This window comes from Sander vitreus, chromosome 13, assembly GCF_031162955.1.
Source record: "Sander vitreus isolate 19-12246 chromosome 13, sanVit1, whole genome shotgun sequence".
In the NCBI taxonomy this organism is placed as follows: Eukaryota; Metazoa; Chordata; class Actinopteri; order Perciformes; family Percidae; genus Sander; species Sander vitreus.
The window spans coordinates 9,556,168-9,700,346 of record NC_135867.1 but is presented as its reverse complement, the minus strand read 5'-3'; the positions used below and the strand labels follow the sequence as shown (position 1 = coordinate 9,700,346).

The window sequence follows — 144,179 nt, the reverse complement described above, 5'->3', positions numbered from 1 at the left end:
TGAAGAGGCATCCAGGAAGTTGGGAGTTTTAAGGGCCGCTCTGATGGGATGGGTATGTAGGGAAGCAGCATGTAATCATACTTGTGTATCAGTTGTGCGTGGGATCTTTTTCTTGAGGATAAGGAACCTTAAAAAGGTTGAGGAAATCCCCCCAAAGAGAAGACATTTTGGATGTCCCAAATGGAATTTGTATTTCATTCAGGTTGGGTTAAGGTATGTACACAAATAAGTGCTATTGGTAGGTCTTAGAAAATCAAATGAACAAACTTGTCTGCATTTGTTCATTTTCTCTCGTGTCAAACACACACACACACACACACACACACACACACACACACACACACACACACACACACACACATAATGATCTCTATAATTTCTCTCCTCACTGCCTCCTTGGGAGAGGGAGAAAGCACCTGCATACTTGTCTTGGCAGTGCAGGAGTGTGAGGAGAGCCTGGCATGACAGAGCCGGATGTTCTTGCATGATTAAGTGGGCCACACATGTATAAGTGCATGGAGCAGTTGGAGACAACAGAGTGTCCTCTAAAGTCAATTTCCCCTTCTGGCATCTTAGAATCTGTCTTAGAATCAAGAAACTGATATGAGGAAAGTAGTGTGTACAGTCTACTGCCTGTTAAAACTATACTGTGTGTTAGGGTGTGAATCAGCAGGTACGACAAAACTATGTGCTTTTGTCTCTGAGCAGTGCCACCAAAACAAATGTATGTGCATTCAATGTAATAGATTCAGATTCTGTGGCTGGGACCAATAATGACTAATGATCGGTACAGATTTAGTTATTACTTTTTCAGAATTTGCATCAGTGATCATTGAGTTGCTGATGTTCTGTTTGTCTCGCCTCCAGAACGGTCAGCTGCAGCAGAGATTGGATAATGTCCAGAGAGACTTCATTGTCTTCAACAGAGAAAAGTAAGGAACCTCCATTACCTGCCCAACATGTTCTCCACAACCAATACAGTACATCTCATTGTGAAATAACTGGTTTACTTTCAGGAAACACAACTGTTTTAATTGTTTAAAGAACTAGAAATAAAGCTTATTTTTCAAATTAAAGACTATATAAAATAAATATTTAATGAATACTTTGTTCGGTATGGTTAATAAATGTTCTGTAGTTTTTAGACTGTAGCCAGGCCTAGATTTAAAGTATAAAAAACAGGTTTGGTTTGCTGGCTCAAGCATGTAAAATGGTCTAAAAGTACAATAATGTGGCTGATTGTGGCAGAATGTATGTGGGTGTGTGATTAAGGCAGAAACACAGAAGCTGGTAGACAGCCGGGTCCCCCATGATGGAAATGAGATGTTTCTTGAAGTAAATCTAAAAACGGACTAAGCTCGACAAGCTCGCATTACATCCCCCACCAGCAGGAGCGATCATTGGTCCGTTGTGGCGCAGTACATTCTGGTAGTTGGGTTTCTACCGTTTGAGCTAAAGGGACATCACATCTTCTTTTCTCTGGTCACGTAGCACCAATTCTTTAAATGTTTGCACCATTCTACTACATAGACAGAAAAAATAAATACTTTTTTAACAATACACAGATAGGATAAATGTCATGGTAAATTGATAAAACGTCAGTAAAAACAGCTAACTTTGGCCATCACAAGTCTATGGGAAAGGTAAAATAATAAAATTTTAGCCACAATCTTTGACCATCACAGGCCAAAGGTTAAGGTAAACTGATAAATTGTCAATAACGTGTTCTAATGGGGCGCCCGGATAGCTGACAGGTAGAACTAGAGGTTTACTAGAGGTTGACTCCTCGACGCAGCGGGCCCAGGTTCGACTCCGACCTGCAGCCCTTTGCTGCAGGTCATTTCCCCTTTCATTTCTTCAGCTGTCCTGTCAATAAAGGCCTACAAATGCCCAAAAAATAACATGTTCTAATGATGATGTTCTTTACTCAACAGGTCAAAGAAAGAAGTGGTGGAGTCCTCTGAGTTGTCCATGAGTGAGAAGAACAAGGCAATAGAGGATGGACAGAACAACAATGTTGAACCGGCGGCTTACTTATCAGGATAGGTCTCATGACCGCAGATCCTTACCTAGTCCCTTATCACTTGCCCCTGCCCACAGCTTGTAGATCAGCAATTTACACCCAGACACCTATTGTTCTATCAGCACAGGCACTCAGATCCGTTCTTCAATGTTCCTGCACCACTACATCGCCTATACAAACACAAAAGCAGTATGCACTTGTGCTTCACCGTTCACTTACAAAAACAACATCAAGAGCTCCAGAACTGCAGGAGTGAACTTGACTCTGAGAGCAGCAGCCATGCCAGACTGAGGCTTTTCGCTTTCTTGTCACAAGAGAAAAGACTCTCAGCAGAGTGTCATTCATATCATGCTCCCTTACATCACTCTGGTGCTCTAAGGTCTGCTCAACCTCTACTCTGGGCAGCGTGCTGAAGTGAAAAGGAAGTCTGCCAAAAAGGAGACAATGCCACACCTGCTCAGCTGTAATAGGAAATAAAGTGACGTGGTCAGCTATGGCTCAAAGCTTTCTGTACTGCTGCTGTTTTGGGCAGGACACTCAGATTTTTAATCTCAGCGATGCATTTTCTGGTTGATTAGTTATTTAAATATAACAATGGCTCACCAGTGCAACATGGGAATGGACTTAACAAGAATTGGCATAAGGAGTTGGGTTAGCAACACATATTGAAAAACAAACACTTGGGTGGACGGCTTGAGATTTGAGCATGACACTAAGAGTACAATACATTAAAATGGAGAGTAAGGCAAAATGAGACCTTTGTTTTTAAGACAGCAACCACAGATTCCTCTAAGATAGAAAATTAAGAGCTGAACTGTAGGCTTGCGCGTGAATGGGTCACTTTATCATAGCAGCAAAAACATTGTTGTAGTGGTCATTATGCTTAGCTTTGCTAGTCAAGCTAACAAAGATGGTAGGATTGCAACATTTGGTTCATGCCCCAGCTCCATCAGCTGCAGATATAGGCAAAACGTGTTTTCTTCACTTGCGTATGCTTTAAGTTACTATTGAAAAAAATGATTGAAAATTTGAAATGCACTTAACAAACAATTGTTTTAAGGTTAACCTTTAATGTCCATTCATGACCGTGGAAGCTTATATGAAGTTGCTTAGTTAAGGCCAACGGGAGCGGTTGAAAGCTCCGGGCACAACAAGTAAGTGGTCCTTCTGATGAAGGTTTTTTTGTCAAACTAGTTTTCCTTTAAAACACTTGACACTGATTTGGACTAACCTTTCCCTCAATCTGCAAATGACCTACAGGGTCTTCAAAAAAAGGTTTATAGCTATGAAAACTTAGAAAAGGGTAGATGTTATAGGTTTTGCACTGAACCTTGCTTTGCACATGCTTCTTCATCAACTGTAGCATTTATACACAGAGAGACATACAAAATCTAAAGCTGTGAGTGACTACTTATTCCCGTAGGGATGGTTTAATAGACAAGGATTAATAGGCTGAGTCCTATATAAGATTTATTTTTCAGTTACTGTCTGCATTCAAACTTATTTTTGTCAAATATGTTATGTCCTTCCTCTATTGTGTTGAATACAACCAATTACATGTGCCACCAGATAAGTCTGTAAATTTGTATTCGCAATTAATTGCTCCCATAGAAGAATACGTTCTGCAACAACATTCTTATACAGATGGTATTCAACAGTAATTCAGCACCAGCTGGATAACACATTGGGAAAACAAAAAACAAATAAACAACCACAGGCCATGCAATACTCCTTGTTCATTCGATTTAAGATTTACTGTAAGAAACCACACCTGCCTCTGAAGATGCAGAGGGATGCCTTACACCAGGGGTCAGCAACCTTAGACATGCGTGCCACCATTAGCATGCGGTAGCTCAACCAATGGCACACTTGCAATAAGTGTGCCCTTGGTTGAGCTACCGCAATGGCACACTTGCAATAAGTATGCAAGAGTGTGTTTTGGAAATGTTCCAATCCACATCCTAAATGACCATCACAGCCATTGGCATGCAGGAGCACATCCTGGTAATTGCAGTAGTTTAATTGACTTTTTCCCCATCCGCATTCTGCGAAGACCCGCCCCTCTGATTGGCTAGTACTCATTGCCTTCTTTACAGAATGCGGCACAAAGGGGGAAAAAAACTGCCTGAGCGAGCTCGGTAAATGACGGCAGGCTTAATGCTGATATGGCACACTGATTAAGAAGAACATTTTAAAATGACACCTCATAATAAAAAGGTTGCCGACCCCTGCCTTACACCAGAATTATGGCACACAGCTAGTTTGTTTAAACTATAAACGTAGGTAGTACAAACCTAAGCTTTTTTTCAAAATCATTAAGTAAATGTGTAGTCATTCTACTGACCTTGATCTTATCTATCTGCAATACGACTCAATCCTTTCAAGTCTACGATACTTGTTATTATATATAAAACATATTTCACTCTATTCAATTCATTACTGTTGGCACTTTTCTATTGAAAATTGGTACAATATTTTGACTCAACTTTGTGTTGTTGTTGTTGTTATTGTTGTTGTCATGATGTAATTTTACAGATACAAAAGTGGTTTCCTGTATAAGTTGTAAGATATATTGGGATAGTTAAACTGATGGAGTGATTATTGAATGATATGATAATTAGCGAATGATTAGTGAATTATATTTGTGTATGATTATCTTACTTTGTTCATACAATAGGAGCACCAGATGGGTTGGGTTAATTGCGATAATTATCTGTTGTGGCAGATTCAACCATTCCAAAATGTTAACATACAAAATAATAATTGACAAATAATATTTGACCCAGGTAACACCACTTTTCAACAAAACTTACCTGCCTAAAAGAAATTATTTAGTCTGGAAACAGATTTGTTCCACAGCTGTTAATTTCATCATATTAAGGTTTTGTTGTCCTTCAGTAGTCACTGTGTGTATATTGTATTTAAATGTGATGGAGTTGCAAACTATTAAGGTGTGCCTTAAATGACTTTCTTTTTCTGAACAAATCTGCCTATGCCTTGTGCTTTATTTCACTTTGTGTCTTTCCGAATCGCCATATTTCATTGAATAAGGATTGTAAGTAAAATGGGACAGAGAATGGCTTTGGTAATAAAAGCTTTTTTTTTCAAAATCAAGAATAGTGAAGGGATTTAAAGGGGGAAAGGGCGTTAATCATGCTAAAAGGTCTTTGGATTTAGATATGTACGTGTAGGTTGCTCTCCACTATTCTAAATATACAGTAATGCTGCCCCCCAATGTTAACTGACGAGTGGTACAGTTACTAACCTGGAGGGGTGGAGGGACTTTAATATGTAAAGATATAACTGAGACACAAGGACAAACATTGAAGATATTTTAAATACAAGAGAAGAAATGGAAACAAAAAGAATTCTTTATTTCTAACTTCAGTGGCTGCTGTTTATCTTTACATGAACAGGGTCAAGTGTTAGAATTCTCTCTTTACTCTATCCCCCTCTCCCTCTCTCTCTCTCTCTCTCTCTTTTCCAATGTGTCTCAGGGCTTTCCTTGATAATGCACCATCATCATCAGACATGCACCATTTGTTTTCCCTATTCTCTCTCTCACCCACACACACATCCACAGTTACCAGATTTGTGTTGACCACTGTCTTAGGTCATCTAGAAAGCACCGTTCCTTCTCTCCCCCATAGTGGGCTGAGCTGAGGCAGCACATTCCCACACTAATGGCTGATCTGAGAGGGATTTTCAGTTGATAAGTGCTTCCCCAATCTGTTCGGAATCACCACAGATAGAAGCAGCAAACCTCGGTATATTACATAAATGTTGAAAATATACTGTACCTATTCGCTGTATACACACACCCACACAAACACGCTAGCTCTGGCTTATTTAAAAAAAAAAGGAAAGGACTGGAAAACAACTAATCTATATTATCCTCTCCAGAAATGTCTTTGCATTACAGTCATACACTTTCTCATTTTGTAAGCTACAACACCAACAAGCAACCAACACAAACCCTGTTTAGATTGAGGTTGCTGAGTCATCTCTTGTTCCAGACATCTGCATTATACTCTCTTCATCTCTGTCACTATGATGTCATGAGACATTGACTCACCATTAAACAATGCATGAGGGACTTTGCAGCAGTTTTATTGCTTGACCTCACAGTGATGGCGAGTGTAGGCCTATGTAACCCCTACTAGGAAACACAATGGGACTGAGTGGATACTTTAGTCATCCTGTCAGTTAGACCACACAGTGAGAGAGTCTTTTGTTAAATTATGTTCATCATACCTTTATGCCAAATGTACACAGTTTGGACCATAGCATCCAATTACAAATACGATCAGAGACCGTGATGCAGGTACAGCTCTGATTACTGTAAATGACAGAAAAGGAAAGGTAGATATGCGACTTACATTTACATTAAACTGCTGGAGTTTTGAGTAATGTTGCCCCAGAATGTGAGGCAAACACAGGCTCATCTTGTAGGCTAAGTTCACTGTAACTTCTTTTTACAGTTTCTTCTTTTACAATTTCTTCCTGCAATATTGACAAAAAACATCTAAATGTCAATATGTTTATGTAAAGCTACTGTACTTTACGCCCCAAGGAAATTAGCATGATACTGTTGTTAACTAAGGCTACAGTAAACTGTAGCTGCTTCACAATAAGCCTTACAAAGTCAGTGCATGCATTAACCACACATTTAACTGCTATTCGATAGAGTTGATTAAAAAAAAAACATTGATTATCTACAATTACTGTTCAGCTAGTTAGAACTACAGCAATCAATCATTATATCATATTAACTGTGAATGACTGTTGAATATCAAACTTCAAACTAACTTCAGCAGCCAGCCAAACTATCTCCCTCTGTTGCCCAAGCAGTTCTTAAAGGTTTCCTCATTGTTTGCCATATATACTGTATATATACTGACAGTATATATCTATGATTGTTTGCTTGAATGTTTCCGTTGCCAACTAAAAACAATAATAATCTCGCAATATGAATGACAAATTACCTTAAAATGGAACTCCTCTATTGGTGGGAATTCCGCTAGCTCGTTAGCAGGTGTGTGCTAGCTAAATGTTAGTAGTGCCACCATGTTGCCATAGCTAATATGTATTAGCTAGCTAGCTAACACTTGCAAAAACAAGCTAACGTGTTAGCTTTTTATCAGGATTGTCGTAGGCTATGTATCACAATCCTGGAGGGCTACCCCTAGGAGAAGCCCCCAGGCGCTAATTAAGTTGCTTATTGAACAAACAGTCAGGAAGGTAAAAATAAGGGCATCAGTTAGGACCATTTTCGCAGGTAACTTGAGTGCAGATGCTCTACTTCTACACTCTAGAGCAGTTTAGGCTGCTCAGTGCTGCCCCTGGTCATAATATGGATTGCATCAAAATAGGAGCATTCACGACATGTCATGGGCCTTGAGTTGTTAATCCAGTGATAGGAAATAGTTTATTTTCCATAGGCCTAAAGACTCAATATTTGTCTTAGCATGAAGTATTTTATTTTTTACTAGGCTATTAGAATTGTTACAGATCTGACATCTGATATGTCTGTGAGAGTCACCCTAATTGGGAAACCCTGTGCCTTGTGGCTGTGACAGGTCAAGTCTTGATGCTGGTGTTAATCAAACGTCATCAATTGTTGCTTATATTATGCATGTTGCTTATTTAACTTTTAACCTCTTAACTCTGTCTGAATTGTTCACACAATCAGACACAGCCATGGCTCACTGTCATGGCAGTATACACTATTAAAGGAGATATAGTGCCCAATAAAGTGAAAAATGTAGGCTCATAAGAACATAAAATATGGTTTTAAGTAATTTTGGTCTATTGAGAAATCAGTAGTAATTATTTTTATACAAATTATAGGAGACTCAGCATGTAAAGTTCATCTGCATTAATGTTGTCAAAAATACATGGTGTATGCACTCTAATTTACGGTGCAAATTCTATAAAAAATCTTAAATGTAATGCCCGTAAGTTTAGTTCTCTTTCCATTCATTGATACAGACTATTCATATAAACTGTAATTTTCTTATGTCCACCCTGAGTGCATACTTCTTGTTGTTAAATTGAATAATGTAAATAAGATATTTCAGGCAGTCAGTTGCAACTCATGTTTATTCAGGAAACAAATCATACCTCCACAACACACCTTATTTTTGACCTGCCATTTCTGGGTTTTGATACAACAGTAAAAAAGAAACAACATAAAAACAATACCAAAGGTTGTCAAACTAACATAAATACAACAAACCACCACTTGTGCCTGCCTCAGCGTCTGCCCCACCACTGCCAAATAAAAAACACATCTCCTTCCCACCCTCCCCCACAGTGGGACAGTGACAAAATAAAAGCTTCCCTTACTGCACCACAATCCTCTGCCTTATCAGAAAAGAGCAGACGTAAAAAAAAAAAAAAAGTGCTCAAAGGCGCCCCAACACAATCAGTTCTATCAGAGTGTCTCAGGTAAACTAACTTAGGCCCATAGTTATATTCAGGCTTATGTTGAATTAGTATTGGTCAAGATTGCATTAGAGGGCTATGTTAAAAATGACAAGAGAATGATGGTCTTCCTCTTGTCCTAAAATGAGGGCCCAGTCTGTCAGGAATGAAAAAGTAAAGCAGGAGGTGAAGTGCTGTTATCTGAAAGCAGGTGTTTGTTACTTATTCATTTAATTGCATCTGGTTTTCTTTGTTGCCCTCAATTGCAAAGAGCATCATTACAAGTTATGGTTGAGCTACAAGGGACAGTTAAGTATATTCGTAGTACTTCTAGTGAACAGGATATTTTTTTTAATCTTATTTCCTCCGTTTTCCTTTTCAAGATTATTTCAGGGTGACAGAAGCAGCCAATAAGCTAGAAGCAAATGCAAAGGACAAGTTTCTTTTCAAATGTTTTTTTTTTTTTCTATACAGACAAGATGGAGCGCAGGAAATAAAAACTCATATAAACCTTTTGGTGATAGAATTGCAAAAACCCTTTCTAAAATTAAAATTATGTATTCTTTTGTCTTCGCAAAATCTTTTCTTAAGCAGGTGTGTCTGTCTTCCTGTTTTTTAACATCAGTAATTATTCAGTCAATACATCACGACGGATGGTATTCATCAAGCACTTTAGAGGAGGGTGGGCAAGAGGATCATGGATCACATCACCCATGTTATTGTGGCCTATGCAGCTCCATGTCCAACAGCACTCCTGCTCTGAGACTTGATGAATACCTTTTACTTGGTCCAGTAAACCCAAACACGCTGCAACATCATTCACAAAGCTACATTACATCTAACTTATATACAATGCCACCTAGAGCTAATCAACGGTACTGCATGATAATACATGGCTAATGTGGGATCTAGTGTTATGTTTTGCTGACTATGGAGAAAGCAGGCTACTGAAAAGGGGGTGACATTGAAAGCCAAACAGGATGAAAGAACCATTGCATCATACTGAGAAAAGCGGACTCCATTTTCCTTTGAGAACACGGTTTGTTTACTTTCTTGGTTGAATGTGATGGTATGCTGTTTTACTCCAAAGCACAAAGTGAACATGTTTTCACTGTATTTGTGGTGTATTCTATACTGAGATGAAGTGAGGCTAAAGACTGGTCATGTGTATTGTGCTTGGGTGGTAACATCTAGTAGCAATGCCGAACCACTTCAATACAACTTCAACAGGAAAATGGATACTGTTCTCATCTGAGCAAGGTAGCATTGTGACAGGTAAGGCATGAGGATTCAGTGTTTTGCTCTTTTAACTTTTAACTAATCATGGTCCTCTGCATCTGCTCCTCCCTCTCTCCCCCCTCCCTCCCACCCTCTATCCTGCACTCTGGCTGCTGTCGTTTTCTGGTCGCATCCCCTCGTCTTCCTGCTGTTTAACTGAGGGTTGTGATGTTGGAACGACCACCAGGGGGCACTACAATACGCCGGCCAGCAGGCCTGATGGGGATGTCATCTGGGGTGGGGGGACCTGAACAGAGAGAAAAGGAGAGAAAGATAAAGCAAGGTACATGTAAAAAGAGCAAACAGCATGTACTGTAAGGCAGCAGGGAGAAATAACAAGTAGGGGAAAAGAAAAAGAACAACAAATTGAAAACCAGGGCAAAAACAGAATTATAGAGAAGTTTAAGACTGGTTTATACTCACGCTGGTCTGAGGACAAATGAACACAAAGAAAATCTGTAAAAATGGCCTGTAACAATATGATTTAAAATTCAAGAAAATTCAAATAAATAAATGCTAATAGTGCAGTGCAGCACACTCCATGTGTGAACCCTCCACTGGACAAATTAAGTGAATGTAATGTTTATGACAATGTGTGAAGCACATGCATAAAAGTGTTGAGCTTAAAAAATGGTCTAGCATTTACTTTACTTTAAGTTATCCCTGCTCCTAAAACCAGAATCTGTCCCATCGGTCAATCTTTTTAGACTTACTTTACACAGAACAGCTTTTATGCTGTCATTGCACACAAATAATTGTTGTCATACACTCACATTATTACTTTCCAGGCACTAGAGGTTTCTCAAGACACATTATTATTGTCTATGATGTATGGTATGTGTCACTGAGATGACCATGGTCTGGATGAGCGCTGCTGAAACGTTAACAAAAGAAGCTAAAGTTTGACATAAAACATGGTGTTTCTAAAGGATGAGCCAGGGCGTCTGCTGCAACAAATTATCAGCAAGTATATACTATAGATGGAAAGTACAATGATGTCAGACTATGATACATTGTATATAAGCAAACAATCCTTCCCAGCTCATTCCAGACAAAGTAAATCAACTCTGCAGGTGGTGGCCCTGAAAAAACTAAAATAGACTGGCTCATTCTAATAGGACACACGCGTATGCACACATACAAGAAAACAAAGCCTGGGAAACCAGGAGCAGCCTTACTCCCCTCTAAATTCATGTACTCAAATGTGGAAATTCTTTCCAGCGAAGGTCATCGTCTTTTTTCATCGATGAGGTATCATACATAGCTTGTAAAGGTTCCTCAATACAGCCAAAGGCTAAACATCAGTATGTGGACTTTCAAAATGAGTCATCCACCATTACAAAATTCTACATGCATTCACAAAGACAGCCAATACCACGGTGAGTCCAGCTGTGTTCTGTCCAGGTGAAAAGAGGTTGCTCTCATTGATTTACTGTACGTGGGCACATTCCATCTGTCAGGGAGGACAGAATGACTGGCTACAATAATAGCTATGGTTGCTCGGTTTGATTATAAAACAGTGGAAACACTGACGATCTGGTTCACAATTTGACCATGTGTAGAATATGTCACTGTTTGGTAGTCTGACAAAAACAATTTCTCACCATTTGTTTTCTGAATCAGAGCTAATCCTATGCTGACCTTACATATGGGCACAATCAGACTGTCAACTCTGATCCTGATACTGCATAATGGAACAGATGTATAATGTGAATACATAGTGTTGTGATCTCTCACATTAGATAGGCTTTCTTAATAGACCATGTCCAGATGTCTGGACTGAAATATTGTGCGTTTTAGGCCTTGAGCCAAAATTCATATCCAGCATGACTTACAGGAAGTGTAACTGTGGAAAACACTTAATTTCTGAATGTAGCTTGACATTACAAAAAGGCAGCAGTCAGAGGTCACATTGTCCTAAAGAGCAATAAAAAAGTATTCTATTTGAGAGGCGTGAGATACTGTAAGAGGGGGATACAGTGGGAGAAGGGGATTAAAGAGACACCTTTTTTAGAGATGAGTCATTGAAACTAAAAGGAGCTAAAGCGGGCAGCCTAACATCATGCATTAACATACAAATTGCCATCTAAACACGGTGATATACTTTGCACATCATAAAGTATGAAACAGGATAATGAGAGATTATGAGGTTACTCTGTAGGCTTGTGGCTTATCGCCAAGGGATATGAATGCATCATTCAGAGCAACAACATGCTAAAAAATCACATGACTGTTGTCCTTCACAGCATGAAGTAGTAGCTGAGTTGAGATAAAAGTGGGGCGTGATGGTGGATCGACTGATGCACATGAATATCACTTTGATGTTTCTACATACAGTATGAATCAATGCAGACTATGAACAGATGAAAGGAAGGACTGGGTGATACAGGGGAGGGGTTCGTAATAAGAAGCTGGGCTCACCACATGGAGCAGGGTTACCTGCTAGACTAAATGCAGACTGGTGCAGGTTTCTGACGGGCTGTTTGGTGGGAGAGTTACGTGCCGAGGCCGAGGGGGTGCCACCACGGGACATGGAGAATTCAGACACCGGGCCGTCGTACATTCCCCTTGGTACAGCCCTCAGGACCGCCAGCTATAAGATAAACAATAAGAGCAGAGATGGAGGAGAGAAATAGGGAGGCAGGGATGGGTAAGAACACAGAGAGACATTATGGTGTTTAGTATCACAAAAGATTGAATGTAACTAAGTCCACACCTGTTTTGCATTATATGGTTGTTTGTGTAACTAGTTGTGTCTGAATTATATATGCATTTTTCAAAGAGCCCTTTTCCTGCCGAGAACCAGTTCCAGATTTATGCAGACAAACACAAGTAAGCGCAGCATACAGTATTTGTATCTTTTCAAAGCAAGTTCAAACTCTATGCTGGTAGTGAACAAGCCATTGTCTGTCAGTCTGTCTTTTAGTGGCGTGACTCAGAGGTTGGAACTTGAAAGCTCCGTCAAGAGTTAAAAAGAGACATATGTAAATGGAGAAAGCAAAACAGTGACTGCTACCAAGATCAACAGCACACTGTTACTACAGCTCCATGTTCTCATCACCAGCCAGCTGCAAATTAGGAAATTGTTAAACAATGAGATTTTTGGCCCATAAGATAAGGCAAGAGAGCAGACAGCAGAGTCTGCTTTGAGTTTCAGTTATTATCAAAAAGTTAAATGTGGTTAACTCTTAATGCTTTGAAGGAGAATAGGATAGTGTTTTAAAGAGGCTTTTGTGGTTAACAGGAATATGAGTGCAATGAATATGTGAACTCATATTGTAATGGCACATGTCACATTTACAGTGTTATTTCTCTTATCATAATATAACACGTCTACTGCAGGACAGTCTTTCCTAATCCTTTGGCTACATTGTTGCTTTTCCTGTTATAGAGGCAACATTCCTAAATAGCTTTATTGAATCATATAATTCTTGTGAGACTACAGTAAATTGTAAATGTGGGACTTATTTTAACTGTAGAAAACGTATTATACTTATTAACTGTATGTGGGAGATCTCTCTGGAAAGTTATCCAAATCCAAACTCACTGTATCCTTTTTAAAACCAAGATGACAAAGCCTCGACCACCCTCACTGCATGGACATTTTGCACTGCGGTGTGAAAGCGCAGCCAGCGCCCTGTGGCTGAACCTTGGAGGCTGATGTCAGACTTACTGTATCTCCCCCACATCCCACTTCACTGCCTTCATCCTCCTTCATCCTTCCCACCCTTTTTTTTCTCTCCACCATTGTAACTTCTATTTCAGCCCACACTCCCATACTTCCTCACTTACAATCCATAACATCTTTACTCTCCTCTTACTGCCTTGTGTGTCACTTGGTAAGGGTGATTATCGAAAGCAACAAATATTCTTTCTCTAAACATTGTACGGTTCATATTGTGCAATTTACAGAGTTTTCTTTCACAAAGGACATACCGTGGTATGACAACTGCTGCGACAAAATGATTGCTGTATCAAGTGTAAATAGTCGGTTGGACAGAAGGTGAATCTGGATTTACCTGCTTCCTGGCTTTAATACGCTTGTAAGCAAAGTCAGGGAAGGGAGAGCAGGGAATGAAGCGACCCACGCCGGAGGTGACATGCAGGTTCCCATCTTCCAGAACAATCTTCCCCTGGCAAATCACCACTTGTGGGGCTCCACGCAGCTCCATGCCCTCAAAGACATTGTACTCAGTAGCCTAAAGCACACATAGAAAAGTATTAGGTACTTGAAACAAAAGCTATGAAATAGAATACAAACAATTGTGGGGTCAATACATATATTAATCACATAGCAGTACCCACTGTAACTTAGGAGAAATTATGCAAAATATATTATACATAATGTCTAAATTTACAGTTATTTAAATATGTAAAATGATCATGCAAAAACTACAAAAGCAGATACATTGACAGTAATAAATATATGTTGTGTAAATGTGAACCATATTTATAATTTAGTAAGAGACATATTCATACACTGTATGCTCTCACAAATCCATACAAACACATAAAGATAAGAAGAGGAAGACGAAGAGCGAAAAAAAAAACATATCATGTTAAGCCCTCAATAGAGCATTCTGTCAAACAAACCTAACTTTTTAAATCAAATTAATGTCATGAGTATTATATAAAAGGTCAACATACTGTTTAAAATGAACAGGACGAGGAACAAAGCTCTAAGAATTGATAAATGTGTTTGCAAAAGCAACACTGAAGCAAAAGTTTAGACAAATAACTCCATTGATAGTAAGAATTAACAGGGGGGAGTTTTCAATTAATCTGTCATGGGGCTTTAGGATCATTTGGGTTTTGAAAATGAAATCAAATTAAACTCCATTAATTGAATTTGAGGAAAAAAAACAACCAAAACAACACAATAAAACCTCCTGTAACCTTCTGTTGAAGGACTGATGAAGGGATTGAGGAGATGAGAAAGACAACAACAGGGGGAGCTGTGAGAGGATGGATGAAGAGACAGGAAGTGGATGCCCACTGTAAACTATCTTTCTCCTCTACTCTCTCTTAATCCCTCGCTCTCTCTCCCCCCCCCCCCCCATTCTTTATCATTCATCACCTTGATCTTACACTTGTCTGTTTGGCATGTAAAAACAGCTGCCATCTTCCAGCTGGTGTTTAATGCCTCACTCTCTCTCCCTTCCTCTCACTCTCTACCTCCTTCTCTCACTTTCTCTCTTTCCAGTTGTCTTTCCCCCCCTTATTCATTTATCCCTCTTTCTGTCTGGTTTTTACCCTCTGCCTTTCTCTCGCTCACCCATTTTTGCTTGATTTATGGTTTTTTCAACCTTGTGCAGTATTCATCCTTGTCCAATTTTCCTTGTGCCAACTTTCTTTTGTCGACATGTTTGTGATCTGTGATGGTCTACTCCCCTGATTCCATTGTTGCTTATTTCCTCTGCACACGGCCCTGTTTTCTATTGCCGTCCAAATTCAGGCCAGAACAGGACATAACTAAGACTTACTGCATGCCAAACATTATGTCATGACTGAGCCGAGTGTGTCTCAGAGTGTGTATGTTGCTGCCTGTTCTTGTCTATGTGTCAGAATATACTTTTATGCATCTACAGTATGTCTTCTTATGACCAATCAAGACCAAATATGGACTTACTGATAACAAACTAAGACAGCACAGTCTAAGTCATATTTACTCTACAGGGCAAAGCATTCCATAACACTGTGTGCTGGTAAATAGAGCCGCTCCTGTTTGGCCTGTCGTCAGACTATCCATTAAGATAGATTTATTGGAACTGGGAGCTGCCGTGCTCTGCTCTTCTGCTCTCTTCTTTTTTATCTGGAAGGACGACCAGCAGGAAATGAAAGGGTGACATCATTATGTAAGAACCCACGGATCCTCAGTGGATGTACTCCACATTTGGAGAAGGCGTATTTTTAATCCAGTTCTCTCTGTCTCTTTCCATTCCTCCATCTGGAGACAGAGAAATGTTATTTCTCTCCTACTAAATAGCCACCATCAGGCCTTTAAGCAAAGCAAATCTACAAACTTCACTTCATCATTCCTAAAATCAACCCACACACATTGTTAGTACGTGCATTCTTTCCTCACTCTCTCTTTTCCTCACTTACTGTATTTCTGTAAAAGCAGGATTCGTGCTATGCTCGTAAAGCCTTTATTTCCTGTGCGGACACTTCCTCTGCTGCTGAGTGGCCTGTCTGGGATCCTCTGATGTTTGTGTAATGGTTAAAACCTCATTATGTAAATGTTTAAAATGTGTGTAAGAGAGAATGTGTGTGTGTGTGTGTGTGTGTGTGTGTGTGTGTGTGTGTGTGTGTGTGTGTGTGTGTGTGTGTGTGTGTCTTTGTGAGGCCCTTGTCTTAGACCCTCAGAGTGAATACAAACAATATCTGCATAAAACAGTTTCACGTTTCTAATATAGTTTCTCGTTTCAGAAATTGCACTAGAGCAGGATTCATTTATTTTATGATGTATTTTGTTAGTAATTTTGTTTGTAAGGAAAGCAGCACTATCAGGCTGCTATCAGGTTACTAATGTTGTTAAATTGTTGCTAGGTAAATAGATTTTTCCAAACAATATATAAAAATGAGGTAGTCTTTCAGCTGTGATTCATAGTCGGAACCTTAAACGACTAAGTCACCGGAGCGCTCCAATCTGAGTTAAAGAAAAGCAAAGGGGATTGAAAAAGCGGTGGATGGAGGACCAGTTCTGATTCAGTTTGCATGAGATGATTCCCATGACATCAAATGTCTCATGACCAGAGCTGATTTCTACTTATGAGCAATGTGTACAGATGTTCCAAATATCTGTGGTTTGTAAAAGTATTTGAAATATCAGTGTTGGCCTACATAATCCTGTGCAATGAATGACATTCTTTAAACCCACTCTATGGCTGTCCAATCATGAAAATATTTTAGATGATCTGTTCAAGCGAATTATATGTAGAGGAAGGAAATACCTCTTGATTATACAGCACATAGATTCCCTGTTGATTTACTGGAGTTAGACTGTACAGGGCATTTTGGACAATGTTTGCATCACTGACATAATGTTTGTCATATTTGGATAAACCCATGCATTTAAATAATCCACATTTTTTCCTAATCATTACTTTGGTCATTGCCGAGGGTTTATGGATTTAGTGAGTCTCAACTTTACATTGGGGGCTGGTCATGTGGCAATGCAGTGCGAGCTGTATTAGTAGTGAACATCCTCTGAGACTTCATTTCCGTTCAGAGGATCTGCGAGCTCTCTGGAAACTGCTCAAAAATGTCTCTCTCTCTCTCTCTCTCTCTCTCTCTCTCTCTCGCTCTCTCTCTCTTTCTCTCTCTCTCTCACTCACAGCATTTTTTGATTTCTCCCTTTTTTCCCCATCTGTCTCATCATGTTTTTTTTTTTCCACCCATGCTTTTATACATAGCCAATAACATGTCTGCACTAGAGAACATATGGATTGATGCCACCAGGGTTACTGTAACAATAACAGCATTGACATTACTCAATAAAAAGTCCCCTCAATGTTGGTGTACTACCCTCTGCATTCATCCACACTAGCCAAGTAAGATTGACTGAGAGTGTGTGAGACCACATAGTTTCACTAGTTCAAATGCTGAGATTTCTGTTAAAGTATAAATAAAATAATAAATAAATACAAAGTACGACCCTTGACCGGTGCACGCCGTACGTACCGAGTTGTGTGTCTTGGCGGTGATGGTGCGGATGGAGTCTGTGTCCCAGATGACCAGGTCGGCATCAGAGCCCACAGCAATCCGACCCTTACGAGGGTACAGGTTCAGGATCTTAGCTGCGTTGGTGCTGGTGACTGCCACAAACATGTTCTCGTCCATTTTACCTGTAGTCTGGGCGGGAAACGAGCAAAAACAGGGAATAGTTAGCATTTGTCATTTGGTTACTGGATACAATTAGCCTGACAAGCCAGACCCACATCAAGATGTTGGGTCTGGGAACTCATCATAGGCAGGGCTCAATCCGAGGGGCGGGATAAAGGTTGTCTTTCAAATTCCCTCTGCACTCATAGCCTACCAGAGCAATGCTAGATGATAGATTCAACTTTTGACGTATCCGGTCGGCAAAACTCGAACACACACATCTTGCATTTTAAGAATGACTTCAGTGCTTAACTCCAAGTCTTCCAGAGTCGCGGCAAAAACCGATTCGAAAGACTGCTGTTCACCAACACCAGCAGCCATCTTCTTTGTTTTCAAGTAGCAGGGAATTCACGCGGAACCGTCGCAACTCTGTTGTCCTAATGTTAAGCCCGCCTACCGACTCTATACACGATGTGATTGGCCTGACCAGAATTTGGTTTTTCCAGCTTGCAAGCCAACGGAGAGTTGCTAGACTGACCCTGGCTGCAAATTACATTTGCTGCCGCTAGGGTGCATCTAGATTTCTAGGCTAGGATACAATCATACCCCTTTTATCTTGCATGGGTAAAATTGCATTTTGCTTCTAGATATAAATGGATTAGATATATGGATATATGTAGTTCTAGCTAGATTACATTTGAATGATATTCCCTTTCAACATGTTGCTGTCTTTAGGTTTTCTTACAGTAATCCCATCAATAGAATTGTCAACTGACAACAAGACATTAAAGGAATATTTTATCTTTAGTTTCTTGCAAAGAGTTAGATAAGAAGATCCATACCATTTTTCATAGGCTTTGTGTTATGTATGGAGCTGTCATCAGGAGGCAATTAGCTTAGCTTAGCATAAAGACTAGAAACAGATAGCAAATAGCTATACTGGCTCTGTACATTTTTAAACATGCCGACCAGCAGCTCAAAAGGTTGCTTTCAGGCCAAGTTTAGTGCAAGCTTATATTTTAAGGGACTACGTCCAGGAAATAGGTTCAGTCTAACATTTAAAAATTCCATTCCTATTTTACATGCAGCACAGCACTCCACAGACGTCCAAAGCCACATGCTGAGTGTCTGTTAGCAGTACACTGATGCAGTGATAAGGAAGAAGGAAGAGAAAAATGAGGGCAGTGTGCTGCAAGGAAGGGTGAAGGAAAGGACAGATGTGGAGATAGAAAAGGAAATGATAAAGCAAGGCAGAGAAGGTGACAACAAGACATTGAAATAAAGCTGGAGAGAAGAGGGAGTTAGAGAGAGTAATAGCTGAGGAGAACAATGTAGGGAAAATAGCAAAAGCCAGATATAAGGAGGGAGACAGAGAACAGGAATAAATCAGCATGTCACTAATTGTTTGCTTTTTGTCTTTTTCCTTCTTCAGAAGTTTAAAAAGGTAAAAAGAAAAAAGCTATTGAAGAAAACTAGTTCTCACCACAGCTTTATCCCAGATGAGGGTCATCCTCTCCTCCACTCCGTTAACACCTTCTGGGATCTGAGTGAAGTCATCCTTGCCAATGGCCTTCTGGGCCACGCTGAAGGTACAGTGAGCACTGCCAGTCACGCTCAGGTCCCCACTGCATGACAAAGAAACATGAAAATACAGAGTTAAGATGGAATTATACCAGCACAGCATATTTTTCTCTGCATCTGTTTATTCACTTTAGCAGGAAAGGCGCAACAAAACAGAACAAGGACGGTGAGTTATTCAAATAAGCCTTGTGCCAAAGTTTGTTCTTTGAGCACAAACCGTTACTAATGTTTCCTGTTTCCATATGACGCTCTAGCTCACTTGCCAGACAAAGCCCGCCAGAATGCATTGACTTAACTTATACTAAACGCAGAATTCTTATTTTCAGGCAAAGATAATCTTTGCACACCTATATATGCCACATTTTCACTGCATGGTACACCACTTTTTGGTACCACCTCGGTCGAGGTTCCAATCAAGCTAAGCCTATACTAAAAGGTGGAGATAAAACACTGCAGACCACTGATTGGTCAGAGAGAACTGTCACTAGTGCAAAACAGGACTTACTGCACAAACCAAAACATTTTTTTAAATAGTCAAGTCAATAGCGACCACAATTTTTTTAATTCACTCAGCATGCAAAACTACGCCGCACACTACGCCGTACAACTGACGAAGTGCAGATGGTCCGTTTGCTTGAACGGATCCAGCGAGTGTCGCATTGAAGATGTGAAGTCACTGCAGTTTCACGCGGCGTTGCTATGGCAATCAGATGAGAATCCTGCCTACACTGAGGGGGTACTCTCTGCATTGGAAAACGAAATAGAGAAAAGTACTGGTACCAAAAGTGAGTTGAGTTGAGTCGAGCCAAACCATGCAGTGGAAATAAGGCAATAGGCAACAGGTGCATAGGACACATACATAGTGACAAAGTCAAAAATGTGCTCCTATACACTGTCAACACTTATGGTCCATTTCTAACAAACTACATTTCGATTCCAGCAATGTCATCAGTCATAGTGCCTGTGTGTGGGAGCTTATTTGTGACTTATTTCTTCTTCCTTAAGATTCCTAACAATAATTGCCTTTTGATAAGCAAAGGGTTGGAAAGTGTCCTGCTTTATCTGCTGCTATACCATTACATATGGTAACCATGGTGCTAAGCAGTGTTCTATCTAATTAAGTGTTTAAATGTAGTTCACTAACAACCAGGGTGAGATTTGAATAGGAATTTATGAATATGAAACAAGTAGCTACAGTACATCCTTCAAATGTACTGTATCCTGCTTTGCCTTGTCTTATGCTGTCTATGCACACTATATTAATACCAGATGATATCATATCATGTGAAATACTTAATAAAAATGGGTCGCATCATGTCTCAGCCGAGATGATAAATTGGCCAAGAACCTAACCAGAGGGAGGTGCTGTGATAGATACCTGGACAGCAGTGTGTTCAGATAATCGGGAGTGGTGGGATCAGGGCTAAGAGGAGGGGATGTTACGAAAGAAGCCGCCTTGGCCCAATTCTTGCTCCAGTAATGTGTCCCATCAGTCCCCAGGCTGGCTGTAATTGGCTCCCCAAACACAACATGTCCTGTGAAAGAAATAACAATAAGAAGTCTAAAATGTACAGTGTATCAAACTGATTTATTTGAGTGATTCTTGGCCATTCAAAATCATGAGTTGCAGGTCATTGAATCCTGATTAATTTGTCAGGAGTTTAATCTCACTAAAAGCTTTCGTAATTCATCTGAGTCTTTGCAGAAAATGAACCATGCCTAGTCGCTGAAAAGCCAAACCCTTGGCAATGTTCAAATTTCACTTTGGCTTTATAGTAGTTTAGCTTGTTCTTTCATACACGATAAGGTTTGATTCCTGTCACTAACACTTGTCTGCTCTTGTGTTCCTACATGTTCCTTTGCTGTTACACATCATTGTTTAATGTCCTTTCTGGTTTAAATGTAAGAGTTTGGGAATAGTTTCAAACAAATGTGTAAAGCCCAAAAAGGCCCCTAAAAGGTGTACATGACTGCAAGAAGCATGTTAAAAGCTCATGTGGCCTTCCGCCGAAGACATCCAAACACATTTTTCTTCTCTGCCCTCTCCCATTTTCCTGTTCCATTCTCAAAAATTGTATATTTCCCAATCCATAACAGCCAGGCAGCCCCTTGGTTCACCTCTGCTCTTTCCTGGGACAGTGCGGAATGGTTGTGTGACAGCTAAACCACAGAAAAAGGGCTGAATGACAAATCTTAAAATTCCTATAAGAATAGCATCTTTTTTCATAATGTCAAGCACAGCCAAGGTCTGTGTACATCAGCAGCTTCAGGAAAGACAGTAAAATCATCTTATAAGGGCATAGGTGCAGTGATGCTGGTATGCGCATTCCAAATGCCTCCGAAATCCAAGAGAAAGATGGCAAACAATGAGTAAGAGTGAAATACCAAAGTACAATATTCAGAGCAAAAAATGGAATGCAAATTTCTTAAATTGACATCATGAATCATCATGTTCTTTTCCTAGATTATACATTGTTTTAATGACACATTGGAGTTATTGGAATGGTTATATGACTTGTTTCGGGTTGAATGGTGGTCGTCTCGCTTCCCCCTAGCGCCTGTGAGCAGAAAAACCACCCTTGCAACTTTTGGCCGGCGAGCCTCAGCGTCAGGACAACAAATTGCTTTAGGCACTGCACACATACACACCCCCATCCAGGAACCGGCTAGCAAGAACAAGGTAGCGATGGAGTTTTTCACACTATCGTCATGGCAAAAAAGAAGCAGAAAGCTAGGAAAGCATTGTCGGAGGAACAGAGAAAGAGGAAACGGCAGACTGACCGAGCAAGTTTTTACATAGTGTTGCCAAATATATATTCCGAAGCTGTAGGGGGAGCTCTATAGAGAAACCTGTGAGCAAAAAGCGAGAAAACAGTGAAGAAATTGCCAAAACTGCATAGCGCAGCTTTAAAAGATTCTGCCTTGTGCAGTGAAATCCAAATGCTGCTCTTTACCTTTTTTCCGGGCCTGTGAGATGATGTCAGCAGCACTCTTGCTCATGACCCGGGTCACATAGAGAGGACAGTTGGTTTGGCTGGCGATGGTGATGGCACGAAACACGGCCTCTGCCTCCAGCTACAGAAGGGACAGCACATTGTGGTTGACTTGGACATGTTTTTCCCATTAGGATTTTCTCAAATAAACTTCAAATATGTTAACCACAGCAAACTATGTATTTATGGAGCCGTGTTATTTGAATAATTCATTTTTATCCAAAATGACAAGTTGAAGCTTGTAATTTTAACATAAACTGGAAAGGTTAGGGATTTATTCAGTTACATTAAGTTAGGGTAGTTCAAAATAAATTCATGAGATTAATTCATGAGAGTAAATTTATGAAATTCATGAGAGCAAACAAATGTTAAAATAAACTTTAGCGAGGTCAGACGAGAGCGCCACATGCTCATTCACCTAATTATGTTTTTTTTTTACATTATTGTGATAACATTTATAAAATGTCCATGTCTATATTTTCATGTTTGTGATAGTCAGCGAGCAAGAACAAAAAAACAAGTTTCAATGCAAAATGGAAACATAATTCCAGTAGAGGGCCAATGTATGCCTCCAGATTTGACGGCTGTCTCCTTTATGCACAAACACTTGATTATTGTGTTGTAGTCCACAAGCCTAACATGGGTCGAATAACCAAGAACTTAAAACCAAACAGGACAGCAGACACTAATAAACCACTAATCTAACTAGGTATCTGCTCAATTAAAGTATGTTACTGGCTTTTGATTCTTAAGACTCCACTTACAATAACTGCATGACACTATGAGACTGGTGGGACAAGTTCACCCTGCTGAACCACAGAGTGGAAAATCCCAGTCAAGCTAAAGGCAGACAAGTTTCTGAGTTGAGAGCGTGGCTTTCATTTCAATGTTTGTTGAAGGATCATTAGCGGCAACAATTGGGGGAACCAGAGCATTTTCACCCAAACGCCTCTAATGTGTCTGAAACCACGTGTGTAGCAAGAACAATGTGTGTGAAGACCAGTCCAAGAACGTCATTGCAAACATAAAAGGTATCAAAAAACATTAAAAACACTCAATGTCTCAATAAAAAGTATCAAGACAAATAGACTTGGCTATTTCAGTCTTCAAAATGTTCATGACTACATGTTTATAATAACTGAATGTAATGTGTATAGGTGCATAGTATATATATATGCACCTATACCTACACAATTTATATATATATAAATATAAAAATTGTGTAGGTGTGTATGTGTGTGTGTGTGTGTGTGTGTGTGTGTGTGTGTGTGTGTGTGTGTGTGTGTGTGTGTGTGTGTTTTATACCTCTTCTGGCCTGCTGAGCACATGTCCCTCTGGTCCAGTGATACCCATCTGCAGCATGCGGGTCTGCTCCTGTTGAACAAACACGCAGAAAGTAGACTGCTTAGCTCATAGGTATACTGTATGTGGGACTATTTTTTAGTGTTTAGTGGTTTGAGTGCTCGGGCTAATGTAAAGTTTTGGTCACACTCCAACATGATATTCTGTTTCTGCTTCTCTCTCGTAAAGATGCAGGAAAATTCCCGCAAGACAACTTGTAACTCAAGAAACTGGTGGTGTGCCTGCGGCCACTGCTGCTTGGACAGGACAGTTTGCTCTCCATATACTGTACTGCTACTGTAGCTAATCCATGAGGTTCATTTCTGTTTACTTTTAGGTCAGACTTAGAGACAAGCGTTTATTTGAAAAGCTTGAGGAGGTTGCGCTCTTTGCCCCCTTTGACTGTTTATTTCCTAAGTCTATATTATTTTTAGACTTAAATTATGTGGAGAAATTCTCTTTATTGAATTTTGTATTTATATTTCTGAAAGGAAAATGAAAGTTAAAGACAGAATGTTCCTCAAGCAAGCATCTAGTGGTCCAAAGAACTACAGCAGCTTTACACACTTTGGCAATGGTTTCAGCACATAGCCATGGTTTGTCACTTGTTGTCCTCTGTACCAGCACTAACAATGTGTATCACAAACAGGTCTAAACAAGAACTCTCTGTCTCAGGAGCTCTAAAGTAAAATAAGGGCATGACATAATCTGGCGGTTTAGATGTTTTTGGTCTTAAAGTTGATAGAAATCAGACTCCCTCAAAGTCCTAGTTTAAGACTAGACAGGAGATCTGGGATTTGCATATGCACATACACACCCAGTGACAGGATCCAGGCATGGTCTGGAGCTTTGACTAATACCAACCCTCTCAATCCACCGACTATTACAGTTCACATTCACTTTCATTTGGGTAAACTACACCCACACATTAGTGTCCTACAGGAAACACATCCACCCTCTCATCGGTGACAGTGTGTTTAGTCTGTAGGTAGTGAAGATGCACTGTGATAAGGCTCAAGCAGAAAGGTGAACTAAACTGACATAAAACACATTAAACCAAAGCAGATCACAGAGTTGGACATGAGACAAGTCATTAAAGAGATGGTATGAGGCGGGGGAGAAATGGGAAGAAAAACTGTAACTGTCAGTTTATCTATCTTTACCTCAGCGATGATCTCGCCATTTTCAGCATGGACCTCAGCGATGCCTCCCCTCTCCGCCAAGAAGGTAAATATATCATAGAGCTGGAGAAAAAAAAAAACAGAAACACAGAAACAGTGAACAATTACAGTGGCACTGTATTTATATTTAAAAACCCTGCCGGGCTGTTTACACAAGAATCAGACACTCCTTTTTATTCTGGGGGTCACCCTCAAGCCACAATTTAAAAGAAGCCCACAATTTACATGATGTCTACCACGACACGCTGCAATTATTGTGTGTGGTCTCCAGAAAAGGTTAAACTCATGTGGGATGAGCTGGAGTTACTGTTATGTTGCTGCACCACAGTTCCTTGGTGAGCTGCATGACATCAGTTTTTCAAGCTGGACTATTTCAGATGCCTCATGTGCTCCCCTGAGCAACCAAATTAGCTATGGCTGCATGAGAAACACAAAGGCATGCCTCACACCGTCTGGACTTACACTTTTCTACATTTACCAGCAAGAATTACAGTATGAACTCACACTATGCATCACAGGCTACAAGTTACATGAGGACAGGGTGTTTCAAGGGAGCTAAAAAGATTACATTTAAGGAATGGGGGGAAATGCCACAGTCCTCGTTCTGCGTAAAGCTAATATTAGATATTCACTAGTCTGACATAGTGAAATTAAGCAGAAATCATCAAAAGTTGCATTGTAGTACAAAAATTCAAGCTTTGTGACACAATTCTACTTTCTGAGCTGCAGTGGAAGGATAAAAGGGAACATAAAGTTAGACTACAGAAGCCTCATATTAGCTTGTGCCTTTAGTCACAAAGGGAGAACTGTGGATTTTGCCTTCCATCTCTTTACTGCCAGTATGGATAAAGAAAAAGTGTACACTAAGTTCAAGTTATTGTACCTCACTGTTACTCATCTGGTAGTAGTCCTTGTAAGCCATGTAGACCTGGAACGAGTTCACACCTGTAACAAAGAACATTTTTAAAATGCTACTTAAACCCCCCTAAAAAGGTCAACGGTGGATATAAAATTGGTAAGTAGATGCTATGTTATGCCATCACAGCCTACCTTTCTCCTTGATGAGGTTTTCCACCTCCTGCTTTACGCTGTCGTTCCAGTGGGTGATGTCCACATGGAGGGAGTAGTCGCAGCAGCTCTTCTCATCGGCCCACTGCCTCCACTGGTCATAGGCCGCCATCAGGCTGCAGCCGGGATCTGGGATCACATGGTCCACTGGAGGAGGTGGATGGTAGAGGAGAGAGGACAGAGACATTTTTTTTTTTAACCTTTATTTATTTATTCAGGGAAGGTTCACTGAGAGGAAGCCTCTCTTTTGTCTGACCACTGAGCAGCTCCACTGGAGCAGTTGGAGGTTAAGGGCCTTGCTCAAGGGCTCAGTGGTGGTAATGAGGGAGGGACAAGCGCTGCTCTTTCACTTTCCCCACCCAGATTTTATCCCGTCGGGGACAACCTCCCGGTCACAAGCTCTCTTCTCTAACCTTTAGGCCACCACTGCCAATGAAGGGACATGAAGGGAGGAGGGGAGGAGGGGAGGAGAAGAGAAGTTTGTAGGGAGAAAATGGTTTTAGGAGAGGAAGAAGGTGATGGATGCAGACAGGAAAGGTGGCAGGTGAAATAAATAGACAGACAAAGAAGTGACAGAGTGGGTTGGGGTAGTCACACATAGGGAGAAGAAGACAGGGTCATATCAGGATTTGTCTGCTGGTGTTTCTATGTTCTCCCTGTATTGTTTATCTTGCACGATCAGCTGTCTGTCTGAGTGCCTGCAGTGCTCAGCCAGTGGGGACCAACCTTGTCAGATGTCACATTACATTTTGAACATCTTTGTCCAGGAGCCAGTGTCCTTGATGAATATGGGGCCACTTCAACTGCGGATATTTTCCGAGTCACTTTTGCTTTTGGTTATGTAACCACGATCAATTATTTGGATTAAAGTTTGGCACACAAGACAAGTGGATTGTTCCTGATGGGATCACCCACGCTTTTAGTGACTGAAACAATTGGAAGTTCTTGTGTTAGATCATGTTATTTAGAAACATATATTTCAATATATAATTAATAGACCAAGAACTTAAATGTCCAAAAACTATGGTCACGATTAGCTCAAACAAATACAAAAATAAGCATATAACAATTATGCTTAAAACGTAACTCTCGCCAAAATGCAACCTAGGGTCTTTTTGTGAATGTACCCGAGTCAAACTTTCATTTAAAAGCATATTTAGGATGGAATCGCCACTTTTAAGATTTACCGTATTTTCTTTTCGGTCAAATGGCCTTTTCAATGGGAGTGCTAGGGGCACTACTATGATAGCCTCAAAATAACTATTTTTAAAACACTAAGAAGGCTCGACACAACATGAAACTTTGCTCAAAGTATCACCAGGGGCTCTACACCTTAACGAAAGCATTGACAACATTGTTTGTGTACCCAGAGTTTACTAAAAAGAAAGGTTTTGAACAACTCACCATAGGTCTTGTTGTTTCTGGCCACAGCCATTTTATTAGTCAAAAACAATCGATTTCCAAATCCAACGTCACAGGGAGAAGAGTAAAGATGGAAAGCTCCTAAAGCTTAGTTCCATATAAATGCACGGATTATTTCTTGTTTTGTCTTTATTGAAAAACAATATTGACCTCGTAGTTGAAAAAGGAGCCTCATATTGAGTCCGTTCATTCGCATTTGGATATCGATTCGTTTTGACTGCCGAGGTGGTAGCGGCCGGAAACAACAAGAGCTACAGTGAGTTGTTCAAAACCTTTCTTTTTAGTAAACTCTAGGTACACAAACAATGTTATCAATGCTTTCGTTAAGGTGTAGAGCCCCTGGTGATACTTTGAGCAAAGTTTCATGTTGTGTCGAGCCTTCTTAGTGTTTTAAAAATAGCTATTTTGAGGCTAGCATAAAAGTGGCCCTAGCACTCCCAGTCAAAAGGCCATTTGACCGAAAAACGAAAATACGGTAAATCTTAAAAGTGGCGATTCCGTCCTAAATATGCTTTTAAACGGAAGTTTGACTCGGGTACATTCACAAAAAGACCCTAGGTTGCATTTTGACGAGAGTTACGCTTTAAGCACATAAAAATATGAATATAACAAAATACAAGGTTTCTAATGTATGAATTTGCATTATTTACTGTTTTAAAAAAACAGTGTTTGCATTTGTGGATGCTTGTAAGAATATTTGGGGAATATCTTTTGTGTCTGTTTTCACTGAAATTATTCATGGTGAGACAGTACACAATAGTATCACCATGCACAAAATATCCTGCTTTAACTTACTCAGCTGTAATAAAATAAGACCGCCTGCTGGCTCAGCAGCTGACAGGCATCTTTATCTCATTAAAGATGAGCCAATCTGCTTATCTGGTCTCTGCATGTTAATAGGATAGAGCTGAAAATGGCAGTCACAAAAAAACAACACTGTTGTTTACTATGTCAACCATCTAAACTACTTTTCTGTCCACCGCCACACAAACACAACATCATCTGTTAGCAAAGACATATAGTATACCATACACAGAGGCAGATACAAAACATAGTATGTTTTCACTTTCTCTCTCATTCATCACCCACTGGAATATAATCCCTCTATGAATGGAGCCCATGAAAAGAGCTTACTACAGTAGGACGTCTGTTAGTGAATGTGTCGGGTTAAACACAGTGCAAGACAGCAGCACCCAGCCTAAAAATTTGTATTAATGAGACTGTGGTGCCTACCAGCTGTTAGCTGTGATAGGGCCTGGTCTGTCAGCTACATGAAGCACACATGCTGTACATAGACAAGGAGCATGAAGACAGACACTGGTGCTGTATTTCCCTGGGAGCAGTGTTTCACTCTATGCCCACCAGCCCCCCCTTCCAATCCTCCCCCCTTACACTCAGTCTTTTGTATGGCCCTCTTTTGGAGAGCTGCCCCAAAACAGACCAAAACCGTTTCCCATCTCTTTCTCTTTTCCTTTGTTCGGGTCTCAGCTCTCCTTCCCCTCCTCTCCCCCCACCCCCTCTTTTTAGCTTCAGTCTCCATCCTAAATTCAACTTTACTGTGTGGACAACCTTTCCTACAGCCCTTACCGATCATGGTCGTGCCCCCGGCAAGAGCAGCCTTTGATCCCTGAGCAAAGTCGTCCACGGTTGTGGTCCCACGGTATGGCATCTGGAAGTGGGTGTGGATGTCAATGCCACCAGGGATCACCATCTTCCCGTTGGCCTCGATGGTCTTCACCCCACCGGGAACGATCAGGTTGTCGCCGATCTGCCTGTTGAGGGAAGAGATTATTGTTATAATTGTATGATGATGTGATGTTGCATCCACAAAGATGTTTGGACAGTAGAAAAAAAACAATTCTATTACTATTTGTGCTATGCAATGACAATGAATTGAAGATGAATCTTGGATGTCACTACATTCAAAATACGCTGATATAATTTCAAGTAAATTAAGATCACAGCAAATGATTAAAGCAAGCAATTCCTAAACACTGATGTGCAGAAGATTGCCGTTTTCTAAATATGTGGTTGTCAAAATCTGATATCAGCAGACATATTTCTAATACATTTAAATCATAAGCAAACATTTTTAACTTTAGACTGAGCCCAAATCAACATCAGCCACGCTTGAAGCAGCCCAATGTCACCATGCCAACACATCAACATTTCAACCCTGCTAAACAAAATCCTGTTGTTCAGACTTTATAGAGGAGACAAGCCAGCCAGACAGACAGAAAGGCCGGCAGAAGCCAGTGTCTCTGTGAGTTTGCCAGCAGCCCAATGGTCCAGCAGGCATCTGGGTGTTTATTATGCAACACCAGGCCTTTCATGGGTGCCTCTCTCTGAAGTGCCTCACTAAGGGGCAGTGGGGACAAAGGGCCTATAACTGGAAAAGCAAGAGAGAACAGGACAGGGGGAAACAAGAGTGACAGAGAGGATAAACTGATTCAAGAGGACACAGAGAGAGGAACTCACCCAAACTAGCCTCACCTTGTCTGGTGGGACAAAGACATGCTTATAGTGGCACATTAAATTGGGGCCTAGACTGGCTGTTACCACCATACCTTGTCCTTGACCCAATGAAACAATACATTTCTTTTTGGCTCAGGTCAGCTGGCAGGACAAAGTGTGCATGATCAAGCAGCTTGTGCTTATGCATTTATTCATTGAAGTTTCCATATCACTCATTCTGGGTCGGAGTCAATTAGACGGATATATTTAGTTTGGTTTAATAAAGACTGCAATATTTGACTTAAAGTTTCCCCGTGTAACTGAGAGTGATGCAACCAAGCTTGTGTCACCTGTCTCAAGTCAAAACATTTTCTTTAACCTGTCGCATGACCCTTCTTCTACACATTCTTCTCAGAATTAGATTCATACATTCATACATTAAAGGTCCCATGACATGGTGCTCTTTGGATGCTTTTATATAGGCCTTAGTGGTCCCCTAATACTGTATCTGAAGTCTCTTTCCCATAATTCAGCCTTGGTGCAGAATTACAGCCACTAGAGCCAGTTTCTGTGTCTGTAGCTATTGAGGAGGAGAGAGGTGGAGGTGGGGATGTGGCCTTGACCAACTGCCACTTTGCTTGTTTGAAAGCCATGATGTCTCTCTCTTTCTCATGGGCAGGCCAAATTCTCTGGGCGGGCAAAGCAGAGAAAGGGGAGGTAATCTTGCTCCTTATGATTCCAGATCGGACCATCTGAGCTTTCATTTTCTCAAAGACAGAGCAGGATACCCAGGACTTGGTTTACACCTATCGCCATTTCTAGCCACTGGGGGACCATAGGCAGGCTGGGGGAACGCATATTAATGTTAAAAAAACCTCATAAAGTGACATTTTCATGCCATGGGACCTTTAATAATGAATCTAATCTTCACATTTGAGGTCATTAAGATTTGTTAACCTGATAGTCTCCTAGTTCTGTCTATTGCAACTACTGGTCATGATAAAAATAATCCTATTTGAGAAACATAAACTATATACAGTAGGGATTTCAAGGGGACTACTTTCTGCATTTCCTTTTATTTTCAGTCAGACAGATTAAGATTATCTCTGTGACATTGAAGTTTATGGAACAGCTGTAGGCTCGTGCTCCTTGCCCCAATTGATGTAATTCTTGCAGGTGTCCCAAATCGATTGGGAGAAAAGTCTAAAAGGATAAAGATATGACCATAAGGAACCAGAATTTCCCATTAACATTTACACCAATTCACCTGGCCAACCCATCTGATGGAGTGATCAAGATGTCTGACTTAACATTTTGCACACATCATGAAAAATATGTAAATTTCTGCAACAGCGATCTGCACTCTCATATGAAAGATGCAGTTTAACATGAGGGAGAGGAAACAGATGATATACAAACTGAAAGACAGCAAATAGATGATGAGCCTGAGAGCGAGTGGGGGGATGAAAGCCAATGGGAATGAATAAAAGCAGAGCAGAAAGAAGGTCAGCGAAGGACTTACTTAATGAGGCCATCCTCCATGTAGATATCAGCATGGAAGGACTGGTCATCATTCACAATCCTCCCGCCTTTGATCAAAAGCCTGTCGCTCTGTAGAGAAAGGGATGGGAAGAGAGGAGGGCCAAGAAAAATGTTATGATTCAATGTTATTTGCTTCCAAAAAAGACCCACTTTGGCTTGAAACATTGTCAAGTAAGCAAGCTTAATTCGAGGACAATCTACTGAGCCAGATAATTTCTGTTGTATATTTAGAGCTTTTTCTACTCCTCTGTGGTTTGAATATGTCCTTTTTTCACCCAGAGGAGATGAACAATGTCTAATTTATTCATTCATTCATGGCTAGGTATTGTCTCATGTAAACACACCACATATAGTTTAGCTTTTGTCATACATGTGTCCCCGAGAGGCCACACCAAATGTTAGGATGTTGTTCTTGTAGCACTCAACAAAAATTTGAATTTGAAAGTGATGTGCTGCTTTTCTGTATTGCTTGTCTGCTCTGTGGTTAGTCTGCGCATTTAAATCTGACCTAATACAGTGACTAATCATCATTACTGTCAGCAGCATTATGGTATCGGCAAAAGGCATAATACTGACCGGGGAAATCTGGGAGTGCCGGTTTGATCACCTGTATGCTTCACAAAATCAGAAACTACTTCTGAGGTTCACATTTCTCAAGTAATGATACGATTATGAATAAGAAATCTAATTTCAGAAGAAGGTATTCATAGAGATAGACGTTCAGCTTTCACTGTAATTTATATTCCCTGGCATTAAGATAACCTGGACCAGGCATGGTGATAACCTTTGGGAGGATGACATTTTGCTGTTGGAAGCAGAACTGAAACTGCTTTTAACTGATCACAGATTAACATCTTAACCACGTTATCCAGATTTTGTTTTGCACCAACTGTGGATGTTATTTTCTCAGTACAATCCATTTATCTAAAAGACCAAACGCCATCGGCAATATTCACGAGGCAGGATATTTTTTAATCTGCATGAGAAAACAGCAATCCCTATCACTAAATGTGATTGGTGCTCTAAAATGAAACTATAAAGGATTGTCACATCTGAGGAACCCTTCAACCTTGCATTCCGTAATGTGGTCTGATAGGGGCGTTGCCAAGATGCCACACAGTAAGACATCAAATCTGCTGCTGCCGCTGCACCACGGACTGACTCTAGCAGGGCGTTGTCATGGCGACAAGTTGACTGCAGGGAGACCGACTAGAGAGGAGACTGGGCGCCTGGTTTTGCTGACTTGTTGGATAGCTACCTCAGTGAACAACTGGCTGTCGAACACGGTGGGGGGCTACATGGAAAGAGGGGAGTTGGTAGATGGGCAACTGTGCAGGTGGTTGGGCAAAGTGGTTAAGATGGTGGTTAATCGACTGGCCACATGACGATTGGATGAATCGTAGTCTGATATGCAGCAGTTCTCTGCTACGGCATTTCAAGTTGAATGTTTTGGGGGTCTGGCTGTTGGGACAAAACGAGCAATACATATATATCAAATATAGTAAATGAATCAAAAGTTACAGCCCATCATGAACAGTATATATCTTCTGTGTGGGAAAAAGAAGAAAGTTCTTGAATTTCTGGAGAAACAAATGTCTGTTGGTAGTTAAAGTCAACCTTTATGACTTATGAAAAACGAAAATATTGTTGTACCCTTAACAAGTGCAGATTCAGTAATACATTCACACTCTATGGCCAGACTCAGTTCTTTGCCCTGCTAAGAGGGACATACTTCCATATTTTCCCAACAGCACATGTGTGCAGTGATTTACACCCCTGGCTTTAGACCCAGTGTTTCATCATTATAATGAACTGCAGCCACACCCTCCCACAACAGAAAAAAAGAGGAAAAGCACAGTATGGTTTTGTATAATGTAGCTCAAATGATACAAGCGCTATCTGCTGAGCTCATAATCACACGCAATGTGTGTTTTATTGTGTCTTTGTGTGTGTATGTGATGCAGATGGTGATGGAGTAGTGTAAAACAGAGCCCAGAGCTTTCCCTGGAAACCACACCCTAAGCAACCTATTACAACACACAGTCATCAGTGGCTGGGGAACAGCACCAGCATAGATCATTCTGTAGAGCAATAACACTGTCGTTCATTAGCTCAGAGACTATTCCTTCATTCTTCTAGTTATGAACTTGAAGGAGTACATACTCCTGACTTCATTTCATCTTATTCTCTAATATGATTCTAAGTCTGATATGGATAAAATGGTGGCTTTAGATATAATCATATATAAAGTCAGCACGTTAAAATCCATAAACTGCCAGCACTGACAACACTTATAAAAGACTGCATCAGACGAGTAAAGATTTTTTTATCTGATTTATAATACTGCAGCGAGGGGTGTGTCCTCATGCATGGGTGCCTTACTCAAGTGCTTCAGCAGTCACACACACACACACACAAACACACACACACACACACACACACACACACACACACACACACACACACACACATATTCCCCACTGGCCTATAGCAGCATGCAAGAGACCACAATCATTTGACAATCAATAGCTTTCCATTTCCATTACAACCCAACCACTATCAGTCTGCTGATTTCAGTATTCCTGTTAGTGCAGCTGCCTGTGACATACATAATGTATGCCTGCCTGTGGACTGTATTTGATACAAGACTTGAGTTATTTCCAGTCAGTGGAAAACTAGATATTAACAGTCAAACAATTTCAAGAACACATAAATCTAAATGGCAGGACTGTTTGGCAAGGCCGTATGGGTGACCAAACTTTCACCCATAGCTATTACATTATAGCATACACATTATTTTAATGGGTATTTTTGTCGTTAACACTTTTTAGTTTGACATTATAAATCTAAATGCAGACTGGCCATTTATTGTGGCTTTTTCCTGGACTCTATGACAAACAGACCGCCACATTTCCAACATTTAATAGAAAGTATACTACAAAGTGACAGAATGCTGATTCCCAATGTCGCCACGATTATGTGGTTAATGTGTGTCATAGGACTGTTTATTGTTTCAGAATGTTTCCAGGATTCTGTCATTTTTCAAAAAAATGATTTCTCAGCTTTTCTGCATTATTTCGACTATAAATTAAAGGAATTTAGTTCATTACGGTTTTACGATTTCCATTTGCAGTACATTTCTTCACTGTGTAACAGAACTCAAACTTTTGTGATGTTGCTGGAGTTAAACCATCTGTTCTATTATGTTGTTATGGGACCTTAACCTAATCATTTGTAACATTAACAAGACAGCACCATCCACGTAATGAACGGATACTGCAGTCATAATACTGTGAATTTTTGTTGCAACTCTGACTTTGGCAAGGATGGTTAAATGGCAAGCATGAAATTCATGCATGTTGTGGCAAATGTATGATCTGAGTATAGATGACTACTGCTTTCTCTATCAATGCTGTTTCCACCATAATGGGTATTGAATTCAGTTGATTCTTACCCACACTTCCCTCCTGAATCCTTGTTGGACATTGATTTTAACCAGTTCATATAACCTACCTTATTTCAAAACTCCCACAAAAATCCGGAAAAGGGATATGCATTGGTCACTGTCTGCCTGTTCGAGACATACGTAGTATTTCATATACTATAGGGGTGGCAGTAGCTCAGTCTGTAGGGAGTTGGGTTGGGAACCAGAGGGTTGCAAGTTCAAGTCCCAGTACGGACCAAAGTACAGAGTGTGGATTGGTAGCCGGAGAGATACCCATTCACCTCCTGGGCACTGCCAGGTGCCTTTGAGCAAGGCACCATATTGTATTTCAGGCCTGTGTGTAATGATTTCTAACAAACAGAGTGTAAATTGTAATTTCAATGAACAGTATATAAAAAATACCACTGAACAGAATTTCATAAAGTGTCACCCAGTTTATGGTTGGATATTTGAATAGAACTTTAGATAACAATGCATCTCTGTTCTTGTACATTGAAGCATTCAATCCGGTAAAAAGAACTTGCTTTACACAGCTCTGCCCTAACCTACCTGAGCAATAGCATGTTGTGAAAAATATCTTGATGCATTCAGAGATTGAATCATTCTGGTTTGGACTGGAAGGGGCAACTCTTAAACTGGCACGAACCCATTGACCAGACACTGACCAAAAATAGTGATTTTCTGAGCATCCCAGAATAAGCAGCTAGAGCAGCCGCAGAGCAGGGCAAGGTACAACCAGACTAAAGACCATGTCTATCCCTTTCTGAAGAGATTCATTTAAATAGTTTGTACACTGTGTAGCATTCTTTAATTTCAGGCATCATGACTAAATGCACATGAAAATCCAACAAAAGAAAGTCTTTGCTACAATAAGTTTTGTTCAAAGCTTATATTCTGTTAAAAAAATATTTAAAACTAGGACACAACATGCTTCAATCGCCCCTTTTTTCCATCTTATCTAATACCCAACCGGGTATTAGATAGAGTGCCTTGAGACATTTTTAATCTACTTTAAACATGTCTCAACTTTAATCTTAGACCACAAATATTCATATTATCTTAAAGGGTTAGAACATATTGACACAAGACAGCAATGATGGTGTGTTGATGTTGCGATGTTGATCCTGATTTGCTGTGACCTTCTAGGGTCACTGACCATGTCCTCGTTTGTCAATTATGTCACTGTTCCAGCGCCCAGATTTTGGAAAGGAAAAATAATCTCACTGGATGAACTGCTCACTGTAGTTTGTTCAGTCCGTCTTTATTCGCCATAAGATGTCAATATCGTTATCGCAATATATCGAAAGTGTCACAATAACTATGCAATATTTAGTTTATTTTGTGGAGCGATGCGTCCCATCAGTTGGCTGTGTGGCTTAGTTGTGTTTGATTTAGAGCCTGCTTGAAACGCTATAATGATCATGTTTCATTGGCCAGTTACCGTGCCACTTGCACGTTAGTGCACGTCCACTACGTGACAAACCCTATGGAGCGTACCACGTGTGTGCATATTTCGACAGAGTGACAGTGTAAGTGAAGAAATAGATAGAGACAACGGAACGAATCAGAGAAGCAAAAGAAAAGTTGTGTCCTGTTCTCTTTATTTATTTATTTTATACTGTCCAACCAGTAAAACATGTCCTGTTCTGTAGACATGGTCGTTATTTATTTATTCATGTTGTACCAGTCCAATATGACCGTCAGTTGAAATAACCCTGGTGTGTTAAGAAAACTTGTTTAATTTGTTGTTGTTGCGTTTTCCTGTAACTTTTGTAATTTTACATAAGTTTAAAAATATCAAAATTAATATCGATATCGCAATATTCATAATCGATATCGCAATAAAATATTTCGGCAATAACGTGCAACCCTACAATATACAGACTATACAGACATCAGCTGTAGGTAACTAGCTAGGTGGCTAACTAGCAACGTATGCACCATCATGTGGAAGTGTGTTGTTGGGTGCGTGAACTCACAAGGAACTCCAGTTCTTTATTTTATTTTCCTCCAGTCTCTCTCTGTTTTCTTCTAGTCTCTGTATGCTTATGTAGCATTTTGTTTGCATCTTTCCATTGACTTTGAACTTTGAACCTCGCCTTGTGCCTCCTGTTGAAATAACACATAGCAAGGATGAGTTCACTAAGATTAGTGCACTAAGCTTAGCTGTTACTGGCCTATAAAAAACAGCACAAAGTCTGCAGTACAAATTGAGGTGTTAAAAAAAAAATAAGACAAGATAAAGTCATGTTTCACCAAATACAAATAAACCCTAAATGGGGGAAACATGGACAGAAAATGGAGCATTGAGAAAGCTTGAAAGTTTAGAAAGGTGTTCTTTGTATTGTTTTATGGATAATAAATGCTAATCTGACTAGTTTTAGGTCAAACAATTTAAACAACTATTAGCAGAGACTTTTACTGCTCTAACCACCACAAATGTTTATTACTCATCTTTATTTCTATAAGTGTACTATGTGTGTGCGTGAATGTGACCTACTCTTGGCGCTGGTTAAATAGTAGAGGATTTGGTGTTTCGACAAATTCGGAGAGTTGGAGGAGGATTAGCTTTAACACACACATCACGCAATCATCACAACTGAGGTCGACCACAAATGTGCATAAAAAAGGTCTGTTCCAAGTTGCTGAAATCAAACAAATAAGTCTATCATTAATCTAAACTGAAACTAAAAACCTGCATGGTTTGGGAAACTGTGTGCTTCTAGCTGCTTTACTCTTGCATTTTAAAATCTGAAGTCATTGGGAAAAAAATTATTAAGCTATTTTTACCTCACACAACTGCATCCTCCCACTAGTGCTGACAGGCTCATCTATTCAATGTAGAGTGAAGTTCAGGTGGAAGACATATCTTGTCATTTAACTCTTAAGAGAAACAAAGAACCAAACATGAAGCACCTCTCGCTGCACAGGAAAAAGCCATTTTCTCCTCCACAAGTCAGCAGCAGTAATCAAAAATAGACGACAGGATGTTATTCTTGTACTACTACGCTGATTTGCAATGACAGCTTTTTTCCACTTCCACCAGACTGGAGGGAGAAGCTCATAAACGGGGATGCAAATTACTAGTAGCCGCTTCTCCGTGCTTAATAAGTGGGAATGGTCCTGGAAAACTCCATGTCTATACAAAACAGGCCAAAGGGGCTGAGAGGACATTTGGGGAGGCCTCCATTAGCTGTGACAGAGACCCTTGTGTGGGCGGAGAGAGCAGCAGGGAGGCAGGCAGGGACCAGTGGAAGAGGGAAGTCATCCTGAATGTGCACCAGTTCCTCTGCTTCAGCCCTGTTGCCTAGCAAGCAAAAATATTTACTCTTTACCCAAAACTGCACAGGATTTTTTTTCACATTCTGGATAAGTGAAAACAATGAGACATATCAATCACAGAAAGATCTTGCTTGTCTGGAATGTTGATTTTGTGATAGGCTGGAGTAGTGTAATGTATTGTAACCATGGCGACAAAAGAAAGAAAGAAAAAAAAAAACTCAACATGGATCTGATTAATCCAGACAGGTTGAATTATAAACCCTCTTAGTCAAGAAGTCTGAGAAGTGTTGGTGTGTGACGGAAGTGTGTGTCAAATCACATCTCCACACGACAAACCAAACAGGGGTTGTATTTCCCTGCCATCACAACTGTATATTGGTTGCCATGGTGAGTCGCACAGCAACGCCTGGGCGGCCACAGGGTATTTTGTTTGCACTCAAACCCACTTTGCTGCAGGCTGCGTGGTGATGGCACACTCTGGTGTGGCGGAGCCCTGTTTTGTGGCGCGTCAACAGGGGGAATGGGTTTCGTTCCCTGGGCAGAGACGCCGTCTGCCGGCCCTGTTTCATGCCCACAGATGCTCATTCCAGCTGGAGAGGATTACTGATGACATGTACTAGCCTGGAACAACACTGGGGCTGCTGTGTATGAAGGAAGGGAAGAACCACACCTAGAAATCTGACAGAGCCACTGTGGCAGAGAGCAGACGCAAGGAAACAGCTGGAATAGAATGGGCAGGCATGGAAATACAGAAAGAAAGTCTGGGCGCGAGGAGGGTTATACATTAAGCAGATAGAAGGTTGTTTGTGGTACTATGTGCCTGTAGACTCTGAATGATTTATGACATCAGCACTTACTGGGGAGTTGTTTGTCCACTCACAGAGCTGATATTGTTCTATATTAATTGAGTATGGATTTTTTTATTTACTGATATAGTGTTGATTTTCACTAAGTTAAATGAATATTATAGTTGCTGTCCAGTGATGGAGCAAGCTGCAGCTTTTTCAGAACCACCTTTAAAACCTACATGTGGTACGCATTTTATGGTGAAAAGACTAGTGAAGTATTACCTGCTCTAACTGATGATAGTTTTATCTCAAGCCAATGTACCAAAATTATACCATCAGTGGTAATGTTTTCAGGATTGCAGTATCACAGTTTCTAATCAGTTTAAGTTCTAATACTTATATACAATAAAATGTTCATATCAAACCCCATTTTGGATATTATTATGTCCAGCCTTTTTTCCATTCTGATATTGCCTCTGTTTATTAGTAGTTGACGCACAAGGGATCACATGAACATGTAATGCACGTACTGGGAGGGATATAGAACAGGGGTCTTCAACGTTTTTTAAACCAAGGACCCCTTAAAGCTATAGTGCATAGTTTCTGTCGCCCCCATGAGGAATTCTAAGTAATGACAATAACACTGTCGGCGCATCCACAATACAAGCCTTTACGTGATAACGCATGCGCCCCCACCCCTCCTCGATGCAGTTGCTAGCAGCTAAGGAGGACAGGAGGATTAAAAAAACATGATGGAATCTTCAGAAGAGGTAATTATCTTCATTTGAGTTTCTGCACGAGAAAGTCACCGGACGACACAATCTTCTGAACATAGCCATACTGGGAAATACAGACGGAGTTGTGTCGAGCTGATAGTCTTAATTAGCTTTGTAGCAACTCATTTGGCAATGGCTTGAATGTAACAAAGGTTTATTAATATTAAAAAGTTACGCACTAAAGCTTTAACTGAGAGTAAAGGAGCATTTAGAGGAGGCAACATGCATGCATTATTAATATCATTCACTTTAGCCTGGATTGATATTATATGAATACAATGGTGTCATGTCAGTCAACCAGTGCATTTCTTCCTAATTTCCCTCTCCAAAATCACTTCAGAAAAGTAATCACAGCGCTTACTTGCTTTGGTTTTTGTAAAGCATTAAAGTTCAACAAAGACTGGTTCACATAAGAAAATTTACTTTTTCATTTTTATTTTCTTTGTAGATGCACTCCCCTACAAAATCACCCCAGTAGTTGAGAATGATTTAGTATTTCTAAATAGGGCTATTCATGTCCTCTTGTAAAAATGTGTCTTTTTTTCATATCGCAATATATATCGCAGGGGGAAAAAATATCGCAATGTAAGTTTTTTCCAATATCGTGCAGGCCTAGAGAGCAGTGTGTCCGAGGTGCTGACAGATATAAACATGTCAGATGCAACAAAAAAACACATGATACCGGCATTATATGTCGGCCATCAGCCGCCCTGCTGTCTAAATATCAGCATTGGCCATTGAAAAGCCCATATTGGTCGACCACTAGTAAACATTCGTTTTCGCTTAGGGACCGTTTGTTATTTATTTAAGGGACCACTGGAGGAGTTTTGGGACCTTTAGCCAAAATAGACATGACCCTCCTCGCCAGTAAAAATGTTCTATGACCCTCCAAAAACAATTTGGAAAAAAAGGCATGACCCTCCCCAACAATTTACCGATACCTTCTGTACTGGTTTGCACTTGGCAAATATATACAGATTCCCATTGTTTTTTATAGCCATGACATACATGACTAAACCTCTGCATTCTCATCTGACGCATCACACTCCTCTGTTATGGTGTGGTGGCCATTTCAGTAGATTTACTCACTAACATTGTTGTGGAAACACAATAAGCATGGAAACTAAATGCACACCTCCTGCATTACTGCATTACTTCAAATACTAAGTTACTCCTCTAGCAAACTAGTATTCACATGAAATAAAACAATAAAATATTGAGACCAGTCAGCAAGGCACTCCGGGTAACATTCAACACACAAACTGGTTGCTATGGACTCATCACTAGGCTTCCTCCACTTCGCCGTTTAAACAAAGTGGAATATACATATAAAAGTCCAAATCTACACAAAACCCGCAATCAATTAGTAAGCTGACATCAAATGTGGCATTTAGGAAACCTTTATTGCAACCTTGGCATGGTAAGATGTCCAGACATCTTCAGTCATTTTCGTTTTTTACGTCCTGCTGCTCCCATCGTCAGCCAGGTAATATTTTTTTTACTAAAGCAGTATATGAAATCTGATGTGATGTGTTATTTAAGATATTTATAAAATATCTGGTCATGCCAGATATAATTAATTATTCCACTCATTTTTTAAACAATGCAATGAACCATTTCAGCCACCAGGGGGCAGTGCTCCCTCTGCCCCCCCAGCAAACTCATGGGTCAGACCCATCTGGCAGCGAAGGAGGGCAGAGACTAAGAGCTACATGAAATAATATGTACCAAACAAGCCACTTTGAAATTTTGCTTTTTTCATGAATACAAAAGTTGGGTGACCCCAGACTACAAAATGTTGGGTGACCCTCCCCTCAACAAAGAATAAAAAGACCCTCTCCTATTTTCCTCTGGTGGTCCATTCCATAAATACCGAACGGTCCCTTATTGAAAGGTTTCCAGGTAGCAGACAACTCAGAAAGCCAACAGTGCCATCTCTCCCTCTCTTGTGTATTTGTTTGTAACCTTTTTTTTTACAAACAGCTTTTTTACTAAAGCTGCAGTATATGAAATCAGATGTATTACCTATCACCATTTAGTTGTTTTGTGTTATTTAAGATATTTATAAAATAGCTGGTCATGCCAGACATAATTATTCCACTCATTTTTTAAACAATGCAATTATCCATTTCAGCCACCAGGGGGCAGTGCTCCCTCTGCCCCCCAGCAAACTCATGGTTCAGACCCATCTGGTAGCCAAGGAGGGCCGAGACTAAGAGCTACATGGAAAAATATGCACCAAACAAGCCACTTTGAAATTTTGCTGTTTCATGAATGCAAAAGTTGGGTGACCCCCCCCCCCACCTGGACTGAAAATTTTTGGCTGACCCTCCCCTCAACAAAGAATAAAAAGACATGACCCTCCCCTATTTTCCTCCGGTGGTCCATTCCATAAATACCGAATGGTCCCTTAGAGACATTTGCTGAAAAGACTGATGCTGTTGTTTATCCTGGGGGGCCAGTTTAAACAAATGTGTGCATTATATGCATTGTTGTATTCCTGAGTAGCCAGGTAGCCACTCAAAGCGTGTTTGCTGCCCCCGGTGGTTCATATAGGGATCATTTTGAACTGAATACTGTGACCTGTATTATTAAAACACATTTGCCATTACCACCAGTTACCACAGGTGTCACCAAATCAACAAGATCAACAGAAACAGGAGAATTACTTCAATCTGATGGAAAAAGACTGGACTACCATAAGAGCAAATACTAGTGTTGTATGCAGTGTGAAAATGGTGCTTCTTTAATACATTATGGTAGAAAGCCAATGAATAAGTCCCCTGTGAACTGAAATGGTGTGAAACTACGTTATCTCTGCTCTTGGTCAAAGACATCAATGAGATACTTTGTACTGTGTTGAATGTCTGAATGTCAGTCTAGTTAACATGTTGGTTACAAGTGAATGGAGCTTGTCTTTGAGGATAACAACAATCTCCCAAGTGAAAACTTTAACTTTAATACCCAGATAGCATGTATCTTGAGGCCATCAAACTGCACAAAACACACTCATGTTACGATTCTTTCTAGTCTGCGATTTCTTGCCTCAGTACCAAACTATGCAGAGAGGAGACAGATCTTATCTTGGTGAGCTAGTACTGTTTGATGCAGCATCACTTACTGGTTTGATATATGTGTGTGTTTTGACATAAAAAGTACACCTTTTTCAGGTTTAACACCCCAAAATGTTACCATAAAGAAAGGCTAAAGAAAGGAACACACCCAATGTCTCTTTGGGGGGTTGGTATCATTGAAATTTCCATCTCTATAATGACTGTGTAAAACATGCCATGGAAAATTCTAGCCCACTTTAGCATATTATAGACATGCCCTACTTTAACAGTAATGACATCAAGAGACTGTGCTCAGATGCAGAATACAAGACCTCTACGGCTACAGGCCAAAGCTACTCCAGTCTTCCTAAACCCCCCCTTTGGTGTAATATCAGCTAAGGAGACGAAACAAAGGCTGTCACCCACAGCCAAGCAACACACCCCTGACTACAGCCTGAGCTGCAACAATGAAAACTGGAAGGCAGGCATTTCAGACTCTCTCACACACACACACACACACACACACACACACACACACACACACACACACACACACAGAAGGAGAAGGAGAGGGTGAGCTTTCTCTGCAGTTGTAACAAACACCAGCACCCAGCTCGCTGTGTAACACCAGCCTGCCCTGAATTCAACCTCCACCACTCAGTGCTTTGACTGGAGTCTGATTCTTTCTCCTTCCCATGATGCAGGAATACAAGTGCCCCAGTACAAGGCCAGCTTATCACAGCTCATCAGAAATGGGCGTGTATTTCCCCCATCTCTCTTTTTTTCTCCTCTCACTCTCCTCTGCACCAGCCTGCAACATGAACAGTACTAGACCATGTCTGCAGTCTGCAAGGGACACATTTAATTCTTATTAGCTTAAATAAATAAGACCCTGTGTGGAAATAATGAGCTGATGCACAAGGATTGCAAATTATTTTACACTACTCACTTTTGTTCAATGATTGCCAACCACATAACCACAGGAGGACAATATAATTAGGCTATGTATCAGGATACTTTGACGTAGGCCTATGTCACTTAAAACATTGTGTATTAAAATGGTGAGAGAAACTGATTGAAAACAATCAATTAAGCCCGAAATAATCTCATTAAGAGAGAAAGGGCATTCTTGTCAAAATGGCTAAAATGTGATTTTAATCGCTTCATGTGCATGGAAAAAAAAATATGTATTCATTGTTTGCTAAATGTAAACGGGGTGTAGGGGGGATAGATAGCATCTAAAGCACATTGATGCCATACGGTATATTTATAATAGTATATGCCACTAAACTACATTTTAAAATGTTAATTAAATACGACGGGGTCACCATAAACTCACAGTTATGCACTGCAGGCAGCAGAAATACCTGCAGAAACATGACAGTGGTTTTAATGGGCGAGCCTGCTCGCCACACGCATGGAGCCCCTCAACAAAGAAGATGCAGGACACCTTTAAGAAAACGCCTCATCTTTCTGCCTGGCTGTCACTATGGCAGCCAGTCATGCCATTTCATAGCTCGTATTTTTTTTCCAGCGGCTTCAGTTAAGTCTGACAATAAAAAGAAACATTCACACGCCCCGAGTCGTGCTGGTGGCCGCATTTATGTTTATAATGCATCGCTGTGAAACGGCAGCGCGACACACTAACGCAGTGATTTGCAACAGCAGCCATCAAAGTTACCACAGCCAATGAAGCATAAATAACTCTTTTACTTACTGTGATCTTTGGGATGTTCTTTTTTCCTTGGTAAGACATTTTTCGTTCAATTCCACCTTTAGAAGCACGCTTTGAAAAACGGTATTCCCTCTTTACGGATGCTGCAGCGGCCCTCGCCTTGATGGGAGCTTCAGGGAATGGTCGCCACTCTGTCAGTGCGATGTAAAGTGCTTCGCGGAGCGCCTGTGGTTCAGTCACCCGGCCCCTCCCTCAATCGGCTCAATTGGAAAGAAGCGGTGACACAATCTTCCCACCGGAGGGCGCAGTGGAGCAGCTGCTAAACAGCCTGCATCCAGTTGTCTGCATTACTGGGCTGCCTGTCGCACATTTTTCTTGTACAGCACATATGTGACATTAGTCATTATGGATTATTGAGAGATTGTTCTTGCCTCAAAAACAGCAAATCGTTCTGAACTAGTTGGTTTATTAGAAGAGAATGTGTGGCACTATATAATAGTTAAGCACCAACAGCAGGACATAATCCCTGCAGGGTATAAATTACTATCATACTCACACTTATCATCCTCACTATCAACATTAGGTAGTAAAATGATGTGGCTACTTTAAAATCCTATTGCACGTTTGCAATACTGTTCACCATATAGACATAGACATACACTGAATGAATAGACTATTCAAATAAATTAATGAATTGGGCTGTTGATAGGAAAGTTTTTTAAGGGAATTTTAATAAATAAATTCAGGATCACATGCTTAAATAGAAACAGTATGTAAGATTCAAGTAGGCTAAGAGTGTAAATCTTTACCAAAAATTACCTACAGATTATGTTTTTCTGAACACAAAGGAGGGGCAACATGGTGTAGCAGCTGTCACAGAGCCTGCCCACCACATTACACACCCCACATGTCTACTCACCACGACACACCGACACACACACACACACCCACACACACACACACACACACACACACACACACACACACACACACACACACACACGCACACACACACACACGTCCCCCCACCCAGCCATGTGTCTCTCTATTGTTTGAACCTAAAGTGGATCCCCCTTCACTCCACCGGTCATTTTCTCCACCACTCCCATTCTCAGCACAACTGCACCCATAAGGAGGTTCTGGGACATGCACATGACTGAGGGCGTGCCTGTGTGTGTGTGTGTGTGTGTGTGTGTGTGTGTGTGTGTGTGTGTGTGTGTGTGTGTGTGTGTGTGTGTGTGTATGTTTGTGTGTGTGTGTGTGTACACATTTTTTAATGAAATTTCTTTGTTTTTAAGAAATATATATTACAACATAAAAGATACAGTTTTAGATAAAGATTTAGTTTTGTTTTATGTGTGAGCTATATTAAAAAAGCATTAGCCATGTGATTAATATACTGTAATATGCTGACTCACAACAGACACTACATGTAATTTCCTCTGTTACTTGCATACTGCAGAATTTCAAAAAAGTTTCATTATCAAATATCCTTTTGTGTCAATGCTTTAAGTGTTGGTTTCCTACACCTTCTCACCCTGAACTATTATCGACAATCACAAATTTTACATATTGAGAGGAGATGCGCTTTAAAATTTTATATAATTTTTCCAGTAAATCAATAGCCACTGATTGTTTTCTTCCTGCCTTTGGCTGCAAGAGGATGCAGTGCCTACATGCTGACATGTCCTTTCATGGCAGTGAGGCAGTAAGGCATTACCTCAGCATTCCCAGGCCTTGGAGAATGCATTAACAACACACTTCCAGTTTGCAGGCCTGATACCTCTACAGACCACGTTAATGTAAGTTATGACTATAACTATGGATCTATGAGACCGAACGATGACCATCACCACGGTCTTACCTTGAATGATGCAATCCTTTAACCTATCCTCGAGACATTATGTCAACAAAGTCCTGTGACTGACCTTAGGAGGCTTGGCCGCCATCCATAAGAGCATCCAGGTGGCCACGCCTCTTCCTCTTGCCTGGAACACCTGAGCCCGTTCTGAGCGACAAGAGATGGTGACGGTCATCATTCGGTCTCATAGATCCATACATGCATTCATGCACAAATCAGCCAGTCATCAAAATAAGGAAGGACTTTCATCCCTGACGGTAGAAGAGAAGACAAGGTGGTCCCTACCACCTGGGTAAACACCCTTGGTGAGAGGGACAGGCCAAATGGCAGGACCTTGAACTGGTACGCTTGTCCCTGGAAGGCAAACCGAAGGAAAGGCCCATGGTCTGGGCAGATGGGCACGTGAGAGTATGCATCTTTCAGATCTATGGAGGTGAACCAGTCTCCATTTTCTATGGATTCCAAGACCTGATTTGTGTTCAGCATTTTGAAAGGCAGAACCTTTATGAAGGCGTTTAACCGCCTTATGTCCGAGATGGGGCGCAACCCACCATCGTTCTTTGGAACTAGGAAATACGTGGAATAAAAGCCAGCGAGCTATTCGTTGGGATCGACTTTCATGATCGCATCCTTCTGCAGAAGGATCAAAATCTCATCTGTTAAAAACCAAGCCTTGACCGGGTCTCTGACGATGGTCATGCGGACCTGCGAGAAAGGAGGGGGACGGTGCTGAAACTGAATTCTGTACCCGTTTGATACCGTAGCCAGTACCCATGGGTCTGAAACTTTTCTCACCCAGCTGTCCAGGCATAGCTGGGGAGGAGTTCTGGTGGCGGCCCCCATACCCCTAAGGGTCACCCCCATGAGGCCCTGAACCTCTGGGGGGGGCGTTTTCTCTGAGGCGCACCTCTGGCTGGGGGGCGGGGCCAAAACCCTTGCCAGCATTGGAATGGCTGTCTGTTACCACCACCAGGGTACGAGAATGCCACATTCTGCTGCCTGCCATACCCCCAAGCAGGTTGGTGTGGAGGCTGGGAGCCCCTGAGCTTATATCTGGCAACAGCAGCTCTGCCGAATGTGCGTTGGACACAATCCCTAGTTTGCCCAGACTGTTTAGCCCTATCCAACAAACCCTGGGAGTCAGTATGAAAAACCTGCCCCGGAACAACTGGCATATTCACAAGCTCTTTCCGGATATTCTCCGGCAGAGACATTTGCACTAACCAAACCTGCCGCCGTGACATCATGGCCGACGACATAGTAGACCCAATGTCTCTCATTAGCTGAGAATGGGTAACAAGGGTGGAATCTATGAGATTCATGGTATCACTGTCATCGGGATTGGCAGTCTTCCTAAGGGCCACCAATAAAATGGCAAGCGCATTACCCGAACGAGCCGCTTGTGTGGCTGCATTGTAGGACCGACACACAGTCTTATCGCACTCTTTAACCAGACAGTGCGGAGTAGCCATCACACGCTCCGGACCCAGAGATGTCAAAGCCGCCATTTCCCATTTAACGGGAGGCATATCCCCCATACCAGTGCCGGGAGCATATTGTACTTTAGCCAATCTCCGGCAGTCTGCATTGAATTGAGAACAGGGGTTCTCAATGTCCTCCAATAAATCCCAAACAAGAGGGGCATTCACGATGACCATCACGGGTATCCATGACCCCCTGGCAAAAACAGCACGAGTGTAACGCCATCACTTTGTTATTCGTAGTTTTTGCAAACAAAAAAAACAAATATCAGAGCTCAACAGCTATGGATAACTGGAAAAAAGGGTAGCAATATCTACAGCCACAACGTTCCCCTTCCAGGAAATTGCATGTCTTTTCGCCGATGTCCGTTTCCTTCTGCTTTCTTTGTGTTGGAATTCAAAACTCCGGTGGATTTATGAGGACTATGGTTAACTGCTCCTCAGATCTCTGCAAAGTAAATTCAGACAGCTAGCTAGACTATCTGTTCAATCTGAGTTTTCTCTCACACAACTAAAACAACTTTAAAACGTACATGTTCCACCAAAACAAGTTCCTTCCTGAGGCTTTTTTGCAGCTGCTCCGTGCTGAGCTTAGCGCCGCCCAAGACAATTGTGATTGGTTTGAAGAAATGTCAATAAACCAGAGCACGTTTTTCTCCCATCCCGGAATGCTGTGTGGACAAAGCAAGACTACAGAAGACATAATCACAACTGTTTTACAGTACAGGCTGAGTACTCCCCATGACTCTGATCATTGTAAAATTGGTGGAGTACCCCTTTAACTACTGGGCATTGATGCTCTCTTTGCTGAGACTTTCTTTGAATCAGGCTTATAAGAAAATCTTTAACATACTGCAGATTCAATAACTACCCCAAAGGATATCTTCATAATTTAATAATTATACTTGTGGCTCACATGAATATATGTGCATGGATAAGCTCAAATGTGTCAATGCGTATGTGGGCCTGTATGTTTACTGTGTGTGTGTGTGTGTGTGTGTGTGTGTGTGTGTGTGTGTGTGTGTGTGTGTGTGTGTGTGTGTGCCAGCGTTGATGTGTGTATAAAGAGCTACTTCCTGTCTGACTGCCACCCTGCAGGATAACAATGAGGGGAGTGGAGGGGGGGGGGGGGGCATCTGGCTAACCACTCCCCATTATTCACTACATTACTACAGCTGATTGCATTAATTAGCTCACCAGACAGGAGAAAACCAATCAAATCTCTAATTATGATCATTATTGTTTACTACTACAACAACATCAACACGATTTTAAAGATTATTAAATATCAAAAATATTTCACCAAAGCCAAAAAAATAACCACACACAAACCCTAACAATTAACAGACTATAATGTGACTATAACTCAACGTGAAACTGATGCACTTGAACAAAGATGTCAGACCTCATGATCAGTCAGCATTTCTGCTTGTCATTAGTTTGCATGAAAAGGTTCATGTTAGGCCAGACAGTACTTGAGAATGTCAGGAGTAAGCATGTCCTGACTCTGTTGTCAGTCTGATGTCCTCAAACAGTTTTCAAACAAAGCAAACATTTCACTCAGCCTTACTCTCTGTCTGTTGATTTCTGCTGAATCATCTTGTCCCTCAGGAGGTGCAATACTGCAGTTCAGTATGAGGCCACAAGGAGGGGGGGGGGTTGGATGGCTACTGTAAATGAACACTTAAAGGAAAAAGATAATTGTATTTGATCATGATCATCCATCATGATGGACTGTGGTAGTAAGTGTAGTTACATTTAGAATTCAGGAGAGAGAAAGTAAATATATTATTAGGATAATGGGAGGATTCAAATAGGTAAGTAAGGGTGTATGCACCGGCCAGGTCCCAAACTGTCTGCTGTCAGGCTGTGAATCATTATAGCACATGAATCACTGAGGTATTATTTATAAGGATAAACCTTTCAAACCAAATAAAAAAATTAAAAAAATCTACATAAGATAGTTTATCAATATTGGTGTCTTCAATCAGTCCCTGTAGGAGCCACATATTGTATGTTGTTTATGGTCTCATATATTATTTATTGATTATTATATTGTGCACTTATATTGTGGTGGGCGTTTTCATTGCAATTTGAGCAGAAGTGATAACATATTAGTTTGCTTCACCTGGGTTTTTTTGGGCTTTGACAGAGAGGGGTGAGCCAACTTTCTGTTGACCGCTGCACTAACGCACTTATTTCGACTCACAAAGTAACTTTACATTTGGTAACTGCCAGAGATGTATAGTAACGAAGTATAACTACTTCACTACTGTACTTAAGTATTAAAAGGCTGTATCTGTACTCTACTGGAGTATAATCTTTTTACTTCAGTACATACTGTATTTTCAATGAGTTTAATACTTTTACTCCGATAAATTTTTTATGTGCTGCATCGTTACTCATTACTAGGGCTGCACAATATTTTGTTACATTATGTACATCGCCATGTCGACGCTTACACCGGCTACATACTGGATGCGTGGCGTGAGCATGGCGTTTCTGTTGTGTGTCAGTTGCGTGCCACGGCAGTTGCCAAGGGGGCCCTGCAAGTAGTTGAACTAGAGTCGGGAACCAGGATGCGCTTGTGCGCTCCGGTGCCACCAGAATGACCGACTGGATGTGAGCCAGGAGGCGAGGGATCAGAGGGAGCGGGGGGAAAGCGTATAGGCGGACTCTGGGCCATGGTTGGTGGGAAAAGGTGTGAGGCGAACAGATCCACTTTCGCTCTCCTTAACCTGCTCCACAGCATCTTAACGATAGTGGGATTCAATTTCCATTCATTGAGGCCCCCTCCCTCGACATTAGGTCTGCCGCCCGGTTCAAAACCCTGGGGATGTAGACCGCTCTGAGAGGCAAAAGGTGTCTGTGGGCCCACTTCTGGCTCTAACAGCCGAGCTGAGCGCACGCCCCCCTGACGGTTTATGTAAGCAGCTGCTGTGATGTTGTCTGTCCGCAAGACGACATGTCTCCCTGCTACCACTTGGACAAAGTGCTTGTCCACACTTTCAGCACCGTAGTTTATGGCGAAGCCCAGTGTTTGTAGGTGCTGCACGACTTCCATAGTGTGGAGCACAGCCTTCTCGTGAAAGGGAGCCATAATGACCAGATCGTCCAGGTAAAACAGGACTCCAGGATGCCTTTCCTGCGTAACAAAGCGCCTTCTCCATGCATTTGGAGAATGTGAGGGGGGACTAAAGAGCAGCCGAATGGCAGCCGGTTGTACTGGAAATGAGCCCCCTGAAAAGAGAAGCGCAGGAATTTCCTATGTTTGGGGATAGCCGAGATGTGAAAATACGCATCTCTCAGATCCACAGAAGTGATGGCGCACACATCCCAATACGTGTCTGATCATCAGCATGTGGAATAGGTGCTCCATGACGCGTCGGTTGAATTGAGACAGGTCGAGAATGGGACGCATTCTGCCCGTCTTTTTTGGTGTGAGAAATAGCGGGAGTAGAAGCCACCGTTCTCCTCCCTTGGAGGGATACGGCAAACTGGAGAGTGTAGCCCTTTGTGATCAGCTTTGACATCCATGGGTCCATGTGTGTCAAGCTTCCCACGCCGGTAAGAACCAGGGGAGGGCTAGCGAATTGAAGCGTATAGCCGTTTGTATGCTTCTCCACACACATCACAGCGTCTCAGAGGGGGCTATAAACACGCACTGTGAGTGGGTGTGTGAGCCTGTTAATTCTGACACAGTGTGGCTGGTTCCGACCGTGTACTGCACATGAGCAGTTAAAAAACTGCTTTTTAAGGGAACTGTGTGGCCCTTCAAAGCACCGTTATGTTTCCAACTCTAGCTGGAGTGAGACACACGTTCCCGACACCAGTCACTGTCACTGCCGCCGCCGTTTGCGGATCGGCGAGTGGATTGGACCAGGTGGGTGCTGCCCGCCTGGTCTCAAGCCAGGGCTTGGAGAGGTGCAGACTGCAGTCCGTGGGGCGCGGTCTCCTAGAGCCGACATCACGGAGCCACCGTTGTGGCCGAAGCACCGCTCTCTAGGGGGTGTGTTATCGCATCTCCTCCACTACCTACAACTCGTGGCTGCCCCAGCCAGGGGAACAGCCAAAGCTTAGCGGTCATGGCGAAGACAGCAGAGCTAGTGGTATGCTAGCAAAGCGGTATTGTTCAGCACCGCGGCCACCTAGGCAGTACACGGGTACGCGCGGTCAGTGAAGCGAGCGTGGACCTGGTTTCAGGGAGATGGCGGTGTGGGCTTTCATCGACCGAAAAAAGGGGCTGTCGGAAGCGGAATGGAGGCCAAGCTCTGAGACCGCCATCCATCTCCCGGGAGAGGGGAATGCTACTCAGCATTCACACAGGTCAAGAACAAAAACCTAGCGGTGGGCTAGGGCTGCAGAGGAGAAAAAAGGAGAAAGCCGCAGTGTGGTGCTCCCCTCCTGGAACGGAGACAGTCACCGTGGCGGGGATTCCGTAATCCTCCGTTCCAGTCCTCCCAACGGGGAGAAGGGAGAGCTTGGGAACCGTCTTCGGGGGATTGAGTCAGCGTTCTCGTGCCCGCCAAAGACATCCCCTCCCCGGCTGTCTGGGTGTCGCCACTGGTGGTATCCTTACCTTACCCGACTGTCTGCTCGGCTGCCGCTTCAGTTCCTCCGGCGGTAAGCAGCTGCAGAACTGCTGGTGAGAGGCGGGATGCTAGCCCGGGGAACGGGGTCGAGGCACACTTCGCAGCTTGGGTGGAGGGCCAGCCGCAGGATATAGCCGGTCCGTGGTCGGCGGACACCACTGTTCTTCGAAGTCTTCAAACTGCTTGTCGCTGAAGAAAAATAGGGAGCAGTTCTATGGTCGTGCAGCTGTGATATACAGTAACTGAGGACATAATAGAGGCCCGTGCAGGGGTGCGAAAGAAATCTTCACGACTGCGCGAAGGGATTAACCCAATAGCGACAGCTCTTAGAGGGCGAAGCCTATACGAAATAGAACCTAGAGACTTTCAAACATCAACATGTCTGAGACGTGTGTGTCACGCAGGCAATGTGCAAGCTCTAACCTGTTAACATGGCAGCCGAAATAAAACGAACACACCACGCAGCTGACACGCTCACGCCTTAGGATTAACTGCATCTGTGGATGGCTATGTTAGTGACTACAGTACCTTACCTATAGGCCAGTAAGATCATCATCATCATTTTTTTTCACAAATAGGATGATTTATATTTGCTAATAATATGGTGGATTCATGTTAAGACATTTTAAATTTTTGAAAAGAATTCTTTTGAAAGGAAAACAAATTTAGAATAATTTGGTGGCCCCTCCTGCAGTAACTCTGTAAGATATCTGCTCTAAAGTAATACACACCATGTAGTGGCATTCTAAACATGATTACATCAAACACAATCACTGCTGCGGCTGCTGCTGCTGATAATTTCAGACCGGAGTTGACGTCAGGCTGATGAAACCTTTATGCATTTAAGCAGACAATTAAATTTAATAGATTATATTTGATTGTAATACATGGCATATTGTATTAGTACAGATAATTCCATAATGTTTAACTCTTTCCTGCTTCTTATAAAAATCAATTTGCTCCATTCATGTGTATGTGACCAGCCCTGCAATGACTAACTAGTAGCCTAATCATCCTTACTTTGTCTAATGCCATCTTCTCTCTCTGAGCCAACATTGTAAGTGTGTGTGTGTGTGTGTGTGTGTGTGTGTGTGTGTGTGTGTGTGTGTGTGTGTGTGTGTGTGTGTGTGTGTGTGTGTGTGTGTGTGTGTGTGCGTGTCAGAGCCAGAGAGAAAGAGAGAGACATGAATCATCATTTTTTTTAGTGTGTGCCTGTTTGATGGCACATGCAAATATTATCAGCCAATTCTTCTTTTTCTTCCATACACCTTTTTGCCAAAAAAACTCGGCCCATACTTGTGTAGTCAGATACAAATATAATTCTTCAAAACAGGTGGCATGATGAGAAAAGGTGACGTGGTATGGTTTTGTGGTACTTTAAACAACATTTTGAACTTGTCATCAAGAATGGATTGAAAAATATGTTTTCTGCAGGAATAATGCAAAAGACAGACCCAGACTTGCACTCTATGGTGCTGAAAAATTCAAACCCTGCCTCTATAAGACGACATCTTGGCATGTCACAGTAGTAAACTCACAGGTGTAAAATAATACACAATGATTCCACTGCAGCTTCATTGTTTTAACCTGTATCTAGTGTGCCTATCCGCTGTGTGAAGTTTAATTAGATTATTCAGCAGCTGGATGCACTAGATGAATATAAGCTGTTCAGATTTCTTTTTGACAAACATACGCCACTAAGATGCACACAGTATACAGTAGAAGTGGTTTTGTTCTTTTTTTACTGCACACGTACTGCATATTTTAAAGAAAGGACCATGCTCATATTTCTCAGTTGCATTTGGTGTTACATTTCTAACCTGTGTGAATCACCTTTTCTATGCATGCACACTGCAACACACTACAAACCTGGATGGAGTTGTTATACTCCTAAGATTTCTCTCAGTACCATGTCTTGTTATGTCACTGGCTTACATTGTAATTGCTCTAATGGACCTACAGGTGTCACACAAAATAGCAGGTCAGCATGTTGCTAAATGTGTGGGCAACACTTGTTGCATTCCCCCCCAGTATAATATTTAGCATCATGATCCCCAACTCCATGGTTTCACTAAAACAGAACTGATGTCTGCAGTGGACCAGACTTGTAGCCATGACAGACATTTTCATTTGTCCAGCCTTGAGGCTTTCCAGTCATACTCAGTGTGGCCTTGGTTGCTTGACTCTTTTTTTCTCTTAATGTTATTGTCTTGACACATTGGATGGATTTTCCTGCAGAATTCTGCTGATGAATGTTGGCAGTGGATGGTAAGTCTGTCTCATTTCCCAGTTATTTTGGCAAGCACTGTGTATTCCCCCCACATATACCTTAACAACTAATTTTGTTAGCCGAGATACGTTCTCCACTCGTGGCTGTTTGACCATTTCTTTCATGCTGTATGGGGTTCTATGACATGCATTATACACTGATTACTTGTTAATGTGCTGTATCTATTCTGCAATGCTGTTACTTAATCTGTATAATTTATTTAGGTAGATTGATATTCCTTAGTGAATAATTTGATATGTCATATAGTGATGTGGCAGAGTGACACATCCAATCAACAATTAAGGGTCTCATCCCTATTTTAGTTCACAAATGCATTGGGCATAAGTTTATATGCTTTGAATAACAACAAACAACAAAGGTTGCTACCAGAAGAGAAAAGCTAAAACTAACAGCAGTGTCAGCAGTGTGTCAGCAGTGACACACAACTGTAGAAAACACTCCTGTCATTTACACATGCTGCTGCCATTCACGCAAATGTTACAGTCTTCTTCTTACCTTTTCATGTCCCAGGTTCTGCAACACTTCTTTACGGCCGCTGGTTGTGATCTCAACCCGAGCTGAGTCTTTCCCTCCTCGCCTGTTTGCTGCGGGACTTTCCACACCAGGGGAGATCTTGTTGTCACTCGCCGGGCTCTTCGCCTGCTGACCGGTCTCTCGTTTGGCGGTCCTCGGGGTGCGGGAGCCCCTCTGGCCGACGCTCAGGGCATCAAAGTCTATGGATTTACTCTCAAATGCGCCCTCGACGCTGCTAAACAAGCCGCCGTATTTCTGCCGGGGCACCTGGTCAGCTGTGCCGGGTCGGGCGAGATAAACCGGCAGGTCGTCCTCTGCCTTGTCCCAGTTTCCCCTGCGCTCTGCCATGGTGGAGCCCTGCACAAGTGACAAAGAAAGACGGATAAACTAGTGCTGAAGTGGGGTGTGTGTGTGTGTGTGTGTGTGTGTGTGTGTGTGTGTGTGTGTGTGTGTGTGTGTGTGTGTGTGTGTGTGTGGGGGTGCTGTGAGGTAGCCTGAGCAGACAGGCAGTCAGGAGTTGAGTTAAAGCCAGAGGTGGATAGTGGACAATGCATAGCTAGCACATGGTTTCTGTCAGAGTTTAGAATGAGTTTATTGAAATAGTATTGGAACCCTACCTTTATTGCGAATACTGAGACAAATAGCACCCAGTTCTACTATCTGATGTAGTTTAATTTAGCCATATACAGGAGTCAAAATATTGTATTCGTAGGTCGCCAATGTTCAGCAGTTCCGATGGTCTGCGAGCTTATATCGAAATGAACTAATTGGACACACGTGTGCACTCTGGTGTGCAAGGTGCGGCCGGAGCTTTCCACTGTGTCGCTGTCCTTTCAGCACCACTTAAGACAATTACTATGTAACTATAGCTACACCTGCGCTCTTGTTAACCTCTTGGCTAAAGAGGAAACAACTCAAAGTAGGCTAGAGCTGATGTTTCTTTCTAGTGCTTGTCTGGGCCTTCAACGGCGACACCTCCGTGGTGATTACTCACGCCAGAACAAATGAGGCAGGATCGTTTCAGCAGCGCAGAGAGACAAGCCAGCATCTTTCAGGCAGCAGGTCTCAAACTGAGAGGCCGTCGAGTCGAGAGGGCAACAGGAGTCAACACCGTCACTCGGTTACCATGGATGCAATTATATAATGGCCGTATATCAGCACGTTTCACAAGTTTGAGTGGGGTCAAAATAGTCTCACCAGGTCTTTTCTTGTCTTCATTTTCCCTCCAGAAACTCGTTCCAAATAGCTTATAAAGTTAAGAACAATGATTTTGTACTTCTGTACTAACCACTTAAAAATAAAAACAACTACATAATACATATACATGTGCCTCATGTTATTAAGTAGGAACACTGATTTGCTGTCATTAGTAGAATCACATTACACTTCTAATTCATCACCTTATGTACTGTTAAATTCCACTTAGAATTGTTGAAATGGATTGAAAGTTTTAAAGAATAATGGTAGTTCTGTCTGGTGCAGTATGAGGATGGCTTTGGTTTCACTGGTGAAGGTTGAGGCTTGGTGGACATTTTCATCAGCTGGATTAGAAACAGCAAGTCCACTGCCTCTCAGATCCCATTGGCGTGCTGAGTGTGTGTGCCTGTGTGAGTCCACAGAGATGTGAAAGAGTTTCAAGGTCAGTCGGCTAAAGTGAAATCAAAGAGGCCACATCCTCAGGTCTCACCTAACAGGTTGTCATCAACTGACATGAAGCCTTGGATGTTTTTCAGACAGGGAGCCACTTCATGGGGTACGGCAGTCGAGCCAGCATCCAGTATTTCCTATGGTGCTCCTGCAGAAGAAACTAATTCAGCCATGGCAACCAAACTTAAACTTTCAAAAAAAGTATTGGTATATTTGTAAGCCAGAGGAGAACATCTACATTTCACTGGCAAAATGTCTGGCTGCAGTGAGGAAATTAGTGCAAGAAATAAATATAGTATCGGGCAACATTTCCCCTTTAGTTCAAATGCTGGTTGCTCTCAAGATGTCATTGTTCTTCTGATAGTAACTGTGCATTACATGTGTTGTTATTTTGTTTCATAGTGGCTGACATTACCTGTTTGACAGATTTTCTTTCACTGACATTCATAGAAAGCCTATGAGTTAAAATACCTGGGAGCAAAAAAAAAGAATGGTTGAGCACTATATTTTGAAAATATGGCTTAGTGGAGTATTTTTCAGGGGACTAAAGCCGAGTAAAATATGATAAGTAACTCTATTTCCACAAATTCTTTGCTGAATATCACTGTTGCAGTTCCTGTGGCTCTGTTGGGATCTAGTGCAGCAACTTTCCAGGCCAGCAGAAACCTTCCCCTTAATGAATGTGATTAAAGCATCAAGGTTTGTGGAGATGCCAAGATCCCACTAAAATTCCCGGCCTCTGTAATTCTATGGTGACTTACTGAGTCTCTGTGTTTTATGGCTGTCCTGTCCCCCTTTCCCACAGTGTGTGTGTGTGTGTGTGTGTGTGTGTGTGTGTGTGTGTGTGTGTGTGTGTGTGTGTGTGTTTATACAGTAAATAATGCTGATAGTGAACAAAATAATTGACAGCGCTCTTTAAATTTTCACCCGTGTAGCCTCTTTGTGTTTTGGCTGGCTACACATTCACACACTAACACCAACCAGTTCAGATGACTTTAAAATAATTGAATATGATGTGAGAGAACAAGGACAGCGCTTAAAGGCTAGTGCAGATGTTTGTTTTTAAAACTGCACCCTGTTTTTTACTGTGGTCTGGACAGAGCAGACTGACTGGGAGGCAGTGGAGCCATCAGCACACACTGTCTGGCTTTCAATGTTGGTGATGTCATGATAGCTGCAAACAATAAAAACAAAACATTCAGTCAGTTGTTTATTTCATTTGGGTGGATTTTTCTGTAGTTCACTGTCAAAGTAAATCCCCTCTGATCGTAAAGAAAGACAACTCATTCAGAGTTCATAATGGGTTGTCTGGTATTTTCCAGCTAATAATGACCAAATATTTGGCATTGCACCTTTTGAATGTCATCCTGTGACAAGGCTGTTGTGAAGAAGCTCCCTAAAAGGATATTGCTTAGACTTAATGATGCTTTTAAAACAATGACGGCAGCAATGCTGGAAAAGCAGGACACTATCCCCCATCTTCATATTAAAAATGGATGTAAGGTAGGTCAGCTAGTAAAGTGAATGTCCCCCATAAGACAACAGCTCTAATATTGCCACCAGCTTTAGTGCATGTTCATCCAGGCATGATGGAATGACAGTAGATAGGACAGAGTTTGGCAAATGCACGCTTAGTGGTCTTCATGGATTTGGCACAAAAGGCCTAACGGCTAGTGAGACCTTCCAAGAAGTGGGTAAGTGGGCCACTGTTCTACAGGCAAGTCAATAGGAGTTATGTGCCATCTTAAGCCAGTCTACCAGTTGAATTATAGGATACAACTACGTACATGCATCACACCCACTGTATCTTTGGTGGTTTTGTTTGGCTCATCTTCATTTTTACTTTCTTTCTGGCCTCTGCATGACACTAATTTATTATTATATATTTTTTTTTAGAAACTGAGAAATGGCGACTATACACTTTTCCGTTTATATTTCACATCAGCACAGAGCAGTGGAAGCGCAGTAGCACACAGTCACCAGCAGCGGTGAACCTTTGGCAACATGCACAAGATGATCAGGAGAGAGCAAAGACAATGGCTTACACTCAAGACTCTTATTTTGGATGCTTGGATGAAGCCAAATTAGAAAGAAATGGCAAACTGAGGTCAAAGCTGCGGGAGAAAAAACATACCTTTGCTTTGTTCTTCATAGCCTAATGCTGGAAGTTTATCCTTACTCTCACTATAAGATGAAAGAGCAAGCGAGTTGCCAGTCTCACATGTTTAATCGGTGTATGAGCCATGAAGTCAGTGTTGCTAAGCAGCTGAACAGAGCAGACTGGGCAGCTGCATCCGCCTGGGATGGTTTGGCTGCTGACCAGCTGCTGCTGAAATGAAGTTAAAGAGCCGCCGAGGATGTACTGCCAGACATTTGAATCTTGTATCTCTTACAGCAAGGCGGGCTTTCTAACACACAATGACACATGGGGGTTTCATGTCATCCAGAATGGCTCATAATTAGAATAGTAGTTTGAAACCGTCCCCCCCTTTCTGAGTTGTGTGAAATGGTTGTAGCTGAAGCTCTGTGCTGAAACAGCATCTACAGTAGATGTTCTGACAAGGAAGCACATTTATTTGCACATAAAAATGTATTTTCGAATGTGTTCAGTAACTGAGAAAACGCATAATTTAATATAGATCGCAGAAACAAATGGCACTCTAGCTCTTTTCACTGGACGTTTTTTCATTTAAGACTTGATGTTCATTTAAAAAAAAAAGAAAAAACGGTTTTAGAAGGCAGTTATTCAGTCAGTGCATACTATAACTTCTGAGAGTGACCTCTGTGTGGGTGCTGAAAGGAGGACAGAAAGAAGTTCTTTTATGACAGACATCCCTCGGCATGACTGGTGTACAACGCAAAACCTGGCTCGACCCCTGTTCTCTTCCGGCTTGGCAAGGACAGTCAGGACTAAAGTGAAAAGACAGACTGTTATCCTGGACTGACCCTGCTCTGTATCCAGCATTACCACAAAAAAAAGAAAAAACAACAAACAAGCTTGTGAGACTACTGAATCCTTTACTGCTCATAATACTACTCATAATATACCACAAGTCATAAAACTGTCTCATAACACTGAGCACTTGTATGTTTGAGCTGTTTTATGAATGAATTTAGAAAAACCTTTTCAAATATCACGGAAAATAATGACATTTGCATTGACCTGTATCGGCAAAGGATATACTAGCAGTTGCTATGCTATTGCTATTTCTGTCCATGTGCAGCGCACATCAAATGGAAGAACCAGCCACAGCTCATAGCCTACAGTATTTCCCAATTCCTGACTTGAACAAAGCAGAACCCCATTAGCAGGGACAACTGATGACAGCTATTAATATACCCTGACAGGAGTCAGCAATAAGGTGCAACACAAACGATAAAATTGTGCATGTTGTAAAATGAAATCATTTAAACAAAGATACCACAGAATATCGAGATTGATAAATGATGAGGGTTGAACGTTCATCCTAGACCTAGATACAGTGGATGACAAAACAAATCCATGTCTCTGAGCACATTAAATCAATACAAAGCCTCCTATTAAATGGACCTTTCGCGGCAGACGATTGTGTGATACAATTGAAAGCTCCAGAAAAGTTAAGGACTTTGTGCTCAGTCTGTTTTGTCAATCAAGATTATGATTATTCCACTTGCTAACTAATGAATGCCAAAAAATAATATACTGAGATGTGGATAACAAACATGGCAGTACATTATTTACATTTACATAAGTAAAAAATCTTCATACTGTAATCTAATCATTTCAAACAGAATGTTAAAAATGAGTTTCTTCACAGCAATGCTTCAATGCTCACCTTCAACATACCTGTAATAATGATGTGAAAAGAAGACTATTCATTCGTTAAGGTCAAAGGCCATGTTTGTTTTTATTTTTTTATTTTTTACAGCATTACTCCTTTTTCGGTTTCTGTAATAATCTAGACGCAAGTAGGAGGGGTTAAATTCTCGTTGGAAGACAGACAGGGTAAAAAAAATCCTCTGTGAAATAAAGACAAAATATATACATATTACATATTATCAACCGCCTGATAAAAAAAAAAGTTAAAAAGAACATACATGGGGGGGGGGAAGGGGAAAGGGCATTTAAGGCAACTGCTAGTTAGCGGAGTTTGCACAAAAATAGTCTCAGTCATTCCCCTTGGTAAAGTGAATGGAGGGGGCCATAGTTACTGTCCGCTATGTAATGAGATGCCTAGATACCCTACACCTGTGAATGGAGCCAGAGGGGTGATATGATGGCAGATACACTAGCTCAGGTACATAGGGAACAAGCACAGTCAACTAGTAAATATTGCAGGGACTGGGCAGTTCACTTGACAGGAGAAAAGTGGAGCAGGTGTCGTGTTGCATTCACTTTCTCCCGTTTTAATTTGGGGAAGTGGCAAGAATTGTTTCTTAAAAGCGGGTTGTTAGTATCAAAGACGTTATTGTTAGTAAAAAAACAGCAGTAGAGAGAGACCCTGCAGTGATCTTGGGACAGAGAAGAAGGAAGTATTGATGACATAACTATTAGATGAATTGAATTTTAATCGACCAATCATATGACCAGAGTTGATAAAGATATTTTGCAAAGTAGTCTGAAAATATTTACAAGTTTGTTAAAAGATCAAGATGTTACTTTAAAGGGCGAATTGAACGTTGCTCAGGTGAAATCAGCACCCACCGCTGGTCAACCAGAGCAACTCATGTTTAGACAGTAGATGAATCAATACAGTATGTGTGACAGAGGGAGGAAAAATAAAAAGGGAGGCAAATATTTCATTGTACCACATTCATATTCCAACGATTATTCTGTTATAATTTTCAGGGCAATAAAGTTCATCTTTGCAGCCGTCAACACAATAAAACAGAGCATCGTATACCGTTATAAGTCATTTATAAACTACATCAACTGTTCAAGCTGCTTCAGAGATTAAAATAAAAGTGCATCTATTCACAGAAATAAAAGGGGATACTACATTAAATAATTCAGACACATGTACATATCAACAAATGTATATATTACAGTACAGAATATTGATGAGTTTTCTCAGTGGGTATCTTGGGGCACAGTATCCGAGTGGTAGGAGCTGTAAAAAAGAAAGACAACCAGAGAGTAAAGCTCTTACAGTCCGCTGGTTTTTGGGAAAAAATTAAGAAGCAGTTTCTATGGAGATCCAGGGTGAGTGGAGCTGGATCAGAGTGTCATATCTGCTGTGATTCTTTCTCTTTTTACCTCTCTTTGCTCACGGCCGTTATGTGTGTCCAGTGAAGACCTGTCAACCTTAGTGTCCTGTATCCCACTTTTAGTGTCTGTACGCACCAGTCTCTGCAGTGCAGTTCTGTCTTTTTCCAGGTATAACCGAGGACAGGCCAGCCAGTGTCGCACCCTGTCCTATAGTGTTCCTTATATATAATCTGACCTGAGACCAGTTACTGGCCTCTGCACTCATGGGCCCTGAGTTAGCTCGCTTCTATATCACCAAGAGGTTGCATTCGTGAAGAACGTCCTTTCTGGTTTGGAGAGGAAAGGAAAGAAGAGAAAAAGAAGAGAAGTTGTGGTCCGGCGGTTTGTTTGCCTCATTGTCTACGAGTGTCTCTGTCTGCTTATATTTCCACTGTGGCTAAATATTGATGAAAGACATATTATTACCCTGCATGGCAGAGAGAACATTTCCCAGGCTTTGGTTTGGATTTGTCAAAGCACGTGTGTGTATGCGCGTTTGCATCTGCATGCGTCTGTATATGCATGCGTGTCCGTAAACTGTGTGTATATAGGTGTATGTGTGTGTGTGTGTGTGGCTTCTACTGTAAGTGTCTCTCTAATTGTGTGTCATTCTTGCAGCCTTTTACAGTAATCCCAGTTGTTTGGAGAGACGTTTAACACCGCTGTAAAAAAACAAACAAAAAACGTCTTCCTGGGCAGTATCCTGAGAACCCTACCCCACTTAAAAAAAAAGAAGAAGAAAATCTTAAGTGTCCATGGCCAACACACAACACATTCACCTATACTGACAGCAGTTACTGATGTTATGACACTAGCAGCCACTGCTGCGCACATTGTTCCACACTTGTCCAGAAAATAAATAACACTGCAGTCACAAACAAGATCTTCAAGCTGAAACACCACCTGAGAGACAGAAAGAAAGAGAGAGAGAGAGAGAGAGAGAGAGAGAGAGAGAGAGAGAGAGAGAGAGAGTAACACAGAATTAGAGTCAAAAGCACTGTGTCAAGCAAATGTAATACACACTGCACATTTTATTTTATTTTACATTTGCAAAGCCCAAAAACGGTTTGCATAATTTTAAAACACTTATAGAAACATAGGTTAGAAGCCAAGAGGTTACAAACAAATACACAAGAGAGGGAGAGATGGCACTGTTGGCTTTCTGAGTTGTCTGCTACCTGGAAACCTTTCAATAAGGGACCGTTCGGTATTTATGGAATGGACCACCGGAGGAAAATAGGGGAGGGTCATGTCTTTTTATTCTTTGTTGAGGGGAGGGTCACCCAACATTTTGTAGTCTAGGAGGGGGGGGGTCACCCAACTTTTGTATTCATGAAAAAAGCAAAATTTCAAAGTGGCTTGTTTGGTGCATATTTTTTCATGTAGCTCTAGTCTCTGCCCTCCTTCGCTACCAGATGGGTCTGACCCATGAGTTTGCTGGGGGGGGGGGCAGAGGGAGCACTGCCCCCTGGTGGCTGAAACGGGTCATTGCATTGTTTAAAAAATTAGTGGAATAATTAATTATATCTGGCATGACCAGATATTTTATAAATATCTTAAATAACACATCACATCAGATTTCATATACTGCTTTAGTAAAAAAAATATTACCTGGCTGACGATGGGAGCAGCAGGACGCAAAAAAACGAAAGTTACTGTTGCACTATGTCTGGACATCTTGCCGTGCCAACCTTGCAATAAAGGTTTCCTAAATGCCATGTATATAAATGTGATGTCAGCTTACTAATTGATTGCGGGTTTTGTGTAGATTTGGACTTTTATACGTCTATTCCACTTTGTTTAAACGGCGAAGTGGAGAAGCCTCGTTCACCTGTTTGGAGCTGGCTGGTGAATGTGACACCTTGCTGGATACACCGTGTCATTTACCTTTTTTGTGGATCTACTGATCGCTGTGGATTACTTTTTTTTCGTGTCATTGGATTACGGCAAAATACGGATATTTTTTCTCAACGTGTCTTAACGTTTTATGGTGAGTTTGGAGAGGCATCTCAACAGACTGGAGGTCCAACACTGATTGTTCACTGTTACATGTTAATTGGTCGGGGCATTCCGCCACCGTCTGTCTATTGCGTTCCAAGACAGCCGTGCCACAATTGGATTTCATAAGGGCGAATTGTTAAATTGTTACAATGTAATTTAAAATCTGCTTTAAAAATAAACATATATGTTTTGGAATATAATGTTCAGCTTCGGCAGCTTTACCTATGTGCTAAATATACGACTGAGGAAACCTAGTGACGAGTCCATAGCAACCAGCGTTGAATTGGTTATTTCCCAGTGTCCTTTGCGGAATGGTCTCAATATTTTATTGTTTTATTTCATGTGAATACTAGTTTACTAGAGGAGTAACTTAGTATTTGAAGTAATGCAGTAATGCAGGAAGTGTGCATTTAGTTTCCATGTTTATTGTGTTTTCACAACAATGTTAGTGAGTAAATCTACTGAAATGGCCACCACACCATAACAGAGGAGTGGGATGTGTAAAATGAGAATGCAGAGATTAACACATGTATGTTATGGCCGTAAAAAAAATCCAATGGTATCTGTGTGGCTTTGCTAAGTGTGAGCTAAGGGGAGGGTCATGCTTCTTTTTCAAATGATTTGAGGGTCATAGAAAAATTATTACTGATGAGGAGGGGGGTCAAGTCTTTTTAGCCTAAAGGTCCCAAAACTCCTCTGGTGGCCCTTTAAAAAAATAACAAACAGTCCATAAGTAAAACTGATATGCTGTTGTAATTTGGGGGGCATGAACATTAGGAATGGCGGTTACACTTTACTTGAAGGTATCTACATAAGAGTTACATGGCACTGTCATGAACGTGTCATAAACATTACAAACAAGTCATAAACGTTTATGACATAACGCTTCTTTTAGTAAGTGTCATTCGGTTTTATCATGACAAGTTATGGTTAGGGTTAGAGCTCATGTGTCATGACTGTGTCATGACTGTGTCATGACTGTGTTCATGACACTGTCATGTCACTCTTATGTAGAAAACTTCAAGTAAAGTGTTACCGAAATGGCTAAGTGGAAAGATGTCAAGAGTGCAAAGAGAAAGATGGAATGACAACTGAATATTTTTTAAAATAATATAATATTATTAAAGTGAAGGCAAGGTGAAGCAAGTGAGACCAGGGTCAAATAAGTTTTGCTTCTGGAGAGTACTGAGCCTCCCAGTGGTCACATTGTGGGGAAAAACACATACTGTCTCAAAATGTGACCATGTACAGTTTGTAGTTGGTCTGTAGTTTTCTTTTTGAACCGTGAAGATTAAGTACAGGCCAAGAGACGTATTTGTGTAGATTTTATTGTACAATGCACACTTTGATCCCACTGGCTGATTTGCAGTATCAGTTCAGTTCAATTATTGATTTATATTTAATAGGGTTATGGGTAAATACCAATTTAGGTAACTTAAAAACTTTTTTTCTTTTTTTTTAAATAATAAATCCCCTGCTTTTATTTTGAAGGTCAGAAGCCCTTATCAGGAAGTCTCAATAATAATACAGAAATGCATCTTGACTGAGCGCTTGTCAAGGCCAACTCCGGCTCTGTGGCCTGAGTATTCCCAACTTTTACTTTGGAGGCTACGCAAAGCCAAAACACTTGCTGTGCAGGTTCTGCTTTAATGGAAAAGTATTTGACCGAGGTCCAGAAGAGAGACAGCCGTGGTCTGAACTTTCTATTCAAAGCCCTTAGGACTCACCTCTGCTACAGGACACGCCAAAGACTTCAAGGCCAAAGGATGAAGGCAAGAGAAAAGAACAAGAACAGAAACAAAAACTAGGGGAAAGAAAGAAAGAAAGAAATGAAGAAGGGACAAAGAAAGTGAGAGAATTAGAGGAACACTCGAGATATGTTAGTAACAGCAGAGACAGAGACAGAGGTTCAGTGTACAGGGAAACTAGATAATAATATTTGTTAAGACTATTCACACTTCTGAATATTACTTATGCAAGAATCTAATGAGATATTTTACTGTATCTTTTTGAGCTTTCATGAAAGTGGTCTCAATGTGAAACGGGAGAGAATAGAAATACTGAAAACACTGAAAATTCAATTTATTTTTGATTCCACAAGCTTTAGGCTAAAAAATCCCATAATCTTGTCTACCTATAATGTATGCATTGCTTTTTCTTTTTTTTCTTCTTTTTTGTTTTTTTACAGAAAGACATAAAACATGGCCTACCTTTTCCTCCAGGTCTTTAATCTGCCTCCTCTGGATTTCTGTCTTGTCTTCAAGGTCCCGAATTCTCTGCAAATATTCAGAGAAAAAAACAGTAGTGACCGGTCAATTTTCTCTAGGCAAGAGAGATTCCAAACGTAGAAATTAAACATAAAAACCTATTTCCACACAGGGCTCTATTATCACACACACACACACACACACACACACACACACACACACACACACACACACACACACACACACACACACACACAGGTACAGCATAGACGGACCTGGTGTGCCTGGTGCAGCAGCTCCATCCTCTCCTGGAGGATCTGGCAGTCGTACTCTCGACTCTTCCTCAGCATCTGCCTCCTCAGCTTCTCCACTGCCGTCCGCAGCTCGTCCTTCTGATGCTCATCCAGAGGCTCACCATACTTTATCACCTGGAGGAAGAAGACAGGCATCAGGCACAGCGGATACCATGATCGATAAAAACACAAACACAAATAGAAACACTTCTCAACGCACATATCTTTGGTCCTACTGTTATGTGAAACACTTTGCTTTTATTATTAGTGAAGGCAGTGTAACAAAAGTGACATACAAGGTAAATGACACATACAATACATAGACAATACATGAACATATGTATAGACAGTGACAAACAGTGAAGACAATAAAATACAGCATACCACAGTTATGAAGATGTGGTAAGAGGCAGAGAGAATGGTGTGTGAAAATGGAGTTTGTATGTACATGTCATGTGTAAGTGTATAAATGTTGGGGTGTACACTTCTTGTAACATCAGATGCTTCAAGGAAATACGATTCCTGGAAGATTTCTAGAAGCCATATAGGAATCTTATGTTTCCTGGAAGCCCCTGTTTTCTTAATTTGTGTTCACAATTGCAGAAGTCATAGTCATTAGTCAATTGATTTGCAATAAACCTTGTAAATTGGTCATGTGGTCTCCATGTATGTAGCACAGATGTTCCAGATTAGCGGATGTGCATGATCACACGGATGTATGTCAAAAGCACATCAATAATAATCTTTTGTGACGCATTTCTTGAAGGACAAACCTTGCCCCTCCAGTATCTCAGATGACATAAATGTATCTGATGTTTTACAAGAGGTTGACATATTACTAGATAACAACTGATTTTTCTTTTGGTGAAATGTACAGTAGTTGTCATAACAAATAAGTATGTAATATGTTGAGACATGAAGCACCTTGTCCTGCTGCAGGGCATTGTATAATGTGGCTTCCAACTCCTGGATTTGCTGTCGGGAGGAGAAAACATGGCTGTTGTTACTTTTGATGTCATACACACAAAAATGTATACAATGCTGCATTAATGTACCTACATTCACTGCAGGCTTTATCCTGACCATAACTACTACAGTAATACATACTACAAGTCCTAACCTGGAAAATAAATGATAAACCTTGTGGGGACCTGAATATTTGTCCCCATTTGGGAATTGAGTCCCGAGAGTCTGAGACTGTGAACGGATTCTGGCCCCACAAAGTGATGTATACATTACAACACAAAACATACAAAACGCACGCACGCACGCACGCACGCACGCATGCACGCACACACACACACACACACACGTACCAAGTAAGCCTGGTCCAAGGCTTGTTTTCTGTAGTCCAGCTCCTCTTCTAGATATCCTTTCTGTTTACAGAACATATCCTGTACAGAATAAGCAGGTCAGAGACAGTAATTAGGGGTTATACTTTTTTGCAACTCAATTATAATATAATTCTTTATTTAAACCAATATTTTGCGACTAGGGTCTAAGTGCTATGGTTTACTGGCAGCTTCAATCACATCACACAGGACTAGAGCTGCTGTGTGAGCCATTAAAAGTAAGAAAGCATATATGTATATATATATATATATATATATATATATATATATATATATATATACACATATACATATATATATATATATATATATATATACATATATATATACACATTTACATATATATATACACATATATATATACACATATATATATATACACATTTACATATATATATACACACATATATATATATATATATATATATACACATATACATATATATATATATATACATATATATATACACATTTACATATATATATATATACACACATATATATATATATATACATATATGCTTTCTTACTTTTAATGGCTCACACAGCAGCTCTAGTCCTGTATATGTGTATATTCAAGCAGAAAGTCACTGAGGGAATCAGAGAGGTAAAGACAAACAAATGATTGTCCTGTACAGGACTGCTTTGACTCACCATCTCTATCTCCAGGTCCACCATCTTCTGGTGCAGCGCTGCCTCCGTCCCCTCAATCTGTTGAATCCACTAGAGGGCAACAAACCGCAAAACATGAGCCAGCACAGCACAAACGATTCTGTGCATTGGTTTTTTCATGTTATCAGAGGGACCATGATGTGGTTTCCAAACTTACCTTTTCTGCAAGTGACAAAACAGTGCTAGCCTGAATAATGGCCACTTGCTCTTCATTTCTTAAGTTCTGTACAGGAGGAAAAATCAAACTTGTATTAATAATGTGTTTCTTTTAGCATCATATGCTGATGTGTTGAATTCCATATGAATTACCCCGTTGTCTCCCAGGATATCTAAAAGTTTGATGAGATCTGGTATGCACACATCCTGTAAGTAAAAAAGAAGAAAGGTACTTTTATTGTCACATACACATACATGTAGCGAAATTCATTCTCTGCCCCTTAAAGGTGCTCTAAGCGATGTTGGGTGACGGCACTTCTTGTTGACGTTTGAAGTATTTTCAAACAAAGAAAAAAACGAAGCTAGCTCGCCCCTCCCTCCTCCTCATCTTGTCCCCTCTCCCTCCCTTAATTGCTTCCGCGCACTAACCCCCTAACCCCCAAATCCTTCTTGTCGGTTATTGGCTGGAACGCTGGAAGACTGTTTGTTATGTTTCGTGGCGCAGGTTGGCGCAGTTTGTTTTTGTTGCCGTTTGTGGAGCCTGGGCTGTCTACAGAGACGCGTTTTTTTACAGTGTGTTCAGGGGACAGGCAGCTCGCGGATATTGAGATGTTTGCTGTATGCAGTGTTGGGGAAGTTACTTTTAAAAAGTAGTGTTTGCTCGTTACTTCTTAAAAAAGTAATCTGTTACTTTACTTAGTTACCCCCTATGGAAAGTAACTTTTTACTTTACTCGTTACTTTTAAGTTACTTTTAAAAGCAGGCGTCTCTGGCAGAGACTGAAGTTAATTATACAAAAACTATCTTTGACCTAAAGCCAATCTATGGTTTATCAGTGAAGTGTCTGAACTACACTGAAGACTGGATTCTCTACTCACAGAGTGACAGCTGATTCATTATGAACGAGTCCAGCACGGGTTGAATTCACATCAGCAGGTCACCGGCGTTACATGGTGTTAGTGTATACTATGTAATGTCTGTATCGGGGTCCGTGCATTGTCGTAGACACATGCAGCCTCTTTTCTGGTAATCCTTGCGTGTCCGTGCAACTGACACAAGTCCACAGCGTGTGGGTAGCCAGAGATACACCCAACACTGGCTGTATGTGACAAAAAATGTTGTAGCCTAAAAAATGGGTGACATCGCTTAGAGAACCTTTAACCCATCCCTCAAGGGAGCAGTTCGCAGCCACTTGCAGTAAAGACACAATTAAAACCTATCAGGAGCATACAACAAATGCATTTGCCTTTAATTTATTTATTTATTTTTTACTTTAAATCAAGATTTACACTATAAAATGTTCAGTCAATTAATATTTGCTTGTAAAACTTCAGTCCACAAAAGATGCTGCATGCTCTTACAACAAGGGAATTCAAAAGCATTGATCTTCACAGATCCTGTCACAGTGGGATCTGTTGCTTTTATACTTTATGATGAATTGCTATAATAAAAGCAGAGGAGTCCTTCTCATTGCGTACCTTGACCCCCTCCTTCATACAGTAGATCTGCAGTGCACTGACTCCCTCAGAGAAGGGATGCATCCTCAGGTGGTTGAATGGAGGGGACTTCCTCTCACGCTCCTTCGACAAGAGAACATGCATTTTGTTATAGAAAGGATTTACTGTAAACAAAACTCTCATCAGGAGTCCTTCTTGACTCCATATTAGACCTGGATGAAACAGTATTTTCACTCTTAATGGCTTGTTTTAGACTGTCCGTTTCAGACAGAATAACACAAATGCTGACATTCAGAGCTAAACAGAATTTCCTGAATCAATCTTTGCTTCTACTTTTTTTTTTATTTCCAATGATGATGTTTAAGTTTCAGTAGGTGGTGCTCTTTGCTTTGTTTAGCGATGAAAATGCTGACTACCTATATTTGAGACAAATTGCTACTGCTGCTTCCATCTGAAGAAGCATCAGACAAACGCCTGATCGCAATTATATAAGCCTTTAACTAAAATCAAGGTTAAATCACTGTGATCAGTTCATTGCAACACTGTACTAAGCACATCTGAGCGACCTGTTCTCCTCTCTGCTCACTAGGTGGCAGCTTAGGCCCTCACAAGCTGCCGTCAGTGTCTGCACTGCAGCACAGAAGGAACACAAAGGCCACCGTCAGCTAGTTATCAGCCTGTCTACATGGCTGAATGGCTATCTTGACAGGATTTCAACATAGCTACTTCAACAAATTCATGGTAGGAAATTCTTTGTGACTCACCTCTAGCTCCAGTATCCTAAACTCTAACAGTTCATTTTGGTCTTTGGAGTCTTGTAGCTCCTGCTGCAGCCGACTGCACTCTGAATCCATCTTTTCCACCTAGACACCATAGAGAGTTAGAATAAATAAGGAGTAAGGGAGAGGTAATTGTCCACAAATGTCGACTAGAGCTACAATATGCTATGTAATATGATGGAGATAAAGTGGCAAGTAGGTAAGTCATAACTGTAGGACCTCAAGGCTTTAAACAAAGCTAATTACCAAATGTACTACAGTGTTTCCCATACATTGATATATTTGTGGCGGCCCGCCACACAATCAGTTGACCGCCACATACTGCTGTATACTTTCTCTCTCTCTCTCTCTCTCTCTCTCTCTCTCTCTCACAAACACAACAGACCCTACTCCTCCGTGCAGATTAATTAATGCCATTGATTATTCTACACACTCCAATACAGTAGGCCTAACGTAGGTGGCGGTATGAGCCTTAAACTTGGTTTGCGATCCGCTAATTAACACACAGAAGAAGAATCTTTTTCCCCGCAGAGAAGACGGCTGGAGTCGATCCAGAGTTCAATGGTTAGTATTATGAAGTTATTACCGGTATTTATTCTGGGTTTTTACTGCATAGAGAAAGTTTTGGCGCCTCCTAAAGAGGTTTTAGCCAGCGCCAGAGGAATATCACGAGCGCCAAAACGTCTGATTTTCAGTTGCCAGCGTTTGCAGAGTCACAGTGCAGGTCCACTTTCGCAACACGACTGAAGTGTGGTGTCGCGACGTAATACATCCATGGTTGACGCTCCAAGCCCTTGACCGGTAGCTGATTGGACGAATGTGTCACGTGGGTCTGGCTACTCCTGAATTTCAAAATGACTCATCATGGCGGCTTGTTCAGAATACGATCTTGTATTTTACGAAAATAGTTCACCGAAACGTGTTTCTGAAAACATTTTAAGCAAGAAATAAGCCATACCGTTGGTGGATCTGTCTTCATTTCAGATCGACAAAGGGCAGTCTATTTCTATTGGATAGTCCCGTCACGTTCAATGGATTCATTTGCATAAAGATGGGCTTCGGCCAGCTTTTTTGACACGCTGCCTTTTTTCAAATGCAGCGCTGCCTTTTTTCAAATGAAGTGCTGCCTTTTTTCAAATGAAGCGCTGCCTTTCCAGGGATGCTTTGCGGGCGCGTTAAAGTTGTTTGACGTCACCCATAGGAATAAAGTGGAGCGCGGCACGACAGAAGCGTCACACGGCCAGGTGGATCGGCACGGTAACGGTACAGATCCATTTTTGCGACACGACTGAAGTGTGGTGTCGCGACGTCACACATCCATGGTTGATGCTCCACGCCCCTGAGCGGCAGCTGATTGGACGAACGTGTCACGTGGGTCTGGCTGCTTGAGAATTTCAAGCCACTGTCATGGCGACTCGGACAGAATACGATCTCATATTTTACAAAAATAGTTCACCGAAACGTGTTTGTGAAAACATTTTAAGCGAGAAATATGCCATACAGTTGCTGAATCTGTCTTCATTTCAGATTGACAAAGGTTAGTTTGAAAGATTTTCGTCTACTTCTACTGGATAGTCGCGCCGCGACTGGATTCATTTACATAAAGATGGGCATCGGCCAGCTTTTTTGACGTGCAGCATTTTTTCAAATGCAGCGCTGCCTTCCCGGGATGCTTTGCGGGGCGCGTTAAAGTTGCTTGACGTCACCCATAGGCATAAAGTGGAGTGTGACGCGACAGAAGCGGCGCACGGACAAATGGATCAGCACTGTCAGACAGTACCGGACTCTCCAGGTGACCATGCTGCTCTGGGGACCGGCGGCGCAGGCGAGAAACGCAGAGCTCTCCGTCCGTTGGAGCTTCGACTGTTGTCTGTCTGCACGGCAGGCTACGCTGCCGTCTATCAGTATTAAATTGAGATAGTTTCATAACCTGTAAAAATAAAAACGTCTCGTATGTCGTCTTGCTCCGCCTCTCTGCTGAGGTCCGTTCACGTAACAGCAGCAGTTAAACTGTATTTCAGACTATGGTGGTTACATTTGCAATAATCTGCAGTTCACATGCATGCCGAACTGTAGGGGCAGTCTGTTACTCTACATCACGGACAATTTATTTATCATCAAATTAGCTGCAACAGTAATAGCAGTTACCTTATGTAAGTCACTCCTACATTTTTCAACTGAGGAGCAAAACATGCTCTTGACTTTGTTGTCAAGTGTAGTCAGATGCAAAAGCCCCCTTCCCTTACTGCATTATACCATTAAATAAAAAAAAATGTAATTGTTACCTGCAGAATTTTGTATACAAATATTTGCAGTTCAATTAATATAAGACGTCTGCACCTCTTTCCGCGCGTGTACCCCCCACCCCGGGTCAGCTACCACCGCAAATAGAATTTAATTCTGTGGGAAACACTGTACCATCTGTAACAGGCGCCATTAAACTGATAAAAAAAAAAAAGGATTGGAGCAATTATAATCATATTTTTTTTTAAATCAAACCAGTGCTGTGCATAGACGAAGGTAACTCAATCACAAGACAAAACATTGACTATCTGCACAACATATACGTTTTGACAAATCAGATTCCTTGAATAACACTAAACACACTCAACAGCGCAATCCACACAATCACCCTAAGAGATACTGTAACTGTTTCATTATTGTAAAACAAACTAAGATGAAGTCCAACCTTATTATATAGCTCCTGATTCCTTCGTAGGAAGAGCTGCTTCTCCTCAACCCATTTGGAGTCCTAATAGAGGACATAGACAGTTAATGCATTAAATCAAAGCTAAAGTAAATAAAAATATGATTTAACACATTTCATTTCAAAAGGTATCTCCTGTTAAGCAAAAAAACAAAGACAAACTCCAAATTTAGAAATGGCATGAGAGTGAAACAACTTGTTAAGTTGATGAGAGGACAGTAGGAATCCTAAACCATTGAAAGAGGGAAGTCATTGGTACGTCTAACAATAGGTGGATTTGTTATCTTTTAATTCAATCTTGTTTGTATATTTTTCCCATAATGAGATATAAAAATTGGGCTTTTAAAATTTAAATACAGCATATACAACATATACAAGTACACTCATCTGCCTTGGTTCATGCGTGCATTTGTGTGTCCTACCTGTCCCTTCAGGGTCACTTCCTTCTCCAAGTCCTCTATTTTGGCCTTATACCTGAGAACGTCTGCTTGGAGCTGCTCCTGGGCCTGAAACATCAGCAAAATGGACATGCATTAGCCATTAGAGCACTGTTTTTTCAAGTGGTGGTCTGTGCCAGTATTGCCGGGAGTACATTGACGATTTTTTTCCTCTGCCTAGGAAGGTAATGTTTTCGGTTGCGTTGGTTTGTCTATTTGTCAGCGTTAAGATTGCGCAACAGGGCATGGTCTTGGTGGAGGTCTGCGCTCTCCGAGTGCCCTTCTACAAAGTTTTTTTTTTTTAACTGTTCATTAAAACCAGACATGTACTAATGTAATTACTTCAAAAATGTGTTTCATTATCAGATCACAAAGACACCCAATTTTGTGTCTAGCATTCATTACTCGCTGTTACACAAGCCTGGTTCTGAGCCTACACCTTGTCTACACAGACTATGTCAGGAAAGCTATCATTGGGGTCTTGAGACATTTCCATACAGGTCACAGCATGTGAACTATTTATCCAAGAAATTAGCATTTAAAAAAAACTTTACGTAAATAACTATGAAAATCCTGGTGCGCCAGCGAGATCTACGTAATTTTGACGTCACATTGGCGCGCGCTAGGTCGGCTGCTGCGACTGTAAAAAGGCCTTAAGGCAGACAGAGATATTGCATTGTCTTGGGTGCTGCAGGGACTAGCCAAACTGGCCACCAGCAGATTAAATCAGTTTGTATTATTAAATAGCCTGTCACTTCACCTTTTGTTGTCACAAGGACCCCTTGATTAGCCCAGCCCACAACCTTTTGTTACAATCCAGCCTTGTTGCTAAAAAGTATTTTCTTCAAAATAGACCTGTGATAATTTTACTGAACTGCATCTCACTTCTAAACTAGGCCATGTAAGACCCTCAGTTGCAAAATGACAACAATACTTGAAGTTTTTTAAAGACATCATTCACATCATAGTCATTGGAGCCTACTGCCCTTTTAGTATCATTATTAAGGAGCATAATAGACTAACCAGAAAAGTATTGTGTGAATTTAGTGGAATGTGTAAATAGGATTAGGAAGTAGCTTGTTGAGTTTGAGCACAAAGGGTTCAGTACTCATAAATGGTTGAGAATCACTGCACAACTTACAGTACTATTGACCCTTGGTAAGGTTTTTTAATATAATAATCCACTCTGGCGGCAGCCATATGACACAACCATGAATGTTACCATCAACCTACCAAAAACATAAATTTGCTTTCACTGAAAGTGATCAAATGCCTCAATGATTGGCTATTTTAAATGTGTTTGTGATGGTAACTTAACCGTTTCTTAAGCAGCTTCATGAAAAACGGTATTTGGAAAAAACTGAAGATTGGAAAACCATAGATCCAATTTCAATCAAGTTTACTTAATCATTTCACAACTGTATCTAAGAACAAAACACAAGGTAAGAATATTTGGGTGCACAAAGAGATTGAACAGGGTTAACATAAAATAAACAGTGATTTGTGATTTTCTCACTGTGTATGTACCTTGGCTTCCATCTCAGCATCCAGAATGCCTCCTTTCTGTTCCTGCAGCAGGGCATAGGCTCGCTGTAAGGCCTGATACTCCCTGGTCAGCTGACGGAAACGCAGCTCCGACTCCTCGTTGGCTAGACCCTTGTTTGACACACACAGGTTAGAGGCCAAAGTCTATGGCTGAATTGCGCTTACAGTATATCTCTTTTCAGATGTAACTGAATAGATTTGATAGTGAATTAAAACAGAATGGTCACTGTGACTGTTCTCACCTCCTCCAGGTCTTCATCAGGAGTAGCAGGAGTTCTGTCCATCCGGAACGAAGCCACTGAAGATGTCTCAGAGTCCATAGACTCCTCATCATACCCAAAATACGTGTCTACTACGATGTGCCTCTGCAGAGGAGGAAGACAACAAAAAGAGTTACTATACAGACCTAAACAACTCTGATGTCTAACAATTAATATGCCTTTTTAACATAGCCTCAGATCCAAATCATCACCCATCGGTGTCCCCGAAAGCTTTTTCCTTTCCATTTCCATTGCTGCATTCAGCTAAATATGCCTCTATGGCATTATCATTTACTCCAGCAACAGATGTGAATGCGGGTTTAAACCATCTGGCAGTTTTGACATACTTGAGTATCAGAGGGTGGAGTTGAATGTTTGAATTTTGATTTTTTTATTTATTACATGACTCTCTAAAGGTTTTGCTTCCACAAGACTCACTTTACTATATGCTGAGCCTAGACGTCACTTAACAACTTGTCATTTAACAAAGTTTGGAATTAAGTTGACAAATATTGTTGGAAAGGATTTTTACAAAACATGCCCCTTAGCTTCTCAACAATACTAATTTGTTAAAAGTGTTTTTCAAGAAATACACTATATACCAGTAACCAAACTAAGTACACATTAAGATAAATAGCTAGAAACAAACATAATTATCTCTACCTTTATTGGCCTCGAACTTCTTTTATGCCTTTTCTTTCGTAATAGTTTTTCCCGGTCCTGGAAAAAAAACAGACAAATGGAAAGAAGATAACACACCATGGTAAGATGATTCGTTTTTCTTTCTTCTCTTTTCAAAAGAAAACAAAACTATTGACAACACAACACTGAAACAAGCTTTTTCACACAGTTCACCGAAGATGTCAGGAATCATAGGATGTTGATAGAGTTTCACATGTTAATTGTCTTGTGGTGATCACTCTGCTTATTAAGGACACAACTATATTATATTTATAAAATAAGCTGCACAGAGTGCCTGGTTACAAATACAATGTACATTAAGTTGGTGCAGCGACAGTGGTGGAAATCTATACTGTAGGTATCCTTGACTGAAGAATATTGCTGGTATGCAAATAACAACCACATGAATAAATGTAATGATATGAATTATAATATGACTATTAATGATCTGAAAATCTTAAATTGTTACATTTTTGAATATATTTATCAAACACAAAAGATGCAAAAAGGAAGGTGTCTTACACTATACTGTGTATGTTTTACTAGGTTTTTTTAGAATCAGGGTACAGGAGCATGCAGCTTCCACATGAGCACAGGATCAACCCCCATGACCCCAACTGCCTACTGTGCACAATTACTGAAAAGAGCAAAAACCTGTTCATTTGCACCCTTAAGAAATAGAAAAATACATACTCTTGTCAGCTCATCAATCATGGTTTGTTGCTCCAGGACTTGAAGCTTGAGAAAGGCTATTTCCTGGTCATCATGTGCTTGGTCCAGGTCATTCAGAGACTTCAGCTTCTTCAGCGGAGGATGACAGCTGATCTTCTCCTTCTGCAGACACACAGCACACACAGAGGAAAGGGTCCTCTAGGGTCAAACTATCATCTGTAAATCAGTCTGTCCCTTTTGCGAATTAAGTACTAAATGCACATGTACAGTATCTGATGCTAATGTGACTTTGTGCTGACCATCTCATGGTTCTCCTTGGCCAGGATCTTGAGTTTCTCCTCCAGCTTCTGGATAGTCTGAGTCAAATCATCATTCCTCTTACTCATCAGCTTGTTCTTGTCCAGCAGTGGCTTACACTGCTTCTCTGACTCTCGAACTCGCTTCAGCTGGTGGGGAGAAAGCGACACAAGGATATGTTTAATTGTGACTGGCGTGAGGAAGGTGGACAGTAGGCCTGTACGATAAATCGTTATAAAATCGCGATCTCAATCTCTTAATTTATTGAAAGCATTTGACATTGAGATTAACATGTTTTAATTATGTAAAGACATGTTCAAAGAGTTCAGATAGAGCCTGTATCAGGGCCATATTTAGTGTGTAATATGTCACTATTTTTGGTAGCCTACTGTACTTAAATGGCCAGTATGTACTTTATTTTCTTTATTCATTGATGTTTACAGGCTTGGTAGTGATAGGTGCCCATAAAAATCGATGTCTGGTACTGCCAATTTGTTTTGTTTTGTCATGGTTCATGTATGCAATAAACATTACACTCCACACAAAATCGGGGCAGAGAATCGTGATATCAATTCTAAGTTAAAAAATCGTGATTCATATTTTTCCCCGAATCGTGCAGGCCTAGTGGACAGCGAGAGATAGAAGCTGGGAGATGTGAAGGAAAGGCAGAAAGATAAAGATAAGTGATAGAAGGAAGAGAGAGTAGGGCTTTACTTTAACTAAGTCATTTTGGTCCTACCAGTTCATTCCTCTCATCGACCAGCAGTGAGTTGCGGTCTTCTAATTTGCGGATAGTCGAGTTGAGGTCAGCAATGCGCCTCTGGTTTCTCCTCAAGTCCTGAAACACACAAACCAAAAACAACAATTTATCATTTCACTAATCCAATCACTAGCCAGGTGTAGAGAAAAATTTTGTAGTATTTAGTAGTATTATTATTTTAATGTAATACCAGGAGGTTATTATTGTTATACTTTAAATTCTTATGTGCTCGCATCTCATTGACATTAAATCTAAATGTCATGAATTCACATTAACACGTTAACAGTGGGTCAGCTCATGAGTTGACACGTTTCAATTGTGACGATTGATTGGTTTCTGCTTTTTTTTGTCATGCTGGTCATGGGACAGAAAAATCACAATGAAACACCTCACATCTCTTATGTTTCTGACAAGTTTGAGGGTGCACAAAACAAATTCTGAGCGCCACTCGTTGTGCAAGTCAACATTTGATCAGCAGAATGAGATTTGAGCGTGCAATCCCGATCATGCGTGCGCTGCAGTCTGTTCTTTCTATTATCTCTAGCTGTTACGAGCACTTGAGATCGTAACCCCTTTTGACTAACAAAGTCATCTCTCTAACAAAGTTGAAGTCCGCACAAGGAAAAAAAAAAAGAAGTCAGCTTTTGAATACATTGCTCCTCTCTAAGGAGCGGTTGCCGACAATATGACTATTTAGATGACGCTATGCTCTCAGTTTGAGTTTAAGTCTGTCAAAAGTGAGCGTGAGCAACTATGATCATTACGAGCATGATAATCCCTATTGCTGGCTCACATGTAGTTACACAAGTCCTCGTGCATGCTCAAATCATGTGTTACAAAACCGGGCATGGCACATCGGCACCAAATAGTGGTATTCAAGGGCTAAAGCAAAGAGGGACAAATGGGGTTCAAGAGACAGGAAGGCTCGCGTGGATAGGTTGATATAATGTTTGATATGAATGAGCAGAGCATGGGACTTCTCCTTGCCATTCCTCTCTACTTACTGGGCTACCACAGTGTTCTGCTCCATCTCCAGCCCTGCCTGGAATCTCTCTCTTTGGACTTCCCAGGCCGCACTCAGCCTCCTTGACGAGGAACAGTTGTTCGTCCAGGGCGTCCTTCTGAAGCTGCAGCTTCTGTAAGAAACCTACCGTTGACTCCAGTTCCTTCTCCAGACCAAAGATGGTCCGGTCTTTAGATTTGATTTCATCCACCTATAGTGAAGGAGAAGGAAATAATGGTGTGTCTCAGATATTGCTGAAAGGACATTACTTGCTTCTGTTGAAGAGTGTTTTTATTTATTTATTTCCAGTGTCACTCTGCTGTAGCTAACTTTTGTCATTCACCTTGTAAAAACAAAAGGACAGTTATGTTGAAAATCAAGTGACTCAAGAGAGTAAAAATAAGCTGCTCTGCCTTTTTCAGTTTTTTTGTTATTGTAAAGTACTTTACAAGCAGACATTTCGAGCTTCGAAATCAAACCTCAGGAACCCAACAAAGTCACCAATGCCATTTAGTACGTTAAAAATTAAATAAAAGGTTATCCTGTAGCTCTACAACAAACCCTTTCACACAGTTCACATGAAACAGAAATGTAACAGATGTAACAGGAACAACAATCTACTGCACTATGCTTCGCCCCTCTTCCCATGCTGCATAGATAATATAATAATGTCAGTCGTTTAGTGTTTCGTAGCAGTGACTGCGCATACCAGTCTGCGGATGTCCTTCTCACAGTCCCACTTGATCTTGGAGATCTGCTCCTGGTGCTGCTGGTGCTCCACCCGCAGGTCGCCAGCCTTCATCTTGTCGGACTGGATCATGTTGCTGAGAGCCTCGTCGGTCTGCTTCTTAGCAGACTTCAGCTCCACTATCTCCTGCAGGAGCTTCACTCTCTCCTGGTCAAAGAAGCGACGTGCATCCTCCTTGGCTTCCAGGGTCAGTGCTGTGCGCACCTGAAGAAGCAGGGGGAGAAAGAGGAAGGGTTTTGATGTGGCTTGGCAGGATTTACACAGAACACTTATCGGGAGTTTTTTTTAGATTATCTGGGGAAAACGAAGGTGAGTAGTGAGTATTTATTTTGAGTGCTTCCCGCATCTGGAGCTTTTTTTCTCAGAAGTGAAAGTGATTGTCCTGTGCCAAGCCCCTCTGTCCTGGTTTAGTTCCACCGCTGCAGCTTTTGGATTTTTGTTTTGGGTGAAATGTATCTGTTTTAATCTGCCCCACAACTGCAAAATCAAACAATAGCTTCACTGCCCTTTCCTTTTTTTGGGGGGCATTTTAGGTCCTTAATTGACAGGACAGCTGAAGACATGAAAGAGAGAGAGGAGAAAGACCTGCAGTATAGGGCTGCAGGTCAGAGTCAAACCCAGGCCCACTGCGTCAAGGAGTAAACCTCTATAAATGGGCACCCGCTCTACCAACTGAGCTATCTGGGCGCCCTTCACTGCCCTTTCTTAACCTCACCTTCTCTCCGCTGCCATCGCGCATGGCGCTCAGTGCCGCTTTGAGCCTCTGGTTCTCCTGGTCTTTGATTTTGGCGTGGCGGGCCAGCTCCTGCTCATGCTGCCGTGTCAGGTTTTCCCTTAGAGCCTGGAGCTCCTTTTGCTTTTCCTCGTGCCACTTGGCCCGCTGTTCCGTCAACATGGCAGTGTGACGGTGCTGCTCCTGCTCTCGCACCCGCTTCACCTCCTGAAGCTTGTCGCGCTCTAGTTTGCTCACCTGTGAGAAGAAGAGGAAAGAGGAATTAGGTTATTTTACATAGCGGGCATTCCTACTGTTATACTCCAAGTGGGCATCAGTCATTGTTTTTTTAACATTTGACTCTCTGGTCTTACTTGATTCAATTGTAATTGATTTTGTTAAGGTTAAAAGGTCATTAATAATCTTTTGTTTTTGATAACCAACTTTAACATGAATTCAAGTTCGTAGCAATGGTTTAAGACCTGGTGGGGACAAAAGGAAGTTAGAGGTTATTCAACCCAAAAAAAAGTGAATGCTATTTCCTGCAATTATATACACTTATATGAATCTCGGAAATATCTAATTACTGGTATATTTAAATTGGTCATCATTCTTTCCATAATAATGGTAGTGTAACAAAAAAACGTCATGCTGTGTACATTGCAGCATTGCTAATGCACTAACCTTATAATCCCACTTAGTTTTCTTGTTAGAGATCTGATACTTCATCATAAATGATATGGTACCTTTACTACAAAAAGCACTGCCCTTTACTACCATATCTTTGAGTGATGTTCAATTGTAATTGTAATTTTTAGGACATTGACTGCAACTAAAACACAGACCAAATGATTTTTGTGACACAAAACACATTCCGCTGTTTCCTTCTCAGGCTGTGAGGCTGAATCACAAGTGAGGCTGAATCTAAATGTCAACCATCCAGACTTCTGTACAGTGTATACACCGTAATATGTTCCCCGGCATCACATCAAGTCTGTGACAGCATTGGGCTAAGACAGGACTTCAGAAATCAATTGTTGCTATTGATGTACAGTATAAATGATTAATGTTATTATTCCTCTCTTTTGCATCGTGACATACGATAGTAGGTAGTAGGAACTATGGGTAATAGTAATCTTCCAAGCAAGGTAAAGTAAAGTCTGCACTCAAACAGGTCTCTCTAGAAGTCTGTAGAAAGTTCGCTTGGGGCCCCTCAGCTCTCGCAGACTTCCCAGTGCGGCCAGGTCCAAATATTTGGATTCAGCTTAGTGGGGCTTTCACACCTTCGCGCGCTACATTGCCTAAGCTTGCATTGACTGTGAGCTACAATATTTGAAATATTCAGAGGAAATGTATATATTTTGATGTTTTACAGTACCTTGCATTTTTCTTGGTGTAGCTCTATCTGAATGTCAGTCAGCTTGGACCTGAGTTCTTCATTGGCTGCCTGTAGGGCAGAGATGAGCGCTTCAGGCTTCTCGCTCTTCGTACGCCCTTTCTTGGCCATTGAGTCAAATACTAGAGAGGCTCTTCTAATGCATTCATTGAGACTTCACAGAAACTTTCCAAGGCACTGCGAAGGTTTCCAGTTCCTCCTCTTTCTCATTATCCTATCAGAAAAAGGGCTTGGGTGTGGAGAAGAGACAAAGACAGAGAGAATGAGACATAGTAGCAGAGGTGACATAATTGCGACTTTGTGTTTGTGCGGACTGGCCTGCGCTTGTTTGTGCGAGCAGTGTGAGTTGAGAAGTGGCGATAGTGAAGGATTGTAGATGCAGGCCAATGACAAGAGGATGGCTGGTTCTCATTTTCAAATTTTTATTTTAAATCTTAAATCTTAAATCATTAACTGGGGAAGTTCTGTGCTTATATGTTTTATTTATTTTGTTTATCCCGTTCACCTGCAGTGCCTTGTCAAATTAATGCAAATTAGCGCATTTTAATTAGTTAACGTCTAATTTGCATATCAATGTGACGATTGTGATGACTTTATTAGACACAGATTTTACTGTAGCTGTTCACCTGGATTGTCTCCATTAAGTACAGTACATTGGCCTGTAGGGCCATGATGCCTCAGCTAAACCTTAGCTAACTTATTACATAAGCTAGTAGCTCATGTTAGCAAGACAGAATGTTTGTTAAATGAATGTTAATTAGCTGTAAACTCGAGGCACTGGCTGTTAGTCTTTTGTTCATCACCACTCACCTCCAACGAGCCAAGAAAAACTTTCTGGGGTAGGAGCTGGAAGGGACTGCTGCCTTTGTGTGTGTGTCTGATCTGATATTTAGATTTTTTTATTCAAGAAATACGTTTTCTTTAACAGTGAAGCTGTGTGCAAACAGGAATATATATAGGCTATATTTATTATTAAAAAATAATTATGTATTCAGAAAAAGGGCACTTTCTCTCGAGGAAGAAAAAGGGCAGGTCAGTGCTCAAGCCCCTTTTGATGTCTATGTGTGCACGTGCCTGCCGCCATGCTTTCAAATTAAGACTGCATCCCCACAGTGTGTGTGTTAAACTTGAACTTGCTGGTGGTGACACATCATGACATGAAGTTGTTTGTAACTCTCAATGTATATTGCAAGCATTACTGCAACAATATCACGACTCACCAGGGTAGTGTCCTCTATATACTTCAAATGTGAATTTAAGATGTGCAATATCGGCAGAAAGAACATTGACCTAAGACCTTTATTATGTGTGTGCACAGGGAACTGAACTGAGTCTGTTTTTGCGTAGTCCTCCCTACCTACACATACACAGAGCAGTCCCTACGTGCAGTACAAGCTTTTCCAAAGACAATGTGTGTACTGCACACACAAACATATGAAATCACTCAAGGGCACTTGACAGAGAAATAGATGTCATTGCAGATACACTACTGCAGTACTACACTTAGTTATCAGTGTCATGGATCAAACAAGATATCCTGTAGTTACTGTTTGGCTAAACTAATGCGGTTAGACACAGTGTGACATTACTATTGATTAATTACAAAATGACAAATCAGTCTCTACTGATACTTGACATCAGAGTTGTGCTTTACCACAGCCTATGGTACCAATCAGCCCATTGTTAATATCTGCATGAATTGTAATCATCTCTGAATTACAAGTTGTGGCTCCGTTTGTGAACAGATTTACAGAACATACATGGGAGCAACTTACAACTTATTACAATAAATATGTGTTTACTATTTTACATGTCGCATAGTATCCTTCAAAGTTTCCAAGAAATGAACTAATATGAAACTGTAATGTCTAGGAAAGGATTCCTGGAAAGGAATGTGTAATTTGATACCTACTATTTGGGAAAATGTTTCCCAAATTTTTCTGGAAATCAACAACTGCTTCTAAACTCTACCCAGCTATGGAACTACTATAAAATATTTCTTTATTAATTCTTAAAAACTCAAGTTAATGAGTGGATACTTACTATGTGCACCGTCTCTACGATATACATCATAACCTACCAAATTCTATGGTTAAAACATTACCATGGTTGCACATCTTATTGCTTAAAGAAATACTGTACTATAAAACTGTGCATATGGCAGTTGCACACCACATGTTTTGCACATTATGACATGCATTAAGCTTAGGGATTATTGACTGTGATGCTGTAAGTGCTGCTGGCAGACTCTTATGTCATTTCTAAATTACTTTTTTTGTAATAAAACTGTCAACATTCAACCACTTGAAGCACTGTTAAAAAATCACTAGTTCAGCACATTTGTTTAAAGAATCTACAGACACACTTTATTTAAGCTGCTTACTTAATTGTCTGTATAATATACCTTTCTTAAGTGCCAACTTAAAACTGCTGTATTATTTAAAATAAGATGTTATTTTGTGGTACAGAAATTATTGCCCATGCTAATCTTATATTGTAGTATATATAGTTTTGCCAAAGTTTGGTTCTTTTATCAGTATCTCAAGTATGTTGATGGGTTTCCTTACTGTACACTTCTTAATGACTTTCCACAAAAGTGCACGTGCAAATGAACGTGCACACCATCCTGCACAGCCATGATGACTCAGGAGGAGTTGGATGGTGTCCGTCATAATCAGAGGAGGGATGACATAACATCGCTTAGAAGATTTTGAGATGCAGATTAGAGATGAAGCAGTCGTGATCGTCACATTAGGTCAACATGGGCTCATCACACTGCAGGGTTATGGTGCCTTTTTAAAAGTGCTGCCACTCTTTTTACTGTAAGTATCACTTATGGACTTCATCCAAGGAAACATTGATGACAATCAATCAATGGACCAGTAACTGTACACTGATTAATGTATATGTCAGCACATTGTACGGAAAAAAACAAAGCAACGTTGTCGGACATAATTTACACTGTGAAAGAGGTTCAAACACGTCGGTAATGTAACAGGCGAAAACCTATGCTTGTAATCCATAACTACACAATGCATATGCAATGTTTTGAGGGAACTTCAGGTTAACTTGATTTAGTGTCATTAAAAATTTCCATTTTTTTTAACATACATAACATAACAAGGCATTGATATACCTTGGATGTTTTCTCAAATTTAAGCATAACATTTTGGCACAGTATAGCTGGACATTTTTAAACACTGAAATGTGCAGTATTTTGACAGCAACTAATAATTTATAGTCTTTCAAATAATTAATGAATCATCTACCCTGCTGCACACTTATACTGTCAGCAGATATTTGAGATCCTCTGATCAGGGCTTACTGTGACAGAGCTTTTTAAACAATCGCTCCACTTTACCAAATATTTTGAAGAATGACTACATCTGTTGAAATCTTTAAAAAAAAACAGCTCAAGACGCATCTTTTTAGTCAGGCGTTCATCTAGCCAAATTGCAGACTGTATTATTTTATATTTATGAATTTGTGTTTTACTAAGATTTATTGTGGTTTATTGTGCTTTTAAGACTATTGATCTGTTTTAATGTATGTATTTATTTGGCCTGTGAAGCACTTCGTGACTTTGTCTGTGAAAAGTGATAAACAAATAAACTTTACTTACTTACTTACTTGAGTCCAAAGTGAAGTGTAAACTTGCTTATCTGGCAGTCGAAAAAAACGGAACTGTAAATTAACATTAATATTAAAGAGCAAGAAAGTTTGAGTTTGAACAGCTTTTACCAGTTAATATTATAATAGGTGTCCTTGATTAAAGGTTCAGTAGGTAATTTTTATAAATAAATAAAAACATGTCATATTTGCTGAAACTGTCACTATATAAGCAAAATATAATTGTCATATTCTGACAGAAGTACATGAGCCGGATGATCTGTGGTAAAAAAAACAAACATGTACCTTTGCATCCTCCTTGTGCTCCTAATGGCATTTGCAAGCTTCCACCACGACTGAAGGAAAACAACCAATCAGAGCCAAAGAGTCTCTCACACAGTGTCAATCACTGCTCCGATCAAACTGTCAACAGGCAGCACTCATCAAATATGAATCAAGATTCTGTTACTGCATAGCCTATTACTCACTTTAAATGTTTCCAGAAACATATTTTAGTGTACTATTTAGCTGTGAAATTAGAAAGTTTGTTCCAGCTGATGGGATGTGCTTGGTTTTGAACATGGCAGCCAAAGCAAACTCTGCTGGCTTTCTCCCATACAGGATAGTTATTTCAGTTAGGCTACTCTTCCAATCAATAAAGCCTACTGGTGCTGATGTAGTACCATAATCCAGTTTAACAAAATGTTTTAGTTCTTCCAATTGTATCTAATTTGTATACACAAAACATACTAATTATACTAATTTTAATTCTAAAAATACATCTGATTAGTTTTTACATATTATTATGATATTAGTACAACTTTTTAATGTAAGGCTCCTTTTATAAAGAGTATAAAATATGTAACAAATGGCTTTGAGGTTTTGTACAGCACTTAACGTGAGGGTTTGTGGTAGATACAATCAGTCAGAAGGACATGGCAACCCAAATGTTGTTCTTGTCAATAAAGCTTTAATAAAGCCAATACTTACAACTTATTGAACCACTACATGGGTGCCTTATCAAAAAATGGTACAATATATTTTAGAGCTGCAATGATCAGTCGATTAACTGTTTGATTAAAAAACTATTTTAATCTGGTCAAGCTAAGCAACAACATGTACAAAACTAGTGATCAGGGTAAATGATGATGATACAACTATAACCATCTTAGTCCAGCTGAATACACCAGCATCATGAAAAACCAACCACAACTCACCATACTGCTAATACTGTATTAACCTACAAACCATCCACAGCAGCCAGGTAATGTTTGGGGGGAGACTAGATCAAGTCAATCTGATTACTGTCATATTGCATTTCCAGACTGCACTGAGAAATAATCTGCTGGCTCTATTATGTACATACGGAAATCATAATAGTTACTAGTTGGATATGAACTGTAACCATCTCTACAACAAGTAGGCTACATAGAGTGGCTAAAGCAGGATGCTTTTACTATAGGGCTAAACAACATACTGGGCACATGGTGTATTTGTGTAGCCTAGAAATCTAGATGCACCCTAGTGGCAGCAAATTTATTTTGCAGCCAGGGGGGTCTAGGCACTCTCTCGTTGGCTTGTGAGCTGGAAAAACCAAACTCTGGTCAGGCCAATCACATCGTGTATAGAGGCGTTAGGCGGGCTTATGGCTGCTGCTGCTGGGAACAGCGGTCTTCTGGAAGACTTGGAGTTAAGCTTTTCTTTGAGAAAAGAACAAAGAACGGCACTGAAATCATTCTTAAAAAAGGAAGATGTGTTCGGAGTTTTGCCGACCGGATACGGCAAAAGTTTAATCTATCAACTAGCTTCGCTACCTTCTTCATTGCTCTGCCTGGTTGTAGTGCTATCCTATTGCGTGCAGTGGTAATTTGAAAGACAACCGTTTATCCCGCCCCTCGGATTGAGCTCCGTCAATGGTGAGTTCCCAGACCCAACATCTTGATGTGGGTCTGGCTTGTCATGCTAGTATTTGTGTACACTTATTTTCCTATAATGTTGTCTATGCAGCAGTGGCTTTATTGCTTGGTAGAACTTAGCTTATTAAGTAAGCAGTCTGAGCCGTGGAGTTATCGTCTGCCAGAGCTCAATGGTATTTGTTTTGTGTCACACAAGTGGTCAAAAAAATACAGTTAAAAAAAATCTGTCTTTCCAGTTACGCTGAAAAAGCCGTCCTACAAAGGGCTTACCGGTACAAAACATGCTGCTTACTTTCCAAGCACCACTTTATTTAAACAGAACACTGGGTCAAATCAATACAAAAAAATTAAACCACATTTATTATTTTACTGTGGTCACTGGGAACATGCTTTTAACACAACGTTGACATATTTTTATCTGCTATGATTGACAAATGTGTCAGTAAATAGTACATCACTCAGACACGTCGCAACATTAGCATACATTTGGAGTTATGTTACTGCTGTACACCAAATAAAAGTCCAATATTATTCTGTTTTGGTTTCAACCAACTTCCGGGGAAAATATCTCGCTAACTCTGTCCATCTTGGTGCTGAGGAGGTAGTGTACAGTGGGTTTATCACAACGTTTTCACTGAAAACATTCGCCTGCTGCTGCTGGAAAGCAGGTTGATTAGAGCAGTGAGACCAAACCATACAGTGCGATCTGTAAAATCAAAACAATTAGGTAGAAAGATGTTCAAATGCACAATGGAGCTGCAGAGTCAAATAATAATTCTCTTTCACATGAAGCACACTGGCACCATGACCCACTTTTAACTCCTCAGACATCAATTTTGGGTGTTGGTGCTGGGTTTTCCAGACGGAGTGTACCAGGATACTCACAGAAACGCTGCTGCCTGTCAGCTTGAGTCTGAAGGCCCTCTGAGGTCTTACGGTAAAAGCCATGTAGACATTTATGTTGGGTTTTAAGGACAGACTTTTTTTTTTTTAAGTCTTCCAATCATTTTCATGATAATTTGGCCTGCATGCTAATGCTGCATTTAGCTAAATCAGTTTTGCCAAATATGGCTCGTTCACTACCATTTTACATGTCATAAGATAAGTAAAATGAAAGCGCCAGTGTTGTGTAAAGTTGCAATGTCCATCAATATTAGGCAACTAACATTTAGAAATGACCACTTCAGCATGTAAGAGCTGAGATTAGACATAAATAGGCATATTCCTTGCTGCTCATAAACAAGAGGCTGTGGGTTCTGTAGTTTTTCATTTCCAAAATAAATCTTTCTACCTTTTGCCAACATTTTCTATATCAGGACCTACCATCTGTCATCCCCTTCTACTCAAACTATCGTACAAGCCATACTTTGCCTTGGGTTACTGTTAGTACTAAATAATAAGATAAGCTTTGGTTGCTTTTGGGGATCATATTTGGAGCTTCCATAAGCCCTCTTAGTGTGTTGAGGATACCAGCCAGGCAAGACATAGCCTAAGGAGCTCTGTAGTGAAGCAGTTCACAAAACGCTGGTCAGAATTGAGCTACAGCTACTGGTGGTAAACATAAAGGAAAACCTGCAACTTTTTGATTGGCATTGCACATAATATATATCCTGAACTTTTGCACACTCCCTGATCAACATTTTTGCACATCCTGCACAAAACCATACAGCCTTCTTTTCTTATTCTAAACCAGTAATAGTATAGGTTATTTTGCCTTTAAAATACTTTTGTATAATATTTCTATTCTTTATTCATGTTCTTGTCTGTTACAGTACAGTACTTTATTGTTTATTTCCTTTAAATATGTTTATGTATGCACCAATCACCAAGGCTTTGACACTTTGTAAGTGTTATTTACGTGGCAATGAATCCTATTCTGACTCTGATTTCTTAATACTAAGACAATGTTTACCGAAGACAAACTATCGTACATTTAAAGTCATTTTGACTTCAACAAATGTGCAGAGCATTTTTAGGAAAGTGAGGGTTGGTTTCTACCTGGTCAAATTCCAAATGTTGAGAAAAAAAAGCCTAAAGGCAAAGCCTCCCTTAATATGTAATCTGGTTATGATTGATGCGTTTGATGTATTACATAACAACTGAAAACTGACAGATAATACATAAAAATAATACATTCTACTGTTTTTGAAGAGGACTTTAAATGATGCTAGATGATAGATTACATTTTTGTTTTACACCAACCTTTTACTTTATCAAAACGTGCATCAAAAATATATAGTATGATCATATTAACACATTTAGATGTGGGGCAGGAATCCAAACTTCTCTTACTACCGGACAGATCTCATAACTGCTCTGTGGTGGTATGTGTGTGTGTGTGTGTGTGTGTGTGTGTGTGTGTCACATGTCGTGCAACGTGTCGAATATTATTATTATTATTATTATTATTATTACTACATTAAATAAAATGTTCCAGCAGCGTTTAGGCTATAGCCTATGTTGTGTTGTCAACATTTACACAATGACTGCAACGTTAACATGTTTTATTTTCTAATGATTTACATTTCCAGGCTATTTTTCATTTTACTAATCCTAGGTTATGCAAGTTGGCAAACGTTAGTCAGGCTGATACCAGCACTGCCCCAATGGCAATAAGAATCTTAAGTTTAATCAGTCAGGGGTCTGCTGTGACATAAGTTGGTTCAAAGTGTCAATGCATCAGCTGGAGTCAATCATCACTCTCCTGCTCGTTTTTTTAAAATATGTTGGTCTGCTTCTTAGTTCAAGCCAAAACAGACTTCTAATATAGCTGCCTGGGGTCAAAATACCAACACAGCGTATAAACAGAGCTCTCATAATGCTGGGGGGAAAAATACAGGGAAGTGCATCAAATGTAAATCATGTAACAGCTGGTTACACAAATAAGATTGTCCACTAATGGTAGATGAGCAGTAACACATGGAGGGCAATATATCTCTGAAATAATGTGACAATGTACAGAAATCTAATCAGATTGTGACAAATTTGTAGAGCAATATTAATGTGACAGCTCCAACCAAAAGGCCGAGAAACATCATTGCCACATATGAATCATACTGCCGGACGGTGTCAAGTTTATTATTGTGAAAACTGAGCTCACATTTCCTTCAAAAGGGATTCATCAAACTTTATTTTGCTCATTTTTATTTTATCTTCTTGCTTCATTTAGTTTCATCAATGTGTGCTATCGAACGGCCCCTCTTTTGCAAGTCAATCCATAAACTATTAACTTTTGGGCGGTCACTAGCACTGGCCTACATCTGTGCTGACCCTAAAACAATAGTGTGACAAATGCCTTCCCAGCAGGGGTGATGTGTGTTAAATCAGGCCAGTGTAACTCCCTCTGGCAGTTGCAGGCTGCAGACCCTGTGCCTCACTCTGGAGGCTCTGCCAGCCCACTGTGGACTAGCATCCTCTTGCAACATCACTGCAGCATCCTTTCAAAACATAGCCAGTAATGTGTGATGTACCTGTCAAGCACAAAAATGCACATACTGCAAACCATACGTGTGTAATTATGTAGCCTATTGAAGCCAATGCGCATCTGGCTGGCTACTTGAGGCACAATCACGAACAGCTGGGAGCTTCACTGCACAACAAGTACGGCTACCAATAGCCTACCAGTCGCAAAATACACACACACACACACACACACACACACACACACACACACACACACACACACACAGAAGATGCTCTATGCAGCGTGAGCATCCGTCGTGTGTAAAGAGGGCCCTGCATGGCGATGAAAATCCCCACATCTCCTATTCTCGTCATCCTCGAAGGGCTTGCTACTGTAGGCCAAGCTCTGCCACTTCCGACAGCCTGCAGCTGAGCCGATGCTACACGCTCAAACGTTTTCCGTGTTCATGTTATTTTACACGATGCTGGTATTTATTGCTGCATTGTTACCTCTTTGCTTCAGTGCAATCAAAACGAGTCCAATATGTATCTCGCACCGCAGCTGAGATGATCAACCTGACTCAAACCAACAGGCCCGCTAGTCCCATTAACTCATTCAGACGATGTTAAACCGAACAACGGCTGTATTTACAGACAGATTTCCTTACCTTACCTCGTAATCGATTCACATCATGCGTGGAGTCTTAATCTGCATGAAACCGTGCCCACGACATGTTACTTTTTGTGGGGGAAATCGCCCCGTCCGCTATGGTCTCAGCATCAGCAGCAGCCCGTACAATGAAGCAGAGATGGCCGGCGGTGATGATGCTGGGAGCCCCGCCCTCCTCCCCATGCAGCCACAATGAGCTCACTGGTTTCCAGCTCAGCCACCGGCTCCAGTGCCTCCGCAGTCCGCCAGCACAGAGCACAGACCCACTGGAAATAACGCTCTGTTAGCCTAACTGTCCATACCGTTCCTGTATCAGTCCACATAACGTCCCTTAGAAGTTCTGCAAAGGTTAGGGAAACGTGCAACGTGTCCTATATTATTATTACATTAAATAAAATGTTCCAGCAGCGTTGAAGGCTATAGCCTATGTTGTGTTGTCAACATTTACGCAATGACTGCAACGTTAACATGTTTTATTTTCTAATGATTTGTTTGCAACAATTATTTTCCACACAAGCGTACACAACCATTCAACAGTTTATCACCTATTATGGTAATGTTTATTTCTTCTTTCCTTTATTAATGGCTATAATGGCAATAATTACACTCTAGCCCTTATGCTTTGTCAATGTATTATGGTCATAAGCCAAGGACCCCTTAACTGAAAGAGAGACGGAGCAGGGACCCCCTACTACATATATTGTATGACATGTAGTTGCATATTAAACTGGGCCTACAATAACATGTAGGGCGGCCTAAAGCCTTTATACCCTTTTGCATAGAATACTAAGCTATTAAAATAATAATTGTTGGCATGATTTTATAAATCCTCTTTTAATGTTACACAGACATGTGTTAGGCACAGTGAATCTTTACAATTTACTGTATATGTGTGTGGCTATCTTAGTGACTACCTTACCTACAATATAGGCCAGTAAGCCTATCATCAGTGGGGATTTATATTTGCTAATAATATGTTGAAATGATGTTAAGACATTTTCATTTTTGAAAAAACTTTCAAAGCCCCGGACCTCCTGTTGAAGAACTCTGAGGTAGAGGATTGTTACTGTAACATTCTCAAACTGTTTCTGCAGCGTATATTAACAAACTTCAAAAGTACAGTTGTTTTTTTACAATTGGTATTTTCATGATCACAATGTCTATAGTGTTTGTTACCATGTGTAAAACCGCAAACCTTGAGGTAGATAAAGAAAAAACTATTTGAAGTGATGCAATTTTGCTGTGTACTATGTAGGAAAGTCAGTATACGTAATCAATAGCTTTCAGGATAAACCTCCAAATACACCATTTCAAATACTTCTGTGGAGTTACAATCTTTTCCCATTGCTTATTGCAACATGATTTTGATTTTGAACATAATAACAAAACAGTTTCATTTAATTGATTAGATGCCATTTGTTTAAAAAGTTCATCTGAAAAAAAAAAAAAAAAAACTATTAACAATTGTTAATATGTGCTTCATACAAAGCAGTGACCTGTGTGGTTGATGCAGGACTAACCGAGTGAGAGGCAGCGCCACCCAACGGTCAGTCCCAGAATTGCGAGTGATTGTCCATTCTGTGGCTAAACTCAGGATCCTCACACAAAAAAGAAAAACATGAATAAATACTACAATGAACTGATATAGAATATTAAGACGATACATAGCCTACTTACTTATGGAGGGGTCATCAATTGTAGCCTACATAGGTTAGAATGTTGCGTGAACACTCCCAAGTTGGAATAAGGGGTGATTTATCCTGCTCTTCCCATTCTGCCGACATTGCGTGAAATAGTATTAATATAATACTTTGGTTTATTAAAATTTTTACATTTAACATTCTCTTTTGCCTTTAGTTTATGTTTTTCATTCTATGTGTGTGTGTGTGTGTGTGTGTGTGCGGGTGTCCAGGGTAAGCATGTATTGTCTACCCACGTGCTGTAGCCATGATGCCCATGCCTCAGGTGTGGTCAGTGTGTTTCTTCATCATGATCATTCTGCTTGGATTGGACAGTCAGGTACGTGTCAAACCTCTCTGAAAGAAAAAGAGGGAGAATTGACTGAATGAATGAATCAACATAGCCCTTACTCTCCTTCCTGCCACTGGTTCCTTCCAGTTTGTTGGTCTGGAGTGTCTGATGACATCACTGACTGATTTGTTCCCTATACTTACCTGCACCAAGGCCTTTTAGACGTGAGCTGCTTCTGCTGGCTCTCTGCACCACCTGCTGTTTGCTGGGACTCTCCCTGGGCCTGGTCACTGAGGTTGGTACAGTACCAGCACAGTGTTCCGAGCTACACAGTTAGCAAAAAACTTCCTGAATGTTTTCTACCATATTATTTATGTTACACTTAATATGCTTTAGATACTGGTAAAACATTAAAGAGAGCAAAGCAGAGAAAGCAGTGTATAAAAGTGAGTAAAAACTAACAAAGTCAATCTAAATAACACATAAGGTGATTCAAAAGATGATACAAATAAAGACTGGAAACAGGAAAAACAGCTAGCCTGGTTCTGTCTGACAGTAACAACAAATACACACCAAATCTAATCTGTACAAACTATTTAGTGTAAAAACATCAATTTATAGTTTTTATGGGGGGTTATGTGCTGGATTATTTCTTGGTCCCGAGCAGTGGCTCCAGTCTATGCTAAGCTAACCAGCTGCTGACCTCTGGTCGCGCACTCAAAATCTTGGCGCACCAGCGAGATCCACATCATTTTAACGTCACATTGGCGCACGACAGGTCGGCTGCGGCGACTGTAAAAAGGCCTTAATCCACTTTGTCTCCTCTAATCTCAGGGCACCTTCATCTTCTCTATCGTCAAATACTCGTCGCTGAGGTTCAGTAACACTTATGTTTATCCACTCTGGGCTAACATCTTGGGTGGGTTCAATGCCACGGTCTCCCTCTCCCTCATCCCACTTTTTATGTTATATAAAATAATGCAGGGAAAAGGCACTCTTCGACAGGTGAGCACGTTTCCCTCTGAATTGTAAAAGTAGCCTATTGTTTGGTAATTTTAGCTCAAAAAAAACCTCAGAAAGTTACTTTGGAAAGCTAAGCATCTGGAATCACTGACTCACTGATGTTGACCAGTAAAACTTTAAAATGTCACCAATACGCAAATGAGCATATGACGTCATCTAGCTACTTTTAGTGACTTTTGGAGCTAGTGCTAGCTACTTTCAATGGAAAAGAGTTGGGGTGGTGGATGGGTAAAAACACACAGGACTTTTGCAGAGGAAAGCGGGGTTCCTTTCCCGTAAAAAAAAAAAAAAAAAAAAGTAACGTGTTATCCTCAACTACTTACTGTAACTGAATTTCACTCTTGAATCTCTTTTTTCTTTAGCAATTAATGGCTAATGTAAGTAATGGCTTCTAGCAAATCACACTGGAGATTCTAGACCCATACTTCACTCAATCAATCAAGCAATAAATCAATCAATCGTACATGTACAATTCCATTGAAATGTAAATCTATTTTCTCACCATGTAAAATAGTGAAGACACAAAACATTTTAATAAAAGACACTGTTTATTGACTTGCTTGTTTGCCATCTTGTAGAAAGAGCACAACATGTAACAGTGTAATAATTTAAAAACTACATATAAATAAAAACATCAAGGACATGATTTGGGGCAAATATGTTTCTTTGTCAGGTTTGAAGGAAAATAAAACCCCTGTGGATGCAAATGATAAAGCATGGAGTGACAGGAGTATTGATTAATCAAGCAAAGGTGTTTACAATTAAGATACATTGAAGCCAATTTGTGTCAAACGACTGATGGTAACCAACAGCATAAAGTTGTTTTTCCAAAATGAACCTCTAAATAGAGCCAATACCAGCCCATAGTCTTAACTTTGCATCCCAGGTGTTTTTGTAATGTGCAATATCTGAAAGTGATACAGAGTCAACAGTTGGGCCCACAAGTCTGCGTCAATTAGTCAATTGTACACATCCTGTACGTTTTGGTGTTTTCAACAGCTAAAATATAAATATTAACTAAATGAATAAGGGCTTCTTTGTATCACCACAGATGCTAATTCTTTACTTTGAAAAGTTAAAAGTTGCTTCTAGTTGTACAGAAAGAAAGCTTAGTGGAGCAGTCTGGGGGACTGAGAACAAAAACAAGTTTTAGTTTTTGGTATTAGTTGGGGGAAAAAAAAGATTTGGAGAGGACTCACACATTTGGATTTACCAGTAACTTCATTTTAAATTAGAGGTGACTGTAAAATGGATGTACATTGGCAAACCAATATTGTACTGATATAGCTTTGTGTGTGTGTGTTTAATGTTCATTAGTTATTTCTAATAACAGTACAGTACAGTCAATTTTGTTTCTTAATTAAGTGGGGGTGGTATGTGGATGCATGACAGAGAACTGAGTTCTGTATCTTCTGGTGAAAGAGCAAAGAAATGATCCTGCCAGATCTCACATAACAGTGTCATAATTTCCTCATGAAACATTTCATTATCATGCTGAGGGAAAGCACACTAAGTGTTGAATAAGTTGTCTCTGAGTTGCATCATTGCCAAAATGAAGGCACTACTGAAGGTGTGTGTCTTTTGCATGTTCCTTAGGTGAGGTTCAAACTTCAGTCCACTTCTGTCAGACCACAGGGTCTCCTGAACTCTTGTCCTCGCTCATGAAACCACTTGTTTGACACTGACAAAACAGAAAAAAAAACATGTGAGTACCAAAAATATGCCTTTGTAATTGAATACAAAAAACATACCAAGCCTTCACTACCCCAATTTTCCTTGTCAGCATGTGGTAAAAGCTTTGCCCCAGAAAAATGTTGTGTGCGTTTCTAATAGAACAAGATGTGAAGATCTTGTATCAACAACTTGTTTTTAGGATTAGGATGCAAACATTTGACTAATATCGATGTCCTCTTCACCCAATGAGGAGTATTCCTAAATTAAACTTATTTCAAATCACACAATATCTCAAGTATACGTTTATTAGGATAATTTCGTCAAAAGAAAAGAGCTGTACCTTAAACTGATCATAGTAAAGTCTAGAGTTTGGAAAAATAATGGAAAACCGTATGTATTGTGACTTTTCCGCAACGATTTTTAAAATCACCTAAAGATCTTCTGTTTACACGGTACCGCTGACGGCGACTACATCATATATGTTTCCAGCAAGACAGAATGAAAACAGAAAATGCAGAAAATCCATGTTATGTTGTTCTTTACAAATTAAAATAAATGTCAGACTGACTGACTGACTGACGTGTGATGTGCATTCTTTTTAGAAAACAATTACTTTTTAAAAATGTCTCATGATAGATTGTCTCTAGTGTATTATTCAACTTTTGTTTTTGTTAAAGAAGGAAAAGTAAACCGCAATACTCAATACCATCGAATCGCAATAAATGAAAATCGCGATACAAAATGGAATCGGCACCCATGTATTGTGAAAAAATCTAATCGAGACAAAAGCATATCGTCCCAGTCCTAGTGGAGTCTGTGGATCATCCAGTAGGCCCATAGGCTATATACTCAACGTTTGTGTGTTGGAATTTTAAACTCCGGTGGATTTATGAGGACTACGGTTAACTGCTCCTCAGATCTCTGCAGGGTAAATTGAGACAGCTAGCTAGACTATCTGTCCAATCTGAATTTTCTCTCGCACGACTAAAACAACTTTTGAACGTAAATGTTCCACCAAAACAAGTTCCTTCCCAAGGCTTGCTAAGCCCAAGACGATTGTGATTGTTTTAAAGAAATGCCAATAAACCAGAGCACATTTTTCTCCCATCCTGGAATGCTGTGGACTAGCCAGACCCTCCTCCGCAGCGCTGTGGAGGAAGGTCTGGCAAAGCGAGACTAGTAGGCCCAGTATCTGGGATTAACAGGTATGTTGTGGTGACGGAATCTCAGGGGCTGAAAATATTTTATTTTTTTTAACAATTTTTAACAAAAAAAACACTGTTTTTCAAACAACTAGATATGCTGAAAGCACACCAAAATGCACACACAAACTGGTTACAGTTTCTGCTCAAGTTACACAGCAGTTTACAGTAAACAGGGTCTCCTTGTTGAAAAGGCAGCTCAGAAAATGGTTCTGGTATGAAAACATGGCTCCTCGTCAGTAGACTACATTACTAAGACAGGTAAAATATCAAATGAGAATATTTTTAATGCTAAACATTTTGTAAAATGGTAACAAATATGAACCTTGTATTTCCAGTAAAACATCTTGGCTGTTGTACTATGGTATTTGTATCTCCAGAAAAGGTATCAATACATGTCATGTTGTTATATTAGGACTTAGCTTGTAAAAGTATGTTTTGAAAAAAAAAAAATCTAAATAAACCTTATAAATCCTATTCTCCACATCACAACGTGAAATTTGTATTTGTCCGTGTACAAACGTACAACTCAACATACAAATTGAAAAGCATAGTTTGAGCTAATCGTCCCTTGTAACAACCCAATCAACATAGGTCATTCTAAAGGTGCTAAGATCATTTTGCTTTGTGTAAATGTATTTTTGTTCAAATATCCTCTCTGCATCAAAGATCTAAAAGGTGAACAAGGACACCATGGATGCCAGATATGTGCTACCGTTGCCATACCATAACCTAATCATACTGGGAGCATTTATTTCTTGCAACGCAGGGAAAAACCCAGATAAACAACATTGTCCTGTCTGGGCTGGCAAGACTGATAACGACAGCAACTTAAGCAGAAGTTTGCCTCCCCATTCTAAATTTCCCTCTTAAATCTCTATATCTGCAACAAGCTTAAGTTAGGCTGAACTCATTCATGTGTGAACATTACCAGACGACTTTGTCTGACGTAACACATGATAACAGTGGAGCACATTATCATGACTTTTCAGCCATCTACTTACCAAATAACACATTTTATAAACTCAATTTTAGTCAGAATGTAGCCGTTTTCTAATCCTATTCAATGTATTAATACTTGTTTGTGATAAATCTGGACTTTGACTCACCCCATTTACTTCCTACTAAGACAGGACAGGCTGCATGCCTGGTCCTGTAGTCTCCCTCCCCGCTCTTGAACAGGTTGTACCAGAACACTGCCGTCCCCTGTAAAGAAATAGAACAAATGAAGAAATGATGGTAACACCCAATGTGCACAAGAGAGAAGGAAAATGTAAAAAAGTAAAAAGAGAAGGTTTAAAGAAGACCTGCTGCACAAGTGGCTTTTTGCTGAGTGTGGTTCATTTTGGTTGCTTGACAATGTTATTGATTGCCTCTTGATCCGTGCCAGACTGAAAATATTCAGGAAGGATGGCAAAAGTAAGATGTTCGACAAGCGCAAGCTGCAGACGATGGATGGAGTTTAAAATCAACACAGAGATTCCAGTGAAGGAAAGATAAGGAAGTATAGAGGCCTTAAGTTGTTAACGTTAAGAACAAAGCATTGGCAGACCATATGTGGTTGACTTTCCCCCTTTCGATCATTGAATGTGTATAATGTTGATTGAGATTGTAGCTTTTATTTTGTGTAAAATGTTGTGTTGGAGTGTGTGTTTAGTGTACACTGAAGTGGTTGAAAAAAAAGGAACTAAAAAGACACTTTAATAAGCACTGCATAAATAAATAAGCATTGCATAAAAAAGACAACTGCTCACATGCAGAGGGGAAAAGTCAGTTAAAAGTAAGCTATTGGTTGACAATCTTTGGGCCTATGTTGCCATAGCTTTGTTGATTTGCCAATAAAAAATATATATCAGTCTGACCACATCAACATGTTATGCCAAGGGAAAAAATGTCTGATTCACTGCAAAAGTCTATTTAATCGTCCACCAATTTTCATTGCCAAGTAATGCATTGGACAAATTGCCATGCAACACAGACTAATACAGGCAACCTCCTGTGAGATCCTCAATCATTCAGTTAGGAGTTACAGGGACTGTCTCTCGACACATCAATCATTAAACTGACAGCAACATGGGATCGGTTTCCCACTGGGGACACAAGCAGTATAGAGTAAACACACTCAACACACACAGACACACACTCCGAGTCCGTTGTCATCACCTTTCTAGGCCAGATTGATGCTCCAAAGTCAGGGAAGACCGTGGCACCTCCCGCCTCAACATCACTCATCTGAGAAAAGACAAAAATCTCGTTAGAAACGTTCTCTGTATTTTACTCAAAGGGAGACACTACAGGTCAATTGGGTGAAAACAATGGAACTAATGGATATCACCATGAGACTTCCCTAGTTGATTACTTACATTAAGACACTCATTTGTAGTGTTTTACAAGTATTCTAAACTTGTATGTTTTAATATGCAAATTATTCATTATCTCATTAAATATGCGCTTATTTTCATAACTTTCCAGAACTGAAATCTAAACATGGGATAAAGCCTGGGCTCTAAGTTATTGTTTCATTTGTTGACAGATTAGAGAGACTTTGGATATCTCTTTTTCTCACTCCATAAATCAGAAAATACTGTCAACAGCCATAACTCAATACATTTTCCCAATGTTTTAGGTCTAAAATGTTCTATAAATCAGGCAATGAATGACATATGAACAAATCTCTCGGATTGGAATAAAACTGGAAAGTTCAGTGTATGTAAGTGCTACTGAAGTGGAGTTTTTTTCTCCACTTCAGTAGCAAAAAAACAGTCTTATGTATTGTAAAATTCCATACATTTTGCAAGACAATACAGCTGAATAGGGTTAACATTTATATAACAACCTATGGATTGGATATCACCATGAAATTGTTATTTTTTTAAATATGTAAATGAGAAATATAAAAATATACAGGCGCTAATGCTAAAACCCCTAGTGTAAATGTGTATTTTGGATGGGTTTTTTTGCCCACTAGTCTAAAGGTAGACATGTGATGGACGCAAAGTAGCCCAAAATGCTTCAAATATAAAAAATTACATTTATGCCTGTAGTGTCTCCCTTTAAAGAATACACTCTATTTAAAAATCCTCAAAGGATGCATTAAAAAAACACACACAGACATCTGCATTTGTGGCTTATCAAAATACTGTACACATTTGTTTTACTTTTCAGAGCAACTTATAACATGTCAACATACTACACATACACATGTTGCTATTAAGATATATTTTGCTTTTAAGTAACACAAAGTTGATAATGATTCAAATAATATCCTTTTTGAGTATGTGTCCAGAAATCTGGATCCTAATTAACTGATAAATGAAATGCTTTTATTGTATGGCATTATATTAGAAATAAATGTACAAATTATTGCTTGAGTGGTATGTGATAAAATAAACAAGGTCCTTCGAAGGTCTTGCAAGAAATAAGGTGCACAAAATGACAAGTCACAAATCTTTACATAACAATGAAGTCTAAGAAAGTTGCTATATGCACTACAGTGAGGGAAGAGTAGAAAGACTAAAGAAATACTTTTTACATAGCAAAGGAAAAGGGAATATGGTCTTCCTTTAAACTAACCAACTGTTTCATCACCAATTTCATCCCATTGTTTGATAAGAACATCTACATCATGCTACCTAGCTGTGATGATCAGTAGTGTCCCACTATACATCTATTTCTTCACAAGTCAAACATGCTTGATCTATTATCTAAAATATGTACTGTAACTTTGTAAGACGCTCTCCTTGTACCATATGTTTCAGTGTCATACAACATGTTCTTTGGATCATTTGTGAACAGTTATAACAATTGAACTGGTTTCTAATTATTACTGCAGTGTTTTGATACAAGAATTGAACCACTTTATTTTATTTCTGTAGCATTTGCTGCTACAATACCTGGCTATAATTTAATCTGCAGTAATCAATGGTTACATTGTTTTCTGTCCATATCCAATAATCAACATGTATGTTTAGAGAAGTTACATTTTACGATATAATAGTCAATATATAATCAATAATATATTAATAAAAGCACTTCCACATCATGTATCAAGGTGAACAGTGAACTTCAACCAAGCACTGGCTTTATAGAAAAATAAAAACAATTCACATGCATACCTCATTCAAAAACTAAATATTTTTCTATTTTGGGTATAATTGTATTTTGTGCAACCCAGTGTTAGCAATAGTTAAAGAAAGAGTGGCTTCTACATCAGTGTGTTAATAGGGGATGGCCAACAAAACTCTCCACAATATGTACTGGAACTGATTGACAGAAAAACCTGATTCTTAGATATTGGTCTACAAAGTTTCTCAGTCATCAAGGCGATAGGATATTTATCTGGCACCATTTTTAGTATTATATCCCCTGAATCTGTAGAACTATTACAGAATCTTTCCCAATGACATCAAGTAACTCTAGATTTTGAACTATATCCCTGTAATGCCACACTACAGGCCAAGTGAAAGTCAATCAATCCAAGTCCAAGATTGAACCAGAGCTTATGCATATGCTCATGAAGCTAAAAACAAGATGACGGAGCGTAGATTTCAGGGGACTGCCACGACCGCCCTTCAATTACCAGCGACTGAATGCACATACTTACGTAGTTCAAAAAAGTTGCCACACGATTTCCAGTGCCTAATCTTTTGAAAGCATCAGGCTCATCTTTCTACAAAGATAAAATTCAAGAGTGAAAATACATGATGAAAACGCTGCTCACTAGCACGCACGTGTACTTACGTAGTTTAGGAAGGTGGCAAGTCTATTTCCGTCGCCATTGTAGTTGCTGTCAAAAGGACGCTGCAACAGATTGTTAGAACATTTAACCCATCACCAAACAGACTCGCAGTAGGAGCCCCGCCACTAAGGGCACTAACTACACTCACATCAAATACAATCTACTCTATTATCTGTCACAAACATAACAGAATCACAACTGATTTACATTTTTCACATAAAGGTAAAAAATTTTTTTTTCAAATGATATGCTCAAAAGAACATAATGCACATAAGAATATATAAATAACATGGAACACTAAATCATTGTAATAGATCAGTGATACTCAACTTACGGCTGTGGGCCAGATTTGGCCCGTGATAGGGTGCCGGGTGGCCCGCACACCATTTTCTAATTCACCATGAAAATAAATTGATTCACACTGGGAATTTTGTTTTGTATGTAAGTAAGGTGCCAGAGTGCATAAAAAGAGCATCAAAGTAGAGCTTGTTTATAATAATTCCACCATACATCACAAAAATGTGTTTGCTGCTATATTAATGTGCTTAATAACGAGTAGAGCCCCTTTAACATCATGCAGTAACAAAATATTTGTTTGTTTGCAATGACCAGTTGTATTGTATATAACCAAATCTGTCATTCTGTAGCAAAGAGAGGATGCACAGATGCACACAGTACATACAGCTATAGATCATGTGAAATTCAGAGATTAACACACAGAGGGAACATAGCTCACATCTCCAGAATATAAAAGTCAGGGAGAATTACAGCAGAGAAATGCAAGCAAGAGATACAGCTGTTGAGCAAGCAGACCAGATATTGTGATTATTGTATTGTAAAACAGACATTTTACAGAATTCAAATGAACAGAGTATATTTCTATGGATAGCAGCAGTATTAGAATCAAAAGGACACTATTCAGCGTATACATTTTTAAAAGCAGCCACAAAAAAAAAAAAAGCCGCACATATATAACCATTAACTTTAGTAACACAGAAATGAAGAGTGTATCAAGCACAGATTAATTCAAAGGTGGCAGAAGTACTAGGAGGAAGAGAGAACTAGATGATGGTTTTATAGAATTAAAAAGGGAGTGGGCATGTATTTTGAGTTACAGTGAGATGGTATAATCATAATGTACTCCTCAATGTAAAGAGTACTAGATACTGGACTTGAACTTAAACAAAAGCTAGCATTCATTTACAGTGATCTTGATACAATTGACAATGTGTGACCTCCTAAAATTTCCACACCAACTTACAAACTAATTTTCAACCACAAATGAACTCACCCTTGAGAAGTCATAATGTGGCTCGTACTGTCCTCCAACTCCATAGTTAGCGACCTGGTGAGCCATTGACAAAGGTAATTTATATTTAAAATAAAAATAATGAAATTCTAAAATCATTGGCAAACAATGCATGTGCACGTAGGCCTGTCTTTGATAATGTGAATATTAATATATTTTGTTATAGATCTCAAAATTAGGCTAAATTATTAGTTAAAGGGGCGCTATCCAGTTTTGGCCATTTCTTCGCTTTTTGCTCGCAGGTTTCTCTATAGAGCTCCCCCTACAGCTTCGGAATATATATTTGGCAGCTCCTATGTTTACATGTGTCTGACTCCTCGCTCGGTCAGTCTGCCGTCCTCTTTCTCTGTTCCTCCGACAATGCTTTCCTAGCTTTCTGCTTCTTTTTTGCCGGCTCAGCCATGACGATAGTGTGAAAAACTCCATCACTACCTTGTTAGCCAGTTCCTGAATGGGCGTATGTGTGCAGTGCCGTGAAGCAATTCGCCACATCGCGAGACCTGATATCATGCGATACTTCCTGACGCTGAGGCTGACGGCCAAAAGTTGCAAGGGTGGTTTTTCCGCTCACAGGCGCTAGGGGGAAGCGAGACGACCACCATTCAACCCGAAAAAAGTCATATAACCATTCCAATGATTCCGAAGCTGTTCAGTTGAGGTAAATTAAGCTAAAAAAAACTGCATAGTTCCCCTTTAAGATAATATTTTTCACGTGGTTAATTTAAGCAATATTTTACTGTATTTGACACACTGTTCTTAAATACACTGTATATATCACATATATATTATATATATATATATATATTTTTTTTTTTTTAGGGCTGTCAGCGTTAAAGCGTTAATCGCGATGTGATTAAGGGCTTATTAAAGGATTTTTTTTAATCGCATGCCGGCATTTATTAATTTATTTTACACTTCACTCGGCTTTGCGTCGTGCCTAACAGGCTACTATTTTGACCCTTTGCAGCACAGTTACTTATCATCAAGTTGCCACTTCCTCCTAACACATCCTGCTGCTGCAGGCTGCAGGCATGATGGAGAAAGACAGCAGCAATGAAATCCTGAATGGCGCTTTTTATTTTCCAAAATTCCCGGACGGCTCGTACACAAGTCGAAAGCCATATGCACGTTGTGTAAAACCGAATTAACATATCACCGAAGTACGTCAAGCTTGAGCTACCACCTACGGAGCTAAGCATAGTAGTACAGTTAACGTGATGCTACCCGCTAGCATGCTACCCACTCAGGCAAAGCACTATTTTGGAGAGTGCTACTTGCCGACCTGTGGATGAAACCAAATCCCCAAAAATTACTACAGCTCTTGCGAAATGGGTGGCAACTAACTGCAGACCTGTCAGCATCGTAGAGGACTCGGGTCTTAAAGACGTACTATGGTTGGCATGTTCTGACCTGTCTCGTTGCCGTCGAGGGGGACAGTAGTTTTCACGGATACACAGCGGACGACACGGAGAAAGCAGCCCAACTGGAACTGCTGCAAGGTGCTGCAAACGCTGTCTCATTAACCGGTGATCACTGGACGTCAGTGAGTAAACAACATTATTTAGGAGTTATTAAACACTACATTGACTCTGGTAAGGATAGGGATTTTTAGGTTTTTAGTTAGGTACTTGGAGGAATTGTGCAATAATGACAGATTCACACATTTTTCTTTTGTTTACAGTAAATAAATAATAACAAATCTTAAAATCAAGTTCATAAAGTAACTTTCTTTGCATTCATTTGATTCCCAATCAAGATACACTGGTAAGAATTGCTTTTGATTGTTAATATGTACTTAAAAACTGTTTGAACTGCAAAATAATAGAATTTTAATCATGTGAAAAAACTGTAAAATATGCGATTAATCGCAATTAACTACAGAAATTCAACGATTAATCGTGATTAAAAAAAATTAATCATTTGACAGCCCTAATATATATATACACACACACACACACACACACACAGTCATATAATTAGAATATCATGAAAAAAGAAATTTATTTCAGTAATTCCATTAAAAAAGTGAAACTTGTATAATGTATACATTCATTCCACACAGACTGATATATTTCAAGTGTTTATTTCTTTTAATTTTGATGATTATAACTGACAACTAATGAAAACCCCAAATTCAGTATCTCAGAAAGTTTGAATATTGTGACAAGGTTCAATATTGAAGACACCTGGTGCCACACTCTAATCAGCTAATTAACTCAAAACACCTGCAAAGGCCTTTAAATGGTCTCTCAGTCTAGTTCTAGTTCTATATATATATATATATATATATATATATATATATATATATATATATATATATATATATATATATATTTATATTAGGGCTGTCAATCGATTAAAACATTTAATCTAATTAATGACATACTCTGTGATTAATTAATCGAAATTAATCGCATACATAATTAACGGTGCCTGAACCGATACTTTTTAAGAAAGTAAAAAAAAAAAAAAGGTACTAAACAACAATGGTTGGTGACATTAAAGGACGGCTTGTTTATTGCTAAGGTCATATGGTCAAAATTAAATGTTTAATAATAATGTATAACAATAACTTATTTCACTAGTAAATTTAACGACAAAAACAACCACCAGATGGTAAAGGACATTTACAATAACTTCAAATGCACCACGACGCTGTAGTTTACCAGTTTCATTGAACGCACCGTCTGTGTTGTTTCTCCGACAGCAGCTGCAGATTGTTACATCCCGGTGTTGAATCCTCTACAGTAAAACAGAGTCAAACTTTACACCGTTTAGCGTTAGCTGTCAGCATTTTAACCGTGTTTAGTCCAGCTACTAGCTAGCGGTAGGCTAAGGTTAGCTGCTGTCGAGTATAGTGTTAACTAGCGTCACGTGCAGCGGTGTTTGTGTTTCAGAGCATCAGAGAGAAGCGCAGACATATCAGTGGCACCAGATTTTGGTAGCCAGGGTTGGCAGGAAGAAGATTTTTACAAGTAAATGTTCCAATCAATGATCCAGGCAGAACATTCTCGTCTCCCTCCTTCATTTTACAGTCCAATGGTGGCTAGAACGGCTCTGGGTCAAACGTCAATATGGAATGGATTAATCTGCGTTATTTTTTTTAACGCGTTATTTTTTCTCAGATTAATTAATCGAAATTAACACGTATTTTGACAGCCCTAATTAATATATATATATATAGTGTGAATAGTATTATATTTAGTAAAAATAGAAGAATGGTTAGAAGATTTCCATGTAATATGACGTGACATGAAGATGTAGTAATTAATGTAATTCTGTAGTATGCATAACATTACCTGCAGTAACTCTGCAGTGTCTACTGTAAGGCCTGTGATGTCTTCTATTCTCTGGTTGACTATGTCAATGACAGGGTCATCTTCTTTATCCAACCATGCACTGGAAAAACAAAAAAAGTGTACATGTATAAGCACATAGTATTCACCCATCATTTCCAATGTTTACAATTTTTAATGAAAAATAAATTTTTTGAAACAACTAGATATGCTGAAAGCACACCAAAAATGCCCACACAAAATGGTTAAATTTTCTGCTCCATCAACACAAGTTACACAGCAGTTTACAGTAAACAGAGTGTCCTTGTTGCAAAGGCAACTCAGAAAATGGTTCTGGTATGAAAGAGTGAATACATAATTGGATAAAAAGGAAAAGGCTGTATCCTTAAAAAAAATAATTTAAAAAAGCTGTACAGTAATGATTGGAATACCTTGGTTAACACTGCAAATTATATCAATAATAAATAATAAAACCTTATAATAATGAGGTCTAACCATGTATTATTGACTGAAATCCACAAGCTCCCGAAGAGCCTTTATCCTGACTGAGTTACCTTTTTGATACTCTGTAGTTGGCTGTGGTCAAGACGCCCGTTTTGGGGTCACGGACAGTAGCTCTGGCAAGCTTAAAAAGCAAAAACAACACACAGAAATTGTCATTTCTTATGAAAAAATTGTCATCATAAACATGACAGATCAGTTTGTCCACTTATTCCATGTTTAACATGTACGTACAGTATATATATATATATATATATGTAGTGCCACAAAAGTCTTTTCATTTAGTCTTACCCATTATATATTTTACTATAAATATTATATACTTAATATCTTTTTCCTATTTCATTTACAGATTCAGAAGATACATTTTAAAGCCAATCAGCCACCTTCACAAACACAGAAAACCTAGAGGTAAAAGAGTCTGGTGAAAAAAGAGTGTATTAATTTGTAACGGAACTGTCTAGTCCACTTGCTGAAGGTACGCTATGTTTGTCGCAGTACTACAGATTAATAATGACCATTTATCTATCACTGTAAAAGAAAACAACGTCATCAATAAGCATAGTATCGGTAATGATAAACTTTATCAGCACTATCGTCACTGTCTCTGATTTTGTTTTGTTTTGTGTTGAGCGCAGAATTTTTAGATGTATTATTTCTTATTTATTGCTGCTTGTCTCACCCTGGGTTTAGCCAGCTCCTTAATCTTCTCAATCTCCTTGTGTGACAACACGTCCAGGTAGCGTACAATGTGGGGGTTGTCCCACTCATCTTCCTCTTTCATGGGCTTCAGCAGGAGACGAGGGTTCCTCTTACCATCCTGGTAGCGACAGAACAACCGGCTGCGCCTCACGTCGTTCTGGTTAAACATACAAGATAAACAGAAAAAATAACAATATCATATTAAGAGAGGCTTGATATAGAGGGACTGAAATAAGATTTTTTTTTTTTTTGACTGACCCCTGCTGTCAAGTCAAATCCAATTTCACAAGATGATGGGTTGCCATAGAAGCTCATGCACACTCATGGTGCACCCATACAGGTTTTTACATCATTTTGCATGTATAGACAGCAACATTTCTCCTCGTCCTTTATAGTTTTGTTGCACCTGTTAAGAGAGGACAGTTTACACCTGTATAATTTATCAGTACAGTTGGGTAACCTTACATGATTCCCAGAATAACTCATCTCAACTTCAAATTGAACAGAGCTCTAATCAGCTTGAATAAGTGAAAACACATCTGTGGGTCTGCAGAGCTTTAATAAACAAGCCACATACAAGATAGCTGTAAATATGTGTTTTTAAGCCTGTGTGTCATGTGTTTTTTTCATGATTGTTTGACTTAAGTAAAACAGATACAGCTCTGGGAAGTTGTCTTTGTGTCTGCAGTCATTGCAAGCTTGCTGTTTTATGTGCAGGTTCTTGTACAATGCTCTTTAAAATTAAACACATTATTTGATTTATGTTGAAGCTGTACTCTAATATCAAAATTATGTATCTACCCAATTTAATTGATACCGAAAGCGTTTTGCTATGAAAATAAACCATCACTTACAGCAGAAGATCAAACATCAGGTACATACATTTAACAAAACGTTAACACGTAAGATTATACATAAATAAAAGGTTTTTTGATTTCCTCTCTGCTACAGGTCTTTACATTACAGACTTGTCAAAATGCCTTGATTTTTCTCCTTCATGTCTCACCATTTGGAGCCCCTCCCCTCTGCAGAGAGCCTCATAGGCCTCTCTCTCTGGGAGATGGTCTTTAGGTCGGATGTAGGTTCCCAGCTTGATGGGCTCCTCAGAGGCAGGCTGGTAGTCCTGGTTCAGCTCATTGAGCTGCTTGAACAGTAACCGTTCAAAATACCGCAGGTTTCCTCCTGCCCTCTGGTGGTTGGGGTCTGTCAGTATAAGAAAATAATGATTGATTGTGGAGAAGTGGAATAACCTGTAGAGTTGTGGAGTATGGAAGCTGCATTAAATAAACAAACGGTCCCATTTAAAAAAAGTTTTGTCCCTTTAATATCGGTTGACATCACATGTGCAAAGAAGTCATTACTCCTAGTCAACATAAATTAATAAGAAACAAAAGTTTTTTTCAGTGATCTTGATGTGTCTTACTTTTTTCCAAGCTTTAGTCATGCATTTACTTTAAACAAGAACTGTATGGTTTATTTCAAGACAAAACCATGAACTGCAATGGCAGCTGCCAGTCATTGTGGACTTCACCTTTCAACTCAGCTTCAAATAACTCCACATTGGTGGTAACTTAGTACATTTACTTAAGTTCTGCACTACCAGTACAATTTAATCATTTAATTTACAACTAATACTGATCAGGAATACTCTCTCAAATTCTTTGGTACCGAAGTAATTACAAAGCAGATAGTTGAACGAGCACACACCATTGTGGAGTTCTGAGGCAATACACTGAATCTTCAGTAAGCAGAGGCATTACAGCAACATACCGGGCCTCTTGGTCATTTTCATGTAGGAGCAAAGCTGCCACGTGTACCAAGATTATAGGAACCTATAAGTGTATCCGAAGTATTGACTTAGTTAAGGTTCTTCTTGCAGGGAGAAAATGTGCAGTTCGCTGGAGGGATTTAAACTCAGACTGCTGAAACGGGTCACAATAAACATAAATGAGTATGTATGGTCTTTTCCAACAGTGCTGTAGTACACTGATTTAGTTGCACAAATTCAGCCCTGCCAGTATAAATCCTACCGTTTCCTAATAATGGAGACCTGCTAGAGAAAAAAAACAAGAACGTTGACTGGTGGATTTAACTGGCACTTGATGTAACACTATTCATGTGGGTGATGAGACATTGACAAAATCCTTTTTCTTCATTTTCCTTCCATCATCTACCCTATTACAGTACTGTCCCATTGATGTGTTTATACATGTGCCTTTTACATGCATTTGTCTTTGTATGTTCTTTGTTGCTATTTATTTGACTATTGCTATTGCTTTTAAACAAATGCAATTGACTGTATCACATTTCCCTATGAAAACAGAATACGTGATTGCTTGCTTTGCTCTTCCTTGGTCCTGCATTTCCGCAAGTTGATTTGCGTAATGTTGGACTATATATTGTTTCTTTTCTATATCCTTCACAGTTTGTTTTTTTGGTTTGTGTATGAGCTATTATATGTACATTTTAAATGTTCATTGTGTTACTTTTGTAGCACTTGATAGCATAAAGTAGGTCTAAGTATGCTAGATCTGCTCTACCTCAATTCTTTTCACTTGACATGTAAACAAGCATACCACAGCTGTAAAAAGATGGCCTGCAGCTGTCAACACAGCCCTTGATGCAGAGACTAAAATAACAGTTAGAAACCACAGGCTCTTACTTTGGATGGACAACACCCTGCTCTGGCATACACAGAGCACCACTGCAGTGAGAAAGGAGGTGTGTACTGTGGTGATTAGTGAAACAGAAAGACAACCTATCAATTACCTCACAGCAGAGGACTGCGGTCTTAAATACAAGTGCTATTTTAGATTTCTAAAATTTGAGACCATGAACCCATTCACCTATCCTTATCCTATGGTTGCAAGAAAGACTGACTCAGGCGAGAATAAATGAATGAGAGAGTTTGTGTAATGTGTATTAGTGTACACACTGATTTGAGCTCATATCTTTTGTCTGTACGCTTGTGTATGTTGCACCTTACCAATAGCCACCAGCCGGCGTGTAAGCTCAATGGCCCGAGGTAGGTCTCCCATTTGGTAAACTGAGTAGCTGAGGTAGTCCAAAATGTCCTCCTTGGAAACCACAGTTTCCTCCCCGCCATCCAGCTGCTTCAAGGACTGCTGCATCCACAGCACAGCGTGGTAATAGTCTGCGTCATTATAAGCCGTCTTTCCCATATCAAAGCAGTCGTCCACTGTCAGTATGGCATTGGAGTGTATACCTGGGGCAGGATTCAATAGATGTAAATACTGACCATATCGTACAGTGATTTTACCAACAACAAAAAAACATGTTCTTCCATTATTTATGACATTTTATTCATCATTGCTAGATCATGTTTGAAGACGCAATGTGTTTGTTTTTTTCCTTTTCGTATTTGCTGTATTCTGGGTCTCAATCCACTTTGTAGTTACTATTTTTTTTATGATGTACCTATTTATTCGTTCTGGATATAATTTGGATGCTAATAATATATTTAGTATTTTAGTTTAGGTTATTTACCTAATATACCTACCTGTATATACGTATGTTTACACTTACAGCTACACTTACACTTACATTTTCCCTGGGATAACAAATATATAGTTTTTTTATGATCAACGCATGAAACAAAGTGCATTTTTTGTACCTTCTTCAGCTTTTTAAGTTCCCGTAGAATTGAGCATCATACAAAATGTGAAAATGTAAAACTATTTCTACCTTAGTAGGCTTTTGATGTTTCCATTATAAATTTGTTTTAAGTGGTTTGCTGGCGGGCAGGTTGAGATATGCAGAGTCTGTCAACTAAGTTTACTGGATCCTTGCTCAGCATAAAAAGCAAAGTCAACTAGCACATACACATCGAAGAGCCTTATTAATAAACACAAACACATACCTGCAGAAGTATGCACAAGTACACACAAGTACACCCTTTCATACCCGAGTTGTTTCCAAATTGCGGCTAGAATGCCACTGAAATGGGACTGCAGTTCAAAACCTAGCACCTATGTTTCAAGTGCATCTCAAGCAAACACTTATGATCAGTTAGGATTTTAAAAGCAAATAGGTGTACAATTTGAGGATTTCTGACTTTTTGCAACTCCTGGTAGTTATTAGTTATATTATTTTTACCTTGAATTTGACTGTAAGCAACTGCAACTAAATACTTTCCCTGAGGGGATCAATAAAGTATTCTGATTCTGAATTATGGTGCAGACAGCAGTGCATTATGCTAGGTCTGGGTGACTATGCAACTGTGAAGTCCTTTGAATTGTTAGTGTGATGAAGGGCTGTATAACCAACAAAGGATTCATCGTCTGTCTGTGTATGATCGATGCAGCTTTGATTGTGTCATTCGTTTCCTTACCCAATCATGACCCAGAACCAATGTATTAACTCTAAAATAACCTTACACTTAACTCAACCCCACCTTTAACTAACAGTAACTTTACATAAAGCCCTAACCCTTAAAGAAGTGAGGGCTGCTCAACATGACCTAATTTCACAAAAACATACCTTGACAGGAGGTCCAAAACTCACACTGCTTTTCACAAAGACAGTAGTATAAACACACACACACACACACACACACTTTTGGGTGGGTACATTTTGCCTTCCTCTCTTTCTTTCATAAAAGGTACACAATACTCTACCCCTCTTAAAGTGCTCATATTATGCTCATTTTCAGGTTCATAATTGTATTTAGAGGTTGTACCGGAATAGTTAATAATAATGGTTTAATTTTCAAAAAACACCATATTTTTGTTGTACTGCACATTGCTGCAGCTCCTCTTTTCACCCTGTGTGTTGAGCTCTCTGTTTTAGCTACAGAGTGAGGCATCGCACTTCTGTTCCATCTTTGTTGGGAGTCGCACATGCGCAGTAGCTAGGTAAGCACTGCTAGCTAGTCAGCTGCAGAGTATGAGGGCGTGCCATGCTAGCAGCTAAGCGAGCATTATAACGTGTGTTACAAAGTGACGCACGTTTGTCACGGAAATAAAGGCTGGACTACAATAGAGCTGTTTGGAGCAGTTTGTGAACAGTGTTTTCTGTTGGAGATGGTAAGTCCCTTTGCAGTGGACTTTTGGCTTTTTCACTTTGTAAACCTATAATGTGCACTATATATATATATATATATATCACAATAAAGGAAAGGAAAAAAGCCAAAAAGCATAATATGAGCACTTTAATATATTCATGTTTACTCCTTGGTTACCTGGCAGCTTTCCTTTGGAGAAGGCCTCGGAATCCAGTTGGTACGTGTCCTGAAGACGCATCAATGCCTTGGCTGCACCCGTCTCATCCTCTGCATCTGGGAAGTACTGTCTGTGTATGGACATGTTGGAAATGAATCCTGGAAAGAAAGTAAGAAATAGTTATGTTGGGAAGGTCAGGATGGAAGTCAATTAATGACCAAATTAATCCAAGGATGACACCCATAATGTTAATGATCTACTTTGCAATACCTCAGCAACGTAAAGCTAAAACTATTTACAGTATAGTAAACTACTGGCCCTAAATACAAAACACTCAAATGTTCATACTTTTTAAATCATCAAAAGTCAGTTTTGCTACTTTGTATCACCCACAAAACAACAGTGATTACATGGACAGCCAGTTAAATCTTGAGTTAAGCACCCGAAGCCACGTTTAAATATAATGCACGCACCCAAAAGGGTCTTGGAAGGTGTGATTGTTCTTAATGGAAACACACATGATGGGCGAACATGCAAAACATTAAACTCCTTTGACGGATTTTATTTAAAACCGTTAGCGGTCAATTGAGTTCATTTTCCTTTTACATCAAAGTGAAATATAACTAGTATTGATTTACAATGAAACTGCAAATCACCCCCTTCTTCTGAGCGGCTTTTGCGTTTTGTTTATCTTTCTTTTCCTCCTCTCTCTCTCTCTCTCTCTCTGTGTTAGCAGCAAAAGTTAGTAATGAAAACAAAAGTAACAGTGGCTATTGCCAATGTCTTTGATGTATTTAGGCTTATAATCCACAGTCAGTTCAAACATTCCTGACTTTCTGTAAATACTTTCTTTCAATCAGAGCCCCTGTCTTCACTCAGATGCCCCAATATTATCCTTCTCATACTGCCTATACCAGTCAACCAAATTTAGTTTAGTGTCTTCACTGTCTTGTGTGGGGCTATTGACGACTATTAACAAGTATTGGAGAAATATTATAATTTGTGGTCCTCCATATTCCCCTTATTTCATTACTACATTTCTGATATCTCCATCTGCTGCTTAGTAAATTGTGAGAAATGATAAAAGAAACTCTTATGAGGGCTGATGTGACGTTCTCATTAAATGTTCTATGATTTGTACAAGCTCTGTAGTATTCAGCAGAGGCACCTGTAATCTAGATGTATGAGCCTATATCATAAATCATGTATGATTGGCTAAGGTCCAAATTCTCTCTTTTTTTTCAGTGTCAATTTTTCTTTCAACATGCTTTATTGACATTGCATGTGAACACATCTGTGTTGCCAAAGCATAAAGAATAAAAGTACATTAAAAAACTAAATCAAAATACTGTATGTCTTCCATCTCTTACTGACTAATGGCCACATATACAGATTTACAGGTATGACACACTATTCATGCTCATGCTATCCGCCTCACACACACACACTTTCAGGTCCAGACACACACCCAAACAAAGGGAGAACATGGCCAAAATATACAGAGATGAGGAACAGCTGTACATAGCAAAACATGTCTCTGTTCTCTCTCTGTTCATTGGGGGAGCAGAGTAGTTGACCAGAGCAGTTAAGCAGAAATTTCCACACTGCAGTCCAAGCTGTAATCACTCTGCTCACATCCACTCTTGATTTTATAGTTGCTGCTTGCTCTCTGCATGTGCTAAGAGAAGCCCCATAGAAAAGTGGTAAATGCTGCCCTTCAGGTAGAGATATGTGTATGAATGCAATGCCTACAATGTCAATGTAAAAGGCAGGAATGAACAAATGCAGTTTTGGCCAAGGCAGCATAAAAGACATAGCTGATCTGTTTAAAATAGTTTTTACTAAAGCAAAATCTACAATTATTTCCAGATGTATCACTAGTTATTGCAGAGAGAAAGGACAAACAGGAACTTGTCTGGATGAAAATAATATAACTTTCTTGGTACGCTTTGGTCTGAGCTGTCACACACAGCACAACAACTTGTTATCACAGTGAATGTCTGTATACTCTTGGTCAGGCAACAGGCCCATAGTTGTATGTGGCCAAAAAACAGACTCCAGATGGAATGGTTTTATAACCAAATCACACAGAGAACATCAATGCTCCACAGTCACACCACACTTTCCCAGCTCAACTCCTCCTCCCTTCCTTTCTTCCATTTTCCTTTGCCTTACCATCAGAGGGATTCTGAAGCACCAGAGTCTCCAATTCAGCCCACTCTGTGTTGAGTCTCTTCATCAGTTTGTAGGCGTTTACTGGGTGGGCCAGGTAGCCCTCTGGGTCAGAGGTGGACACTTTGGTCAGAGCATCAAGTTTAGTGGCCCAGCTAAGAGACAGACAGACAGACATACAGACTAAAAGCTCCAATACAGCTACATATTAAAATACATTGTACTCATTCTACACATTACCTCATATTGACTTAACCTGCAAAAGCGAGTGCCAATGTTCTTTTCTGTTGCTCTTTTTCAGTCACATGGAAAACTCTGGTAAAAATGTATTGACAAAAAAAGACTAAAGTTGTGTTACACTATGTTTTCCATGTACTGTACAAATTAAACAAAAACATTATGAACACAGTAGGGTAATATGAGCTAGGAAACACTGAGCACAGCATCCACAGTTCTAACCACTAAATGGTTAAAGGGCTGTTAATATTAACACATCTCTTTGTTGATAGAACAGATATAAATGTTTTCTTTACTTTTTGAGTGCTGTTGACGGTTGATGAAACAGATATTATTAATATTTATAATATGTGTCAGTACTATTAAGATGATTTTGACACATTAATCCACAAAGAGGGATATTTTTCAAGATCATTACCATGGTATCTCTGTTTACAGACATAACACAAATGAAGCCTAAAATGAACAGCAGTGAGGAGCAGCCTGTCAACGCCACAGAGACACTAACGAGTCATTATTATGGTCAGTGGTGGAAGAAGTACTCAGTACCAATCCAGGATTATAAAAATACTCCATTACAAGTTAAAAGTCTAAATTGACATTTACACACAGTAGGATAGTTTAGTCCAGTGGTTCCCAATCGTGGGGTTGGGCCCCTCCAGAAGGTCACAAGATAAATCTGAGGGGTCGGGAGATAAGTAATGGATTAAGAAAGAAGAAGCTTATTAGCTGTATTTGACTTTTTCTGACTTTCCTCTAATCTTTGCTTTTTTGTGATATAATGGATAATTTTACCTCTTTGGGCTTCAAACAGTTACTTCAAGCTATAGTGCGTATAGTTTCGGTCGCCCCCAATGGGAATTCTTAGTAATGACAACAACACTGTCGGAGCATCCACATGATGTAAGCCTTCAGTGATCGCACCCCCCACCCCTCCTCGACGCAGTTGCTAACACGGAGGATTAATTAATTTACATGATGAACTCTTCAGAAGAGGTAATTATCTTATAATGTGTATGTCCTCTTTGGCTCCAAAGCTGAACGCTGCCGTTGTCCTTTTTCAGCGGTGACATAAAACGCAGCTTCTGCTCGCGAAACTCAAAGGACGGCACTATTTTGTAAACCTAGCCATACTGAGAAATACAGAGAGAGTTTTGTGGAGCTGGTAGGCTTAATTAGCTTTGTACCAACTCATTTGACAATGGCTTGAATGAAACGGACATTTATTAATATAAAATAGTTGTGCACTATAGCTTTAAATTAAACAATCTGAGAAGTCTACAAGGGAAAGGTCTCTCTGGCGGAACTCCTAACAAATCATTTTTTGTAAGGGGTCACAAACGAAAAAGTTTGGAAACCACTGGTTCCCTCTGAAATGTAGTAGTGATGTAGAAGCATAAAAAAGCATACAATGATAATACAATTTAAGAAAAGTAAAACTATCTCAAAATTGTACTCAAGTACAGTACTTGAAGTACTTATTACACAGTTGGATTGTTATTAAGTCACAAGGTTCGAATGTACCTTTTGACAGCAGCAAGCTTGGACTCTTCTGCTTGAATGTATTCCCTCAGAGACTGGACCAACTCTTTTTCTGTGTAGATCAGGTCCGTCATTTGGCCTGCAGAGAGAGACGGATGCTGAATATGAGTGAGAGGTGTGTCTAAAGATAAAATCAGCATCACCTTTCTCTCTTAAAAGATGTGTCGCCTATTCATTTCCTAAGTCAAAGTGTCAAAAAATGATTTATTTAATTGTATTTATTTAGTATTTCCTAGATGAATGTTCTCTATTTCTAATTTAAAAACTCCATCAAGCAATATTTAATAACATTTAACATTTCATAACATTTAATCAAAAAACGTCCTGTAATGTGAGAGAGTTGCTTCTACTAACAATCCCAGTGAGAACCTTTAGGTCGGTTGTGATTTTCTGGTCGACTGATAAAATGTATTTCTGGTAACACTGCTCGGACTCACACTGAGGTCAAAAGAGTCCTCAGCCACAAACTGTGGGGCTTTGATTGTGTAGAATTACTCAGCAAACTACAGCGTGGCGTTCATCCATGAGTCTTTTAGAGGATAGTTGGGGTGTAGCGTGCATCTTAAAAGATTCCATGGAAACATTCAACCATGATAAAATCACATTGGTTACCAGGGAAGATGAATAATCAAACACTTTCATTGTTTCTGCATGCAACCAGCACAACTGACCAGCCAAGTGCAGTAAATCAAGGTGATTTAAGTGACTGTTTAACTCCTCCTGAGTGCTATGATGCATACTCTGATCTTCTTCTCACATATTAGATGAAGAAGGGTAAATTGCACAAAGGAAAACGTTTAGGGTTTTTTTTTTTGCAGAGAATTTGTAGTTGTTTCTTTTAAAGTGGGGTCAGGAGATCTTAATTTCATCTGCATAAATCATGCTGACTGTGACACTGTGCAGAAAACCTTTTTTTTTCCCCCTTTCTTTTTTACAATTTCTATTTAAGTAATAGGTGGACCACAATTATTTCTGTTAAAAGTTATTCAGGCTGCCTCAAAAAACTAATTTAACTGGCCTGATTTAACCACTTCCTCCATCTAAAACCTTTTTTTTATGGCAAAGAAAAGCATTCCTGAGCGCAAACTCTGCTCCCTTCTATCTATGTGGCACTCTGCTGATGTTCCTATTTAGGGGTATTACCACAGATAGTAACAGTAAAAATAGCTTTAAATTTTCTGATTATGAATATTAGAAAGCCTAGTTAAAAGGTACCCTGTGGAGTTTAAGACCTCTAGTAGCGTTATGGAGCAATTTTTTTCATCTGTGCACAGGCCAAGGACCAATGTGACACGATACACAGTCCTGCCAATGGTAATGCACCAAGAAACGCTGCAATGCGCCAAAAAAGCAAGCTAGTAAACATGGCTGTAAACAATGCTGGATTTAAAATACCATTTTGCAACATTTGCAAATGTTTAAGAGGAAATAAATGCATTCAAGGTATGTGTTACACCTCAAGGATACTCAATTAGTTTTGGTGAATGTAAATACAACTTTTGTTTGTTTACAAGAAACTTCCACATGACACCTTTAAGTAGTGCAAGGGATAGATCAATAATGCCATGCTGACAGATGCTTGGTTTTATTGTGGCCAAAGGTGCAATGTTTGGATTATGAGTAAAGCACAGTCAGTCAAGTCACAAATCAGTAGACGGGCCTGCCTTCAATCAGGAATAATATTCTTAAAATAGCGCTAAGCTCTTTGTCCTGAGGTGTATTACATATAAAATGTGACGCGCAAGCTGCAAGGTCTGCAGTAAATTGCAATTTCAAATTCCCCATTTACATTCATTCAGTTATAGGCCAAAATGTGTCTACCTTGATTATAGCGACCCATAAGGGATCTCAAGTTTTGCGTTGATGGAAAAAAGTTCACCTAGCTCTTTAAACCTACTTATGGAAGTGAAGATCTCTGCCTGTGTTGTCCAGCAGCAGCAGCAGCAGAGCAGAGCCCAGAGGATGAAAGACAGGATCTTCCTCATTCTGTCTCTTTCAATAACCTGCAAGGACAAACAGAATCACATCATGTCACATTAGTGTTATAAAATCTTAGCCTATTTTCATGCAATGCCTGCAAAACATTTTTTTTTTTACCCTTTGCTGTCTGTATAAATCTATGGATAAAGTTTTGCATGTTGTCCTACTAGTCGCCATCACCATTTAACACAAGCTGTGGAAAATCCAGCTGTTCTCCTCTTTAATATTCCGTCCATCCATATAATTGCCAATGTGCTTTGTTTTCATATTGGCCATGAAAAACTGGCAAACTGTATTTTGATTACAAAATGACCTTCTTATTCTTGAACCACAAATATAAATATCCTTGCAGTTTGCATTACCCTTAGTCAACAGTTTATGCAGTGATGGTGTGTTTCCGTACTTAATTAGATGACGGTCTAACAATATTCAAAGTTTCCAGTATGTTTCCTATAAATGAGTCACTAATCCTGCTGGGAGGCATCATGTCATAATAGCCTCTATGCCCAGTTCTCATTAGGAGAGAATAAGGAAGGACAATGTGGAAAAAGAATAGTGTTTCTAACATTGTTTCTACAAAATAAGCACACACAGCCATAGGAACTAAATATTATTATATAAAGTCCAGGTAAGGTCTTGTGTACGTTAAAGTCAATTTTCCTTTTCTTTGTTTTACTCTGTTCAACATGGCCATTGGCCACCAGATGGCTAATTAAAAATGTTGATGACTAGGGCCATGACTAAATAAAGCTCAGACAACGTCCTTTGTAATAGAATTATAAACCAAAGCTTGTTTAAACTCTCAAGTAACTCACTTTCAAAATGGTAACATCAAATCAAGTACGTGTTATGTCCTTCACATGCTTAACAGGAATTGTAAGATTTATTTTAATAGAGCTACAATGAATAAATTGCCAATAAATATTTTTTTGGGGCCACATGATGGGGCAGTGGAAACACGTGTGAACACAACATTGACATATTGTCATTTTTTAAGTTGATATAGCGAATCTGTTAGTTACCTATTTAAACATCCAGTATTTACGGGGCAACATTATCGCTCAACTGGAGTTGTGTTTCTGGCCACCGGACAAATCTAAGTCCAATATTCACTCTTCTTTTAGCTCTGTTTTTGGTCTCTACAAACTCCTGGGGAAAATATTTCTCTCTTCAGCTACTAAAGTGCTCCACTTTGTTAACCAGGTAGTCATTAACTGTGTCTGTCTGCTGTTTGGTGCCGGGCAGGTAGTGTAAAATACCAAGCAAACACTAAAAATTACATTAGATTGTTTTTTGTTTTTTTTAAAGCACTACAAACAGCTGTGTGAAGCAATTGTTTCAAGGTGTATTATGGTTTTCTTGACAGAAGTTGCCACATTTCCTTCAGTATTATTTGAAAATATATAGTAGTGATATCTTGGGCCAAAGCAAGCAACATGAGCTGTGTGGACTTTCAGCTGCTGTAGAGCCAACAACAGAGCTGAATTGACAAGCAGAACTAAACAATGACGTATCACCTAGCTAGGCCTGTAACAATTATTACATAATTGTCTAATCACAATTTCTTTTACATAATTGTTATTTCTTTGTTTAACCACAATTAATTGCTAACATTAGCTAAGGTCCTAGGGGGTATGACTGTTGTGGTAATTGTCAGTTTTATGTTCATTTAAGAAAAAAATACAATTTCTTTTATGATAATAAAAGAGGCGTGGTTTACTTCATAGGCTGTGTATTTGTGATACATTATCTGGGTCACATAACGGTGATATAACCAAAAGATGTATCCTGAAATTCATTCAAATATAAATATTTTTTAAATTTGACTGAAAGGGACGATTATATTGTTGATCGCAATTATTTCTGACACAATTAATTGTACAGCAAAATTTGGAATTGTTACAGCTCTACGCCTAGCAGAAAGTCTCTGTTCACGGTCCAGCACTGAGATGCTTGTTTGTGATCTTAGGTGAAAAGTGACACTGCTCCACTTTCTCCTCATGGATTTAGTCTAATTCAGGTTTACCACATCACTTCTCAGTGATGACTGTTTACCATTATCTGTGTAAAACATGCACGTGCACATACATCCATACTTCCAAATGTAAGCACACATGCGCACACACACACACACACATTTCCGTCTGCACTACTATCTAATCAAAGGCTTAGAGAGACAAAGGTTCTGAAGCATGGCACCTTAATAGTTATTGTGGTGATAACTTGAAGAGAAATCTCCTCCAGGTGAAAAAGAAATCATTTCACTTACATGACTAGTGCAATATCCAAATCGCAAGGGGGCACAATATTTGTTAATGGCAAAATAATGTGTCAAACCATTCTGAATTAAGTATTGTGGTGCTGCAGAGACTTCCCGGCCTACACATCGTATCCTACAGACGAAAAAAATCTTTGTTTGGTACACGTCCTCGCAAAAATCACACTATAATCATTTTAATTTCTTTCGTTGTTAATAATTTCCAGTGAAAATGAGAATAATGATACAAAAACGATCATTCCCTCCAATATCGTGAATCATATCGTAATATTAGATATTTTCCTCATATCGTGCAGCCCTAATGAGCAGCTGACAAGACAGCGAGAGAGAGAGAGCGAGAGAGAGATTATGATCTGTTGTTACACAGATGACTAAAATGTAATGAAAGGTTAAATTAATTTAAATTGCAGGCTAAATGCACTGTGTTTTGGGTTCGGTCCTATATTTGGGTAGGATCGTGTTCTCACCTAAAGTGACCCAGACTCTAGTGCACTGAACTGAAACCCCCGTTTTTAACCAGACCAAAGTGTGCTTGTTTGGTACTCACCAGGGTTTGCATGAGCTTTCACACCACTCCAAACAAACAAATTGCTCCAGCGTTCAGTTAATACAAACCAAACAGCTCAGGTGTGAAAGCACCCAAAGGCACCAGTATAATGTCCATCAGGGAGTAAGCCATCCAACACCTACAACATATTTTCAGGACAAAATGTCCAAGAAAACACTGATAATGGCACAATCGGTGTTTGATGGATCCTTTGTGAAATCCTTTGTAAAACAAACATTATGGAAGGTAGAATTTGGCTTACTTGAGACAAATGGATCCTCTTAATGAGGCAGACATCGAGACAGTCATGCCATATGGTACTGACCAACAGTAGGTGTTATTGGTGAAGGGCTGTAAAACGGCTTTAAAACATAATACAAGTCACTGTGAATTCTAATTTCGCTTTCACAAATGTTTCAAACCTGCATGCCTCCAAATTAACTGATAAGAGAGTCCTTAGCTTAAGTTTTGTTTGTAATAACTGCCTGATAAAGCTTAAGAAGGAATAGAAAACTGCTGATAACTTCACCAACATTATGATCAACTTGCTGATGAAAACGATTTTGGTAAAAATAAAAAGGACTTTTACGCTTTTACCCAGTTTTAGCATTTATAATTACAGTTATTTGACTGGAATGTACCACACTGGGTGTAAGTGTATAGGTCAGTGTCTGTATAACAAACATTTCAGAGAGGACTGGACCAAAGCATATTACTTTTATCGACATAGATTTCTGTCTGTGTTATGTAGAAGAGCTGCAGAGCTGTCCTAACTTGTTGGGAGTTGCAAGCAGGTGGGGAACGATAGGACAGACAGGCTTACTTACTCCTCAAATGTGGAAATAAAGAATGCTACATTTAAAATAAAATCAAGCTTCTTTAAACATATTGAATGGATTTAAGCTTTTTTTTGACTGATAATGTCTGGGATAATCCTTGTATATACAGAACTATGCCTGCTTCTCAAAATATTTGCATATTACACAGAATTTAAGAAAAAAATAGTATAATGCTGTAAGACAATACAGCTACAAAATGGAACATGATTATTTAAAAGACTGAACACATATTGGTTATGCATGGTCCTTGTGATCAGTTGGCTTGGGTGCAGTGGTGGGATGTAACTAAGTACATTTACTCAAGTACTGTACTTAGCTACAAATTTGAGGTACTTGAGTATTTTCTTTTCATGTCATTTTCTACTTCTACTTCGCTACATTTCAGAGAGAAATATTGTACTTTTTACTCCATTACAATAATCGGACAGCTTTAGTTACTAGTTACTTTACACATTAAGATTTTTGCACAAAAAAAAAAAAATGCCGTTTTATTGTTCATTATAAATTAAACTACTGTAGGATATATTTTCGTGAGAATAAAGTGAGAGGCTTTAAAGTTCATGAGCTGACCTTGTCGTTTCTGCTTCTCTGGGTTATGAGAGGCCATCTGGTCTTTTAAAGTGATAAGATATTATAAAGGGAGTGCGGGATATTGGCACTACCCACCGAACAGTTTTAACTGCTCTTATTTTAACATAAATACCAATAAAAATGACAAAAAGTATTTTTAATAGAACATTTATTGTAAAAAGAACCTTATTAGAACATTAACATCTACAACATGTGTGTGTCTCCAGAATATAGTCCCGAGCCTCTATCGCTGTCATTCGCCTCTTCATGTTGTTTGCAGAGTGAAATGAGGGCAAAGCAACATAAAAACTGCTTATATAGAGTCTGTCAGTAGATATGATGTTGTTCTGGTGAAGAGAGGGGCACATAGCACGAGAAAGAAGTAGATATTGATACATTGTTTGATTTGGAATGTTCTTCTCGTGGGGGGAGGGGCACACAAGCACGGGAAAGAAGTGGGTTCCCATAATTTACACTAAACTGCTTTAGGAAAGGTGTGTTCCATGTGAGGGAAGGACATGTGAAGAGGAGTAGTAGAAGGAGTATGTGAAAGAGATGGGTTCCTATAATTTACACAAGATTAATTTGTTTGGCAGGTGTGGTTTACATTGGGGGAGAAGTATATTAGTTCAACACTGGCCTCCCATAATTTACTTTAAGCTCTCTTGTGGAAAGTATGATTCATGTGTAGAATAGGCACACAAGCACAGGAAAGTTGTAGGAGTGTGTGTATGGAGATGTCTTTCATCTCCTGGTTGAAAATTATACTCTTTCCCATTCATTTCCTACGGTGGACATTTTTAATCGTAAACGAAAACATTTTGAATAACAACAAGTTGAATAAATCACTAAAAATTCAAAGAAAGTAGTCACAATGAATTTGATGTGTTCAAATGCCTTTTGTGAAGGATATCATAAGGTCTTGAGGCAATCTGATGAAAAATGCCATATTTATGGTACAGGGAATGTGTAAATCGGTCATTTTTGACCGGAACAGTGTTAGAAGGTTAAGTAAAAGATCACAATACTTCTTCCACCACTGCTTGGGTGCACATGGCGATTGGACGGTCCTGGACCATAAAAAGCATACCAACATCAGTGCAAAAGCACTGCCCTAATTATTTGGGCTGCAAAAACACTATTTTCAGCCTTAACCTGTATGCAAGTGATGCTTATTACTATAGATCTAAACTACAAATGAAAGATCCAAATCTCTCTCCGTGTAATCTACAGCCTGTGCCATTGCTTAGCCCAAACACAGCCTTGCCTGTTGTTGCAGGCTGTAACACCCATGTCACATTCCTGGAAAGAGGCCTGTTAGATTCATTACCCTACGTTCCCGGCTCCTCCTGACCCTCGCCTGGCATTTCTGGCAAATGTAGGGAATAGCACTGAGGACAGGACAGGATGTGATACGACAGGTCATGAGAGGACAGGACCAGGCGCTGTATTTTGAATATAGACCCACAGTGCACCATGTCTTGCTCTGCTGCAGACCTGTGTTCTATGTATTGTATAAAGATGTCAGGCTACAATAATCCATCTACCCTTTCCTAAAAATAAAACAATGGAGGTCAGCAAAAAGTATCAAAATTTAAGATAACACAAACTGCTGGATGAAAAACGGTGTTCTTGCTCATCCAATCTCCAATCTTGGTGCGTAATGACACACTGGAAATCAAACTTTTTCCGTTTTACATGGAGGTGTGGCTCCAGATGAGAGATAAGAAACCACAATTACACTCTCTCTGGCAAAGCAGGCAGGAGGATTCAAGGTCTGCAATGGGGCAGGGGTTACTTAGGAGGAAACGTGTTCTAAGACAGTAACATTCCCAACATCTGTAGTTGTTCTGTTCTTCTTTCCTGCTTCGTTCCTTACTTGACATCAAATCCACGGAGAAAAAACCTGGCTGGAACGAGCAGCAGCTGTCCTGGGTCACACAAGTGCCAACTGAGGAAGTTATTAAAATACTCTTATTCCATTTTGAGGGGAAGCACATTAAATCATAGATCAAGAGGAATCATCCTTATTTCCTGGAGAGTATAAAAAATATGATTTCATAGCAAATGCAAACAAGAGCAAAGCCAAAAAGCAGAAAGTACTGGGGCTGATGTGAGTAAGAGAGCGTTGTCATGACAACTGAGGAAAATTGTTCAATACTGTTGTAAAACACCTATTTAAGACTTTTTAAAGCCTTGAATAATTGTAGGAAATGTGTTGTACAAACATTACTTGGCTTTCAAAGTCATATCTACAGAATATATTTGCTTGCAGAGGTATCATCATAGCAGTTCCCATCTTCACTACATTTTGGCAGTGAAAACCAAATTCCAGTATTTTGATAAAACTAGCTGGGAGTAAGAAAGCAGTCATCTATGTGACTAAAGAATGGGAGTTGCATGCCGGAAAACTGATAAGCTAGACAAGATGCTCGCCAACTCTCTCCACTGTGTAGGCTGTAAATGGTGTACTGAGATAAACACGAAATGGTAGATGCTTAACAGCTGTTTTTCTGACTGTTGTTAATCAGTAAATAGGACTGGCATGTACCCCCCACTCACAGGCATAGACAAAAGACGGGCATGCTAACACACGTGCAGACTACTGAAACATGCATTATATAATGTGCCACATAGGTGCACACACAGTATCCACAGGCTGTGAACATGCTCAAACAATCCTTGCCTGTCAGACTCAGGGAGATTTAACTTGCTTGTCATTGGTGTTGCTCCAGGAATTTCATTTTACAGTGGGTAGAACAAGAACAGCTCCTCTTCAATTAGACTATACTTAACTTAGATTAACATAAATCTGTTACAGATCATGTGACATTCAAGATCTTATTTGCGAAGACAACAGCTGTCCTGGATGGTTGGTCTCTGCTGAGTATCGGTATTAACCACCAGATGCATTCTAAGCACGGTCCAATCTCTGTTTAGGCAGAGTCAAACTAAGTGCACAACTTCGACTTTCACTTCCACTAAACATCACAAAGGATGAATAATGAACATCATTTCTAGTTTTGTAGCAATTTCGCAACTTTACACAGCCAGCCAACAAAAGAAAGGCTGCTTACATTGGCATTTTAGTCTCAGAGACAATGGAAGTGAGCATTCCCAACATAGCTTAGCTGACCTGTGAGCTACACATCTAGTTTCGCCTTGGACAAAAGCATCAGCCAAATGAATGTAATGCAATGTAATATCAGGGAATGTAGAACATCTCTGAATAAAGCAAAGGGTTAAAAAGTGTTCGTCATGCAAGTGTGAAGCAAGACTGCTGCTAACCATATGTGGTTTACTTTAAAGCAAATTTGTTTCACATACAATGAGAGCAGAAAAAACCCATCTGCAGCCATATTGCAACTAAAAACAGGCTAGATCTATTTTACTTTAAGGGACAACCATTTCTTAATGTTCTTCGGTGCCCCGGAACGTGACTAAACACCCCAACGTGGCAGCTAGACGGAGTAGCACCAGTAATCTATTTCCTGATGCTGTGTTGTTTACAGACTCACATATTAGGGAATATGTCAGTTTACATAAGCAACACACACAGTTTTTTTATGTTCAAGAGTACACTAAAACACTGTTCACTTCTAAAAGCTTTTTCTGGTATGAAAACACTGAATGCTCATATCATATAAATAATGTTTAATAAACAAAGACACCAATGTTGTAATCAATATAAATCACCCAGGCATTTAGATAAGCATTGCTTCAAAATTTATGGTAAAAAGACACAACCAGACTTGGACACTGGCTGCTGCTTAGTAAAAGAAAATAGACATACTAGAAAAGGGGAGACCATCAGACAGAGACTCACATAAAAAAATAAAACAGTTCTCTTGTTTCAGCTGTATCTAGCAAGACATCATCATAAATTTACATGTCACCTGCCTTTCAGCCCAATTACTGCTGACAGATTAATGGCCTCCTTCCATTTGTTGCCTTCCATTTATACCAAATCTAATGGCTGCAACATCCAAGTATTGCCATTGTACTAGGCTATAAATAAAGCACTACAGGACATCATCAACCTGGCGTGCATATAACCCTTTATCCTGGGACTGCTTACAGTGATACTTTGTGCCAGACATTTGTAGCCAATGTCTTTCCTTTTGGAGCATTTTTTTTTTTTATCCACATAGTTACCTTAGTGTACTCAATATCACCAGCAACATCTCTTTCCAAAGACCCCCATTAACTATGGATAATCCACAGTTCTCACTGTTGACACCCTTTTTATTGGGACTATCTGTTTTGTAGAAAGTAGTTCCAATACTTTTTTATTTTTGCTATGACTGAACAGACTCTTTAGGAAAAAAATACAGACTACACCTGGCTTTTTGTGAATTGTAGTTGGGTTCTAGTTGTCGAAAATGACTTTTCCAGCTGCATCTCGCCTTCAGAGCCCGGGTCTGCTCATCATCTTCAACTGGATGCTAGCCGTCCCTGTGACGTCAGCCAGTTGTTTCTAGAAATTCCCAACATTTGAGCTCTTTCGGGTCCGTGAATGTCCTTACAACCTGTGAAGTAGGCTACACGTGCAGACATGTATGTTTACTGCGCCAAAAGTGTGCGTAATAAACAACGAGATGTTCCGCCACAAAGTTCTCGCAAAGTTTCAAAACGTTCTCCCCTTTCCTTGCGTAACATTATAACACGACTGCTTCGCGGAGTCTTACAATAACAAACATGTCGGAAATAAACACATACCTAACGAAACGAATGAGCCGTTGTTACTTTACCTTGTCGGTACCACAAGGTCTTAAGTGTCTGGTATCACGAAAAAAAACCTGTTGGACCCAGTTATTGACAACCATCCCAGCATGTTCGCTAGGCACGCGAGTTAAACGATACCCCCTTCCGATGATGTAAAGAAGGGCTAATATACAATATTTAACGTTATCTTACCTTTATTCTCTAATGTCTTAAAGAGTAACGTCACACGTCTTTGGTATGTGGACGCAATTTCACTTGGCACCCCGGGGTTATGAGTAGTACAGAGAGGGGTAGCTACAGAGATCCGCTGCCACGTACAGAACCTCCTGGAGGGGTTGACCTTAATACTGCGATTAGACGCGCAGGGACATTCTTCTTCGAGTGTTATTGTGTTGCCCTTACGAACGCCTCGTAAGATCTGATTTCTGAGCTTTTTTACACAGTATAGGGGGTTAAAGTTCCTTTAGGTTTGTGCTATGCTGTAATTAAGAAGTCACAATAACAGGATACCAAGACCTGTTAAGGTTTTACAAGCCAGTGGTGAAAGAAGTAGGCTACTCGCAACCTTTAAAAATGCCACAGTGTAAAAATCCATTACAAGTCCTGCATTCAAAATGTTACTTAAGAAACAGTAGGCCTACAGCATTAAGCTATTGGAAGTTGTATCAAAAGTAAAAGTACTCATTACACAGAATTACCCCTTTCAGAATGTAAGGCTATATTACATAGGCTATCATATTATTGGATTATTTTTAATGTTTTACCTGGTTGTGGTGGGGCTATTTGAACTACTTAATATGCTATTGGGCAGTTTGTTCTATTTAAATGCACATTATTTGATTTGTTTTCCATGTACAATCTGAACCTGCAAAGAGCTAGTAAATAAAGCTGTCACACATTAAAAGGTTAAACATATTTCCCTCTGATATATAGGGAACTATTTAAACTTGTATTTAAGGTAGGCCAATCATCATTCAGGCTCCAAAAGTATTTATGGACTGACAAAAACCATAGTAACAACATTCTGAATATATTGAATTCAGAAAACAAAAGAATGGTAAGAGGACATTCAAACGCATTTGTGCATGTAGTACAATCTATGAGTACAATTCCATCTTTTAGGATAATTACGGTAATGCAATCCATGCAATCCGTCACGTTTACAGTTTGGTTCTGGGCTTGTTCTCTGGATGTGCTGAACACCATCTGGAGAAAAAAAAACATTTGGACAAGGCTTTTCAATTATCTCCTGTTCTTGAAGTTTCTGTGTTATGTGTCTGTGCCTCCCCTGTCTCTGATGTTTCTGTATAATGTGCAAGTGGGACCATTATAGGAATTTATTAACACCGAATAAGATTGAGGACACCGTAATTAAAGGATTGTAAGGAGACCAAATGCCTTTGCCTTGGAAGAGCAATTTGCTACATGTGTCATATCGCACACCTGATGAAGCACTTTGTACCTCAACAAGTAACATAGTATATTTTAGCTGATGTTTTAGCTAAAATATACTATGTTACTTTAGCTGATAATATTGGGGAAAACAACAGTTTAGTTTGTTTTCTTTGAAAGAAAAAAAAGAAAGAAAAAATTAATTTTTATTCAGGGAGAGATTGCCATTATTAGATTACGGTATGTCATTATAAGCATATTAATGCACATTTTTGACACATCATACTTTATAATCGAGATTTTAAAACATTTAAACATGTAGTGTATGCCTATTATTATATAATGTAGGCCTATAAGGTTTATTTATATGATTTCTGATAGGCAATGTAAGCCATAGATTTATATTGCCTAAAATCTTGTGCACAACTGTAGTTTGACCAGCAGGTGTCGCTGTGGGTCAACACAAGATAAACCAGCATTTATACAGAGAAGCATTTTTATTTTATTTAAACTTTATTTAACCAGGTAGGCCGTTGAGAACAGGTTCTCATTTGCAACGACGACCTGGCTGTTAACGTAATCTCTTTTCGATCTCCAACCTTTATATTTTTGCACTTAAACTGACCCTTCAATAATGTCAATTATTAATTTTATTAATTAATTGATTAATTAATTTCTCAGAGAGCCTGAATGTTCTTGCTTCATCTCTTCTTTTACATCATGACTCATCTTCACTCATCAGGACAGGGGGTAAATTATTGAGAAAGAAAAGACACTGCTAATATATTGTGCATGTAGGCCCACAAATATGGATCCCAGCTGTGAAACATGGTTAAATACAATGTATTGTCATATGCTCTAAATCTGTGATATGTAGCACTAATCCTCCCAAATCCCAAATAAGTCTATTTGGATCTCTCTATCTCTTTCTCTCTCTCTCTCTATCTATCTATCTATCTATCTATCTATCTATCTATCTATCTATCTATCTATCTATCTATCTATCTATATATCTATCATTGATACTGACTTACTAACATGAAATACGTTTTAGTTGATGTTGTTGTCATGTCTTAAAATAGATTACTAATGCATATACTGTAATATTTGCCCCATGGATTACAAATTACATAAAACAAATGTGAGACTGAAAAGAAATTGCATTTTAAGAGTGTTTTCATATTTACATTTAATATACTTTCTGGACAGTGTTGGAAACAGAGTGAGCAGAAAAAAAACATAAACCTTTACTTATGTTTCACACTCTCTTTTGATCTTTGCTTTTTTTTCTTTTTAATTACTGGATCATTTTATCTAGTCAGCTTTTCTTTTTAGAGAGTCAAAAGCCAAAAAGTTTGGGAAACCCCTGGCTAACAAGATATAAGAGAGTGACCCACAAACTGTTTTCATGCGGTTTTTGCTTTAGTCACCAGGTGTCCCTCTTTGTCCATTGCACATGTGTGATGCACACTGTGATGGTTACTAGTACATTGAATGCTATCACAAACCTTATCACATTTAATACATTACATCCAATACAATACAGATCAAACAGGTTTGCTTGTAGCATATCTGCAATTGTAGAAAGCCACATTTCCCACACATACCACAATGAAGCCAAATAATGAATCTTATCATAAATCTTTGTTGACACAACAGGGCGCCTCTGTTCTTAGCTAAACACAAAGTTATTTTGCTTGCCATGCTGTCAAGGTTGAGGAATAACACACAAGCAACCGGGTAATTTTCACACCTGAGCAGAGTTTAAAAAAAGGCTGTGAAACTGTGATTAAGTAACTACACATAGAGAACTGAATGTCTGGCATGTCACACATCCTGACTCACAGAAACCAATCAGAGAGTAGAAAATTCAATTCAATTTTATTTATAGTATCAAACCATAACAAGAGTTATCCAAGACACTTAGAGTAGGTCTAGACCACACTCTATTATTTACAAAGACCCAACAATTCCAGTAATTCCCCCACGAGCAAGCATTTAGTGCGACCGTGGTGTTGAAAAACTCCCTTTTAGACGGAAACCCCGAGTGGTGAGGAAAACTTCCTTTTAGGGAGAAACCTCGGACAGACCCAGGCTCTTGGTAGGTGGTGTCTGAACGTGCCAGTTGGGGGTGTGATAAACAGTGGCAATTATAGTCACAATAAAGATAATGGAACTATGACTAGAAATAGTAGTTGTAGTAGTTCATGGCGTAGCAGGGCACTGCAGGGCGTTGCAGGGTGTAGCAGGGCACTGCAGGGCATAGCAGGTTGTAGCAGGGCATAGGAGGGTACTGCAGGGCATAGCAGGGCGTAGCGAGGCACTGCAGGGTGTAACAGTGCCTAGCAGGGCGTAGCAAGGCATAGCAGGGCACGGAGCAGGACCACGGTGACAGCTGCAACCATGATTTAGGTGCCACCCTAATCCAAGGAAAACTGCGGGGCAAAAAAACATAAGGACTCCGGGGAGTAAGCTCCCCAGAGCTAAGTTAGTAACAAGCATTTCTGGGAGATGGATGCACACAGATGGAAAGAGAGAGGAGAGAGGAGCTTAGTGTGTCAAAGGAAGTCCCCCGACAGTCTAAAACTATAACAATATAACTAAGTGCTGGAGGCCAAGGCAATGCCATCCAGAGTTTAGAAGTGTTTAGGGCCCAGCACAATAACCTCGATTTTGTCTGAGTTTAACATCAGGAAATTGTAGGTCATCCAGGAATGTATGTCCTTAATGCATGCTTAAAGCAACACTAAATATTCTTTTGTACCTTAAAATAATGTTTCCAAAATCGTTTCAGTGGCTCATCAACTCGTAACAGGGTGAACGACACTTCTGCATTTGCTTTGCGGCCGTCTATCTGCTAAAACCACACTATGCAAGTTTGCCAGATCGGGTAGTGGATCTGTAGTTCGAATGAGAACAGTAATGGACAATTCCACTTCCAACCTGTAGGGGAACCGAAGACGAAAAGTGCTTTGGTGTTGCTTTAAAGTTTAACTAATTGACTGGTTTCTTCTGGCTTGATTGATAGGTATAATTGGGTATCATCCGCATAACAGAGAACGTTAATGGAGTGTTTCCCAATAATATTGCCTAGAGAAAGCAGATATAAGGTGAATAGAATTGGTCCAAGCACTGAGCCTTGCGGAACGCCATGGCTAACTTTAGCGTGCCTCGAGGATTCATCATTAACATTAACAAACTGAAATCAATCTGATAAACAAATCATAAAGCAAGGTTGAAGAATACAGTATGTCATCCATCTTTAATGTATAGTGTCTGTGACGTTGTCTTGTTAATTTGACATCAGTCCACAAAATATGTATTGTGGCTCCGTCTGGAATCACATTTTGGAGTGTCACATGATGACAAAAATGACTACAGAAAACCAAGCATCTACTTCCACCCATTCATTAAGTTAATGTTAAGGTTTTCCAGATGTTACAAGTGCGTCCTAACGTTAAGCTTCATCCTGTGCGCTTGGCTCAGGCTCGTAAATCGGAAGGTTAAAGATGCTCCCTTGTTTTGCAGAGATGATTTAGAGACAACACACACAGGAGAGACAATGTAGTACATGTGTATGTAAGCTGGTGTACTATCTGACCCTTTTGTGCATAAGCCTGAGTGATTGAAAGCGAACACACACGGAGAAGGTTTGGGGTTACAGCCGCTTTAATCAAACCTCATCAGCTGAGCTCAGGGGCTTGACAGTTGACTCCAGTCTAAGAGCCATTTATTCCACACTGGTGGAAGTTTAAACAACACAGTAAGACATAAAGACACAAAGACAGCAATTCAGTGTGTGTGTGTGTGTGTGTGTGTGTGTGTGTGTGTGTGTGTGTGTGTGTGTGTGTGTGTGTGTGTGTGTGTGTGTGTGTGTTTGTGTGACTGGTCCAGCGACTTCAACCAGGTAATGAAGCAGAACAAAGACACTAAAAGGACAAAGGACGGATCATGCAGTCTGCTGCTGCATCAGGTAAATACACAGCTTTTTGTTCCAACCTGGATGTCCTTAAACCATTAGTGGAGTCAAATAAAGCATTAACATTTTTGTAGATGTTGTAGACATGTTTTTCTTGTGGTGTGTGTGTGTGTGTGTGTGTGTGTGTGTGTGTGTGTGTGTGTGTGTGTGTGTGTGTGTGTGTGTGTGACATAGTAGTAATGACTCAGGGCTGCAGTACCTGAGGATTGGGTTACATGAGTTCTCTTTCAGCACAGACAAAATGAGCCCCTTCTGGACAGAAGAAACAAAGTGTTGTTCACACTGCACTGATGTCAAATAATGTTTAGAAGTAATCCTTCACATTAGTTTTTTAGGGAGGCTGGACTCCCAAATGGGTGGTGTTGAACGCCAGATACCTTTAGAAATCACAGGAATGTAAAGTTAGCCCGATTGGTGTGTTATTGACAACTTTACTGACAGCATGTGAATCCATCCATTTTCTATACCCACTTGTCGCGTTCAGGGTCGCAGGAGGCTCATTTGGGCGAGAGTTACACCCTGGACAGATCAGTCTATCACAGGGCTGATACACACAAACATACAACCATTCACACTCACATTTACAGTTATGGGCAATTAAGAGTCACCAATTCATCTAACTGCCGCCTGTCTGTGGACTGTGCTTACCACTGAGTCACCATGCCTCTCAGCCTTAGAATGATAGAAATCCGACATTAAACTTTAGCCAATGATTGATAAAGAAAATTAAGTCTGAAAAGTCTGGAGAAATGCCAAAAAATCAGAGAATATCGCTTAAAGTTTGGAATGACAATGAAAAGCTGGTAATAACTCTGAAAAGTCAGAAATAACTTATACATTCGGAAAAGTACTTAAACTACAAAAGTCAGGAATAACATATATAACAAGTCAGATAGATCAGTAACTTAAAACCACCTCTTAAAGTCTGGAAAATAAGTATTTTTAGGATAATGCCTTCATTTTCTACATTATCTCTGATTACTTGGGGTTACTGTAATTTAAAACTCTAATTAATAATATATAAATATTTGTATTTCTGTACACTTCTCCTGCTGTGTTTCTTTTAATTTCAGCCTTTCCCCTTCTTTTATAATGGTGTACAAGCATGGAAGTACATGTGTGTTTGTGAGTGATTACGCGGAAGTGTATCTGTTTGCACACACCTTTTGACTAAAGGCTCCTGTCACCGAAGCATTAGCTAACCATTCAGCATATCTGTGAGTTACGGCTTCACCGATGTTGACACAGCTCTTTCTAGTGAAAGAGTGGGCAGTTTGAGCAGATGCACAAGCAGGTCACAGCCTATTATGGTTGTGAAATACAGAAGGAAGGACATATGGGTGAGGCTCGTCCCTGACCTGCCAGCTCCGAGCTGCTCATTTGGCTTAAAGAAAGTAACATATACTCCCTTGATGATGCATGTGATGCCATACAAACGTTTTGAACATCAAAATAGAACTGAATGTTTCAAAAGCAATGCTAAACAAATCAAAACGGGGACAAATTGTGTTTGATCAGAAGAGAGAATAGTTGTTTTTTTGTTTTTCAACCACTGCATGTAAGCAGAATAGAATCGTGCTATAGCCTCATTCTTTCATGTGTTTTTGCCCATGACCACATTTTAAAGGTTTAGAGATGCATAAAAGCAAGGACTATGTTTATGAGCTTTTTTTGAAAACTTTGAATTTCAATATTATCAACCTCATTTGATCTTTTACCAGGTGACAATACACTAAAAGCACATTTGATGTTGCTCTGTAGAATATTTGTAGAGCTGAAATAAATTTAAAAGAAATCAGTAATTCACTGGTTCCAGATTCTCATTTGAAAGGATTGTGTTGCTTTTCTTTTTTTTTCATGTGATAGTTAATTGAATATCTTTATGTTTTGGACTGTTCGTCAGACAGAAAAAGACATTTGAAGCCGTCTACCCATTTCGAATGTTATCACTCCATTGAATAGTTATCAATGATAAAAAATAATCGCTTGTTGCAGCCCTAAACATTTGTAATACATACAATAGAAAAGGGGTAAAATGACATTTGCCACTTCAGCTTTCAGAGTTCATTTTCACCTGAAGAACCTCAGAAGAGTTCTCAGTCCAGGATCACTGACAATATCATCTCCACCTATACTACATCATTTATTATGATCTGAAAGTCACTGGAACCAACAACGCCCTTTTCTCCAAGAACTGGCCCCAAGTTGGTTTATGACAAAAACAAGGCAGCTGTCCCTCGAGGGGAAGACCAAGCAAGTACAAGAACTTTTACAAACACGACCCTGGAGGTTGTGTCTCCAGAGAGAGCTAGTCCCAGTCCAGAGAGGGCCGTGGTGCTTGTGGACTTCATACCACACAAGGACTGGAAACCTCCCTCCTGTCTGCTGTTCCAGAGGTTCCCACAGCAATGTGAATGAGAAAGGCAGATTAGCAGACGCTGGCTGGCTAAGTCCTTTACTTTCCCTCTTCTCCTGGTAGTGAGGGATGGATGGATGGTGTTCCATGACTCAGTTGGCTTTGTTGCCTTGCTGTTTTACTTGTGCATTATTAATGTATGTATTCAGTTTATTTTAAACATCTTGCACATCTTCTCTTTAATTGTTTCATAATGTGAGAACTATGAAGTCCTATGAGATCACTTAGGTGATTTCAGGCTACACAACTAGACCTGACTCACAGCTTGGCAGTGATGGTGTTTCCAGTCAGGAAGGAGGTCAAATCAGCTTCGCTGTGAAAATTATGAGCCCACCAAATCCACAAAAACATAGTTTTGTGTGACCTTGGGTTTGTAGTACTGCTGCTCGCTGTCAAATTACATTGACATCCAGAGCACTTTGTTCTCATTTGGAAAGGGTGGTTGACTGGTAACAGCACAGGGAGGCATATAAAAATACACTCCCTTTAGACATGTGCTGAAGCAATCATGGAGCCCAGGGAGGATGGTAACCTAGACGGAGGGAGAGAGTGCCGGCCACATTGTCTTCTTCCCATTCCATACTGAATCACACTTGATCACTTCAGGCCAAAAACTGTATCTCAAAACCACAGCCTGTTAAAGGAAGCGAGGCCGATTCCTGGGTGAATTCCACGGACAGAGAAAGAGAAAGAAAAACAAAAAAACGTAGAAACGTGCCAATCAGATATAATGGTGTACATTCAGGTATTCAGGTTATATTCCAGGTACTTTCCATTGATCTTATTCTGTTCATCTGAAAATATAATGTTTTCCAGGCAATGAGTTGACATGATGTCACTGACATAAGCAGTCATCTAAAGTAGCTAAAAAATAACTCCCCAAATGGCAAACATTAGTGCACCTGTAATCGCATTAGGTCTTCAAGTTAGATGGAGCAGAGATTCAATTACGTGGTTATGTCTCAGCAGCAGCCTGGTTAGTGACTGTAATGGGCCCACAGTGGCCCAATTGTTGAAGTTCAGCTACTGAGAGGTTTCCTGTATATTTTCTGTCTGTGTGGGCCTTTTTGTTTAATATGTCTATTTGTGTCCTTGTTCTTATATGGAGTACTTTTGCAATTAACCCCTGGATTCATAGCATTAAGATGTTTTAATCTGAAAACCATCCATCCATAATTTAATGGCACAGAAAGCTAATCAATTCAGTGGCTTAACCTTTCTTTTTTTAAATGTTTGTGTCTGAACAGCCAATTGAATTTGAGCAACGTGAATGTAGTTTTGTTGACTACTGGAGGCAACTTCCTATCTAAATTCTATCACAATCAGTTGCATTTTATTTTCAATTCGGTTTCACAATTAGGTAATAATTTCCCTTTTTTGCTTCCATAACTCTAAACTCCATCACATTTTCATTGACATCTTTGTCTTTGTTTTGTTGATTCATAGTGGAAGCAAATAGCACCAGTAACAGTTGTATGAATGTCTCATTTTGGCCCAGTACCTTTTTTGTCTGAGATATAAATCAGTCAAACCCTTAATCCATGTCATAAAAAGTTAGTTTCACAGAGGGATAAACTCAATGATGGACCCTGACAGGGGTATGCAGCAGAGAGGCAATGCCAATAGTCTGTAAGTCATCATGCAAAGAAGGTTCAATTTTCCTTCTTTGAGTCCCCCTAAAGCCACTGCAGTCCTAGAAAGGCTCTAAACAGGTTCTAAAAGCATTCTTTAGGGATGTCTCAGAAATTTCCAACTCCTATCATTTAAAACAATTCACACACACACACACACACACACACACACACACACACACACACACACACACACACGCACACGCACAAACATACAATACATCCTGCATCAGTGCATCCATGAATCAAAGGCAGCTGGTAATAGCAAAAAGGTAACGGATTGAAGCCAATCTGTTTTTCATTGTATTTGATGGGTTTAATTGTACTCATCACACAATAATTGCAGCTTGAAAACACATCTTTTCTGCATGATGAAAAGAAAGTTCTAGAGAGTGAATTTTCCAAAATAGATTTAATCCAAACACATTTTGGAGCAGGGAAACAATAGTTTTTTCGTCAAATGCACTACTTTTATTTGTGTATGTGTTTATGCATTTCTAGTGATGACAGGATGCCACTATGCTCCCCTGCAAATGTAAAAAAAAGTGTCTTTTTCCACCAACAGGGCCTGGCAGAAATGATTGTCATTCCTGTTGTCTCGCTTTGCCAGACCCTCCTCCACAGCACTGCGGAGGAGGGTCTGGCTAGTCCACACAGCATTCCTGGATGGGAGAAAAACATGCTCTGGTTTATTGGCATTTCTTTAAACCAATCACAATTGTCTTGGCCGGCGCTAGGCACCGGACAGAGCCACTGTGCCGCTGCTAAAAAGCCTCGGGAAGGAACATGTTTTGATGGAACGTGTACGTTCAAAAATTGTTTAAGTCGTGCAACAGAAACTTCAGATTGGACAGATAGTCTAGCTAGCTGTCTCGATTCACCCTGCAGAGATCTGAGGAGCAGTTAACCATAGTCCTCATGAATCGCTTTAAAATTCCAACTCAAAGAAAGCAGAAGGGGAGATCCGGCGGATACCATTCCTGCAACAGGCAATACTAAACACTGAAGCCACTGATTCCACTGCAAGGTGTGTATGACATTGTTTATGTTGTTGGTGAAGCCATTGGAGGGGTTAACTGTGCATACCGCAGCCTGGTTTAGTTCAGCTAATGCTTGTGGTGCAAAGAGAGGAGAGCAAATAAACAAGCTTTCAAGAAATAAAATGAAACAAAAGCCAGACACCGGGTAATTTCCTGAGTGTGTGAGTGGGTGGCTGTAGAAGTTTGTGTGTGTGTGTGTGTGTGTGTGTGTGTGTGTGTGTGTGTGTGTGTGTGTGTGTGTGTGTGTGTGTGTGTGTCTGTGTGTATACACTGTTTGGTAGTCCCTTTTACTGTATTTGTCTTTCTCACAAGTACTGCTTGACATTCCTGTACAGGGCTGGACCAAAGTGTTTAGAAAGGATGAAGACATAGACAGAGGGGGGCAACCTGAGGGATAAGAATAGAAGATGAAAAAAATTGAATTGTTTATGCAATCATATTTATATAAACCTTAGTTTCAACGTGTGTCTTCCAAAACCTCACAAAAAAAAATGTCTTAACTGTGACATCACACTCTATCTAAGCAAGGACTCCCACATTGTTTTAATTGGTCTGTTTGTCAGTGTGTGTTGTCGCCTTGTTAGTATGTGTGTATACGTGTGTGTGTGTGTGTGTGTGTGTGTGTGTGTGTGTGTGTGTGTGTGTGTGTGTGTGTGTGTGTGTGTGTGTGAAGGTAGTGTTTAACAGCAGCTGCTGACCAGTAGCTGTAATTCATCCCATGTTCCAGCTCTCCTCATAGAGGAACACTGGGACCCTAAAATGTGGACACTGCCCCTGCTAAACGTACCAGTGACTGCACATATGTTAAAATCAGAGTAATTTACGAGTCTTCTGGGAAACACAGCCTCGTACTCTAGCCTGGTTTCTACTACAGGCCCAAAAAAGGTTAAGCCAGAGTTCAGTTTCAGACACACAGACATGGACATGTTGTCTTTGTGAAAAGGAGGAGAAAAACAACCAATAAACCTCCAATGGCATACAATAAAAGTGTAAGCCCAGATCATTTAAACAGTCGAGCAAAAATAATGATCAACTTTTCTTGGCCACCAGAGATTGTCGCTCATGGTTTCACGATTGCCTCGTATGGCTGAAAAAAACTCACATGGACTTACCTATCAGGGAAATCCCCTTTGATTTATATTTCACAACACCTGTTCCCCGTGTAAGGCCTCCAAGTCAAAGCTAGTGATGTCTAATGGTTTGTGATTGCCCTTTGTCACTTGACAAAGTGAAACAATGATGTGGTTTTGACTAAGACTACAAACCCTACACCTTGTCTTTATTTTGAGGTAAACACTGCACAACACTGTGTACTTATTTAGAATTCAACTGTTTTACTAGTAAATGAGAATACCCAGTATGCAGTACAGCGTGAGCCTTGTACCATTCCCATAACCAACAAAGAAGTTTCCAATTACTTACCACACTTAACAGACAGAGGGATCACAGAGCATTGAGCTTGTTAAATCCCCTAAGACCCACCAAGGATTGCGAGCACACAGCTAATGTTAAATACCTACCTACTGTATTTGGGTGGATGCACACATTTTAGAGACTGACATCCTAAAAACTGGACAAATTAAACCTTTACTATGTGCATGGCTGGATACCACTGGGGGTGTTTTTGTGGGTAAACGTATGGAAGTGTTAGCAGCGCTGATTTAGATGCATCAATGTTGTATTTGGTAAGGTACCTCAAATTTGTACGTAAGTACAGTAGAGTACTTCTACTATCGGTATACAACTGCATGATTTGTTTGGTAAATATTGCATCAAAACAGCCCAGGATTTGTTTTCTACTAAGTACCTCTTTGGCTGGGTTTACACCTGTGGCTTGTGAAGAAATGAACACGTTTATGTGCTTTGCTTTATTAACATGAAAACTTTCTATTAAAATGTATGCAACATAACGCAGTTGGGTTATTGATTTTACTTTATTTATTCATGTTTTTGCTGTAAATTTCTTATAGAAATATAGCTTTGTTGAATGTGTGTTATATGTGTTTTGTACTATGTGTATCAACAAGAGAAGAATTACCAAATGTGGATATAGACAGACAATCAATCACAGATGTAGTCCAGCCAGCTGGCATGAATAGCTGTGGCCTTCCATTCTATGGTATTGTACATCAACTGTAAACACAAACGAAGCAGTGAATGTGCTGAACTCAGTTGTCAACAGCTGGCATGTGTACTATACACGTGGGAGACATTTGTTTGTCTTTTCCAGGTCTTTTCCAGAAACATCCAGCACATCAGGACAAAGAATCCACTGTTACAGTGTTGATCTGGTGTAATAAAAGTGTGTGGGGACATTTAGTAATGATTAAATTAGATCTAAATCAAGATCAGATGCAAACTCGAGGCCTGGAGCATAATTTCAATTATATTTGGGATTTGGGCCTCGAGCTGCTCTATAGTTTGGGAAATCAGTTAGTGATGCAGCAGTAACGTTGTGGATGGCTAGCAGAAACAAACCTCTTTTCTGTCCTTTGAATGGCAAGTTCAGTTTAAAAGCCCATCCAGATGGTTCTCTCGACAAGACTAAAGTTATTTGCATGTACTGTTGATGTGAATTGAGTAACCACCAGAGTACATTGAGTCTCAAATACCACTTGCTGGCCAAGCATCCTCGGTAGTACCAATGTAATTCGGTCGGTACCCAAAATATGGCTGATGCAGAGAACCCTCCTCCCCCTCGCCAAATGCAGGCCATGCTGGATAGTTTTCAACAGAGATGTAACAAGTACAAAAAAGTAATAAGTACAAGTGTACATTGTGTCAGTATTACCAAGTAATGTTACATTCAGGTCAATATGTCTGTTGTTGCTTGATGGGCTAACATTTGCGATTACATATTTCACTCAACTGACAGCCCTAATTCAGACATATCTGACCTAAGACTGGTTGTCTAAACATATACTTTTACCCTGGCTCATATCTACTAAATAACCAAACTAATACAGTATACAGTATGTGTAGCTTCATCAGATGCACAGCACTGCATACTCTTGACAATTTCAGCAGCACTAACTTGCTTCTGGTAAATGAAGACAAAAATGACTCCTTCCAGGCACTCAGCCAAGATAACTCCTGCAAAAAACAGGACTGAAGTAAACTTAAAAATGATGTAATTCAGACTAAAATAATGTAGATAATATAGAGTGGTGATGTAGAGTCAGTCATGTTTAATAACCATAATTCTGATTAATGTTATTATGGTTTCCTCTGATCTCAATATACATGGATTCACTGTGTGAGAGCTGATGTAGCTCATGAAGCATGTTTGGTAAAATGAGAAGTTGTGTGTTTCCATCCTTTCTAGATTATTTATATATAACTTGTCTAATACAAAAAGACATTCTTCTGATTTGGAGTCCAACCAAAAAATGTGCATGTTCTCATGCAAATCTGGAGTCATCATAAACGGTAACTGTAATTGGGACTATGATTGTAGTGGTTTGGGAAGATGTCTCCCACAGAGACAAAAAAATGACATAAGTCCCAACCAGCCCATGGATATTGAATCTAATTTAAATAGTGCCCACATTCATCATGCCACTCCTGTTGCTGTGGGCTTGTCCAATGATTGCTCTTGTTACCTGGATTGTTTACAAGAGAGTGCCTCTGCCGGAATACTGGTTTAAAGCCTTTGTCACAGCATCAGATTGTCTCATTCTCAGTACAATGAGGGGGCTTTGTGTCAAATGTTTTTTTTTTTGTGACTCTGGAGAGAAGTCCTCTATAGCTTGTTTAGGTTTAAATGGATGGTTTGGTAGAAATGGTTTGATGATTCATCCTGGTGAGCCCAATTATACTGTGTCAGAGAAGGAATAAGAAAGAGAGAGTGGGTGTAAGACAGAGAGTAAGAAGTGGAAGAAAAGTTTCTTGACAGATAAAAAATCAAATAAGTAGCATTTAAACAAGTAAAACAGTATGTAGTTGTAAAATATGATCACAAGGACCCAATATGCATTTAAGGTGCATTAAGGTTCATAATGTGACCCCCAAACTGTCTCACTGCATAACAATCTGTAAGTGTTGGGTTAGGGTTAAGGACTATGTATAAAAAGCAAAAAGTCCTCCTTAAAGCACAAAATACATTGTTTGTCCATGCCCTGAATAACAACACAGAAGCATTTTCTGATCCGACGCCCCTATCGGCAGGACATCATTTGTTGTGGCCTTCCACAAGTGTCATAATTGCTTCGGCCGCTAGGGCTCTGTCACTTGAATTTAAACAAATTAATGTTTTGGGGGGCATTTGCTGACACAACTGAAGCTGTATTTTTTTTTTCTTGGGAGGACAATCTCGTAAAAAGGAGTCCAGCACTGTTCACCCAATATGGATGTAAACACCCTCAAACACCCTTGAAGCTGAAGGTCAGCACTTAATGCTCATTTTATTGTAAAAACAATGTGGTGGAATACAGAGCCAACACAATAGAAAATGTATGGACTGCAGTGTCTGGATACAATTCAGGATACAAATCAGATTGATTCAGGTCTGGATACAAGACACTTTCTCCAAATAGGGCCTATATTCAGGCTGATAATAGTTGATTATTACATTAGAGAGTTTGTTATACTACATGATTATGAACTGCCTTTTGAAGTTCTTATTCAGGTCTTTCTGATGAGGTGTGACACATTGCAAAAACTACATAATGGCACATTTTAGACACATGCAAACACACTGAGAACACGTCTCCACATACCACTTACCGTACTATACGTATTTATGCTCCTAAAATCCAATCTTAATGAGCAGATCTGTTCCTGTTCTTTTGGCCAAACACTAAGAGAGATCAATATGTCTGTGCTTGTTTTGTAATTTCATTTGTGACTGTGATCAATGTACCCAGTTAATACTCAGCTGCAATTATGACAATGTTCCAATCAGTTGTCAGATGCTGATTAAAAAAAGATCTTACTCACAATTGAAAAGTGAGTGAAAGTATTATTCTTGTGAGATTGTGTCTCCTATTTATGGACTGCATTTGAAGATCCATTCACATCTGTTTGTTATTCCAATAACAGTAATGCTTCAGCACCACATTAAATATTCATTGCCAGCATCTGGTCAGTGTGCATGTGTGTGGTCAGGAAACAGAGACATTCAATTACAAGTCCGATGATGGATAACTGTGTTAAAGCGTAACTCTCGCCAAAATGCAACCTAGGGTGTTTTTGTAAACGGATCCGAGTCAAACTTTCGTTTAAACGCATAATTAGGACGGAAACGCCACTTTTAAGATTTACTGTATTCTTGTTTTCGGTCAAATGGCCTTTTGAATGGGAGTGCTAGGGGCACTACTATGATTGCATCAAAATCGCTATTTTTAAAACACTAAGAAGGCTTGACACAACATGAAACTTTGCTCGAAGTATCACCAGGGACTCTACACATGAACTCCAGCATTGAGAACATTGTATGTCTACCCAGAGTTTACTAAAAGGAAAGTTTTTCAACAACTCACTTTAGCAGTTGGGTTTTCTGGTCGCAGGCATTTTGCCGGGCAAAAAGAGTCTCGTTAAGGATGATTTTTAGTAGGGCTGTCAGCATTAACGCGTTAATCGCGATGCAATTAAGGGCCGAGCATAACGCGTTAATTGTTTTTTTATCGCATTAATCGCATGCCACAATTTATTAATTTATTTTACACTTCACTCGGCTTAGCGTTGTTGTGGTTGTGGACATTTGTTGCCTGTATTATGATTTCTGTATGTTTCCTGTTTT

At 39.8% G+C, this 144,179-nt stretch overlaps 4 protein-coding genes across 11 annotated transcripts in view; 1 reads left to right on the top strand and 3 right to left on the bottom strand.

The window, feature by feature from the left end:
• The window catches only part of stk32a (serine/threonine kinase 32A), a 74,403-nt gene extending 69,395 nt beyond the window's left edge, over positions 1-5,008 (top strand). Inside the window, exons 13-14 of the mRNA XM_078266535.1 lie at positions 868-932; positions 1,935-5,008. Of these exons, the coding sequence (XP_078122661.1) occupies positions 868-932; positions 1,935-2,046 (177 nt within the window). The 3' untranslated portion in view covers positions 2,047-5,008. The remainder of the gene's footprint in view (positions 1-867; positions 933-1,934) is intronic.
• Positions 5,009-9,818: 4,810 nt separating this feature from the next.
• On the bottom strand, positions 9,819-44,368 carry dpysl3 (dihydropyrimidinase like 3). 2 transcript variants are annotated; one of them, XM_078266029.1, is made up of 14 exons: positions 44,195-44,368; positions 31,114-31,202; positions 28,725-28,909; positions 25,698-25,862; positions 25,531-25,592; positions 24,630-24,710; positions 23,431-23,499; positions 22,087-22,207; positions 20,511-20,667; positions 19,035-19,176; positions 17,411-17,581; positions 13,747-13,926; positions 12,149-12,320; positions 9,819-9,974 (listed from the first exon to the last, which is right to left on the bottom strand). In XM_078266029.1, the coding sequence occupies exons 1-14, from the start codon at positions 44,231-44,233 to the stop codon at positions 9,880-9,882; spliced, it is 1,728 nt and encodes a 575-aa protein (XP_078122155.1). In that variant the 5' UTR covers positions 44,234-44,368; the 3' UTR covers positions 9,819-9,879. The 2 variants fall into 2 exon arrangements, with proteins under 2 accessions (XP_078122155.1, XP_078122157.1); XM_078266031.1 differs by having other exon boundaries at positions 12,167-12,320.
• Positions 44,369-60,416: 16,048 nt separating this feature from the next.
• Positions 60,417-91,602, bottom strand: jakmip2 (janus kinase and microtubule interacting protein 2). The gene is made up of 23 exons (XM_078266573.1): positions 91,499-91,602; positions 81,881-82,127; positions 80,506-80,760; positions 79,752-79,994; positions 79,044-79,253; positions 78,019-78,117; positions 77,282-77,428; positions 77,004-77,144; positions 76,293-76,349; positions 75,612-75,734; positions 75,352-75,480; positions 73,810-73,893; positions 73,370-73,432; positions 70,666-70,764; positions 69,923-70,024; positions 68,598-68,651; positions 68,446-68,511; positions 68,271-68,339; positions 67,581-67,658; positions 67,189-67,239; positions 66,247-66,399; positions 65,975-66,040; positions 60,417-62,666 (listed from the first exon to the last, which is right to left on the bottom strand). Exons 2-23 carry the CDS (start codon positions 82,007-82,009, stop codon positions 62,370-62,372), a joined length of 2,715 nt encoding a protein of 904 aa, XP_078122699.1. The 5' UTR covers positions 82,010-82,127; positions 91,499-91,602; the 3' UTR covers positions 60,417-62,369.
• Positions 91,603-95,018: 3,416 nt separating this feature from the next.
• Positions 95,019-128,318, bottom strand: LOC144527477 (prolyl 4-hydroxylase subunit alpha-2-like). Of its 7 annotated transcripts, none has more exons than XM_078265518.1 (17): positions 128,174-128,318; positions 127,598-127,797; positions 118,940-119,045; positions 117,025-117,121; positions 115,267-115,418; positions 113,112-113,249; positions 110,898-111,137; positions 108,918-109,114; positions 107,892-108,068; positions 107,263-107,333; positions 106,712-106,811; positions 103,395-103,448; positions 102,106-102,165; positions 101,969-102,034; positions 99,529-99,597; positions 98,475-98,571; positions 95,019-96,170 (listed from the first exon to the last, which is right to left on the bottom strand). In XM_078265518.1, exons 2-17 carry the CDS (start codon positions 127,655-127,657, stop codon positions 96,100-96,102), a joined length of 1,755 nt encoding a protein of 584 aa, XP_078121644.1. In that variant the 5' UTR covers positions 127,658-127,797; positions 128,174-128,318; the 3' UTR covers positions 95,019-96,099. The 7 variants fall into 7 exon arrangements, with proteins under 7 accessions (XP_078121644.1, XP_078121649.1, XP_078121645.1 ...); XM_078265523.1 differs by having other exon boundaries at positions 127,593-127,733; XM_078265519.1 differs by having other exon boundaries at positions 127,598-127,733.
• Positions 128,319-144,179: the final 15,861 nt, after the last annotated feature.

Coding starts and splice junctions, on each gene's coding strand:
- dpysl3 (XM_078266029.1), bottom strand. CDS start 44,233: ATGTCTTACCAAGGAAAAAAGAACATCCCAAAGATCACA. Junction 20,668..22,086: donor CTCACAGGCCCGGAAAAAAG/GTAAAGAGCAGC, acceptor TTTCTTTCACAG/GACATGTTGTGTTTGGGGAG. Junction 19,177..20,510: donor CTGAACACACTGCTGTCCAG/GTATCTATCACA, acceptor TTTGTCATGCAG/TGGGGACCTGAGCGTGACTG.
- LOC144527477 (XM_078265518.1), bottom strand. CDS start 127,657: ATGCAGCTGGAAAAGTCATTTTCGACAACTAGAACCCAACTACAATTC. Junction 115,419..117,024: donor AAGCTTGCTGCTGTCAAAAG/GTACATTCGAAC, acceptor TCTGTCTCTTAG/CTGGGCCACTAAACTTGATG. Junction 113,250..115,266: donor GCTTCAGAATCCCTCTGATG/GTAAGGCAAAGG, acceptor CTTTCTTTCCAG/GATTCATTTCCAACATGTCC.
- jakmip2 (XM_078266573.1), bottom strand. CDS start 82,009: ATGGCCAAGAAAGGGCGTACGAAGAGCGAGAAGCCTGAAGCGCTCATC. Junction 77,145..77,281: donor CCAAGGAGAACCATGAGATG/GTCAGCACAAAG, acceptor GTGTGTCTGCAG/AAGGAGAAGATCAGCTGTCA. Junction 67,659..68,270: donor TGGACCTGGAGATAGAGATG/GTGAGTCAAAGC, acceptor TATTCTGTACAG/GATATGTTCTGTAAACAGAA.